General features: G+C 43.0%; 1 protein-coding gene and 2 pseudogenes across 5 annotated transcripts; 2 read left to right on the forward strand and 1 right to left on the reverse strand.

The window, feature by feature from the left end:
• Positions 1-9821: 9821 nt before the first annotated feature.
• On the forward strand, positions 9822-106589 carry DNMBP (dynamin binding protein). Of its 5 annotated transcripts, none has more exons than XM_070559391.1 (17): positions 9822-9964; positions 39227-39381; positions 41155-41277; positions 48298-50289; positions 81639-81832; positions 82673-82772; positions 87842-87989; positions 88569-88586; positions 88937-89136; positions 90885-91015; positions 92256-92360; positions 96953-97081; positions 98236-98568; positions 98944-99123; positions 100666-100864; positions 102906-103453; positions 104972-106589. In XM_070559391.1, the coding sequence occupies exons 2-17, from the start codon at positions 39237-39239 to the stop codon at positions 105155-105157; spliced, it is 4731 nt and encodes a 1576-aa protein (XP_070415492.1). In that variant the 5' UTR covers positions 9822-9964; positions 39227-39236; the 3' UTR covers positions 105158-106589. The 5 variants fall into 5 exon arrangements, with proteins under 5 accessions (XP_070415492.1, XP_070415500.1, XP_070415512.1 ...); XM_070559399.1 differs by lacking the exon at positions 9822-9964 and adding an exon at positions 10072-10381; XM_070559411.1 differs by lacking the exons at positions 9822-9964; positions 39227-39381; positions 41155-41277; positions 48298-50289 and adding an exon at positions 59128-64725.
• On the reverse strand, positions 54358-54855 carry LOC103563166 (large ribosomal subunit protein uL23 pseudogene; annotated as a pseudogene).
• Positions 106590-108862: 2273 nt separating the features above from the next.
• LOC139078996 (calponin-3-like) lies at positions 108863-110774 on the forward strand (annotated as a pseudogene).
• Positions 110775-114073: the final 3299 nt, after the last annotated feature.

The following is a 114073-nucleotide window of genomic DNA, read 5'->3' on the forward strand; positions in this document are numbered from 1 at the left end:
GGTAAGGAGCTTGCCCAGTGTCACACAGCGAGTAGGGGTGAGAGCCACCATTTGAACCTCCCTTGGGCTGCCAGGGCTGCCTTCTCAGCCACTGTGTTACAGGGCCTCAGCCTGAGCTGACAACCTGTGTTCATAACCCCTTTTATTAGCACAAGGATCAGGGTAAAGAGTTCTTTAGATCCTTTGCAAAGGCCTCTGAAATTTCCAGGTAGTCCCCCTTGCCTCTCCTGGTCCCTCCACTGCCATCTCCTGCACGTTATCAACTACTTCTATTTGCAGAAGCAAGAAGCAAAGAGTAACTCTTCTGGGGCAGCCTGTTGCCTGGTCCCACTTTCCCAACCAACGCCTCTTCTGTCCCTTTTTCCTGGTTATACCCTGCTCCTCATCTGCCCTAAAATCAAATGGCTGTTAGGCAGCTGCACACATAAATCTTGCATATAGCCCAGTCTATTCAATGCCAAATTCAAACCACTGCCCACCCTCTTGAGTGACATACGCTGCTTCAAAGATTTTACCTCCTTTGTCATATGGGCTTCAAATAGATTAACATAACTCATCATTATGTCAAATATAACTCAGAGGGGAAAAAATCCACCTTTTAATACAATTCTCAGATACAGTAACAAGTAAGAATCCATTTATTGGTTACAGTAGTGTCTCTCTCTCTTCCCGTCCTAAAGCAGAGACCCATCCGGCTGGGGGAAGGATCCAGCCAGCCCGTGCCCAGATTCCTGACCAATAGAAACCACGAGATACACATTTGTGCCGTTTTAAGCCTCTCAATTTGTGCTGATCTGTTACACAGCAATAGAAAACTAATATAAACTATCTCAAAATTTTTTGTAAATTAGGATAAAAATAAATAAACCACAAAAAACCAATTGTGATCACTGTACTGAGTGGCAGAGCTGGCATGCTCCTACCCCAAGTGAATGTATGTAAAACAGCCCAGGAAAAAAACCAAAAACGTATCAACTCTGTACATAAGAGGCCTGGTGTAGCCAACTTTACTCAGTAGGCAACTGGGACAACATTTTTTTCTCTAAAGAGCACGTGTCTGACAGCAGAGACATCAGGCTTCAACTAACTGTAGTATCTTGCCTCAAATAGCGCCCATTATTTGTATCAAATTCCTTGTTCCTGGGTTGTGGACATGCACCATTGGCACAAATGCTAAAACCAGAGCAAATGTAAAGCGTATCCAGACTCTGTAGACATAATGGTTCTTCAAATGGGGGCTCCTCTGCCTTTCCCAAAGAAGCAAAATCAATGAACAAAGTGTAACATCCCGACCTCTTCTGTCCATCTTCAGGACAAAGTGAAGGAAAAGTGGGAGTCGAAGCTCTCTTCACTAGCCAAACGGAGTTTCCCACAGTTTGAAATTTTATTCTAAACAATAAGATCCCAATATAATGGTGTCAAGTTTTTATCTGTTAAAGATCCAAGATATAAATTCAGAGGAGTTAATTTATTGATTTGTTCATCTGACAAATAGTTATGTCCTGTTTATGAGTCAGACACTGTGCTTGGAGTGGGGGAGACAGGGGTAAACCAGAGACATGGTTCCTATCTTTTTGGAGTTGGAGGGTTTTGGAGGAAGAGACAAAGAATGAAACAAGCTAATAAACAAATACATAAAAAGAACTAGTATCTGAGAAGCGGTACTGACAGAGGAAATGCCAGGGGGTGGATTTGAGATAGGAGGGTTAGGAAAGACTTCTCTGAAGAGGAGACGTTTGGGCTGAGTCATATAGAATAAGAAAAAGGAAGGCTTACAAAGAATAGGAACAGAAGTTCCAGGCAGAAGGAATAGCCAGCCAAAGACCCTCTGGCAGGAAAGAGCCTGGCTGGTTCTAGCAGCTGCATCTCTTGGGTCTAAGGATGCATGTGTGTGCGTGTGTGCATGCTTAGTTTCCTGATCTAACACGCTAGAAGCCTAACCCAGCTTAGGTCCAAGACACAGCATAGCATCCAAACCACACTGAGTCTAGTCATAAGTGAGCCGATAAGATTCACTTTTTCCATGGACACAGAAAACACCCCTGACCCAACCAGCCATCTCAAAACAAGGATCAAGAAAGTGGGACAGCATGGCTTGGGACAAATCTGCCACCAGAACAGGAGAAGTCAAAGTTCACTTGTCCAGAGCGTCATCTTCACATATGTTGTACCATGACTTGTCTAATTACAGACATTTCCAACACAAGCTCTGCACCGACGCTCCCTCATGCCTACCTCCTGCCCGGAATATTACTTCATTTCTACTTCAACACTAGCTTCATTCTGGCTACTAAACCATGAGTAAACATTCCCCCTGGGCAAAAGCCTAAGAAAATACCAATTCTCTCCCTCCTCCCAAAAGTTAAATTCCACTATTTGTAAAGGCTTTTTTCCTCCCACTTTCTCTTAGTCCTCCCCTCACCACGTGATGTTCCTCTGCACATCCCTTCCCCTCATGGATCTTTCCTTCTCCTACCTTCATTCTCTTCTCTTCCCACACGCTCCCTGCATGCCTTCGCCCTCACCCCATCAAGGCCCTGCTGCACGAGGGAGGTGGCCTCGCTAGAAGCAGGGGACCCGCGGCTGTTACCAGATAGATGGCCAGCAGCTGAGAAGCCCTCGAGGGCAGTGCTTGTTTCTGCTGGCATACTGCTTCCTATTGCACAGTCCCACGGAGAAGGCAGAGCAAATCATTGATTGGATCCATGTCTACCCCACGGGAGAGGGGAGGAAAGGCCTCTTTGACTTCCTTTTAGACAGTCCCATGTGAGGCCTTTGGAATGAAGAGTCCATCCTGGGCATTAGATCAAAGGAGTGGAGTGAATTTCCTTAAATCCTTTCTGGAATCAGATGAAGTATAAATAAACTAAGAAATAAAAAGATCACAAATTTGCAGTATTTTACACACACTGTAATTTATAGCAGACTTATTTCACAGACTGTTAAGAAATTTTTTTTTTGAGGAAGATTAGCCCTGAGATAACTGCTGCCAATTCTCCTCTTTTTGCTGAGGAAGACTGGCCCTGAGCTAATATCTATGCCCATCTTCCTCTACTTTCTATGTGGGACGCCTACCACAGCATGGCTTGCCAAGCGGTGACATGTCCACACCCGGGATCCGAACAAGTGAACCCCGGGCCTCCAAAGCAGAACGTGCGCACGTAACTGCTGCACCACCTGGCCGGCCCCAGAAATTCTTTTATATAAAGAGTGATATGGACTGAATTCTTTTGTCCCCCCAAAATTCATATCTTGAAGCCCTAATGGGATGGTATTTAGAGGTGGAGGCTTTGGCAGGTAATTAGGTGATCAGTGGGGATCCCCCATGATGGCATTAGGGTCCTTATAAGAAGATGAAGAGAGCAGCCCTTTCTCTCTGCCATTCAAGGCTACAACCAGAAGACCACTATCGACAAGGCAGGGAGCAGGTCCTCACCAGAACCTGACCATGCTGGCATCCTGGCATCTCAGATCTCCCAGTCTCCAGAACTGTGAAAAATAAGTGTTTATTGTTTAAGCCGCCCAGTCTATGGTAATTTGTTACAGCAGCAGAAGCAGACTAAGACAGTAGGATAGATATAGGGCCCGCTAAGTTTCTATTTTGGATTAACTTCTAATTTCCTATTAGGGACAATTAGAAAAATACAATTGCTATCTACGATCACGATCAATTCATAAATCTTTAATGCCAAAAGTTAGGAAAGATATAATCTTAGAATAACGTCTTATAAGTTAAATTATTTTTCTCATTTTGTTAGCGAACAGTAAAGGTTTCATCTCAGATTGGCATTTGTGAGCCTGTAGTTTAAAGATGGGACCTTTAGTGGCTCAAAGAACGAAACATTTATGAGATGCGTTTTCAGACACAGCTGGATTCAGACACCCCAGTTACGTGGTCTGGAATCTCGCTCCACTTCTTGATTTCATCGTCTTCGGTGGTGACATCAGTCTCACACAGGCTCCCCCCATGAAGCGACTAGATGACCAACAGCAGCTTCAAGCCTGTATTCCACCAGCCTAGCAACAAACGACTGATTCTTGGGCCTGACTCTCAATGGCACACATTGGGTTATGCGCCTGTCCTAATACTATCATAGTGACTGACTGGTCAGTCTGGGCTCATCTGTCCACTCCTGGAAGGCAGAGGGCGGGTATGGGACACTGATAGTGTAGGAGAGTTGGTTCCCATTTTTTAAGAAAACAAACACTGTTACCAAATAAAGAAGAATGGTTGGTCATGGATAAAAACAACGAAAGAGACAACTTTATTGAATTCAAGCACCCTTTTCATTTTACTGTGACTCTTAAGTGAACTCAATCATTCAACAAACACTGATAGGCACCCCTATGTGCCAGGCGGTTTGCTAGGCAATAGGGACACAAAGATATATTTCCTAGTCCCCGGCTTCAATGAACTCACCATCTGGGAGGAGAGCAAGAGGTAGATAAGTTTCTATCATAGCGTGTGAAGTGACTGAGATCAGCCTGCCAAAGACCCAAGAATCCGAGTCATCGTTCAGCTCCCTACTTTGCTTGGCTAATGTAGATGTGAGTTAGCACAGTATGAAGTCAGACAACTCATTGCTCCGAAACACTGTACATTAATTTCAGACAGATAATTTTCATAGAGGGGATGGAGGAGGGACATGAACTTGACCACAGTTCAACAAAAGACGGCAATGCGGCCCAGCTGCTTAAACAGGTAATGCATTCCCAGTGTGTGCTAGAGAAACACGGCGTCACATCAAAGAGTACAGTCCCACCAGGCTCCACGGGAGTCAGGCTTCCTCTGGACTGTGATGGATGGTTCCTGGCACATTTTCTGGAAGGACATGGAAGGTTACGATATCACTAAACCTTGTGGACGCACCAGGATAAAATACTGCCAAGGGAAGACAAACATGGCCAATTCAGAGCAAAGTTTTGAAACTAGCCGAGTGGGGAGCCCACATTACATAACGGAAAGACTTCGAAGTTGGAAGATGATGGTTTGAATCCTTGTGTCGTCCTTTACAAGCTCTATTAACTTGGGCAAATCAGGTATTTCCCAAAATACGGGTGAAGAATCACAAGCAGTACCCACGGCGTTCTTCAGGACAATTCAGGCGGTGCAGAAGCCAACGCCGGCTGATGCTCCGCCCAGGCAATGCATTGCTGAGGGAAAAAGTTATTCTCCGATCAATTTCCTCAGATCCTTCTCAATACATCAGGGACAAAGTTTCTATTTGGTCCTAACTTTCTAACACTGGCTAGTTTCATATTTTAACAAATGGAGAGTAGGCTTCAAGCTCAGAATTAGAGTTTAATAACACTTTTATTTCCACTGTATTTATTTCAAAGATCACCTCCTGTGAATTGCAATCTATACTGGTTTTGCATTTATGGGAGGGGTACAAAATTTCCCTTAAAAACCAAAGTGAGTAAACTTAAATAAAAATATTAAACAAAAAAATAGAAAGGTGGTATGCCATTTAGTGAAGAAACATATTGGTTTTCTGAGAGTGCAAGATCAGGGCAAAAAGTGGTCCAGGAATGACTCAAGAGCGGAAAGTATGGGAAGCACTCGGCCCACTACTTAACCCTGCGGAGCCTCAGTTCTTCATTTATGGGCTAAGGAAAACAATGACTTGCCAGGTTGTTGTCATGATATGCGCTAAGAAAAAACAATCAGTATTATTTGGAGATGGAAAAGATGAGCTTGATTATCTTTTTCATTAATGCAGACAACCAGGAAAAGAGCATAAAAATGATCTAGAAATTATTTTTTTAAATTATTGATTCTGTTCAAATGGGGGAACCCTTGTTCTGTTTCTTGCGGCAATAAATATTTTTCTGACTAATAAAAAAAAAAGATAATATATGGTAAGCTCTTAACCTAAGGCCAGGTCTCGACAAACATTTACTATAAAATTATCTCCAATATTTTAGCTTCCCCTTTCTTTCCTTCCCCTATCTCCTCCCAGATTCCCAAATACCTTCTCTCTTTCTTGTCTCCTCGTGGAAATAGGAAGAGGTCTGGTAGTCCTACTTAGATATATTTTGACAGATACACAAGAGAGTGAGTTTTTTCCAAAATATTACCTCAACTATGCATTTACATTATGAGGTAGATTTGTGTATTTAGTTTGCCTGTTTGATTTTTACTTCTAATTACGAAATAAGTTCCTGTTCCTCATTAAACCAATTTCAAGCTTCTGCAAGTAAATAGGGAGAGAAGGAGCCTATAGGAAACACTCTATCAATATATAAGAACAACCCTTAAGATAAACATGGATACAGCTCTTTTTTTTTTTTAGAACTCAGACAGCTTCGTTACAGGGTCCTTCCTCTTCTGGAAAGAACAAACAGGAATTGGCTTCTCTCTTGCCAACTGGAGCCTATTCCTAAATGGAACCAAATGGCCTCTGCTGTCTTCTTCTAGGAGTTGGCTTTGTCCCATCACAAGTCACACTAAGAGATGCCTCCCTCCCAAATCGTCCTGGAATGCTCCCTTCCCCAAGAGAGCACGAGATCCCCCCACCCTGCCCTCCTCCCTCCAGCTTGAATCCTCTCTGCCCCAGTATATTCTGGCACCATTTTGTTGAATTGTTAATAGTATTTCCAGGTGACGTCTCTTCCTACCCTGACATCTTAGAATGCAAACCTATGCCCTCTATATTCTACGGCTAAGTTGTTGCACTGCATCTTTAACGATAGAAATAAGAATATATTATTATTTTATCTGCGCTCCTCCCTTTTCTAGAGCTGGACCCCTAGCAGTCCCAGGATTCACAGCCAGGTGATTTGTACATGCGCAAAGCCAGTTTAGATTACTTTCAGCAGCTTGCTACTCTCCTCAGCTTGCCATTGCTAACGAGAGCTTAGGGCTGTAACGTGATACATTCCAGAAGGAAGCCATGGGGAGCTGGCTTTGATTTGGGGCCAAGCCATGCCAAGGTGTTCTTGATGCAGTCCACCGTAACAGTGACCGGCACTGTAGATGCAGCACAGCCTGACAGGTTGGGTTTAGGTTGAGACGTGAGATCAAAGGATGACACACCCAAATAGTTTTGATCTATGAAATTAATCAAAATGCACAGGAATTGGACCATCCTGTGTTTTGTTTTATTGAGGATTATCCAGGACAAAAAAACCAATCAAACTTTTTGTTTTAATATTACACATGTGGATATTATCATTACTGCTAACAAAGTTCCACACACATGTATCTCTTTTGATCCTTTTCATTTCAGTCCCTTAAACTGAGGATATTTTATAATGTATCAATACATAGACTTAAAATGATATTCAAACTCCTTACCATGGCCCACTAGGCCCAGGATGATCTTCACCCCTGTTTGTTTTACAATTTCATCTCATAATGTTGCTTTCTTGCTCACACTGGCTTCTTTCCTGTTTCTGAAATTTAGCAAGTTGTTTTCTACTTTGGTGGCTTTGCACCTTCAGTTTCTCCTACCTGGAAGGCTCTTCCTCAGCTCTTTACACAGCTGGTTCTGTCTCATCAGTTAGGTCTCAAGTAAATGTTACATCCCCAGAGACTTCCCTGACCTTCACTATATCTAAAGATGGTTCCCACCCCTGACTTTGGCCCTTATCAGACCAGATCCTGTCTATACCACAGAACACAGAAAATGTTTTCAGCGATTACTGTCTGAATTCTCCCAAGGACTGTTTATAACTTGTACCATAGGAGAGAAGTTAATCCATTACATGCAAATAAATGCCTAGAGCATTAGAGTTTAATTCTCTACGATCTAATCTATCATAGCAACTGGCTTATTTCCTTTACAGCACTCACCACACTCTGTAATTATTTGGTTTATCATTTGCTTATTTATTTACTGTCTATCACCCCACTCTAGAATGTGCACTCCACGAGAGCAGGGAGCTTGTTGTCTGTCTTGGTCAGGCTGAGTCCCAGATGTCTAGCACAATGCCTGTTGCATTGTAAATGTATGGGAAATCTTTGTTGATGAGTGAAAGCACGTTATCTTGCCCTTGATGATTTAGAATCTTTGCAATGCCCTAGGGCAGCAGTTCTTAAATGTTAGTGTACTCACTGAAGAACCATTCTCCAAAGATTCAGATTCAGTATCAGATCATTCTACAATTGACTCTTTTAAGTAAAAGAAAAATGTTGAGGTTGGGTTGGGTGTATGTTAAGACATCCAAAGTTGTCTTCCTTTTAAAATGAAATGCTTGATTTTATTTCATCTTGATTTTATGTGGCATACTTGACTCTATCCAAAAAACATTAGATACTTACATCAGCAGAACACAATATTGTGGTTAACCGAATAGCGACAATATCTTCAAAAATAAAGACAATAGATTTGCAAGGTTAATTACTTGTTCTTGAGGGGAAAAAAAGTCATTGTTTTACAGGCCAATGAAGTATTTGCTAACAATTTTGCCAAAACCCAGAACACTTACATTTTACTAGAAAGTTTTCTGCCCACAATGTTCACATGAATCAAAAAGCAAAGGAGGAAAACAGTAAGGCAGTTCCTCAAAAAATGAAACATACAATTACCACGTGATCCAGCCATTCCATTTCTAGGCATATACACAAAAGAACTGAAAGCAGGGATTCAAACAGTTATTTGCACACCCATGTTCACAGCAGCATTATTCATAGGAGCCAAAAAGTGGAAGCAAATGTTGGATGGAAAAAATTCACTGACAGATGAATTGATAAACAAAATGCGGTATATACATACAACAGAATATTACTCCACCTTAAAAAGGAAGGAAATTCTCACACATGCTACAATATGGATGGACCTGGAGGAGATTATGCTAAATGAAATAAACCAGTCACAAAAGGACAAATACTGTATGAGTCCACTTACATGAGGTACCCGGAGTAGTCAAATTCAGACAGAAAGTAGCATGGTGGTTGCTGGGCTAGCGGGAGAGAGGAACGAGGAGTCACCGTTTAACAACATGGTTTCAGTTTGGGAAGATGAAAAAGTTCTGGAGACGGATGGTGGTGATGATTGCACAACAATGTGGATGTACTTAATGCCACAGGACTGGACACTTGAAAATGGTTAAAATGAAAAATTTTATGTTACGTATATTTTACCACACACACACACACACGCAAAGGCAAAAGAAAGGAGAAACGATGTCTTGATGAAGATTTTGAAATAGAGGTTTCTCTCTGCTATGCATACATAGTGACGGACTTGTTGCATTCCTCAGAATCTCCTAGGTAGATCCCAGAAACTTAAGGCACAGAAATTCGCGCGACATACCAAGCAGTGTGACTTTGCGGCCGTGAACGCACAAAGGGAATCCTGCGAGGATTCACGAACGAGTTAAAAGCGTCCTCTCAGCCCTGCCCAGCTCTTGCATTCTGTTATTCTTCGCTTTTAAATTCTCAAAGACGTCCTGAGCAAGACACTCCTCAAGAAAAGAATGGGACAGACAGAAGCGATAGCTAAGTGCTGTGTGACTTGATAGAGGAAACTGCCTCAGGGCAGCAAAGAGGACGGCACCACCGACAGGAATCGAATTGGCCTCCTCTAAATGAAATTTTCACTTTCTTCTAGGTTGGAGGGCGGTGCGGGGGGGTGAGGGCGCAGCAAGGGACGAAAGGAATTTGCTGGTGGCCGGCTGTGCACGCAGGACCGAACGCCCCGCGAGCAGCGGAGGGTGCCTCAGTTTCCCCGGGAAGAGGTCCTCGGAGCGCCGCCCGCTCTGACGTCGCGGGGCGGGCCGCCAGGGGGCGCGAGCGCGGGGCCGGCCCGGGAGGGGCGCGCGGGACCGCGCGTGGCGCCCCCGGCCGCACGGGCCGCGCAGGCGGAAGCCCTGGCGGGAGGCGGGAGGCGGGGCGGCCGCGCTGAGTCACACCGGATCGACCCGCCCGCCGCTTCCAGGGGCGGAGGTGACAGCGGGCCCGGGCCGGGCGGCCGCCGCTGCCCGCCGCGCCGAGGGACCGCCGGGCGGCGGAGAGCAGGTCAGGGGCCGGCCGGGCGGGGCGGGCCGGGACGCTGCCCGGGGGCGGCGGGCGGAGGGGACCCGCGGCCGGAGGGACGCGCCGCGCGGCCGGGCCTGCGCCGCCCCTTCCCGCTGCCGGCCGGAGCCCCCGGGGGGCGGCGGGGCCCTCCTCGGAGTCCTCCGGTCCACGCCGCGGTCGGGCCCTGTGAGGTCCCGGGGACTCGGAGAGGCGGGTGGCCCGCCGTCCCAGGGATGCGGACGTGGGCTTTTTAAACGGTGTCAAGCCCGGGGCTCTTGCCCTGCGCCGCCCTGCCGCTCCGGCGAGGAGGCAGAACGTGAGGGCTGGAAAAGAATTCAGCGTGAGCCCAGCCCTCTTACTTTCCCGATGAAGAAATTCTCGCTTGCTCAAAGTCACATCCACTCGGTGTAGGAGTCCGTGAGTCTGGGTCAGGGAGGCACGGAGGGATGGTTTCCGAAGCAAGATAAGACCCGTTTGGCTAGAGATGCAGGTTTGGTCGTTTTGGAGTTTTGCGGTTACCCACGGATACCTGCATTCCTGCCGCCGGTGCTGATATCCGCCAGGCAACAGTTTCTCAAAGCGCTTAACCTTGGAAAGGGTGGCGATGCTGTTCGGTTGAGTAGAGGAATACTGGAGTTGAGCAAAGAGGCCAGGTCTGCTGCAGGTTAGGGGCTGTGGCGAACGCTTGGGCTATAGAGTTAAATTTTAAATGGAAAAAAAAAAAAACCCCACCCACTTTAAATGCAATCTCATTATCCTTTATTGTTTGGTTCATTTATACGACAATCAAGGGTACCGAACATTATTCTGTAATATTGGTGCAGGTCACTGCCTTTAGTTATATTTTACAGTAATCCTTTTACAGTAATAGGAGCATCTTGTGTTGAAACACTTTCTTTTCATAATTCATGATGCTGTGGTATGTGGCAAGCCAGTTGTAGCATGAATATTAAGGGTTTGAGCATAGTTGAGCTCCACTTGTTTGCATAGCTGAGTTACAGGGGGTGAGGATGACTGATTAATCCCTAGTTGTATTTTGCAAGAGTGCCGCACCTGACAGCATACTGGCGTGGTTTCTCAGAATTAGTGCTGCATTTATTATTCTCACAGCATGAATAGATTCCAGGGTCGGTGAGCAAGTTAGTTTATCCCTCGGCACCCACTTTTCTCTAAATTATTAAAGGATGTCTAAGACCTTCTTCCGTCTCTCAAGTTCCCTGATTTTGCATGTTAATTTGAAACTATGTCCCTTACTGTGACGACAAAAAGTTTCAAGAAAACAAGGGTAAAAAAATTCTGCATGATGCATAGCAAATCTTCACATTTGTTATTTGCAACTGCTTGGTCACTTTTCAGTGTTGGGCTCGTGTAAGTGAAAAGTGATTTTTCAAGTTACAGATACTTCAGTGTCGAATTCACTTAAATTCAGAGACTGGAATGGAGTGCTTTGTGCGTGGTGGAGAATAGCTAAAATCGGACCTGGAAATGGGGTCTGTGTAGCGCGCAGATAACTTTTGCAATAAGCCGAGAACATTCTGCCTCAGAAAATGTGATAAGATGTCTTTTATACAGTGTTCATATTGTGTGTATTTTCAGCTGAGATAAATAATAATAATCTTTATAGACATTCTGTCCAAGTTACTTGTTTGGTCTTGCATCCCCAAAGCAGAGCCTTTCCCACCTGTCGTTTCTTCCTTCCTGGCTCCTTTCTCCTGAGCACCCCTCTTACCTGCAGACCCTTTCACATTCCTCTTTCGTCCGCATTGCAATTCAGAGCCTCCTTCAAGCATTGGTTGAACTTACTCTACTTTTCCTCCTCTTAAAGAATACGGTGAATCATCATTCTTGAGTCACCATTTAAGAGCTAAAAACTAAGGGTAGGCATCCATTTTTAGAGCATAACGCAAGATTCCACCAGGCTCTGGTTCTGAAAAAGGGTTGAGTGGACCGTGCTTAGATTTTTATCTTCTCTGTGCTTGCAGACTGCAGTCTAGGAAGCCTCCAGAGCCAGTCAGCTCATTTATCTCTGCCTCAGAAGGAAACCGTTTCTGCATGGTGAATCTTCACAGGCGTTGTCATTCTCAGCCTTCCCAGTCACTGTATCAGTGTTGGGCTGAAATAAGCAAGAAGTGATTTTTCAGATTTCAGATACTTCAGTGATTTTTCAAAGTACGGGTAGTTTTGAAATTGGGGGAATTTTAAAAAAATAATAAAAACAATTAGAATAGAATGCAAAATAGGCTTTCCTACCTATTCCCAAGTATAAGGCTTGAATTATTTTCCAGGCTCATTATTCTGTTTCTGGAGTCAATTTGTGTGTTACCGACAACATAGCATTGTTGCAAGATTGTGTGGTCTGAAATTCTCAAGTGTGCTTGGTCTTCAGCTAACACATCCTTAAAATTCATTCAGAATACTTATGAAAAGTTTCAAACATCAGTTTAATTAATGTTAGTTTCTTACTTTGCTCACCTTAGGAAAACATCTGCACGAACTAATTTTTGCGATTGGATAACTTAGTCTGTTGGTCAGGCGTTAATTATGAGATATTATAGCAGTTTCTTGCCTGGAAAGGAAGAAAGGTCTAAAGCAGCAGCCATAAAACCAGATCACAGAACAGCTCAGTAATCAAAGAGCCGTTAAACAAACCAAGGTGTTAACTTTTGGTTGGGCACTTTATCCTTGATGCTGTAAGAGTCAGCCATAGGAGGTAAAATAGACAGAGAGCAGCTAAAGTGTATTATTTCATTTTTAGATTTGTAGGGTGTTCTAATTTGAAGGATGTGACCACCAAGAAGTGAGGCAGCACAGTGGAGCAAATAGAGCGTGTGCTGGGAGTCTGAAGTCTAAAGACAGGAGTTTTGGTCCTGACTTGTTCATTCATTCACCAAGTATTCATTGACCACCTGTATGAACCAGACACTGCTCTGGGTGCTGAGGATACAGCTGTGAACAAAACAGGCAAAGCCCTTCCCTCATGCACTAGACGTTCTAGTGGGCTGGAGGCAGATAGTAAATGAATATGTGACTGATAGATGGTCATGTGATCATAAGTGCTGTGGACAACTTTATTTATTTTTTAAGATATTCTTTTTCTTTTTTTGGTGAGGAAGATTGGCCCTGAGCTATCATCTGTTGCCAATCTTCCTCTTTTTTTTTTTCCTCCCTAAAGCCCCAGTACGTAGTTGTATATCCTAGTTGTAAGTCATTCTAGTTCTGCTGTGTGGGATGCCACCACAGCATGGCTTGATGAGCGATGCTAGGTCTGTGCCCGGGATCTGAACCGGCAAACCCCAGGGCTGCCGAAGGGGAGCGCACGAACTTAACCACTCGGCCACTGGGCTGGCCCCTGTGAGAACTTTAAAGAGGTGTTGGCAGGAAAGAGTACATGTGTGCTGGGGGATTTACTTTAGACACAGTGGTCAGAGAAGGCCTCTACCAGGATCACTTTTGATCTAAGACTTGAAGGAATTGAGGGAGTGAGTGGGTAGCGGAGGGAAGAGCAAGTTCTAGGTCCTGTTGCAGGAGTGTGTTTGGCATGTGGCAGGGATGGCAGATCACCTGGCCAGGCAGTGCCAGTGTGGGCGAGGGGAAAGCGGCAGCAGACGAGAGGCGGTGGGCATGGGAGGGGCACGCCAGAGCAGACCCTTGTGAGGATTTGGGCCTTTTCTGAGTGAGGGGGAGGCAGCCGTGAGAGGATTTTGAACAGAGAAGCTCATGATGACTTATGTTTTAACAGGGTTGCTCTGGCTGCTGGGTGAGACAGAAGGGGGACAAAGGCAGAGTCAGAGAGGCCTTCCCTTTCATACTAGCTGTGTGACCCTAAGCCATAACCCTTCTCTGGGCCTTTGTTTCCTCATCTGTAGAATAACCAGGTCCCCTCTGCTTCTAGAACTTTAGGATTCTAAGTAGTGTGGAATATTTCAATTGGGAGGCCAGAGGATTGCACACAAAGGGATTCTAAAAGAAAGTAGCATCAAATGACCTGAAAAGTTGTCACTGACCCGCTGTTAGCTGAATCACTCAAATCAAGAGGTAATCAGGTCTTTTCAGTCAGGTTGTCAGGTCATGAGAACAGAAACCCTGCTTCGTGAATATTCTCTGCTGATCCCTTTAGTACTGTGCTGATCCCTGAATTTTCCCTTCCTGCTTGAAAAAGGATGAAAAGCTGTTACTCATCAACAGAGCTGGCAACCAAAGTAGTTTTTGTTGTTAGGAAATTTGGAAACTTTGGGGAAGGAAACAATTGTAATTTTATATTTATCATAGGTCATTTGAATTCTTCTTTCTTAACATGCAAGGAGTCCAAAAGATTTCTTTTGTTTTTGGTTCCCTTGTCCCCTTCCCATTTACCTTATGCCTCATAGGTACTCATTCTATGCATTTAATGTGTTTCCTTTTGTCTGTATGGGATCTTTGCAAAGTGGGAATGTTTGTTTTATATGTATGTATTTTAAGTTCTAGTGCTATATCTCATTTTGCTTCTTTTTTCTCTAAGTTCTGTTTTTAAGATCCACCCATGTTTCCATGTGTACATCTCATTCTTGGTTTCTGAATGCAGCATTATACTCCAAGCTGTGTCCGTGAGCCAGTTGTACTTATCTGCTCTCCATGTGATGGGTACTCAGGTTGTCCCTACTGCCTAACACCACAGAGTTGGCTGCAATGAGCATCCTTATAAAGCTGTATAATATATTTGTGGGATATATACTTAGATGAGAACTGCTGGAATACAGGCTTGCGTGTACTGAATTTGATTAAATGGTGCCAAATTCCTGTCCACAATGGCTGCACCAGCCCTCTCCTGCCAGAAGCGTTTGAGGGTTCCTATATCCTTGTGTCCTGCCAACGCTTGGCTTTATCCAGATCTCTACCTTTTCTAATCTCATAGGTGCAGAGTGATGTCTTGTCATTTTGATTTGTATTTCTTTGTGAATGATTTTGAGCATCTTTTATACTTATAGCTTCTTCTGTAAATTACTTATTCCTATCTTTTCCCATTTTCTATTAGAGTTGCTGTCTCCACTGCTGCTGTTGACTTGTGGAAGTCATTAGATAGTACAGATATTCGCTCATTGTCACCTTTAGACTTTGCAGATATCTTCTCATTTGGTCATCTGTTAATTTTGTTTTTGTTGTCCTTTGATCAAGAAAAGTTCTTAATTTCAATGTAATCAAACAAATTCTTTGACTTGTATTTTATGCTTTTGGAGTTTTGTTTAAGAAGCCCCTCCCAATCTCTAGCTCACAGCTATTTCTTTAATTCATCCAAAGCCCCCATTGCACGTGGTGTTTTAGATAGGGATCCAGCCCCATTATTCTCCATTTAACTAGCCATTTTCGCCAGGGACATCTCCAACAAGATCCATCCTTTCCTCCGTTGAATCGGGGCACCCTGTTTCCCCCGTATGGTTTCCATGGATACACTGGTCCATCTCTAAGCCTCTCTCCTGTTCTGTTAGTCTGTCAGTTCTTGCTCCATTTTTTATTGCTCTGTTCTTATTATAGTGATTTTATAATGTGTCCTCATGATCGGCACAGCAAGTGCCCCATCTCTGTTTTTCATTTTTAAGTTTACTTAGCTACTCCTGGACCATTATTTTTCCCTGTACAATTTGGGATGAGTTTATCAAGTTCCTCAAAAATTATATATTTGGAGGAATTTTTATTGGGGTTTCATTGAATTTATAAGTTATTCGGGAGAAACTTGACATCTTTTTGATATTAACTCATTTCCTCCAAGAGCATGTAATGTGTCTCTCCATTTATCCAGCTCATTTTTATTTTAGGAGTTTTGTTTCATTTGGAACTAATTTAAAACTAACAGGAGACTTGTAGGATTTGTACAGAGGGCTCCTGTATATCCCTCACCTGGTTCACTCATGTGAGCGTTTTGTCGTATTTGCTTTATGACTCCCTCTCTGCATGTCTGTGCATGTTTTTTTCCTGATCCGTTTGAGTTCATTGCAGACGGCATGCCCCTTTATCCCTAAATACTTCATCAGCTCATTTTTAAGTCTTAAAAACTTAAAATTTTCTCCATAAAGGTCTAAGAGGATATTCTTAGTTAAATTAATTTCTAACTACTTCAGAGTTTTGTTGCTGTTGTGAATGTCTCTTTTTACTATTATTAGTTTCTAGTTGGTTATAGGTAGTTTACGAGAAATGGTATTGATTGTTGTAAGCTGATCTTGTGTTTCACAGCCTTGCTTTACTATTTTATTCAAATAGGACGATATCAATCCAGTTGCTATGCTAGTAGAAATCTTTGTCTTGTTCTCAATCATAAGGAGAATGAGTCTGAGGTTTTCCTGTTTTATATAATGTTTGTTTTAGGTTTTAGATGGACTTTTGTCAAGTTAGGGCGTTCTCTATTCCTACTTGACTGAGCATTTTCATCATAAATGGATATTAAGCCTTATCAAAAAATACTTCTTCAGGATTTGTCTCTAAAGAAATAAGATGACATCAGGCAGGCTGCAAACCAAAATCCTAAGCCTGTGCTATGGTTAAGTTTCAAGCAAAAGGAGATTAATGAGGGTCTTCAGTATTTCTGAACCCTATGTAGATAAATTTATGCTAAATGTCTCATGATTCCAATATAAGTTTATTTCACCATTAGGTCAGCTTTTTCCTCCTGCTGTTACGAGTCAGAATTTAAATAGCTGGTGTGCAGAGTGAGAGAAAAAGCCATATCAGCATCCTAACTGTAGTCATCAGCATGGTTGTAAATATAAGATATGTAAAATTATAGTTCCCTTACTCTGGGGATCAGGCTCTACTCTGGGTATAAATCTTACCTAAGTATATTTCACAAGATATTGAGATAGTTCAGCAGGTAGCTCCTCATTAACCGTAACTGCTAGGGTGTTGGCCAATTAATTCTCACGGCCATCTCTTTTGGTATATGGTTGGTTTTTTTAAACTAACTATTTTTTCCTAGTCATAAAAATGATACCTCTTCATTGTAGAAAATTTGCAAAATATAGAAAAACAAATCTTTAATCTTGCCTTTTAGCACCAACTAAACATTCACACTCCTGTTAAAATGTTGGTTATTTATCTTTCCGTGATCTTTGCGGGGGGCGGTGAAGGGGAGCATGTTTGTGGGGGAGAATGCACTTAAAATTGGGCTATATAATTTTGTATCGCCCCTCCTTTTTCAGAGTTAGGCCCTCAGCTCTTGTTTGTCTTGCTTTGATTGATCCTCTGGAAAAAACCTGGATTAAGATTAGTTTGTAGGGGTGGGGTAGGAGCTTGCTGATTACTTAGAAATTCCCAATCGGCTGTGCCTGACAGAGCCACTGTACACAGACAGCCGGCCTCGTTATCAGACTATGGAGCAGTCATAGTCCAAATGCCAACAGACCACAGACTAGCTTGGGGGAGGGGAAGTCTATTTGATGTCACGTTGCTTCAGTGCATTTAGCACCTTCCTTCTTTAGACCACGTTTGCTTTCATCTTTCAGAAAATGAAAAGTACGGAGAGTATAGTTATAATTTATTTACTTTTGACTCTGCCATAAACCCAACACAGTGTCTTGTTTCCCTAATCACCTTTTGCTAGCGTGATGAGTGGTGAGGGAGTGTGGTAAATTTATTGCTACAGGAAGTGACAGACTTCTTCGTAAGTTAACATTCCTAAATGCTGGATATTTAACATCCACCTGCCCTTGCTTCCTCCCTCCCCATCCCTTTACCCTGCTCTGTATTTTTCATTTTGCTGTAACATCTGTCACCTCCTAAAATGCTCTTATCTGCTTTCCCCATCCTTCAAGGGGGAAGTTCCTCACAGGCAGGAATCTGTTCACTGATAAATCCCAGGCACCTCGAGCATGCCTGGCACATAGTGTGCCCTCAACAAATGGAATCCATGGAGTGAATCAATCTGTAAAGAGGCAGCTCTGTGATGCACAGAAGAGAAATCTAATGGAGGGATGAGGAAAGAAAGTTCTCTTAGCCTCGTTTAAATGCATGGGTTCAGTGAACTAGTAGAATCCCCATTTCCTCCTTGACCTTGTCCGTGTAACCGGCAGCCCAGTCACAGAGCTCATTTCTCTACACCTGGTTTAGCTGCTCCTGCCGAGTCTATGGTTTCTGAAAGGGGCATGTGAGTGTCTGTGTTGCTGACAAGCACATGGTGGGAGAAGGGCCCTGAAGAGAATAGTCAATGCTGACGCTCTGGCGATGGGTTGTGGGCCCAGCACACACTCTGCATTGTTTCCCTGAGCGACTCTCTCGGGATAAACGATCTGCCCCATCAGCGGGAAAAGTTGCAGCGGCTGTGCCGAGTTGTGCTGAACTCCCCACCTCACGCCGTGTCCTCCCCTTTCCAGTTTGTTCTTTCCTCCCATCCCCAGCAGTGTGGAAACCTTTTGGCTTTTCTGTCATTTCTGGATCTGGTTCACAATTGTCATGAGGAACAGTTGTGCCGGGTATACCTGGTCACTTTGTTATAAAGCAAGGCCTCAAATCATATTAATAGCACTATATAAGGTGCTAAAAAAAAATACAGTTGCCACAAATACACCATCATGCTGTCCTGGAGGCCAATGCCACAGATCCCGTCTATCCGTGTAGACCATTGTTGGACCCATTGTCCTGAAATGCTGCTTTCGTTTATTATTCTACTGCTCGACACTTGTCATGACCCACCGCTTCCCCCAACAGATCTTAATCTCTGCTGCCCGGCTCTCAGGTCTGATCCAAGTCAACCTAAATGCTAATTTACTTTCATGTCCCCACTTTCTGCTCTAGTCAGACGTGTCTCTCTTTCTTTTGTACAACAATAATGATAGCGTAAGTATATTATTAATTATAATTATGAATATTTCTTCTTTCCATTTTACTGGGTTTTACTAACACTCTGAATTCAAATAAAAGGAAAGGAATATAAAACAACAGCAACAGGGGCCAGCCCCGTGGCTGAGTGGCTAAGATCGTGTGCTCTGCTTCGGCGGCCCAGGGTTTCGCAGGTTCGGATCCTAGGTGCAGACATGGCACCGCTCGTCAAGCCATGCTGAGGCTGCATCCCACATAGCAGAGCCAGAAGGACCTACAACCAGAATATACAACTGTGTACTAGGGGGCCTTGGGGAGAAGAAGAAGAAGAAGAAAAGAAGATGGGCAACAGATGTTAGCTCAAGAGCTAATCTTTAAAAAAAAAAAAAAAGGCAACAATAATATAATAATGGCAGCTAATATTTTAGCCAGTCATCATCCTAAATGCATTCTCATTTAATCGTCAGAATGATTTTATGAGGAGGGGGATGTCGTAATCCTCGTTTTACGTGTGGAGAAACTAAGGTACAAGTTGGTTGGGAAACCTGCCCTAAAGTTATACTGCTGTTAAGTGGTAGAACTAGAATTCAGACTCACGTCTGTTTATCTCCAAAGCCCATGCTCTGAACCAGCGTGCTGTAGTGGGCCTCAGGTAGGCAGGCAACTGGAAATAAGGAGTGACTGATGCCTGTTGCATGGTTCTGGAGGACTGTCCGTTTGCCTATGTGCCGCAGTGCTCTCCAGCGCTCTGTGAGTTGAGAGGAGGGGAGGGTTTGCCGGGAGCCGGCACTGCTCCGAGTCCTCTCCAGATCCAGCGGTGACTGCCACAGACGCTCAGAGACGGGAGGCACCTCAAAGAGGGAAGGGCTCTGATGCTGTGCTTCCAGGAGTGTTCTTTGGCTTTTCAACCTTTCTCCTAATGAAGTGTGTAAGATTTGCAAAAATGAATAAAGAATAATACAGCAAACATCCATGGAACCAACACTCAATTTGAGATCTGTGAAGCTGACTTGATTTCTATATGCCACCTGCCTTTGCCCTTCTGTAGACCCTCTGGTTCTAATGACTTAAAAAAAATTCCCTTTTGTTTACATATGACAATACCATTATAGTCATCTGAAAAAGGCAGTGATTCCTTAATATAATCAAGATTGTTTCAATATATATATATAATCAATATAGTTAATGATGAAAATTTTCCCATTTGTCTCATTTTTTAAAACAATTGGTTTGTTTGAATCAGGATCCAAGAAACAGGCACACATTGCATTTAAGTTAATGTGTTTCTTAAGTGGCTTTTTTTTTTTTTTTGGAGGAAGATTAGCCCTGAGCTAACTACTGCCAGTCCTCCTCTTTTTGCTGAGGAAGCCTGGCCCTGAGCTAACATCCGTGCCCATCTTCCTCTGCTTTATACGTGGGATGCCTACCACAGCATGGGTTTTGCCAAGCGGTGCCATGTCTGCACCGGGATCTGAACTGGCGAACCCCGGGCCGCCGAGAAGCAGAACCTGTGAACTTAACTGCTGTGCCACTGGCTGGCCCCTTAAGTGGCTTTTAATTGATAAATTCCCCTTCCTTCCTTTTTCATTTTAATTTTTGATCACAGCTTATTTTGTTAAAGAAACTGGGCTTTGTCCTGTAGTTTCCCACATTCTGGATTTTTTAAATGGCTTTTGACGTAACTGTACTGACCTATTGTGAGTTAACTTACCCTTTTAATCTGTCAGTCACTACAGGAGGTTCCAATTACTCAGCCTCCATAAATAGAAAGGATTCCCTGGCCGCATATAGTTGATCTGGCCCGGAGGTCATTTCTGAGGAGTCTTCCAAAATGTCCCAGGTGACAGGGAATGACATTATCAACAGCAGACCATCTCTATTTAAACCATTTTGCCTTAGAAGGAATTTTATGACTTCTATTTGGCAAGGCATTGTCATGTTCCCTAGAGTTAGGGGAGAGAACGGAGAAGCGAGCGAGCAGTCTGCTTTTCTTCCTTTAGACAGTGTTTGTTGCTTTAAGGATTTCTAGGGCTCAGTGCCAGAACCTCCTTGGGATATTCTTGTCTTACAGTTAGATCTGCTTATCAGGAAAGAGAATCCCTGGCGGGTCAGGTAAGAGGAGAATGAGTTTACATTAAACCAGACTTTTGTTAGTGTCTGTTGGGGTCCTGTATTCTTGAGCAGCTAGCTGGACTGTGGAGCATAATACGATGTACATGATGTTTTCAAACCCGCAGTTTTCATCACCTGTTCTTTTTGCTGCCACTGTCTAAGATGTTGTTCGGTAATTATAATAATATCTGGACTGTAGACATGAAGAAGTCCAATTTTGTTTTATTTCTTTATTTTTAGTCTTGCTGCCTTGACCTGCTAGTCAGTTGTGATAGTTCTGCAGGGTAGTGTGTCAGTATTGAAGGAAAAAGATTGAAAATTGTTGAAATGTGAAGCTATGTTTGGATTTATTTATTTAGTGATTTGAAGGTTTTAAGAATAAAGTTTCTCAATCTTAATATTTTCATTTAGTTTTAAACCCAAATGGTTAATAAGCCAAGGCTAAAAATCTAACCTAAAATGAGAAAGACATTTAATAAATTTACTGCAACCCTATTTATACTTTTATTATGAGGCTACTTGGTTATTTTAAGTAAAAGCTTTGCTTTAGTTAAAGGCATTGATAACAGTAAACTAATGAAAATCTTCATGGTGAATTTACAAGTATGTCCATTCTTAGAGTCCATAAGTGGGAGTCAGCCTTGGCCAATATTCTCTTCTGGTGACTCCAAATGCTTAAAAATTAAAGTATTATTATTATTCACAATAAAAGTGTTAATCAGAGGTGATTTGCTAGTTTATTCTTCCTTACAGTGATCAGTTAACAATAAAAATAAGCATTTCGTATTCACACCTGTTCACAGTAGCAGGAACACACACGAGATGATGTGTTTGAAAGGCAGTCTGTAGAAGTAATTGTATCGTATTGTAAAGCTGTAGGGCTCTGCAGAGAACTGCCAGTATTTTGGTGAGGCTAGAGCTTAGGGTGTATGGCTAGAGCTTAGGGTGAGGCTGAACTTGGGCGGGACCAGGTCACGATGAACTTTGTATGATCTGCAAAAGAGTTTTAGATCCTTCCTACAAGTGATGGATGGGAAGCCCTTGTGGAACTTCACTTGCAGTAGAGAATTAGGAGATTTTGTATATAAAAAGATAATCCTAGTTGCAGTGTGGAAAACAGAAGAGAGGCAGATGAGGCTGGTGGGTAACCATTTAGGAAGCTATTGCAGTAGTCCCAAAGAAAACATGGTGACACTCTAACGGTGGCAATCTCAAATTCGTAAATTTCAAGCCCCAAAGAACAATTTTTAGGAGGGTGATATGTTTGAAGGATTTAACTGTCGTGCCAACGGTTTTCCTAGAAGTGCACGATAATTTTTAGAAGAGTAAATAAATTAATTTTGTATCCCTCTTCTATCCTTGGAAGGCATTTGGCAAAGGTTTTCTTGGACCCATATACAGGAATTTCATTTCTAAACTGCTGCCAAATCTTTGTGGGTCTGTTATGAATACCCAGTTCATTTAGAGCTTAGAGTAGAGGGGGATGTCAATTGCTTTGTCCTTGTGACCAGTAACCACAGAGTCACATTACTCCCCCTTCCTCTCAAGAAGACAGTAGCAGTTTTGAGTAGTGAGCCCCGCCCAGAAGTTGCTGCCTCATCCGTATTATTTATGTTACAATTGGTCTGGGTGGTGATGACTCTTCTCCTCCTCCTCCTGCATTATCATCATCACCATTCTCATAGTTGACATTTACAAAACATATGGATGCTTACTATTTGCCGGGAAGTGTATTAAATGTTTTGCCTACATGATCGAACTTAATCCTCATAACACCCTCTGAGGTAAATGACTGTTATTATCTTCAGTTTACGAATGAGGAAACTAAGGTTCAGAGGGGTCTAAGTAACTTGCACCAAGTCACATAGCTTGACAAGTGGCAGCCAGAAATTGAACCTAATTCTCTCTGACTTAGAGTCTGGGCTCTTAACTGTTATGAGTGTTGTTATTACTTAATACAATTTAGTAGCAATTATGATTTCTCTCTCTTTTTTTTTTTTTAAAGATTTTATTTTTTTCCTTTTTCTCCCCAAAGCCCCCCGGTACGTAGTTGTGTATTCTTCGTTGTGGGTTCTTCTAGTTGTGGCATGTGGGACGCTGCCTCAGCGTGGTCTGATGAGCAGTGCCATGTCCGCGCCCAGGATTCGAACCAACGAATCACTGGGCCGCCTGCTGCGGAGTGCGCGAACTTAACCACTCGGCCACGGGGCCAGCCCCTATGATTTCTCTTTTTAAATTTGCTCTTTTCTGTAGACCTGCCCAGAGAAAGGCCATGTAATCAAACACTGTATGACCTACCCTCCATCTGCAGCTCAGATCAGGTGAAAAACACAAGTATGGACCATTTTTAAAGCATGAAGTGCAGGAAAAACTTTGGAGGAGGAGGGACAGAATGGGGAGGCTATTTAAATTTCTAGTTTTTTTCTAGGTAGAATATTCGTGTATGCTTTTACTAGTTTGCCTGAAGTATAGCAATTTCTGAAATAGAAGAGACGCTCATTTTAAAAAATTGAGATATAGTTCACACAGCATAGAATTCACCCTTTTAAAGCGTACCATTGAGTGGTGTTTTTTTTTTAAGCATATTCACAGAGTTTGCAACCATTACCACTATCTAATGCCAGAACATTTGCATTGCCCTAAAAAGAAACTCATACTCATTAGCAGTCATTTCTCATTTCTCCTTTCTGAGACACTCGTTTTCAAACCTGTTAAATACCAAAACACATTCCAAAGCTATGAAAAAGATTTTGAGAATATCTATCCGCAATCTCCCTCTCTTTAATGCAGATAATAATAGCTAACACCTGTGTAGTGTTTGCTATATGTAAGGTGTTATTCTAAGTGCTTTGCATATATTTACTCATTTAAGTTTTACTGTGACCCTATAAAGCAGGTTCTATTATTAAAATCATTTTACAGATGAGGAAATTAAGGCACAGAGAAGTTAAGTAGCTTGCCTCAAATCATCTAACTCTAATATGGGATGGACTGGGATATAAATCTGGACAGTCTGGCTTTGTAGTCTGTGCTCTTAATTATTACATATGATTTAAGCTGATCATATTTATATTTGAAAAACAATATGAAGACCTTAAAACATTATGCTAAGTGAAAGAAGCCAGTCACAAAAGACCACATATTATATGGTTCTGTTTATTTATTTATTTATGTATTTATTTTTGAGGAAGACTAGCCCTGAGCTAACATCCTGGCAATCCTCCTCTTTTTGCTGAGGAATACTGGCCCTGAGCTAACATCCGTGCCCATCTTCCTCTACTTTATATGTGGGATGCTGCCTCAGCATGGCTTGCCAAGTGGTGCCATGTCTGCACCCAGGATTCGAACTGGTGAACCCCGGGCCGCTGAAGTGGAACGTGTACACTTAACCACTGTGCCACTGGGCCGGCCCCTATGTGGTTCTATTTATATGAAGTGTCCAGAAAAGACAAATCTATAGAGACAAAAAGTAGATTAGTGGGTTGCCTACGGCTGGAGGTGGGGTGGAGTGGATGGGGATTTACCTCAGGTCTTTGGCCATGGTCTGGGTTGGTCATGCACAGGGCAAGACTCTGTGAGGCCTGACACAGAGTGTCTGCTGTACTGAGAGACAAACAAAGAGACCTGAGGGTGCACAGTGCTCAGAAATATTGGAATTCTAGTCTTAGCCAGAGTAGAGAGACCTTGATAAGCACTTACGGAATTCATTTGAGGCTCCAGATCAGACAACTTTAGGAATGAAAACAACACCCTAGTGTACAGGGCATACCTTAAGACTAAGGACAAAACCAAAATAGATCCACTCTATGTGGTATAAAACCAAGCCTACCAGGATAAAGAGGATCCAGTAATTTAACTGCTTGTCAAACCAAAATTCAACACTCATTAAAGGAAGATAACATAATCTGGACCATCTACAATATATTATCCACAATGTTTAGCATACAATAAAAATTATTAGAATAGAAAGAAGTGAAAATCTCACAAGCAAAAATGTGACCCATACTATAGAGAAAAAGAAACAAGACATCAAGTGATGACCCAGATAATGGATTTAACACATGATGAATTTAAAACAGCTGATGTTGAGATATTTAAAAGCAGAGATGGACATAATGAATGAAGAGATGGGAACATCAGCAGAGAAATGGAAGTAGTGAAGAGAACCAGTTGGAAATTCTAGAGCTGGAAAAAATATTAACTGGACTTAAGAAAGCATGAGGGACACTGCAGAAGAAAGGGGCCAGTGAACTAAAAGACAGATAAATAGAAGTTATCCAAACTGACAAGCAGAGAGAAAAAAGATTTGGGACAGGGGAGAACAAAGCTGTAGTGATGGTGAGATAATATCAAGTGGTTTAACATATGTCTAATTGGAGCCCCATAAAGAGAAGAGGAAAGATGAGGAAGAAATATTTGAAGAAATAATGACCCAAATTTAGTGAAAAACATCAGTCCACAGATCCAAAAAGGTATATGAAGAAAACTATACCTAAGCACATTGTAGTCATCTGCTGAAAATCAAAAACAAAGAAAAAATTCTTAAAAATAGCCAGACAAAAAAGATGTATCATGTATGTACAAGGGAACAAAGAGAAGAGTGATAGCTGACTTCCCATCTGACATAGGCACAAGAAATGGAACAACATCTCTAATGTTTGAAAGAAGAAAAATAAAACTGTCAATTCAAAAATACTATATTAAGCAAAAATATCCTTCAGAAATGAGAGTGAAATAAAAATATTTGCAGATAAACTAAAGCTGAGGGAATTTGTTGCCAACAGACTTACAATGTCAGAAATACTAAAGGATGTTTTTAGGCTGAAGGGAAATGGTGCCAGAAGGAAACGCAGATCTATAGAAAGGAATGAAGAAGACCAGCAATGGTAATTGTGTAGGCAAATGTGAAAGACTGTTTTTCTTAATTTACTTAAAGAACAACTGATTGTTTATAACAAAAATGGCATTGTCTTATGGGGTTTATAATATATTATATTAATTATCTATTACTGTATATCAAATTATCTCCAAAATTAATGGCTTGAAATAATGAACATTTATTATCTTACAGTTTCTGTGGATTGGGAATTCAGGAGTGGCTTAGCTGGGTGCTTTTGGCTCCGATCTGTCATGAGTTGCCATCAGCATGTTGGCTGGGGCTGCATTCATCTGAAGTCTTGACTGGGGCTCCAGGATTTCTGTCCAAGATGCTGACTCTCATGGCTGTTTGCAAGAGGCCTCAGTTTTTCACCATGTAGGCCTCTCCATAAGGCTGCTTGAGTGTCCATACAACCTAGTCTTGGAAATCACACACTGTCATTACCACCACATTTTGTACGTTGGAAATGAGTAAATAGTATAGCCCAGCCTCAAGAGGAGAGGAATTCAGCTTCTCTCTTTGAAGGGAGCAGTATCAAAAAATTTGTGGAGGTACTTTAAAGCTACCACAAATATGTAGAAGTAATATATATGACAACAATAACACAAAGGACAGGATGAGGTGGCGAATGGAATTATACTGTTGTATAGTTCATACATTTTATGTAAAGTGGTATAATATTAATTTTAAGTAGACTGTTATAAGTTGATAATGCATATTATAATCCCTGGAACAGCTACCTGAACAATCCAGAGGTACAGCTCAAAAGCCAGGAGAGGAAATGAAATTGAATACTAAAAAATATTTGATTAGCCCAAAAGAAGGCAGGAAAGAAGGAACAAACAAATGGAACAAATGGAAAACAAATGTCATAAATGGTCTAAATATTTTAATTCAAAGTCTACATGATCAGACTTAATTAACTTTCTAAAGGAGATGCACTTTAGAAACGTCAGACAGAGAAAGACAGACACTGTGTGATCTCACTTATGTGTGGAATTTGAAAAAAAGCCAAACTGGGAGGAACAGAGAGCAGAATGGTGGTTGCCAGGGGCTGGGGAAATAGGGTGATGTTGGTCAAAGAGTACAAACTGCCAGTTATAAAGTGAGTAAGTCCTGGGGATCTAAAATACAGCAAGATGACTATAGTCAACAATATTGTATTATATACTTGAAAACTGCTAAGAGAATAGATTTTAAATGTTCTCACAGCAAAATGAACAAACGAAAAACTGTAATTATGTGAGATGATGGATGTCTTAACTAACCTTATTGTGGTAATCATTTCACAATATATACATGCCAAATCATCACATTGTATACCTTAAACTTACTCAATGTTATATGTCAATTATATCTCCCTAAAGCTGGGGAAAAAAAGAGATGTATTTTAAACATTAGGCATAGATACGTTGAAATTTAAAAAAAAAAGAAAAAAGAAAAAGATATACCATGTACACAGTAAGCATAAAAAGCTGACATGGCTATATTAATGTCAGAGAAAGTAGACTTCAGGGTAAAGAATATTGCCAGAGATAAAGAGGGACATTATTTTATTTATTTATTTATTTATTTGAGGAAGATTAGCCCTGGGCTAACATCTGCTGCCAATCTTCCTCTTTTTGCTGAGGAAGACTGGCCCTGAGCTAACATCCCTGCCCATCTTCCTCTACTTTATACATGGGACGCCTACCACAGCATGGCTTGCCAAGTGGTGCCATGTCCGCACCCGGGATCTGAACCAGCGAACCCCGGGCTGCTGAAGTGGAATGTGCTCACTTAACCACTGCGCCACCAGGCTGGCCCCCAAGAGGGATATTTTATTATGATAAAAGGGTTAGTTCATCAGGATGACAGAAAAGTTCTACATGTGCATTAACCTAATAATGGAATTTCAAAATACCTGAAGCAGAACTGACAGAATTAAAGAGAAAAATTAAAAAATCCCAGTAAGAGTTAGTGATTTAACACCCCTTTCTCAGTATTAATAGAGCAAGTAGATAAAAAGTCAGCAAGGATATATATGATCTGAATGATGCCATCAATCACCTTAACCTAACTGACATTTATAGAGTGCTGGTCTCAACAACTGAAGGATATACATTCTTTTCAGGTGCACTAACGTAGACTATATGCTTGGCCATAAAACATCTCAATGCATTTAAAATAATTAATACAGAGTATGTTTTCAGACCACAGCAGAATTAAACTGGAAATTAATAACAGAAAGATCTTTGGCTATTTGGAATATTTGGAAAGTAAATAACGCATTTCTAAATAATCCATAGTTAAAAGAAGAACTCATGGAAAATGAGAAAATATTTTTAGTTGGAATGAATGGAAGTGAAAGCATTATATCAGAATATGCGGGAGGCAGCTAAAGCAGTGTTTAGAGGGAAGTTCATAGCTTTAGGTGCTTTTATTAGAAAAGAAAGGTTTAAAATCTGTTATCTAAGTTTTCATAGGAATGAGAGAAAAAGGAAAACAAATTAAACCTAAAGTTAAAGGAGGAAAATAGCAAAGATCATGGAAGAAGAAATCAGTGAAATAGAAAAGAGGCAACAATAGAGACATTTAACAAAGCCAAATGTTGGTTCTTTTTGTTGAAAAGATCAACAAAATTGATAGCCCCTAACAAGATTCAGAAAAAAAAGAGAGAAAACACAAATTTCCGATGTCCTTATAGATCATACAGATATTAAAGAGTTAAGGAATATTTTTAATACCTTTATGTCAGCAAATTTGACAGCTTGCATTAAATGGACAAGTTTCTTGAAAAACACAGCTTACCAAAACTGAGACAAGAAGAAATGGAAAATTTGGATAGCCCTATATCCGATAAAAGGTATTGAATTTTTTATTAAAAACCTGTCCTTGAAGTTCTCCAGGTGCAGATTATTTTGCTGATAAATTCTATCAAGTATTTTTTTTTTTTGAGGAAGATTATCCCTGAGCTAACTACTGCCAATCCTCTTTTTGCTGAGGAAGCCTGGCCCTGAGCGAACATCCATGCCCGTCTTCCTCTACTTTATAGGTGGCTTTTTGCCAAGCAGTGCCATGTTTGCACCCCGGATCCGAACCAGTGAACCCTGGGCCACCAACAAGTGGAATGTGCGAACTTAACCACTGCACCACCGGGCCAGCCCCCATCAAGTATTTAAGAATGAAATAATACTAATCTCACACAGATTTTTTCAGAAAACAGAGAAGGAAGGAACACTTCCCAATTCTTTATGTGGCTAGCCTAACCCTTATAGGCAAATCTGATAAGGACTTTTAAAGAAAAGAAGGTTACAGACTAATATCCCTTGGGGACATAGGTGTAAAATCTTCAACAAAATAGTAACAAATCGTAATTTGCACTATATACAGAGCATAGTACATTATAAGAAGTAGTAAACCCTATCCCAGGAATGCAAGGTTGATTTAACATTTGAAAATATATGTAATTTGCCACATTAATAGAGTAGAGGAAAAAACATGATGATCTCAGTAGATGCAGAAAAAGTATTTGGTAAAATTCAACACCTCTTCGTGATTTAAAAATATAAAAAGGCAAAACAAAGCAGTAGGCAGAACTGGAGCAGAGTCCTGAACTGTGCCCTCCCCCCTTCTCTGCAGGAATCACTATGATCAGACGTGCTAGCTGCTCACATGGCCCAGCAAGACTCTGTGCCGTCTTTAGGACATAGTTGATTAATTGGCTTGTGCTTGCATGCACTTGCTGTTTGCTAGGAAATTAGTATTCCAACTTACATCAACCACCAGATACTGCTGTTAGTGTCTGTAGCAATTTTGTAATCTTATTATTAAAACATCATCTCTGTTCTCTGTCATGGCCGTCTGTAATATAAATGTCCCACCTGTTTTCTTTCTCCCTTTCTCTCGTCCCAGCTACTATTCATGTTTCGCTCCAATTTACAGGTTTCCATATAGATACATTATTTTCTTCACGTCATACTCTTGCCCCTTCTTCTGTCGGAGATCTCTTTTAAATCAGACGAACCTTTCCATTGTTGAATTTTAGGTTTGAACATCCCAATTTAGGATATTAAGTCCTTCTCATTAACACCATCTTGAGAATCAGCCGTTCAGTGGGTTTGCTGTGTCTTGACATAACTCTCCGGTTCGTCTTGAAAGGAAACTACCAGAAGATTCCATAAATGCATTTTCCTTTCAAGTCTAGTGACTGTAGTTTCTATAAATGGCAAGCGTTAGTTTTTGTTATTTGTATAAAGCTGCTTGTCCCTGTTTTCCATGGTCGCGGAGGCTGGTGCTTCTTAAAATGATCATCACCTACCGAGAATGGTCTTAGTTGTTTTTAACTCTAATTGCACAATTTCTTTCCTCCCTATTTTTCTTCTTCAGAATCTTTGTTTTTTTCTGTATTCCTCTCTTAAGTCTTTCTTCCAAAATATCAAGAACATTAAAGATAGGCCGAAGGGTAGAAAAACTCCTCCTGCCTTTTTTAATCTTCTTTAGCAGAAAAACTAGCTTGTACTTGAAACAGATAAAGAAAAGAAACAAGACGCCTACCTTTCAGATTCTGTAACATTTATCCTCATAGCTTGGAACACTGGGTTAATAAAGTTTTTGGCCTATCCTGGAAACTGTCCTAAAAACTGCCTGTTTTCACATGTTTGTTGTGCTCCCTGTTATCTGCAGCCTCACCCTAAAATTTCATTTTATGTTTCCCCTTAATCTGCACTTCTGCAACTGCTATCGTGTGTGTTATCTGGGCATTTGTTACAAACACAGCGTAGTGGAGCTGTTAATTTTAATGTGTCGCTAAGCTGCTTAGCTCAGACATGTCCGATGTATTTACTTATGAGTCAGTGATTCTTAAACTTCCACCCATAATTGAGATTGATGCATGATATAAAATGTGAGCCCGAGAGAGTACTTAAGGAGCACTTAGGTTGACCCATTTGAAAATGTATAATTAATGTAAATTTCCTCAAACTTGGTAAATCCTGAAATATTAATCTTGGGACCTTCCTCCGCTAGTGCAATTTTGTCAAAAAGACAAAATTGATGTGATTTATAAGCATTTTTTTAAAGTAGCTTAAAAAGGAGGAAAACATCAGCTTAACGTTGGGGTGGGAGGTGAAGGTGGAATCCTTAAGTTAGTTAAGACAGCTATACCATAAGAGTCAATCCTGAAACTAACTTAATTTAAATTCTGTTTTTTGTAAAACAAAAAATTATAGAGGTATTAGGGTGTGTTAGATGAGAGTTTTTTGGTTTAAATCCCGAAAAGGACTAAAGGGCCCTTCCTTCATTGGCTGAAACTCTGATAAGCATCCTGCTCCATCTGCTGAGGTTGTTATCTTGCAACTTGGGATAACGTTTGAAAGAAGGACAGTTTATGATAGCAGATTCCTTTCCTTTTCTACCCTCCTTTCTCTGATCATCTCACCCAAGTCAGAACAGGCTTTTCATTTTCTCTTACAGTCCAACATTCCGTAACCTGTTTAACCAAAGTACACATCGTGAGTCAGTGCTGCTGTCGTCTGTGGGCGGGGAGGTGGGGGCGGGGTGTGGTTCGCGCGAAGATGCTGGTGAAAGAGGACACATTGGCCCGGGCCGTGCTGCTCGGCCTCATGGGGGCGCCGTGATCAAGATGGGCTCTACTTTTCCTCTTCATCCGTTCCTAGTTCTCTGAGTGGTCACCTGGCGGTGACTGCTAACTTTCTGTCCAAAATGAACTCCAGTGACATAAACCAGAGGAGGAAATGTTGTTTTCCTAGCTTCTCCCATTTCCTTCCTGAAACAGATTTAGACTTCAATTTCTGACACCTCTTATCCTTCCACACAAAGGAAAGAGACTTATTTTAAGCCTATATTGTCAAGAATAAGAGAACCTTGCAATTGCTTTTGAGATTAAGTATTGCTTCTTACTGCTAGGAGTTCAAATTTTTTAAATGGATTCCCATTCCCAGAAGGTAATGTTTTCTGGAGAGTTCAAAACATAAGGAAATTTCCAGATGCTCATGAAAGCATTTTTCTTTGAAGGAACCTGTACTGGAGAGTCCCTACAAGGGGGGACTTCCCCAGCTCTTCTCAGATAGGCAGAGATGTACCTGCTGGTCCAGCGCTCCCCTTTCGTAGGAGCAAATGAGAAAGGAGAAACTGCAGTCTATCCTCTTTAAGTTAAGGAAACTCCTTCAGGAATTTTGTTTCTGGGATCCCAGAATTTAGACTTATACTATGAATTGGGAAACATTAGGAGGAATGTAGAAGGTGTCACCAAGTGCTTTTTGAAAACAATATATTTCCAGAACTCTTGCACATTGTGTCCTACTTTCTTGGTAGTAAAATAGATTGCTTAGAATTTCAAAACAAGAATTTGGAGTCTGGATCCTATGCACCAAATCCATCAAAAGTGGGGCTAATTTTTTGGTAGGGGAATCCCGGCATCCATATTTTTCTACATGTTTTTTAAAGCCTTCAAAATTTATATCTCTAGTTCATATCTCTCACCTGGATTTAGAATGGTAGATTTAGGAAGCTAATTTTATAGTTTTCTATATTCTCTGTTCCCATTTTTTTCATGCATAGTTCTCATAAATCCTAAAAATCCTTTTGGGCATGTATCCATTAGGGGCCCAGCAGAATATAGAAGGCACGCTCAAATTGGGTAATTTGAGGAGCTCCTACTTAGAATGGAGTAGACAGGTTTAGGGAAAATAACAAAGAATTGTACTGTACCCCAGGGCTAGCAGGAGAGCTCCACAGGCCTGAAGGGGCGGGGAAGTGGGTGGTTACATGAATCAAGAGAATGAGCTGTCTTAAGGGGACCTTCTGACAGTAGCTGTGCCGTTTAGTAGAACAGCACAGCCAACTCACAGCCCAGGAGGGAAGGAGCCAGGGGAATAAATACCCCAGCCTGACTGCCGCTCTGCCTTCAGATCTCCTGCTGGTGCCACCCATTGGCTGAACCCAACTGGAGGCCAGAGGCAAGAGCGCCTTGACGCAGTTCTTGTGAGTAGAGCGGAGAAGGATGGGAGACAGACCTAGGAGGAGAAATGGAAGACACCAGCACGTGCTGATTGTCCAGTGTCCTCACTCTGTACCAGGTTCAGATCTTCTCTCAAAAGGCTGCCTTGCAAACTACTCATTAAGCTGTAAAAGTTTATAGTGTGTGAGGTCAGGAGATTTTTTAGTAAAATATGTCCAGACTTGTAGTTATGTTGCTTATTAGAAGTTACTAAAGTTTCCCAGGCTGCCTTTCACATTCTCTCACATTTTAGGACACACATTTGAAAAAATCTTTTTTATTGCGGTAAATATATATAACATAGAATTTACCATTTTAACCATTTTTAAGTGTGGCATTAAGTACATTCACATTGTTATGCAATCATCGCCACCATCCATCTTCAGAACTTCCTCATCTTCCCAAACTGAAACTCTGTACCCATCGCCCCCTCCCCTTAGCCCCTGGCAACTACCATTCTTCTTTCTGTTTCTATAAATGTGACTGTTCTTGATATATCATTTGAGTGAAATCACACAGTATTTGTTTTTTTGTGACTTAGCATAATTTCCTCAAGGTTCATCCGTGTTGTAGCATGTGTCAGAATGTCCTTCCTTTTTAAGGTTGAATAATATTCCATGTGTACGTGTATACCACGTTCTGTTTATCCATTCATCTGTGGATGGATGCTTGGGTTGTGTGATATACATTTTAAAATGTTATTTTATTTCTGAATGTTTGTTTTCTTGAATACATTCACTCTTGTGGCTGTAACTTTTGCATGTTCAGTCTGATGTTTCAGAATCTACAAGATGATATCAGAGCAAGGGCTCTAGAAGCTGAGACATGAAAGGTGGAGGTGGGCTTGAGCAGGAGAGGCATCATTTGGAGGAAGCAGAGAGTGGGGAGTCTTTAAATATCTGGAAAGACAGGGGGACCCACCATGCGTGAAAGAAACAGCATGTAAACAAGAAACACATTCTGGACAGCAAGTGCTTTGTGGGAGCAGGGAGTACTTTGCTCAGATAGGACTGCACTGAAGACCATTTATGAATAAGTGCGCTGAGATGAGGTTAAAAGAAAACTAAAGTTTGACTTGAAGAAAGTGTACTGTGGCCAGACAAGTTTCGAGAAGTTGGACTATAAGGGTTCTTGGCTGGATTGTCTTGGTCTTTAATATATTAGTGTTTTTTGTGACCCTCTAAGAGGGAAATATCGTCTGTAGCCTTCCCCAAGTTTAGAAGGACCGTGGAGCTCTCTTATTTTGGAGCTCGTTAGTGTCCTCAGAACATGTTTTGGGGAGATGGTGGGGACTAAGCTAAACTTCTTGGGGGCAGAAACAATAGCTTATCCCCCACACGTCTTGAATGTTCAAGTAACATTCAAGTAAAACTGGATTAAGAGGTAGCTGCCAAGGGCGTTAGCCCATAGAAAGAATTAAAATATTCTTGGAACACTAAAAAAAAAAAAATCACTGCAGATTTAAGACTCAGTCTCTCTCGCTCTCTCATTGAAAGTTAAGCCTGAGTATCTCCTCCTGAGAGTAGTGGTCAGGTTGTCTGCAGGGTTTTATTTTTCCTCAGTAGGGTAGATACTTTGGCATAGGGTAGAGTTGCTTAGGACAATAGAGGAAAATTTAATGTTCCTGTCAGTCACCAACAGGATTAGAGAATAAATATTTAAAGAATATTGGGTTAAAGGGTCATCAATGGTTAGCCTACCCAGTAGAGCCAAAGTTTTAGCCTGCGTGGGAATTTGATTGACTCCATTAGATTTGATGAATATTTGGTGAATATGTGCATGAATTATAGAAAATAGGAGGACCTTGTAGATTCTTAAGCAACTGAGTAATATGTAAAAATCGACAGTTTAAAAGATTAACCAGTTTTGCTGACAGAGAAAAGAATTGTGTCTTTGGCCAAGAAAAGAGGAAAATGGTACTTCCAGAAAAAGAAAGAACTGTAAACAAATAATGAACTCTAGTTAAGGTATAGATGCCAGAATACTAGGGGAAATATCTCTCATTTATTTTGAAGTGCATAAAAAATAAAATAAACAATAAGTATTTGCAGTGTATCAAAAAGTAATATGGGGGCCAGCCCAGTGGCATAGTGGTTAAGTTCCTGCGCTCCACTTCAGCAGCCTGGGGGTTCACCAGTTCAGATCCTGGGCGCAGACCTACAGACAGCTCATCAAGCCATGCTGTGGTGGCATCCCACATACAAGAAGCAGAAGGACTTGCAACTAGGATATACAACTATGTACTTGGGCTTTGGGGAGAAAAAACGAGGAAGATTGGCAACAGATGTTAGCTCAGGGCCAAGCTCCCGCCAACCCTCCTCCCCACAAAAAGGCTGCAGAGATTAAAAAATAAATAAATCAGCATGGATTGATAAATGGATAAAGAGATGGATGATATGTGGTCAAGTCACTGCAGTAAGATGTTAATGATGGCGTGTAGGTGGTGGATGGAAAATTCTTTCAGCTTTGCTTTTTGGTAAAATTTTCGTAATAAAATGTTGGAGAACCAAAGAGGAAAATGGAAGTCTAGAAAATTTTGAAGGAAGAACCAGTGAGATTTAAGAGAAGTGATGTTTATGGTAAAAAGAACGTGAGTGTTGGAGTCCATCAGCCCTAAATTCTGGTTCTGCCTTATCTGCTTGTGCACTCGAGCGTTTACAGACGTTGCTTGGCGATGGCGCTGGGGTTTGAACCCATGCACCCTGGTTCTAGAGCCTTGCTGTCTACCTTGCTGTGCGCTATGATTCAAGCTGCTAGCTCAGTGTCTGGTTCATGATGGATTTTCAAATCATAGCTGTCGCTTTTAGTGAACTGTGGGTTGTAGAGTTCAAAGAAGTCCGAGATAATGTTTGATCTGGATTTATATGACACTGTTACACAAGCTGGAAGGTAAAACTGTGGAACAGAGGTGGTTAATTTTCTTTTAGATAAGTGGAAGTAGAGATTTTGATATGAACCATTTCCTGTATTTTCCTAAAGTTCAGGAACTCATTTGCTCACTAAAAACGTGAGAGCATTTTATGTGCTGAGGGCTACTCCACACCAGCAAACAAAACAGACAAAAATCTCCTCCCTCGCAGGGTTATAGTTCCAAAAGGGTTTGAAGGATTAATGACCCTTGTATCGCAAATGCAGAATGACTCTTCACGGGTGGCACCGCAGCCGTTCACCAGCAAGAGCAGAAGGTGGTGTGTTCACAGCCCTTTCCCGAGGTCCCTGACGTCGTGCTGCATAGACAGTGGTTCCTCTGCTTTCTCTCAGGCCCATCTGTGTTCTCGTTTCCTCTGCAGTTCTTTTGACTTCCATCTGGAGTTGGTGGAATGGCTTATATAAGCCATTTATGATTAAGTTTCAAAATAGATGTCCAGGCCTCTAAAATGGCCCAGACAGCAACAAGAATAGTTGCTTTTCCTAGTGTATACAGAGCAGAGAAGACTAGGCTGAAATTCATGCTATTCCATGTAAAACAGAGACCACTGAGATCTCCTTTCTGGGCTCACACATCAATCCTGTAATTTAGCCAGACTCTGACTTCAGCACCCTTGCAGGGTGTGTATTCCTCAGCGATGACACTCATTCCAATAGGGCTGGAGGTCAGTCACTGAAAGTCTTACCGAGCCAGACCCTCCTCTGCTTCTGAGTCATTTTCTGGTAGAGCAAAAAGGTTGTCAGGGAGAAAGTTTAACTCCTTCAGATCACAAAGCTCACTCCTCAGAGTAATAGGGTGGCTCTCTTAAGTCATCCTAGGGGGATTTTGGTAATTCTTTACTTGATATTTTAGATAATGAGTCCTATATTGCGTCTGATAGTAAAATGGAATTTGAGAAAATGTAGTGTATGAAGAAAAATAATATCCTACCTTGGCCCAACCTTGAGGAGTTGTTTTAATAACGTATAGATGGCTAAGAGATTTGCAAAATGTTGTTTGTTTTAGGAAAAAGAAAATGTTTATGACACCACCCCTTTGCGGAAATCTGACATCTGGCAACTTCAGCCCTCTGGCAGACGGCCAGAAAATAAGAAAGAGGCCTCAGAACACATAAAAAAGAACTGTTGAAAAACTCCAGCACTTATGCTGTACTTTACCACCACGGAAGAGTTTTGTTAGCCTCTCATTTAGGGCTTGTTCCCTTTTTATTTCTCAGGGAACTTTGAATAATTTTGGTGGTGTATTATAAACACAGATTCTAAACAACAGTCTAGAGAGAGGGTAGAAAAGGTGACAGAAGAAATGAACTGATAGCAGAGGGAAGGCTGACGTCAGAAGAGAAAGACCTAAAAGGTGTATAGTAGTGGTATTGTGTGTTCCAACACGGTACAGCACTGGGTCATCTTAATAATGAACTTGGGTCCATCAGCCAAAGAGTAAATCATGTCCGGTGTCTTCTACTGAAGGAGGCAGGCGGGTATATATGTGTCTATTTTTAAACATGGTCAGAATTAATGAAGTTTTGGCATGTTGAAATGGTACGCTGTGTAGTGTTTATATACTTGAAATAGCACATTCTCTGGTGATGCCGCATCGATGACGCAGATTTGAGCTTGTAGCTATGGGAATGATGTTTTATAAGAGCTGCTAACGTTTGTTGAGCACCTGCCGTAGCAGCCCTGTTCTAGGTGCTTTCACACGATTAGCAGTCTGGTTAAGGCTTTGGAGACAGACAGATCTGGGTTCCCATTCCATCTCTGACTTACTGTGTGACCTTGGACAGATTATATCATCTCTCTGAGCCTGTGTCCTAACCTGCAAAATAGGAACAATAATGTGCGATAGGGTTGTTGTGAGGACTCAATGAAGGAAGGGCATAGTATAATGCATGGCACATGGTAAGTGCTCAATAAATATTAGGCATTATCATTATTTTTATCATTATCCTCATCCTTTTGATGGTCAATATGATAGTATTATTACCTCCATTGTTCTGAACAAGGAAACTGAAGCCCAGAGAGTTTAAGGAATACATCCAAGGTGAAATAGCTAATAAACAGTGGGGCTGGGATTCGAACCCTAGTCTCTCTGACTTTAGTAGTCTAGTGTGTTGTATGCACAGTGTGCTGCCCTAATTGTAGTGATTCCTACAGTTAGGTTCTTTTTAATACTTAAATATGTGGTCAGAGAGGGCAGAGGATGTAGGGAATATTACTGGCCACTCCTCTTTTCCACTGTGGACTGAAGTCATCTCATTATAGAAAAAAAGTTCAGTAACATAAAGATCAGCTTCTTTTAGTCAGTAGTACAAATTAAGTATGTAAAGTTTGTGTTGCCTGATTCATTGCAGTCTTATAGGTACTCCACAGTAATATACTGAACTATTTACTGTATGCCTGATGTGTTTATCCACATCATTGTTTTCTTAGATTATAAACTTGACAGAGCTTTAACTATCTCTTTTTTGTAATTAGGCACTTAGGGCTTTTTGATGTGATTATGGTCATGTGTGAGATGAAAGTTAGGATCCTCATGTCTACCAACACCAAACGAGTCCTTGAGGTAAATAAAGAATAGACTCGGGGCCTGGAGAGCTTCAGCTGCTCCTTGTAAAAGACTAGGGTGAAATGGAGCGCGTCATGGCTGATGGTTGACAGGTGGGCATATGCCCTCCATTCGTTTCCTCCCTTTCCGTTGCTCAAACACGTGCTTAGGCTCCCTGGCCACACATGTCAAGATAACGGACACATCATCTTATGACAGCACAGACACTGCAGCAGCGCAAGGATACCTTGCCAGGGAGGGCCATAGGCTTCTTTGAACCGAAACCACGTACTTGATGTGGTATAGCATACTAAATCTTGTCTGGAGGCGCCATCTACGTAGCCTTTTCTTGTGCTTTTTGTGGAGTTTTACCTTCCAGTACGTTTTAAATCTCAGCCATTGGGCCTGGTCCTACTGCTGTTTTTCAGGTCAAGTTACACTTTTTTGCACACCCAATCTCAGGACATAGGAGCCTGAATGCCCGCAGTCGAATCCTGGCCCTGCTGCTGTGAACTCTGTGATCTTGGACAAATTGTTTTCTAACTTGCTGAGCCTCAGTATCTTAATCTTTAAGGTGGTTGTAGGGAATAAATGAAATGCCATATTTAAAATCCCTACTTTTAAAATACCATATTTTAAAAGTACCGTGTTGCCTGGTTCTTTAAAAATGTTAATATCCTTATTGCCCTCTGCAGGCATATTGAAAAGTCTGCATTTCCCAACTTGCATCTTTTCTATCACTCACAGGTATAGGTCACTTTTCTTTTTTTTCAGTTCTGGAATGACTTTGAGAATCAAATGAAAGATGTATGAAGAAATTATTATTTTTAAAGAAATCAATGAAATAGTACTTTGATTTTTTTTTTTAAGTGTAAAGTACAAACTTCTTATTCACTTAGCCTTGACTTGATTATAAGTATCTTTGGATCTTAAGTTTTATTGTTCTCAAGATATAGACCTATATTACAACGTCTTAACTGTTTGTGCTTTCCTGTTTCTTTTGACCTTCCTTTCTAGGCTGTAGAGCATGGAGGCTGGCTCGGTGGTCCGAGCCGTCTTTGACTTCTGCCCGAGCGTATCAGAAGAGCTGCCGCTCTTTGTGGGAGACATTATTGAAGTGTTGGCGGTGGTGGATGAATTTTGGCTGCTAGGAAAGAAAGAGGATGTGACAGGTGAGAGTCTCATAATTCCTCATGTATATAACGGACCCTCCCTTCTTTCCATATTAAAAATAAAGGTTGAGTGGGAAGCCCAAGTCAACAAACTTCAGAAGCCTTCTGTATTTTCCATATGTACTCAGACTGGGGTCTCCGTCAGTGAGGAGAGAATGTCTGTTACCATTCCATCTCTCTTCTTGGTTCCTTCAGGAGGCTGAAATGGTGTGATACCAGCTGCCCCCAGCCTGGTTTTCTATTCTTGTGCTTCCCTTCCATTCCCAGGTCTTTATCCTTTGTAATCAACCCTGCTATTTCTCTTCTGAAAATATGCATTACTCCTCTTTTCAGAACCCCTGTTGTTTACGATTGCTTTTCGCTACCAGTTTTTATCTCTGATTTATGGGACATAAGTCACTCTCCACCTTGTTTTCTCTGGCTGTCTTTTAGCATTTTCCACCCTTTCATTTTTCAAGGGAGCGCAGTACATCCTGTGCACTCGTTCCTGGATCCATGGTCGGCCCAAATTTATTGAAGCTGCCCTCTGCCCTGGATGCACCTGCTTCCCACTTTCCGTGCATCTGGTTTCCTTCCTTCTATTCTTTAAAATATACATTACCACCAGTTTTTTCATTAGTTAGCTTAGTGGAGGGTGGAAGTTTTTCCCCCATACTATGTACCTATGTTAAATCCAACCCTTAACTTAGATGTATTTCTATAAGACATAACTTACATAACTTAGATATATTTATGTAAGTCTGGGCTGGAGTATGTTATACAATCCTTAGAACAGACTCTGTTGACACTTAACTCACATTTGGGAAATAATAGATTATTTCCCAGTAGAAATGATATCTCAGCTGAGAAAAAAAATGATGCGTAGGAGTTAGCAAAGCAAAGAAGATAGGCTTGCTCAAAGGCCCTGGAGTGAGAGAAAAAGAACATGGAAGGACGGAGAAAAGTTCAGTATGGCATGGATGGTTGAGGAGGGGGAGACAGTGCTGGGGAGACGAGTAGAAGCTGGATCACAGAGGACAGAGTATGTCATGGTAAGGAGTTGAGGAAATGGAAAACCATAAAGGTGCTTTAAGCACGAACAGGTTTGCATTTTAGAAAGCTCACTGCTGTGGATCGAAGGCTGATAGGAAGGGGCCAAACTGAAGGCAGGAAGGCGGGATGGGAGGCCGTTGCAGTAATCCAGGTGAGAGTTGCTGATAGCTTGGACCAAGGCGGTGGGTCTGCAGATAAGTGGACAGGTATGAGAGGTATTTAGAAGGTGGAATCGATCAAACTTCCTTATGCTTTCCAACTGGCAGACCCTGTCTGTCTACTACTACCTAATAAAACCGTTACCCATCTTGAGAATCAAAAGCAACCTTTTTCATTCTTCCTGAGCCATTCTCTATCTTTGCTGAACTTCCATAGCAATTTGTGTACCTATATTGTGACACTTGATTTCAGAGTTGAGTTATTGCTTATGTCGGAATTAGATTTTATGTCTGAACTAGACTTTAAGATCTCTGAGCTCCGAGACTGTCTTACTCCTTTTCTCCCTGCAGTGCGCCCTGTCTAGAGTAGTACCCAGTAAATGCTTATTGGGTTGAATTGCATTCTCTGTGCATCTGATTTTGTGCACTGCCCTTTTTCTACAATAGATTCTCTAACCCTGAGTATGTACTCAGTGAGTTTTCAATTCAGGGTCTAGAAATGGGCTCGGAAAAAAGTTTTTTGTCCTGGTGCACAGACAGAAAAAGAAATTTCAACATTGGAAATGTTTGCTTTTATTTTCAGGACAGTTTCCCAGCAGTTTTGTGGAAATCGTGACCATTCCCAGTCTAAAAGAAGGAGAGAGGCTGTTTGTCTGTATCTGTGAATTTACATCCCAAGAATTGAACAGTCTTCCCCTTCATCGAGGTATGTTGATGATCCAAAAGTAGACTGTTTAAAATAAGATTGGCGGAGTCCGCCAATTTTGACAGGTGGATCTCTTTGAATTTTTGTAAGTGGCTAACCTCTAGAGAGCCTTCAGCATTACCAAGATAGTGCTGACAACATAATGCCTTATATTTTAGTGGCGTTTTAGAATTCTACAGTATTTTCTCACAAATACATTCTCATTTGATCCTCAACAGACCTGGAGGCAGCCAAGTGAGTATTATTAAGCACATTTTATAAATAATGAAAATGAGATTCAAAGAATATTACCTGCAGATAAGTTTTAGCCTCAGAATGTGGACTTGTATCACCTGATTCTATGTCTTGTCTTCTCTTTCCACTGCCCCATGCTGGAGCCACTCTTCAGACTCTGTTTATCTTTTTTTCCCATAAAAACTGATTTGGTTTTGCTAACAACATTACTATTTATTAATGTGTAATATTAGAGCTGGAATTGTGGCATGGAAGTTAAGAGACAGATGCGAAACAGCCCTATTTTACTACTGTACCATTAGATATTGTTAAAGTGTTCATCAGACCCAGTTTAAAAGGAAGCCGTTTGAGATGGATGGCCCTAGCCAAATCTCAGCGACACTCTGGGTCTCTCTCACTTCTTGCCCTCTGACAGACATACGAACTTCAAAAGATGGACTGTAAACCATTTCTACAAGTTTACTTGACTAAGTCCATACATTTCTGCACAAGCACAGAAACCAGTAGTGTTCCACAAACTGAGGCTTATGATCAGTCTAAATTTTGTGATGACTAAGCAGTCAGCAAAATGGTAGAACTTATTAGACATGTTGTTAATATTATTATGTGCTCCTTTGATGATGGCACTCAAAGGGTAGGCTTAATTTCTTAAACCAAGTACACATATGAGAGAGAGAGACAGCAGAGCAGGGGAGAGGGAAAAACCTAGCAAACTTCCCTAACCCAAAAAGAAACGAATATTTTGACCTTAATCCTCAGAATCTATTTTGTGAGTTTCTTGCACTTCACTTTGCACTCAGCCTCTGTTCTGTATACCTCCTTGTTAGTCAGTGTTGGGAAGGCAGACAGAACTAGATCAAGATGTTACAGCAGGGAACCTTATCTGTCCCTACGCCCAGCTCTCCCATTGGAGGTCTGTAGTCCATGTCAGGCCAGCCGGAGAGAGTGGAGAAAGGGCCGGGGCACAGTGGCTTCCACCAGTGTGCTGTGCAGAGGATGTGGACGGCAGGGACTTGTCCTTTCCTATACCTGGTTCCTGGAGCCAATAGCGGGTGTAAGAATATACTCTGTGGAAATATGCAGTGTGTCTACAGCATTTGAGGAATTTGAAGATGTGGCTTCTGGAATTAGCTTTTTCTGCGTAGTCAAGCCTTAGGTGCAAAAAAGAGATTTTCTGCTGTATCCCTTTCTTGGGAAGGCTGGTCTAATGTATTCTAAACTTGCTTTAAATTTAAAATCCATGTCAGAAATCCAAGGGCCACCTAAGAGATTCGATGCTAGTGGACCTTTCAGTCGTGTCACTTGTACCAAGACTGACTCAAGGTGAGGCTGGGTCCTGGAATCTGTAGATCTTATCTTGACTAGCTTTTAACCAGTTAAATCTAAGAAGCTTAAAGATGAAAGTGGAGCCCAAAGGAAGAGGATGCAGGGCAGGGGCCGTACATAGGAAAAGAGACTAGAAAGAGATGTTCTAATTATCAGTGGTTTTGTCTTGTTCTCTTCTCTGACGCTCTACTGCCATTAAACAAAATGACTATCCAGCTCTCTGTCCTTCTATGCTTTTCACGTCTCTTTTAGCTCATACGTCTTCCGACATGAAACCACAAGCCTCTGAGGGTGGGGAAGTTAGGTGTCCCTATGCAATTTGGCTTTTTCTGGGAAGTTTAGCATGAGACACGGACATGATTTTAATTCCTTTTGTTTTCTATACATGACAATCCACATTAACAAGTTTTAATTGTACTAGTTGGAAACAGAATCACTAAAAAACGAAAGTATTGTTTTATGCCACATATAGTTTATAAGACTCGAGTCTAGGCTTCCAGATTTTCAAGTCTGGTGCTTGGAATGGCGCTTCTGCTTCTTGGACTAAAATTGTTTTTTTCCGTTACATCAGTGTCTCAGCTCACGAGTGCTACATTTCCTTTATCCCTGTCCTCTAGCACTGGTAACCCTGTTCCTTGTCCTTTCTTTATTTTTCCTTAGTACCTTCACTGTGGGGTGAAGCCTCTCCCGTTCTGTGTAAATAAAACTTGGGTGGTTTAATATTTGTCAGGAGGGGGTTTGGAAACCTTAAGAGCATGTGGGTCAATGTTTGAGATCTGTTTTGTCTTACCGTGCTGCCTTCAGTTAACTGTTGTTTACTTACCTTTCAGAAATATCATTGTGATTAGTAAGAGAAAAGTGTGTATTTTTAATTAGAAAAGTATGTTAGAGTAGGCAGTGTAGCTTAGGGAAATTCCGACAGCCCTAGATTTAGATCTAACTGCAGGCTCGATAGTGGTGACTTGGGCTGGTCACTTAAGTTCTCTCAGCCTCAGTTTCCTTATCTACGAAATGAGGATAATAATGCCTGCCTCAGGGTAGTTGTGAGGATTACATGAGGGTATATATCTAAGGCATCTGGTACAAGGTAAACACTCCGTAAAGACTAGTTATTTTTATTATTCTTAACCTGGGATTCCTGGAGTGCGTACATGAGCTTCAGGCACCTTGTTTCCTGATAATTACATGAAGTTTCGTGTGTATGTCAGTTTTTCCAGGGAGATTCCATCTGAATCGGAACCACCAGTGGTTCTTCCAGCAGGTGTCATCCTTTCTCCTTTTCCTGAAGCTATCCAGTTGTTTTGGACTGTTCCCTGTATTTTGAATTATGTTTGAGCTCAGACACATGGTTATCTCTTAGAAGGATCAATTCAGGTGGCCAGGGCCACTGACTGTCCTGAAAAAATTAAAGGGAAAAAAAGAAAGAGAAAAAAGCAAAAGATAAAACCAAAACAAGAGTATGACAAGGAAAAGACAGAATGAAGAAAGAAAAAAATTAATGGGAGTTATGAAATGTCACTAACGATTGCCTTATTTAACACAGAATGCACATCCCTTGCCTGTAAACTTGTGTTTCTAGGCCACCTCCCCGCCCCAAAAAAAGACCAATGAAAAATAAATTGATAAATGAGATTTATTGGTCAAAGCACTTGTGTCATAAATTGGTGATGTCATGTGTGAGATATCAGGATTAAGGTTCTAGCATGGCTCATATGGAAACCTAAGAACAATATGCAGTCGGTCTGCATAACACACATAGTCCCCTGGTCATTAGGATGCAGTGAAGGACCTAATACTGCAGAGTCAGACTCCTTATATTCAGTTCTAAGAAGACTTGCATTCGTTCTTAAAATCTTATTGCTAATGCATTTCTTGTTGAATAAAAAAGTCCAACCAGAAAAAACAAGCAGCATGGCGGCAGGGATTAATTGTGCGTGAGCGGAAGGCTTGGGCTGACCCTAAGTGTCCCCACGCTTCCTATTTCTCTCTTCTCAAAATCTGGTCACTCTGTTCTGGGAGTTCCTCATACTGTTGTCTCAGAAGTCTGGAAATGACCAGTAGGTAGCCTCCATTCCTAAGGAATCCCCTAGGATGCCAGGGGAATGATGAAAATGAGAGACTCATGCAAAACACTCAGTAACAGGGCAATAAAATAAGGGTGTGAACCAAAATTATCTCTGAAGTGCTTTTCAGGGTCTAACTTGTGATCTTTAAAAAATTCACCTTATTATATAGAAATAACCAGCAGAATGACAGTCTGCCAGGTAATAAAGCTTATCAACATAGTCATCTGGCTGAAAATTGATAGAAAAACAAGCCCCATTATAAGGGTTTTGTGGAAATCGGCAAAACAAGGAAAATATTGTAATTCTGCAGCTTTAAGAAAGCCAGTTCATTTCAAAGCCAGTAGAGTGGGCGTTATGGCACGCTTTTATCCTTCGTATTCACTAAAAGGCCTATTGTGTCTGAACAGTAGCCATGTCTCTGCTGAGTTCCCTCTGTGGCCCTGATGGAATGGCCTTAGAGCTAGTGGGAAAAAGTCACTCCTAAGTCTCAGGACTCCAAGCTCTGACCAATGGATATTGAATCATAAATTAAAGAAATACAGAAATATAGGACCAAGACCCTATTTTTCAGGAACATCTAAGCAAAACAGTATCAAATTAGTGAAAATGTACCGAGTGCCTACCACCAAGTGCAGAGTCTTACGTTAGGTGCTGTGTAGTTAGTATATAACAATACCAGTGTCAAAATTAGTGATATAAGCGATCATTTCTTTAGTAGGCTACAGATGACCAGGGTGAATGTGGGCTTCTAAGGTTTTTAGAGAAGCATGCCAAGGTTTCAGATGGAGAGGCTTGTATAGGAGCCAGTGTAAGCCCCTTTGTGTGGAATATGGTCTCATAGGTGAGATCATATTGGACAGCAGGGGTTGGACGCAGGGGACCCTTACGGCTGGATATGAATGCCAGGTTGCATTGGGGTGAGAACATGAGAATAGCCTTTTGGTAGCTTAGTAACTAAACCTCTTTAGAAAGTATCCAGAGCAAAATTTTCTACATATTTCAGGTAACGGGAATAGGATTCTCAGACAAGAAGCCTTTGGCAGTAGAACGACACCTCATGCCTTGTGGTAAAAGTTTGAGCATGGGAGGGATATGATAAAAGTGGTACATTTATCTTCCTAGTTTGGTGTGAATCATTTGGTAGACTGGAAGAGACGGTGTCAGGGGCAGGGTTTAAAGGACTGAGATGATGGGAGTTGGACTAGGGTGGTAACAAAGAGCAAGTAATGAATGGAATAACTATTTTGAAAGAAGTAATTAGAGGAAAAAAGGAAGTTAGCAGTGTGGAGCTAGTTTGGGAGGGAGGATATAATTAATTAGTTTGGGAGTGGGAGTTGAAGACTCATCATCATTAGCAAATGGACACTGGGTGCTTGCTATGGGAAAGGCATTGTACCAAACTCTTAAAATACAAAAGAGAAGTGGTACTTGACGTGACAGAATCTATACTTCACTAAGTCAGGTAGGGCAGGTTTAATTTCTTTTAAACATCAAGAGTATATAAGTTGAGACCCTGAAAGATAATCTAGTTTGGTGTTGTTGGGTTTTTTTTGGTGAGGAAGATTAGCCCCAAGCTAACATCTGTTGCCAATATTCCTCTTTTTGCTTGAGGAAGATTGTCATTGAGCTAACATCTGTGCCAGTCTTCCTCTGTTTTATATGAGATGCCTCCACAGTGTGGCTTTGTGGCTTGACCGGCAGTGCTAGGTGTGCACCTGGGATCCACACCTGCAAACCCAGGGCTGCCAGAGCACAGAGTGCTGAACTTAGCCACTACACCACTGGGCTGGCCCCAATAATCCAGTTTTCAAATATTCATGCTATAAAGCGACATATTATTTTGCTAGTTACTGTGCTATCCTGGTCTTATTTTACGTGGGCCAGGTGCATCGCATTTCTTGATCTCTGCTCCTGAAGGGAAAGTTGACTTAGGTGTTGAGTAAGAGAAAAGTTAAAAAAAAGATTTAAACTGATAATCCACGAAATGCATAGTTCATAGTCAGATAATTAAGAGTTTGTTATAAAACAATTACAAAACTGTAGAGTAATTTTTTAACTGGGGCAAATCCTATAAGACTGAATTTTAATTTCATTTTTTCCAGAAACAGTGTGCCCCTATCCTTTCTTTACCTCAGCTTCTTCAACAGTGAGACAGATGCTAACTATTCAGCTTCTATTTTGTGAAGATAAGCTGAAACATCAGGATTGGAACTATTGGTTATTTTCAAAAGCAAAAGCGCTGACTGTTAGAAGATTCTTTTTAAGATTTGATTATGTTGTATTTTCAGGGTAAGGATAGTTCAAGAAGGCCTCTGGAGAAAATAAATGAAGAGCTTATTGCCCACACCCTGTACCTCCAACAAAGAGCCCATTCCTGAAGACTTCTTTCTTTGTTCCATATTTGATATTGAATAAAATTTAGTGTGAGAAATTAGATCCATCTATTCAAAGGACCATAGTGGTCATGAATATATTCTTTATCATTTATAAACCAATCCAGTGGTACAGACTTGAAAAACGTTGTTTATAGTAGCATTTCTTAAACTTTTTGATCTTAGAATCCCTTTAAACTCTTAAAAGTTATTGAGGGGCCAGCCCGGTGGTGTAGTGGTTAAGTTCATCCGCCCAGGTTCATGGGTTCGGATCCTGAGTGCAGACCTACATGCTGCGTGTCAAGCCACGCTGTGGTGGTGTCCCACATATAAAGTGAGGAAGATTGGCACAGATGTTAGCTCAGGGGCAATCTTCCTCACCAAAAAAAAAAAAGAGAGGGAAAAAAAGTTACTGAGATCCTAAAGAGCTCTTGCTTATGTGGGTCTATTGATATTTACTGTATTAGCTACTAAAACTGAGAAATTTAAAAAATACTTATCAATTCATTTTTTAAAACTCATTAAATATTAACATAAGTAACATATTTCTGTGAAAAATAACTAGTTTTCTAAAAAAAAAATAGTGGTAAGGGAAACGTTGATTTACATTTTTGCAAATCTCTTTAGTATTTGGTTTAATAGAAGAGAGCTAAATTCTCATATTTGTGTCTATATTCAGTCTGCAGTGATATGTAGTTTTGGCAGAAGTATATGAAGAAAATATGATAGTTTTGACCTCGAAGACCCTCTGAAAAAGATCTTGGGTACCCAGCCCCAGGGTTCCACAGAACACACTTTGAAAACCATTGGTTTACAGGAATGTTCACTATGTTTTCACTAAATTGTCAAAATTCGCTAGATTGTCCCTAAATTCACTAAATTGTCAAGAGTGTTTGTGCCCTTAAAACTCCAGGTGTGTATTTCCTTGAATTTGACAGATGTTTAAAATGATGAGTTCCACTGTTAGTAATTTTCTGCTGGGGTGATGCCTGAGGTCATTATCTTTGCTTCTCTTTCTTTAGGTGACCTCGTGATTCTCGATGGTGCTCTTACGGGTGGCTGGCTGCAGGGCCGAAGCTGCTGGGGTGCCCGGGGCTTCTTCCCATCCTCATGTGTCCGCGAGCTTTGCCTGTCCTCACAAAGCCAGCAGTGGCACTCGCAGAGCGCCCTGCTCCAGATTCCTGAATATTCCATGGGACAAGCCCGGGCGCTGATGGGGCTTTCTGCGCAGCTGGATGAGGAGCTGGACTTCAGAGAAGGGGATGTGATTACCATTATTGGAGTTCCTGAACCGGGCTGGTTTGAAGGGGAGTTAGAGGGTCGAAGAGGCATTTTTCCAGAAGGTTTCGTAGAGCTTTTGGGGCCCTTGAGGACTGTGGATGAGTCAGTAAGTTCTGAAAATCACGATGACTGCATTATTAACGGTGAAGTAGATACCCCGACAGGAGAAGAAGAGGGCGCGCCAGAAGAGGACGACGAGCAGCCGGGCACCTATGGAATTGCCCTCTACAGATTCCAAGCCCTGGAGCCGAATGAGCTGGATTTTGACGTAGGCGATAAAATCCGAATTCTGGCGACCCTGGAAGATGGCTGGCTAGAAGGATCCCTGAAGGGCAGGACAGGCGTCTTTCCCTATCGGTTTGTGAAGTTATGTCCTGAAACAAGAGTGGAGGAAACCATGGACCTACCACAGGAAAGCAGCCTTTCTAAGATCCCCGAAACTTCCTTGGATTGTTCAGAGGACTCTTTTGCGGAGGAGGAAAAAGAACATGAATCTCACGAGGAGGAAGCAGAGGAGTCCAACTGTGTTATTTCGGAAACATCCGCTTCTCCCCCGGATCATCTGACTTTGGAATGTGAAGTCCAGGAAGACTCTTCCTGGGATGAGGGCCCCTCAGCAGGGCCCCAGAGAAGCCCAGGTGTGGGGCACGAAGAGCTCCTTGCCAAAGACTCTTCCGTGAAGGATCCTTCAGAGGTAGTCAATGGTGTTTCCTCGCAACCTCAGGGACCTTTTCATCCCAGATTGCAGAAAAACCAGTATTATTCTACAGCAGGAGGGAGCCACGCCGGCTCGGAGCGGTCCTCTGACCTTGTTCCTCCAGAAGCAAGGACTAGAGACTACTCCAGCCTCCCTCCCAGACGAACGTACTCCCAGCCAAAAACCTTTCAGAAGCCGGTCCCGCCTCTTCACGGCAGCTCTTCTGTTCCAGCTTCGAGGGTAGTCAGACCCAACCAGTTGAGGCCTCAGCTCCATGGTGTGGCAAGGTGTGCTAAAAAGCACCACATAGCCAGAGGAAACGCTTCCGGCTTTTGCTCTGCGGCAGAGAGAGCAGAGATGAAGCCTGGTCCACAAGACAGGGCATCCGCTGTGGAAGCGATGGCACTTTTACAGGGAGACGGCAACAGTGACCTGGACTCGAAATTGACCCAACAGCTGATAGAGTTTGAGAAGAGCTTGTCAGGGCCCGGCACAGAAGCAGATAAAATTTTGCGCCACTTTTCAATCATGGACTTTAACTCCGAGAAGGATATTGTCCGAGGTTCCTCAAAGCTCATCACGCAGCAGGAGCTGCCCACGAGGAGAAAGGCCCTAAGGCCACCGCCACCCCGTCCCTCTACTCCAGCATCCCCTTCTCCCCATTTGCTGGTGGACCAGAACCTGAAACCTGAACCACCCTTGGCAGTGCGACCCTCTCGCCCAGCTCCCCTGCCTCCGTCAGCACAGCAGAGAATGAACGCAGCACCCCGAAAGCTCCTGAGGTGTAACACCCTAGAGAAGGAGGGTCCTGGGAATCTGGAGCAAACTTTGGACCAGACTTCCCAGTGTCCCTTAGTATTGGTGAGGATTCAGGAAATGGAACAGGACTTGGATATGTATAGCAGGGCTCAGGAAGAGCTAACCCGAATGCTGGAGGAGAAGCAAGAGGAGTCATTGAGGGCAGAGACCCTTGAGAATCTGGAGTTCTACGAGAGTAACATCGAAAGTTTGAATATGGAACTCCAGCAACTTAGAGGTAAGTGATGGGGAAATGATATCTACTTGTTTCTTGACACCCTCAAGTCCAAACAACGGCTGACCCATGTTTGTTAGGGATATGTTATTATCTGTGATCAACAAGTAAAAAATGGGGCCAGCCCAGTGGCGCAGCAGTTAAGTTCGCACAGTCCGCTTCTCGGCAGCCCGGGGTTCGCCAGTTCGGATCCCGGGTGTGGACATGGCACCGCTTGGCGCGCCATGCTGTGGTAGGTGTCCCACATATAAAGTAGAGGAAGATGGGCTGGGCATGATGTTAGCTCAGGGCCAGGCTTCCTCAGCAAAAAGAGAAGGATTGGCAGTAGTTAGCTCAGGGCTAATCTTCCTCAAAAAAAATAAAAATAAAAAATGGTCTGCTTTCTCATTACCTAATTTCTTATTCTGTCTCCACAATGAAACTGCTCTGTCTCAGTGTAGCCACAGTGTAGCCTCCTGACTTCGTTTGCTGCTCAGATAAAGCAGCTCAGACCTCATTGCCATCCACATCTCTGTGCTGCTGTGCCATCCACAGCAGTCATGCAGATGGGAAATCCTTAAACATTACTTTCCTTAACCAGGCTCTGCTAAGGACTAAAGACTTCCAGGCTAAGACTCATGAGAAAGTTGCATCTTGTATCTTTGTGGTCCAGGGACTAGGTTTCAATAATAATGATTATTATAATAGCTGATATTTGTTAACTTACTGATAGGCATTTGTTACCATTTGCTCACACACAGAGTCTTCACAGCCGCCCTGAAGGTACTGGGATAATTCACATGGCCACTTCATAGATGAGGAAACTAACACTTGCAGAGATTAAGTAACTTGCCAAGGAAGCTGGAATTTGAGCTCATGTTGTTTTTTTATTTTGCTGGGAAAGATTCGCCCTGAGCTAACATCTGTTGCCAATCTTCCTCTTTTTTCTTTTCCTCCCCAAAGCCCCAGTGTGAAGTTGTATATCCTAGTTTTAAGTCCTTCTAGTTCTTCTATGTGAGCTGCCACCACAGCACGGTGCTGACAGACAAGCGGTGTGCGTCCGTGCCTGGGAGCCGAAACGGGGTCCCCTAAGCGGAGTGCACCAAACTTTAACCACTAGGCCATCGGGGCTGGCTCTGAGCTCGTGTCTTTAACTGCTACAGTTTACTGCTTCCCACCTTGCACATTCAAAAATTCACATCCTGTCACTTGACTTGAGGTGACCAGCCTCTGGAGACTTCATTCATACTCACCAGACTCACAGGGGAAATCCCTTATAAAGTAGGAAGAGGAAGAGAGTGAGGCAACAGCCATTGTCTAGGACTCAAGGAGAACGTGACTATGTGTCACCTTTGGTGTGTGTGCCGGGGAGCTCTGAACCTGCATGTCATCTGGAAGGTGAATAATAAAAAGTAGTGTTTGGATCTAGCAATGGCAGGACACTAATAAAAGCAGGAGAATGGTGGCCCAGAGACTGGATCAAGATGGCAGACTAAGTACACATATCTACCTCCCCCTCTACTTTAGATCTCTAAAAGTGAACCAAAAAAATATAACAAAAAATTCCAACAAGAAAGAGTATTATAAGAAGGCCGGAAATTGAGTAATTTTCTGAAAGATGGAAAGCAGATGGTGTTACAGAAAGAGAGGAAACCTCTAAAATATGCTCAGGAGAGGACTGCTGTGCAGGTGGGCACAGTTCTGAGGGAACTCCCACCTCAGAAGCACGGCAGGAGGAGGAGGTCTTGGAGCAAATCCAGTGTGATTAACTAGGGAACAGTGAAGCCGCTGGGCCCCTGGGTCACCTGCTCTGAACAGGGATAGCAGCAACATTTGCACGAGGACGAGCGCTTAGACACGTCTTCAGAAAAGCGTTCATTTAACACGAGTATCTGAATTTTTGGGGATTGCCAGGTACTGTGATGACTTCAGAGTGCCTGAGAAGGAGCTCTAAGGGAAGCTTGGCTCGGCACTCCATTCCCAAAGCCCTAGCAAGCTCCAGGGTCCCCCATCGCCTGCCACACCTACAAGGCTCGAGAGATGCTTGTAAGCTGTTCCTGCATTAGATATACAGGTGGCAGGAGAAAAGTCTCCCAAATTCCAGGTAGCAGGAACTTCTCAATAATGATACTTTTTAGAATTAGTAGTGTTCCACCAAAATGTGATGTCTTCTATGCTTAAAAACACTGTGCAGTGTTTTTAAATGGATGTATGGATTAATCAGCTGGTACTAAGTGATGACATTGGGAATCTTTCTTATTCAACTGACCTTCTTTTTCAAGACTAATTTAATAATTCAGCCAGTGTTCTTATGTTCTTACTGTGGTTTTTTTTAATTGCTAGAAGTTTAACACTGTGAAAGACCTACAGCAGGTAAGGAGAGTCTTAGGAAGACTTTGGTTATTTGAATTCATGAAGTACAGCATTGGCTATGTTAATGTTGACTTGCCTGATTTTCAGTACGTGTATTGTTTATATCTATTGCTGATATGAGGAAGTTACTTATTTCTTACAATCACTGACACTGCCTCTTAAGGTCATCTTTTTCTGTCATCATAAAGAGTATGTCCAACAATCGAAGCAGTCCCTCAAAAGAGGAGGAAATCAATCAGTTTGAGCACTCGGCTTTACCTCTCCAATCCAGTCTTGTACAATCTCTAATTTTGAAATTTAAGGCCTAAGATTTAAAGAACTGTTGAGACAGAATTTATCTAATTCTGATTAATATTATATTTAGTTGTTTATATGCCTCACAACGAGAATTTTGACCTAGTGAGAAGCCACTCTGTCTTAATCAGTGTGTCATTTCCCACACACCTGCTATCGCGTTCTACAGGTAGTATAGATCATTAAATACTTGACGAACTGAATTTAGTTTAACTGAGTGAAATTGAGTTGAAGTTGCCAGCTCTACCTCGCAGAGCTTTCACAGATCTCTTGTCTCTGTTGTTACTTTGAACTTGGACGACCGGGGAGCTGGGGACCATCAGAGCAGAGATGCCAGTCCCCCTGTCAGACACAGTTAATGGGCAGCAAAATAGCCCAGTGCTGTGCCAGACCCAAAATGAAGTTCTTTATTATAGCTACTGTTCCTTCTTAAAACTCTGGGATTGTGAAGTCATGGGGATTCATTTTCCAGAAGCTCTTTTTTTTTTTCCAAGTCTGATATATGTTACCTATTATGGTTTCCTGTTTCATGAAGGTATCTTTCAGCTTTTTATTTTCTTACATATGGTATGCATAGTTGTTTTATAGTCTGTGTATGATAATTCTAAGATATTAAGTCTTAGTGGGACTCTCTGATGTCACATTGTTCTCCTCCGTGTGGTCTAGACCCTTGTGTGTCTGGTTATATTTTACTATGTGCTAGTCATAGTACTTGGAAAATTCTCAGACCTGAGATGAAGGCACCTGACTCCAGAGAGGATTTGCATTCATGGTCAGCTGATGTTTCCAAATTCCTGAAGAGTAGTAGTCTTTAGGAACAAGAAATTAGAACTTCTGGTGATTCCTTAAAATTATAAATTATTCTATATTTTTAAAAAACTCTTCATTTATGTGTTCTTAAATAATAATGGTAGTGATCATAATAATCAACAATGAATAATTTTCCTGTGTTAGGATTATACTAAAAAGTTTCAGAGATTGTATATATGTGTGTTTATATATATTATTATATATACACATATATACATATATATGAAATAAATGCATGGTTTCTTATTTTGTGAACCACAATATTTTGACAAAATTATATATTTTAATGACACTAAAACTTCTCTACCTGTTAAAAGACTTTCTAAAGCATTTTTTACTTCATATTTTAAAATAATTTAGATTTATAGAAAAGTTACGAAAATAGTACAGAGTTCCCATATACCCTTCACTCAGCTTCCTCTGCCTTAACAGCTTAGATTATTATAGAATATTTATGAAATTTAACATAGTAAACATTTGATAATATAAAACATTAAAAGAAGGAAACTAACACAAAGTAAATGTTAAATAAAAGCCATTCAAAATTTGTAAAATAATACCCCCAATGTTTAGTATTTAAAAATTATTCTTTTTATAGTGAAAAAAACTTGTGTTTAGAGATAGCTGGCTGGACTCAGTTTAGTTATTCCCAGTTTTGTTGGCAACATCCAAAGCATCATAGTCAGGAGCCGGCAGATCATATGCCTTCTTCTCTCCATCAGGCCTGATCAGGGTGTTGACCTTGACCACATCAGTGTCACAGAGCTTCTTCACAGCCTGGTTGATCTGGTGCTTGTTGACCTTGACATCCTCAATGAACACAAGTGTGTGTTGTCTTCTGTCTTTGTGGCTGATTCGGTGGTCAGGGCAACTTGACGGTGGCATGGTGGTCAAGTTGTTTCTCCTGGGGGCGCTCTTCCCAGGATGTCTGGGCTGCCTTCCGAGCCACAGTGTCTTGGGCTGTTGGAAGGTGGGTGGTGTGCGTGCACACCTTCTTTTTTGTGTGGCTGTGGACGCCTTTTTAGCTTTGCTTTCTTGGCCTTCAAAGCCTTTGCTTTGGCTTGGGCTCTGGGAGGGGCAGGGGCTTCCAGAATTCTTCACCTTTGGTGCCATCTTCACGAAAAAAGCTAAAAGTTATTCTCAAAACACAATTTTAAATACACAAAGTATTAGTTGCTCTATCTGATGGTCCTGATCTTTGTTTTGTGACTAACATTCCAGACATAGAAAAAAGTTTCCATTTTGCATTGACGTGGGTTGGATCGTTAAGAGTGTATGCAAAAGCATGTTCAGGTGGGGCCATTGGGGTGCATGTTGCTTCATATAAGCTCATTTTCTTTTTTAACAATGAAAGTGTTTTGTCTGTTTGCTCTGATTTTGGCTTTGCCATTGGAATTGATATTGTTTTTACTAATTCAAATTTTAGACAATAAATTTGTGACAAGATTCACATCTCTCTTTGCATTTCTTCTGTTAAAATATTTACAAAGAACTATAGTCTGTAGCAAACATTAAACATTGGGCAACCATTTTTGGATAGCATTCAAATAGTGGAACATTTGCCTGTCTAAGCAAGATTTCACAAAACTACACAGAATCATCTGTCAGAATTGCCAATTTTAAGGGCTTATTTTGCTTCTAAAACTTGATATTTCTTGGACCATCACTTATAAGATTTCTGTAAAATATACTGTGAAAATAAGCTTATTAATATTTATTTTATATGCGAGAATGACTTACTGTTAGCAGCACACAAGGCCATGAACACACACACTTATAAACACACTCATAACATAGCAACGGCTCCAAGCAAAAGCAGCTGATTAGATCCTGATCACCTCTCTCCTCCGCACTCTGGTACCTAGTCAACCTGAATCTGTTACTCTGTGTGTCAGTATTTTCTGCTCTTGCTTTCAGCTTGACATCAGTGGATTCCTTCAAAACAGTTAACACCTCTATATTTATTGTTAAGCTTTATTTTCACAGGAAAATTATAGTATTTTCTCCTGTTTTCCAGATTTCTCAGCTGTTTTCCAGATTTCTTAGAAGTTAGAAAGACATAAATTTTCCAAGAAATATTAAGAGGGAATTCCTACATGGAAACACGAGTCATTCTTAGTCCAGTTCCATGTTAGGCTCATTTCAAGGCTTACAGTACCCTGGACGACCAAGGCATTAGGACCACAGATGTAATTTTGCAAGAGCGCTGGTCAAATTCCAACTCACCCCTCCGGAGTCCTTTGGAATCTTAGCTTATTATAGGAAGAGTTTCCTTTTAGACTCTTCACCTTGCAGTAGCTCTGGGCTTTAAGTTTTTGACTCCTTCTCCCCAGAGGGCCATTGAAACAAAAGTACACTTTTCCGGAACTGGCAAACGCACTGGGGCTAGAGTTTCTGTAGTTTTTTCCCTCTCTGGATTCCAGTTTTCCCTTTGGTTTTGGCTACTACATTGCCATCTTGTCACTGTGTTGGTAGTTTTAAGATTTTTAAAAATATATTTCCCCTAACTTTTTAGCTTTTTTTCTGTGAGAGGGTTGGTCCAAATGACCTAGACTTCAGTTATTGGAAATAGCCAATATTGGCTCTGACTGAGACTTGCAAAGGGCAGGGTATACAGTAATAAACAGATGTGCTCTGTGCTCTCAGGGAGCTTCTGGTTAAATGAGTTGCTAATTAATATGTTAGTTCCATATCTGAAACACAGTACCTTCAAATCTGATGAATAGTTTGGCTTCTGAAGCAGTATTAACATTCAAGGTTAGTCCACAGATTTTCAGATTGGCCAGCAGTGTTACTTTTAGAAGCCCTGATTAGGACTACATACTGTTGCCCTGAGAGGATCTCGTTTTAGCATATGCTAGTCCTTTTCTATCTTGAGGAGGGGTTCACATGCCTGAATTTGACAAATGGTCAGGGTTGTGCATTCGTTTCTTTACTCAGCAAATATTTCTTGAGCACATACTATGAGCCAGGCACTGGCTACACATTGATTAATAAAAAGGACGTAGTCATAGTATCATTCATATTTGTGTATCTTTGAAACTCTAGTGATTATACTGATATTAACCTCCATATTTACTCACACTGTCTGTCTTGCTGCCTTTGAATCCTGGCCGTAGTTCCTTTCACTGTGGGCAGGTCCCCATCGTTCTAAGTCGGTGCAGTGGACGGTCAGCTGCGGAGTGAGTCAGCCTCTTCCACACCAGGAACCTTGCCTCTAAACCTCTCTCCTCTCTTTAAGGTAATGCCAAGAGGAAGGTTGACCAGAGACTCTCAGGGTAATTTGTGGTTTTAATTTGAAATGACAATTGCAAATCAAAGCAGAGTATGTTTTTCAGGAAAGTAACATTTTCAGCAAGATATTGGATGGGATCTAAGATCCACTAAAGAGAGCCGTTAGATTAATAAATTGGGGAATTACTGATATGGAACAATAACATCTTTATACTAAAGTGATACATAATATTCCAGACAGATTTTTTAAATTTGAAACTATAGTTTTTCTATGACAGAAGCAATTTGTTATTCTGAATCTTCCTTGGAATGCTTCGGGTATAAGAATTCTTTCTCAAACTAGTAAAAGATGATAGAGTTAAATAGCCAGAAAGTTTTGTGGTCTTTCGAGATGATAAAAGTTTGTATAAACGAAATAATAATTTAGGGGCCGGCCTGGTGGTGCAGAGGTTAAGTGCGCACATTCCGCTTCGGCAGCCTGGGGTTTGCCGGTTTGGATCCCGGGTGTGGACATGGCACCGCTTGGCACGCCATGCTGTGGTAGGCATCCCACATAGAAAGTAGAGGAAGACGGGCAGGGATGTTACCTCAGGGCCAGTCTTCCTCAGCAAAAAGAGGAGGATTGGCAGCAGTTAGCTCAGGGCTAATCTTCCTTAAAAAACAAGTTTGTATAAACGAAATAATAATCTTTCTTTGTAGTTTGTCAGTACGTAAGAAAAAAGCAGGTATCCTTGACTTGTGTAACATCTGGTTCAAGGTGTTGGCTCAGTAAAAATTAGCTCAGTTACTTCTAATGGATTTTATCTCGGTATACAGCAGCAACCGTAGTCAGAGCCTATATCAACAGTCTGTTAATTCAGTGCAGAAACGAGTTTACTTTTAGGATACATAGTTTAATGTATGTCAAGAAACGTAGCTTGGAAGGGTTAACTTAGTTATAATTAACTTGTGAATCACTGTTCTTTGCAGTTTATAGTATGGCTCGGAGAACATTTCCTCACCCTCAGCTCCAGGCAGTAAAGTGGAGAAGCTGGAATAGATCCAGGGACTTCAAGTATCGGTTTCAGATTTCACTGAGGATTCGGTACATGTCTCCTGCTAGCATGGGACCCTCCGGCACAAGCATTCATGTCACCACACCCCTACCTGAGTGGCTTCCTCCTTCTACCAGTCGCCTTACCAGATGTAGTGAGACCAAAAAGACTAGAAACCCTGGGGCATTTATTCAGCATGTATAATTGAGCTCCTGCTATATTCCAGCCAGTGTTCTGGAGTCATAGTTGCAATCTCTGCCCCCGGGGGGAGAGAGAAACAGTACATAAGTAAAAATATGAATATGTGATGAATATGTGTTGGAAGGCAAAAGAATCTATGGAATCAGAGAAGTGTGAGTGAATATCTGAATGACCGTTAGGGAGGCAGCCAAGCCATTTTGCGGGAGGGGGAATTGTTCCAGGCAGATAGGACAGCAAGTAGAAGAGTGTGCCTCGTGTTTGAGGAACAGCAAGGAGGCCACTTCAGCTAGAGCAGAGGCATGGGCTTTGTGGTTCATCATTCAGAGTAAGACGAGAAGCTACGGGAGGGCTTTGAGCAGGGGAGTGATATGATCTGATTAACAACTTTACAGAGTCACTGACTTCAGTGTTGAGAACAAGCAGAAGAGATACAAAGGCAGAGGCACAGAGACAAGTTGCGAAGCTACTGCAGTGATCCAGGAGAGAGATGATACAGCTTGGACCAGGATGTAGAGTGGAGGTGATGAGGAGTGCTCAGTTCTGGGCATGCTTTGAGTTAGAGCCAGGAGAACTTGCTGGTGGATGGGATGTGGGGTGTAAGAGAATGAGAAAAGTCAAGGGTGACCTTGAGGTACACCAACTGGAAGGACTGGAGTTGCCAGTAATTTCTCGATGAATGGTAAAGACTGCAGGAGACGCTGGTTGTTGGAGAAAGTAGGACAAGGCAGAGGTCAAGAGCTTGGTTTTGGTTTTGCTGAGTTGCCCGTAAGACATCCAGGGAGAAGTATTGATTAGGCAGTTTGATGTAGATAGGCCCTGGGTTCAGGGGAGACGTTAGGGTGGAGACGTAAATTTGGGACAAATAAATGTTGACAGCATATAGACGTTATTTAAATCCGTGACATTTAATGCAATTACTTTAAAAAAAAAAAAAAAGTATAGATAGAGAAAAAGAGAAGAGGCCCAGGGACAGAGCCTCACCATGCACCATCTGGAAGACAGGAACTGAAAGAGTAAGGTGGGACCTGAAAGAGTGAGAAAGTATAATTCATCGAGTGTTTATTACTTGTCAAACAGTGTGCTATGTGCTTTAATACACTTTTTCTAATCCCCCAAATCATCCACATTTGACGGATGAGAAAACCCAGGTTTGCCCAAATTCTGACAATTAGTAAGTGGTAGGGCTGGGATTCAATTCAGGTCCGTTTCATTGCACGGCCTTAGGTACTTTTCCACTGGGCCGCTGTGTAATGTCAGTGTGTCTCGACTTGAGGAGTTGCTTGATCTCTGCGACTGGGTGGTAGGAAGCAACACTTGAAAAACACAGATAGATCTACAGGTGTTCAAGGAGGAGGGATCCTAGCTGACTTGCCAGTTTACTTCCAAAATAATTTATGCCAGTCATAACATTTCTTAGTGCTCTCTTCTGTTGAAAACGATTTGCTAGATTGCGTATACCCGTGGATTTAGGAGCGTATATATATGTATGGATGTCATTTAAACAAATGTTTAGTCCTTCCTCACAGGTGTTCTTTTGACTGCTAGCGTATGATAAAGTTACTCAAGTTTCCAAACTGTTTACCCTTTCCTGCTAGTAACATCCCCAAGCTGCTTGCAGTTCCAGTTGCTCTATTTGAACCCTCACCTGTCTCATATTATAAGCCTTTAAGTTCGTCATAAGGTTCAAACTCTAAAACAGCTTTAATACTTCTCACAGCCCTGCCCCACTTAGAACGTTTATACCCTCGAGAATATATCAGATTTGCCCCCAAACATCTCTTATTTTCCTGTGTTTCAGTCTTTATTTCCTTTTACAGATTCTTTTCTCTGTGTGTCTGCTTTTCTTCTTCTCAGTCACTCATCTCTTTTCATTAGTGCTTGGTCTTTTCCTCCATTGGGGAACTTACCTTTAGATCTTTGGTGTCTTTCTTCTTCCTGCTCATTTCCAGACCCTCTTTCCACACAACCAGAGGCTGTAGCAGCATGGACATCCTGTGAGAAACTTTAGCCACAATGATGGGTCTTCTTTACAACTCCTCCTAATTAGTCCTTAGGCTGAGCGGCAGCTGCACTGAATGAGTGGAAACTCCATTCCTAATCATGTCAATACTTCTTGAATTCCTACTGTGCGCTAGGTAATTGGGTGTTTAGGAGAAGTCCTGGGGCACATCAGTGTTTAGGAGTGTGGATGACCAGGGAGATGAAGTAGCCGAGGAGAAGGAGCAGCCAGTCGAGTAGAAGGAAAGTCAAGTGAAGGAAGAGTTTCAAGACAGAGAAAGTCACTGTCAAAAAGCCGCTGAGAGGCCAAGTAAGAGGAAGTCTCAGAAATGATCGTTGGATTTGGTGACCTTGTCAAGAGTAGTTTCAGTAAAATGATGATGAAGGGACAAAAGTCTTATTGGAGTGGATTAAAGATAGAGGGAGAGGTAAGGAAACAGAGGCATTGAGCACTTGGCTTGCTCAAGTCTTTCACAGGATTTTGCTATAAAGGAAAGCAAAGAAATGAGGTAGTAGCTGGAGGGGACCTTGGGTTGAGGGGCCACCAGAAGTGCTTTGTAAGATGGGAAACGTTACCACATGTTCATGGGCTCATGAGACTGATCCACTAGAGCAGACACATTGAAGAAGCAGGAGAGGGAGAGCTTAATGGCTGGAACGAAGTCTTTGAGGGGTAAGGAGGGCGTGGGAGCCAGTGAACCCACAGAGAGATTGGCCTATTATCAGAGCAGAGACAATTCCTCCATTTTAACTGGAGAGAAGGCAGAGTGTATGGGTACAGATGCAGATAGGATGGTAGATTTGATACTGAAAAGATGAAGAAACAGGCTTAGAGAGCTTAGGGAACTTCCCCAAGATTATACAGCTAGTGAGTGGCAAGGTCAGGATTCAAACGCAGGGCTACAAAGCCTGTGCTCTTAACCTCTAAGCTGTACTGCCTTCTGCCCAGCATCTAGCAAGTGCCCATAAATGCTGCAAGTGTCAACTCATTTAACATGTAAGTACCTACTGTGTACCCCATGGACAGAGCTGTGTTGCAGACTAGAAGGTAAGTTAGACATGGTCTTTGCCCTCAGGGAACTTTCAGTGTGATGCAATCCTGCTGCCCCATCTTCACTTCTAGCGTGATGCACAGCAGTATTCTGTCCACCGTGGGGGGCACACAGATCGTCATGCTAGCGGGTCACCCATCCTCTGGTAACAAATAACAGACATCGGGGTGAAGTGCTGCTTAGGGCTTTTGAAAAGAGCCAGTGGAATGTGACTGTTGTGTCATGAAAGGGAGAGCCGCAGAGAGGGGTGACTGCTTACAAGGTTGTAGTCCACCCGTGATGCTAGGATTGAGAAAAGTACAAAATTATTCTCTCCTTTCCCTTGGGCCACATTTCTTTGCACATGGATTTATCACATGAAAATAGCAACCCATTCACAGCTTTTGATTAGTTCTGGGTCATAGTCATGGAGGCAGTTCACGTCTTTATGCAGACTATATGTTTAATGTCCTAAAGGTAATGGGACTTAGAAAAGGAGGGTGGGGAGTGGGGAGCCCCATGTTAATAACCAGCTGTTCGCTCTCCACTTATCCAAAGATTGCTTCTTTTAGCTTCAGGGAACATCTTCTCCTGGATTATTTTCTAACTAGTACCCTTCTTACCTCTAATTTGTCCTCTCTTTTATCTCTTCTCTTGGTTGATTGATGAGGTATGTTTCTTATCATGCCAGCTTAATCAAAGATATTAAGTTGCTAAAGGGAACTTTGTTTTCCATAACAGTTAGGAAAAGGTTAATCATTACTTATAATCTCTACTTAGAAATAAGTAAGATCATAGAATTTTAGATTTAAAATGGCGGAGAAAGCATTAACTTCCCATTTCACTCATAAGAAAATTGACTGCCAGAGAAGTTAAGCATAGCTACAAACCAGTGACTAGCAGAAATTGAACTTCTAGGTGCTAGATGTCCTAATTCCTTGTCTCATGGACAAGGACTGTCGCTCTGTATGAGCATGTGGCTCACCTGCTCAAACCTTCAGCGACTCTTCATTATCCATTGAATAAAATAAATAGCATTCGGGTCCCAGGGGATCTGCCCCAACCTCTCCCTCCCGGTCCTGCCTTATCTCCTATTACTTTTTCCACATATCACGTCCTTCAAACTGTTCCCCGTTTCTTAGTTCTCCATATATAGAAAGTCTATGGAAATCCTGCGTATGCTTGCAGGCACTGTTCGAATGTCACCACTTCCATGAAGCCTCTAGTTGCCCCACCAGAGACTTTGCTTTGTTGCCATTGCTGTGTGTTTGTTAAGCACTTAGCACATTTGATCTTACTTTAGAGTGTATTTGCTCCTCATTGTAAGAGTCAGGGACCAACTTGTTCATCTTTTTCTCTTCCACAGGCTTCACGTATAATAGGTATCTATCTAATATTTGATTAATTCAAAATGGTATTTTTATACCTACCTTTCTGATTTCTAGCCTCCTTTTCCAGTTCCTACATATGCTCTATGAAGTAGGTGGGAAAGAGATTTAGGAAGTGAATGCTTTTGATGCTTCTCTGGCATGCCATGTATTAAGGAAAGTGTGAAAACATACATAACTGTATTCTTCCGGGGAAGAGTTTTTACACTATAAAATTACCAGGACACCAGATCAGAGTAAAAGGAAGTACTTTTTCCTCCTTCCTTGGGATGTGCAAAGTGTCTGCAGGCAGGAGCTTGACCTGCTTGTGATTTGCGTGCACACTGACTAGTAACCTGAATCCCGTAAAATCAGAGCTCTCAAAGGAGGAAGAGTTCTGCCTCTAGGTACAGGGAAGGGAGTCCCGAAGAGTTTCTGATGCCCAAGGCTTAGAACGCTGGACTTGCAGGGCGGGGAATGGAGGTCCAGTCTGAGCTGCGCGTGGGAGCATTTATTTATACCCCTGGTTGACTACTAAAGGTTAAAGAGGCAGCTAAGACTGATATATGATCTTACCTCTGCTTTTAAAGGGGGCTGTTTCTCTTTCACATACTGCTTCTGCAAAACCTTCAGCACATAAAGCAGCCAAGCCAGTTTGACCAGCTTGAGGGAAACACCAAACAAAGCTCCAATCACATGAACACTAGTTACTAATTATCTTCTGGGCTCTGTGGGGAAAGATATAGCAGCTCACTGATTGGATCCTGAGGTTGAAATAACTCCACATCTCTCCGCGCTCCAACTGCAGCAGCAAGACGAGTGACTTGAGTGCTTGGGAGACATTTTAAGAAGGACAGATAGAGCCTTAGGTTAAACTGTACCTGTCCACATTTCAGCCCAACCCAGGCCCATGGAAGAGCGCAGTAAGACTTGTGTCTTTAAGAATGCTGAATATGTGTGAAACCCAAGAGATTAGAAAAGAAAGAGAAGCAGAGAAGAATGGGCACTGGGGCTCCAGCTGGGAGTATGAAGACTGCGGGAGTCTACGGAAGGCGGACCCTACAATGCTGGACGGAGTTTACAGAGAAGGTGACTTGCGTTCCAGGTACCGGACCACGGGGCGGATCCGGCCCTACAGAAAAAGGCATTGTGGATATTGGGATTTTGAGCAGAGTGAACCAAGCTACACGGACTATGAGGAAGCGAAGGAAAGTGGAAAGGACTATTTGTACCATGGAAGTGTGATTCATGGAAGAGAGGGTTATAGGAATTCAGAAAATATAGATGATGGGAACCTGAGCCCTGGGACTGAGAATAATTCGCTTAAAGGAAGCCCAGATGTAACCTGGAAAGGTGGAGGATACAGGGAGGTGAACGGCTCCATAGATCCTAAGAATCTGAATTATAGTCCTGAGGACTCGGAAGAAACTGAAGAGTGGACTGGCTGCAGGAATCTGGATGATTCTTTGGGGAATTTTGGTCAACCTCAAAACTGGCACATGTACCACAGGAATTTTAATGATAATCTTGAAGATTGTAAAGAAACTAATTTTTCTTCTAGAGACTTCAACGATTTATATGATATTCCTGAGAATTATACTAATGGTCACTCTGTAGACTTCCCAGATTTGAAGGGTGTCAGTGAAGGTAAGGAATTTGTCAAAAACTATGAAGATGACAGGAATGTTTATCAAAATGATAAAGTCTATCCCAAATCAAAGACTCATGCCACGGATCAAAGTAACTTTGAGACAGAAAATAAAGGCAATGATACTCTATTTGCAAACTGTGAGTATAAATTTCAGAATTACAGAGGCACAGGTTCTCTCCGTCCGATGAAGAATGTGGAGTATAATGGCCTTGACAGACCGGGGATGATGGCACTTGGGGGCAGAGGGATCCCCCTGGATGGTCTGCAGAATCCCCGGACTAGGGGGGACCAAGGAGAACGTTGTGGCATTCCTCAGGGCCCTTCATTAGAGAAGAGCACCTGGCATTTAGAGAAAGAGAGAAAATTCAATCGCCCAGAGACTTGGAAAAGGAATAGTTGCCTTCGCCGCACAGCACCCAGCACCCTGAGACGCTCAGAATTTGTGCAAAACCGGAAGAGAACTCAAGGTACGGACTCAGCCAGCCTTCTTAGAAGGATAAGTCATGAGTAGAGATTAAAGGGGTGGTTATACCAGGTACCAGAAACATTTGCGTACTTAAGGAACCTGGCCCCCAAAGTTCTTGTTAAGTGTCCCTTGAGTGAGAACAACCTTAGAGACTTAATTCTGTGGGGAGGCACTTTACAGAGCAAGAGCAGGTACGGTGCGTAAATTGTAACATGGCTTTCAGAATCAGACAGCGTTCTCATGGGAACTTTCCTCGACCTTTCTTGGTTTTATCAGGGGCCTCTAATCCCAAATATCTTTCCATCCTTACTTTAATATTTTTATTTGTCTTATGGGGATGGCAAGTTCATTGTCAGGGCACCAAGCAAAAATTTATTTTCCTGGCTTGTTCTTTCTCTCAATCCCTATGCTTTAGACATTAGAGGAAAAGAAGACGTATCTTGTTTTATGGAGGGTTCCTTCTTTGACATTCAGAAATCTTAAGTGAATCTTGTGGGATTCTGAAGATTATTTACATTCTTCGTGGTGCTTCATGCATGTCAGGTATTCAGATTACTTCATCTCACTGAACCTTAATAAGTTATCTGTAAAACGGGGATATTAAGTGTCTTTTATCATGTGGAGGTTATTTCTCTCTTGCCAGTTTGTCTTCTCCAGCTCTCTGAAATGAACTGTTTATTTTTTCTGTGCTTGTTTTTATGATTCCTGAACTCCCTGTTAAACCTCTATTCTTATTCTATCTTACTCTCGTACCAAGTAGACTTTCTGGTTTGGGCCAATTTGGGGGAGTCCAGGGGTTAGCGTCAGAAAATGTGAACAATATGGAAAAATTCATCTCATATCCTCCTCCTCCTAAGTGGAAAGTTTCTTGTCTAGTCTCCTTCTAGTCTGCCCAATGGTCAGATTTGTGGTGGGGGCCACCAAAGACTGAAAAGATAATTCCCTGGGTGATCCTGGAAGTGCCGGTGGTTTATTCCGGGGTCTTCCAACACAGGCTTGACTTGACTTCAATTTCCAGGGCACCATTTGGACAAAGCAGGCTTTCTACCCGCATGTATAAAGATAGAACTGAAACCAAACCCAGCTGTAGTTGGGAGGCTGAGCAGAGAGCCATTTTTTCCAGGTGCCTTTTTGCTCTGAAATGATAGGGATTGCATGACTTCTGAATTCTTTCCAGCTCAAAAAACAGTCTGATTCTGTGATTCCTTGTGTTGGTTTTTGCATTGTTCCCATTCCCTCCCCGCGCATCTGTGCCTTAGATGAACTTTGTTTCCCATCCTTAGTTCCTCATTGTATTAAGCTTCCTAACTGTGATCAGTGTGTTTATTCTGTTTGACTTACCAGGAGTCAAACCCTTCTCTCTGGAGTGTTGTAATATGCCCTATGATCTCTCTGAAACCAGCTCAGTTCACCTGCTGTCGTTTCCATTTTTACAGCTCTCTTTCTTTGTATTTGAGGACTTGACAGTACATTCATAATGTGGCTCAATTGCGACCCCTTTTATACCTCTGCTATCCTTGTTGGTCTGTAACAAAATCTTAGTCTATACTAGAAATCTTTTTTCTTTCTAACATTCTTTGTTGGCTGTCTCCCAGGACATGTGTCAGTGCCTTCCTGAACGTGACAGTCACAGCATGTAATTACAGAACAGAAACAAGCCTTGGAGCCCGTCCTCTGCCTCGAGCTCACATCTCAGCCCCACCATTTACTAACAGTGTAACTTTAGACAGGTTGCTTAACTTCTCTGAGCTTTTGCTTCCTTATTTGTAAAATGAAGATAATACCTGTCTCCTAGTGAGCGAATATAAATAAAACACTTAAGCACATGTCTGGAACATAGTAGGTCTCATAAATTATGATTTCTTTGCCTTTTATCCACCTGCCCCCCCCCCCCAGACTGTCACTGCATGGTCCCCTCTCTCCTGAGATTCAGACTGACCCCTCATTGGACATCTGCCCTCAGTCCCTGTTTTGCCAGGTGTGATTATCCAGGTGGAAGGCCCCTTCCCTTCCTCCTCTCCCGCTCTTCCTCCCCCTCCCCCACTGCATCCAAGCTAGACCCAGTCATTCTTCCAGGATTTGCCCTTTCCCTCACCAGTGGAGGCCTCCATCATACATGTTGTTAGGGCAGGTCTGTCATAGTTTTGCCCTTAGTCCTCGGGTGTGGCCCCTAGTCCTGGCAGGTGGGCCTTACTCCTAAGGTGTGGCTCTTCTGAGATTTCAGGGGAAAACTGGAAGTGTTTATTGGACCTCCTAACTTGGAGGGACTCAAATTTCAAAGTCTGTCTTCCTAGCCCCAGACCGCTGCCAGGCTCTTTGGCCTCCAGCTGTTACTGCTTTCTGCTGAGTTCCAGAGTCTCGTCGCCCGCGGCACAGTTCAAGGATTTCAGGGGAATTTGTACACAGATTTTGGGGCTGTCTTCTCTATGGCTTCCTCTCTTCCAGGATTTCCCCCTTAGTATCTAACTACTTCAGAGCCCCGTTGACTCTTCTAGCCCAATAAGATTGCCAGTTGGTGGCTTTCCGTGTTCGTGTTATTCCCTGCATGCTGAAAGACTAGGAATTGCCTTCAGGGGAAAAATCAGATAAATATGGATCTTTCATAGTTTGCCTCCCTCTTTTTGAGTCATATCCCTTTCAGTTTCTGCCTGCTTTTGGTTGCTTTCCAATGCCTTCATATAGTTATTTTGAAAAGTATCTTGTTCAGAGTTGCTAAGTTATCAATAGGGAGGACGGCGTAAGCTGCTCTCCCATTACTGTTCTGAAAGTCGGCTCTAAGGTTTCGCACTTGCTGATAACAGTGGTTATGATGGGAAGGGGGCCTGGTGTTTCAAACTCCACGTTAACTGGGTTAATTTCAGTGATATTAAGACATCTAAATGAAGAACTCTTATGGAGAGAAATATGACAGTGGAATTCAGGTGAGAGTGAAGGCTAAAGGTTCCGGTTGAAGGCAACCACACAGAATCCTCTTACTTTATGACTAGAGGGAACCTCACATATCAACGAGTCCAGTGTTTTATTCATAGTGGGTAACACCCATGATTGAGTCTTGAAGTCTTTTTAGTGGGTTACAACTAGCAGTTTTGAAAAATAAAATAGAAGTGAATGGAAAATTTCATAGCACATCTCATGTAGTAAAAGCATGTAATACTTTTGTGTGTGTGTGTATACACATATTATGTAAATGTATGTATCTATCTACTGAGTCACAGTGTAAAGTGTGGGTCACAGTAAAAAATGTTTGGAAAACAAATCCAACCCACTCATTTTATAAATAAATAGAGAGAAAGCTCAGGGAAATCAAAATGTGTGTCCAAAGAAACGAACTGCTCAATCCTTAGATCAGGAATACACTCTGGGTCTCGTGGTGCCCAGACCAGTGCTGCTCCCACATCCCCACAGCTGAAGCCGGAAGCACAGCTATAGGTTCATTCTGTGTAAATGAACTTAGTAGAACGGAAAAGTATTGTGTCGGGGGAGCCAGAGGAGGGGCTTCAAACGGAGGGGGCGCAACCGTGTTACACGCAGCTGAGATATAAGAGAGGACACAGACTGAGGAATGACCTTTGCATTTGGTAGGTGGGGTGAGCGAGAGGAGCAACAGAGGCACATGGCATTCTACAGGGAGTTTAGGAGGGAAGTGGTGATAAGGACGTAAGGGCAATTCCTTAAAAGTGTGGACTTTAATTGCGGTGGAGCAGCAGAAACCAGGAATATCTTCTGTCCTGTTTTTCTCCCAGGATAAGAAAAACCTGCATAGATTTTTGCCAGTGTTACACAGAGTTCAACATTTTTAGGATTCTGATCATTGAGCTTTCTTCTCTTTGCAAGCATGTGAACATAATATCTCTGTAGCTGCAGTCTGTATTCAAGCTACTGGAATCAAATATCTGCCGGTCAGTCCAAGACATTAGCTTTTCATCCTGGTTGATGTCATATGCTGACTACCAGCCACAGGTATAGCAGAAGCCGGGAGGTCTCTGGCTCTCTAGAGACAGGGGTGCTCATAGGAGCTGACTGGTCAGGAATAAACGGCCAGCAAGTGAACAGTGGGGTTTCCTCATCAGTAGTGGTAGCAGTGGTACCACTTCAGCTCACATGCTTTACAGTTTTCAGAGCACTTTTTGCAGCTCTTATCTAATTTCATTCTGTTATAGTAAACACGAGCCATTCATGTATTTTTATCTGACAGAAATGTGTTGAGTACCAAACACCGTGTTACGTTCTAGTGAGACAAAGATTCCCTTGAGATCCTGAGGAGGGATGAGGCTGTTGTCCCAGTACATGTGGGCTGAAACCAGGTGTCCTGGGGACTAGCTGTCCACTTTCTCTGTCCCTCTCTTTCAGGGCCAGCTTCCTCATGACATTTTTGCTTTTCTCTGAACTCCTGCTTTGGTCTCCTCTCACTTTAGACCAACACTTTCCATTTACTCATAGTTTCTACCCACTCTTTTCTCCGTAGTTGTCCCAACACAGCCTTGGGGCATTCTTGCAGCTTCTGCTTCTATGTGATTTGCCCAGTACTTCTTAATTCAGATTCCCAGGAGAGGGAGTATAATTGACTCAGCTTGAATTTTTTAGTTAGGCCTCATCGTATGAATTAACCATCCATTGACTAGGTAACATCCATGGTCCAGTGGCCATGGAGAAGGCTAGGATGGCAGTCACCTAGTTTAAATCATAGCTGTGGGGACTACTGATGGTGCCGATTACTGGTATGCAGTGGGCTCTCGAGGCGGCAGGCATTCTGGGGCTTGGCCAGCCCAGACTAGCCCCGGCATTTGGAAGTGGTATAGATATCTTTTGGGTGTTGCAATGGCAGGGTGCAGACAACTACTCACGTTTAGAAGGCAAGGACCAGGGACACTAAATATCTTCAGTGTGTAGGACCATCCTACACATGGAGAATTGTCCTGCTCCGAATACCAGTTGTATCTCCATTGAGACAATGGAGAAGATGAGTAAGACTTGTGCCTGCCTTTAGGAATGCATAGAATTTGAACTTGAACAGAATATAAATATGTAAAACATATAAACAAATAATGTAAACATAAATATATAATTCAAAAATAATTTTATAAGTGCTATAAGGAGAATTATTAGATACCTTCCCCCACCTTGGCCCTACTACCTGTATAAATTATTTAATCTCTCTATGCCACAGTTTCCTCATCAGTAAAACCAGATAATGTATCTACATGATAGTATTAGGAGGATTAAGTGAGTTTATAGACATATAAGCACTTAGAATAGTGCTTTAGAGCCTGGCTCATAGTAAATGCTAAGTAACCATGAAATGCTGTCAGCATCAGTCATCATAGCAGCACATAGATCCTACATCCCCTTGAATGCAGTTCAACACGTATTTATTAACTAGTGTTTGTACTTAGCACCATACCAAGCATTGGGGTTATCCAGAGAAGGATGCCTCCCACACACACATAGGAGTTTACAGGTCAGTTGAAGAGACAAAATGTAAAACTATGAATAATTAAATCAAAATACATAGCATAGACTGTAAATACTGTGGACAATCAGAAGGGGGAAAGCTCAGCGTTTACTTGAGTAATTGTAAAAGGCTTTTGGAAGATGTTTGAACTTGAGCTAAAGCTTAAAGTAGCAATAGGGTTGAGACAGGCAGAGAGAAGCAGGGAGAACATTCTTGACTGGGGACACTATATGAGCAATTATATAGAGTTGTGGTGACAAAGAGGAACACAGTGTAGGGAAGAAATATTGAAATCTTAGAAACCAGATGGGAGTTTGGACCAAAGCATGAGGAAGAAGTCAGGGTTGGACTTGTACATGATGAGTCCATCCCCTTAGACATAATCACTGAAACTGTGAGTGGATGACTTCTCCAAGGAAGGGAACAACAGGGAAAAGGACAGGCATCTGAGAACTGAGCCTAGGAGATGCCCACAGCCTGGGGGCAGGAGGAGGAGGAGGAAGGCCAGTGAGAGGGATGGAGCCAGAACATTGGAGGAGGTCAGAAGAAAACCGGAGACTTTAAAGTAAGAGAGTATGGCGAACACTTTCAGATGCCACAGGGAAATTAAGGATAATGCCATTGGATTTGCTGAGGAGGTTACTGGGTGACTCAAAAGACAATATTACTAGAATAGTGATGATACAGAATTAATTGCAAAGGATTTAGAGAGGGGATGAGGTCATAGAGGGAGGGCATAAAGACCACTCTTTCAAGACCTTTTGAGAAACGAATCAGAGATGTGACGATAGCTGAGGGAAGCACAGAGTCGAACAAAGTTGTCGTGTGTTTACTTTTTAAAGTCAGGGTGTCGATGTTTGAAGATAGATGGGTGGGTAGGACGCAAAGGAGAGGGAAAGAATGAATATGTGGAGGCAAAAGAAAATAAATGCAGGGCCATATTTCAAGAGTTGGGAGATAATTGAAGCATTAGATAAAATAAAGCACTCTTCTGAGATTAGAGTGATCCCATCTGGCAGGCTGCATCCAACTCAAAGACCTTGCCTCTTGGGATCGTGAGTCATATTCTCAAGAAACTAGGCTGTTTTTTCCACAAGCCATTACCTAAATTATTTTCATATAAAATTTCATCAACAATAAGGGAATGTTGGTCTGGGGACATTCCAGTTCTCTGTGAAAGCAGAAAGATATCAAGGAAAGGCAAGAAATTGAGGTAGGATAGGAAGAGGCAGTCTTCTAGGGCGTCGTCTCTCGTATGGACCTGAGGCGGTTAAAGGAGGCGGAGGGAGGAGGGGTGGATCACAGCCCCTAGCCTGCAGTACCGCCGGAGGCCTCACCTTCAGTGGAAAGTCAAGGCGAAGGCGCGGAAACTTGACACGCCCACCGTGATACCACAGTGTTCGAATTCGATATTTCTTGAGAAACCAGGAAGTGTCCTCACTATGCACCAACATCAGGCTGTCAAGTTACAGGGGTGTCACAGTGCCAATGCACAGTCATTTCTGGTAGGAAGGTACCTGTCTGTACACATGGCTCCAGAGCAGGAGGCAGGGCTACGTCCTAGCTCGGGGACCCCGTTCCCAGGTCCCAAGAAGCTCCTTTCTTGTAATCATCAGCTGAGAGGACACAATCAGATGAAATAAATGGAATCTCATTGACTCTCAAACACCATCCATTTTAAGACACTGAAGAATTTATTTACCGTTAGAAAGAAAGAAGACTTCTAATTAAACTAAAAGACTTTAATTAACATGCTATTAATTGGAAAACACATCTTGCTTTCCAACATGTTAAAATATGAAAAAATGTGCCTCTTAGCATCTACTGAGATGTGGAGAGGCTTCCACTCACTGCTGACCTCACAGCAATACTTCGACAAAAAATATTGCAGGATTCCTCTAGTTCTCTCCTCAGTGATTTGGAGATAGGGAATTCGGTTTCCTCTGCTCTCCAGCCCCCCCACCCCCCCCCCCCCCCCCCCCGTCAGAGGAAGATTGAAACCTGATTTGCCCCAGGGGCTGAGGTCCTAAATTCTAAGTAGGTGTGCCAGCTAAGTAGCTAAGGCAAACAAAATTTAGGATATTTAATGATTTTTTAAAATCTTTGTGTAGTGTTTCCATCACACCATAGCAGAGCAGTGCTTAGGGCACCCTAATAATAATTGCTGCTGTTTATTAAGTACGGGTCTCTGTGCTAATTACTGTAGGTTAGGTACACGTTAGGTGTGCAGAAAAGTCCAGTAGAGTCGGAGCTCCATGGTGGCGGAAGGATGGTGTTTCCAGACACTTACATGGTACTTGGCGTATAATAGGTGCTCAATGAATATTTGTTGTCAAATGAAATATCCTATTTGAGGGCACAGAACACTTACATCAAAAGATAAATAGTAAGTATTCTTTTGTATTGTTATTTGACAAGTGAAATTTAGAGAAAAGAGTAATCTAGCGACTAGAGAAGCCTTCACTTAGCTGGCTTTAAGGACAGTGGGTGAGCAGGAAGGCGCAGACACAAATGGGCTTGTCGTGTTCAAGGAATAAGGAGGAAACAAATACTTCAAGTACGTCGGGCTGGGTTCTGTAACAGCAGCAGGTGCCCCGTCCCCTGGGTTCGCTGAGAGGAAGTGACTGACTGCCTGGGTGAGTCCAACCAGGCCTCACACACCGAGTGACACCCCTTGTGGAACTAGAGGCCCATGTGGTTGTACCGAATAGAGAGGAGTAAGTGAAGTAAGAGAGTAGGAAATTACACAAGATTTTAGAGCTTGGAAATGACCAAAGAGGCCCAACCCCTTTGTTGTGCATACGTGGAAACTGTGTCCAGAGAGCTGAAGTAATGTGTCCAAGATCACCCAGGTAGGAGGGGAGGAGGGCTGGATCGCAGGTCTTTTGACTTGTAGCCTGAGTGCTTTATTCACACCTGCCGCCCTCTCAAGCTCTAGAAGCAGCTCCCCACGTGCCCCTAAAACGGAAGCCCCTAGAACGGAAGCCGGGGAGGCACGGGGAACAGAGCGACCACTGGGGCCGATGGCTCCTCTAAGCCTGTGTAGCATGGACGACTGGAGTCCTAGGGAAAACCCCATTTATGTTCCCTCAAATCGAGGTTTGATTTCTTTCCATGTTTCAGCTAGCAAATAAGATAATACTGATCTGTATCCTAAGTTTAATCAGATTTTACCATCAAAATATTGGATCACACTTGGAAATAATCTCTATTTTGAGAGACCAGGTTCACTCTCTTAAATAAATATAACCGAAACACTTAAGGCTTAAGTTCCTTCTATGTCATATTGTTCTTTGGTTTCATGAATTTATGTTTTGCCTGTTTAACTAGATTCATTAATTCAAATGGAAATAACTTTAAAGACCGTCTAGTTTAACCCCACTCGATTTGCTGTTCCTGAACACCAGACGGGTGACATGACTACCCTGGATGAAGAAAGCTCTGGAGGGCATCCAGTCTTCTACCCCTGTGCCCCCTCTTCTAGCAGTCTGCTTGGTAGCTCTCTAGTCTCTATTCACACATTTTTGTAATTAGAACTTTGAACAGGGTTGTCATTCAGATCAACTGATTTTTAGGGGGTACACAGTTATAAAAGATATCTAAAATGTTATGAGGACAAGTGGAAGGAACAGAAGTAAAGTATCTCACAGAAGCTGAAGAAAGTCTGGTTTTATGAAGTCGGATAGAAAAATAGCCAGAGGGTCATGTAAATGAGCAAATTTCCAAACATCACTGTTGTGTTATTATTAAAAATGGAAATAGAACACAGGAAAGGGCCACACTCATATCGAAAAGACATAGAAGCCAGAACAGGCCATGACGTTTAGTGGAAACACTGGCGTGGGAGGCTGGGTTTGAATATGCATCGTCATTAGCTCTGTGGTCTCAGGCAAGTCATTTCATTCCTTTGTGCCCATTTCCTCATTTGTAAAGTGGGAGCCATGGTGCCTTCCCTCAAGAGACTTCGTAATATAACATCAGAGGTGTGTGTGTTTAGAAAATAAAGCTTTTTCAGGTAAAGTTTTGTTGGCTGACTATAATAAAAATTTGCTTATTAGTGATAATTTATTTCTAATTATTTTATGAAAACTATCTTTGGCCTCTTGATTATTTCACTTCTGCCTAAAGATTAAATAAGAAGAAGAACCTCAGCGTTTTCAGCACACCGAGGGCGTCCCACTCTAGGATTTGCGTGTATTTGGTGAGGATTCAGGAACGGTGTTTCAGTGGATTGTAGCATGAAACTCGCTATCCTGGCAGCATCAGAAGCTGCCGAATCTTGGACTTTGGGCGCTTGACTCGTTTGCTCTTCTTCTGACGGCCTGGAAAAGGAAGGGGGAATGGGGAGCTGGAAGCTAGGTTTGCCAAGGGTGGAAACCCTCCCAGCCGGCATTGGGCTGGAGGCTACCAGCCAAAATAGGCGGGGCAGTTACTGAGCAAAAGCCCCAGGGAAAGTGTTTTCAGTTGCTGCTGAGATTTGAGACCTAAATGTAATAGATTCCTCCGGCTGATCCTGGAAGAGTCTGCTGTGAGCCCTGCAGAAACGCGAGGGACCACCGTGCAGAAAGTTTCACAGAGCAAGATAAACTTTCCCCAAACAGAAGTAGTGTAGGGGACCAGAAGTGGTGGGGGCTGGGCCGGCTGGCGGGAGTGATGTGGTAACAGGGAAAACCAGGATTATGGTTCCTCCGGCTGGGCCTGGGGAGAAGACGCACGTATTTGCAAGGATGCTCCCTCAGAATTTTCTAGACAGATTGCTAAACAGGTGGTCGTGGTTTTGCTTTTCTTATTAGACTAGAAATCATTATTTCCACAGTGTTCTATTACCCATTTTCTTTAATTTAGAGGGATTAGGTCAGGAAAGAAACCTCAGATTATTAAAAAGTGAAGAAAGAATTTGAAATAGACTAACAGGGTAATTGAGAGTGAGTAGTACAGTATTCTTACTTTATAGCAAATGTTCTGTTTTCCACTTTATTGTTCTTTGTCATTTAACCAGGCCCCTTTTGGTAGAAATTTTGCTTGTTTCTGTTTAGGTCATTTCCAGATTTTCTTCATGCGTTAGTGAACATCCCTACATGTACATCTTTGTGCACTTGTCCAATTATTTACATAGAATAAATCCCTAAATGTAGATTCCTGGGTTAAAATATTTGCCCTTTGTTTTTTAAGAAGTGGAGAAAGCGTTCAAGGTTTTTACCTACTGCCCTCTCCTTCTGCCTGCCAAGTTTCTCAGGGCCACCAGGAAGGAGCTGAGGTTTCACGAAGGGGGCTCCCCCACCTCAGTAAGACGACCAATGTGTAAGTCAGAAAGGTCCACCAAGGGGCAGGACGAAATGGGCCTTTCCCTTCGTTTCACATAACTTCTGCCATAAATTCTCTGGACTACTATTGAATATTTACTTTGTATGACACTACTAGATTTCATTCTGTCTGAGATTATTTACATTGTGCTGAGTGGGGTTTTGTAGCTAGAATCCTATGAACAGACGCATTTGTGCTTAAATGCATGATTGTTCGCAGCCTTCGTGGTGGGTGAACTGTGGCGCTACAGAGGTCAAGTTGTGCTGTAGAATCACGCTGTTTGTCATTGGCTACCAGGGGAGCCACCAAGACCCACATGTCGAGTTCCAGATCCCCACTCCCCTGATTTACCTGCCTGGGAGAAGGACTGGAGGCAGAAGAGCCAGTGGTCAAGAGCACAGACTGTGGAGCCAGTGTGGGCCCACAGCCCAGGCTTCCACAGACCGGGCCCGGCACTCAATTTCTCTTCATTCCTCATCAGCCAAATGGGGACCACAGGAGGGTCCTTGTGATGAGTAAATAAGCTAATATTTGTAAAGTATGTAGAACAGTGCTTGACACACATAGTAAATACTATATAAATATTCGTGAAAGTAGAATTTAAAGCTGAAAGAGCTCCACCACATGGTGGGGGGAGGCAACAGCGCCCGAACTCGCCAGCAGTGAAGCCCCATGAGGGAGCCAGCGACTTTAGAAGCAGCGGGCAGGGCTCTTTACCAAAAGTACTTGTCTCTCCGATCATTTAAAATTTCCCCGAGAGAGATGTGTCTTCGTTAGCAGGACAGTTCATCTTAAATTACTGGCAATACGTTAATATGTTCTTGTGAGGTTAAAAAGTGGTGATTCAGCTCAAATACCCAATGAGCCTCTCCTCGAAATCCCAGTTCCCTCCCTGAGGCAAACTCTAATCGGTTTGTTCTCCTTCCACACCTTTGTCTGTGCACTTACATATTATGTGTATAGATAGAAATATGTAGCGGCTTTTGCAGGGGTCTTTTTCTTTTTTCTTTCTCTTTTTTTTTTTAAACAAAAATGGCATATTTTTGTTTCTTTTAAAAACAGTTTCTTTTAAAGTGTAAATATGAGGTGGGAGTAGGGCCCCCAAGCCCCTGTGAAGTCCTCCGTGCTGTTTTGCTGCCCCGGGAGCAGCCAGCCGAGATCTGCACTCTGAGGGCTGCAGGGTGAGGTCCGTAAAGTAGGAAGTCCAGCTGGCAAAGCTCCAGGGAAAGTGAAGGCTGAGCCTGTGGCCCTGGGGCAGACAGACAAATGCTGCCGCTCTACAGCTTTGACTCTTATCCTAAGAGATGGATGGGCCTTCAGAATTCTTCTTTAAAAAGAGCATCTCAGAAAAAAACGCTTAGCAGGGGATAGGAAAAGTAAGAGAGAATACTCGTGGATTAAAAACTCCTGAACTAAAATTGTGACTGTTTTAGGAGCAGGAGAAGAAGGCTGATGGGGAAGGGTGTTGAGCTTGAGCGAAGCCAATCGGCTCTTCTACATGTCAGTCCAGTGAGCGGAGGAGTCCAGTCCATCCTTTAGAACTGACCCTGCAGTGATAGCCTGGGGGACTCGGGGCGATTCATATGTAAATATGGCAAAGCCTGGGGGGAAATGCCGACCCTTTTCAAAGGATTTTTGGGGGTTGCGGAGCATTCCAAAGCCCTGGGAAGATTCCACGCTGCCTGCTTGCCCTTCGACGCAGGCAGACACCCGCACCAGAGTTTTGGGGCTGCAGGTACCTCCCGGGGCCGCTGGAGCTGCTGCAGTGCAGCTTGGGACCAAGCCGGGAATTCAAAGATTTTTCCCCACCAAAGACAGCGCCAACCTTCAGAGGCAAGGGAAAAAGTGAGTGGCCTTTCTCTTTAAAGTATGGTGTTAGAGTTGTGGGAAGTTCTGGGTTAACTGGATCTCTTCCTTAGCACACGAAGCAATGAGCCTGTGGTAAACGCACTAACCTGAGCCGGGGGGATACCCGAGAGGCGTGGAATCGGGACTGGGGCGGAAGGTGGCATGTGAAGGGGAGTAAAAGAAAGAACAACCCACCACTGGTGGTTTTATCACGGAAAGGAAATTGGTGCAGTCAGGCCCAGCTCCCTCATGCCTCCAGGGCCGTCCCGGGGAGCAAGTGGGAGCTGGGCTGAGCATTTTATTGATGGGCTGGTACTCGGCTCCGGCTTCCTCTTCCCCAGATGTTTTTGTTTTCTAGAAAAGTAGAATTGTGTGATAACAGAGCATTTTCTACTTGGTGCGTTTTACCTTAACCTGGCGCCCACGACGTTTTCTGGCCCCTCGTGGGAAAAGGACTAACTTGTGTTATAACTTTAATTCTGTCAGAAACTCTGCAAAGCAGGAATTATTATCCTCATTTTACAGATGAGGAAATTGAGCCCACGAGGTAAAAATGGACTTTCCCCGGGGCTCGCCAGCTAAAGAGTGGGGGATCCGAGGCCCCTCCCTCTGTCTCCGGGGCGGCTGGCTGAGGGTGGGGGCTGCCTGCTCTCACTGAGTTGTCCCAGACACTGAAATCTTAGATGAGACTTTCTTTGTTGGACTGTATTTGGAATAATGGAAAAACAGTTTTACGCTTGGTGTCATTACAGCCAGATATTTCTAGTTTGACTTAATCTCTGAGTATTAATTAATTTGTGCATGAGCCTGAAGGTCACCTGCATTTTCAGAAATTCCTAGGATTTTGTTAAAATTGCAGATACCTGGGTGTTACCCAGATTTGCTGAATCAGAATCTCAGGGGTGGTGCCCAGGAAACTGCAAGTTAGTGAAAACACCCCGCAGGGGTTTTTAATCACGCTCTACTGTTTTGGTTTTGTTTTTTTAAGTTAATAAAGATTATAAATCCACTGTAGAAAAAAGGCATGCTGATAGTTATTTCTTTTTCTCTCTTCTAATATAACTAAAAGTCCAGTTGAATCTCTTAATGTAGGTTGCTGGCTTCTGATTGATGAGCGTTTGGTGGTATTTTATGATCTTAACTATTATAATTAATAGAACTTTGATTCCCAGGAGAGAACCATTTCCAGGAAGTTTTTAAGATTTGAAGCAGATAAGCCCCTGATGTTTTCTGGTTGAGATTCCAGGCCAGGGAGGCACATGGTGCAGGATTCAGCGCATGGACTTGGGGCTAAGTGCACTTAGATTCAAGTTCCAGAACTGCCATTTACTCTCTACATGACCTGGGACAAGTTGGGCAGCCTCTCAAAGCCTAGGTTTTATTATCTATTAAGTGGGAGTAATAATACTACTTCAGAGTTTCGGTGTGAATATTAAATGAGTTCAGGGACATAATACGTAGTGCCTGGCGCGTGGTAGGAATTCGGTAAATGTTCTCCCTTTCCAGAGCTTTTTAGTCCTGTATGAAAAATGAGTTTCTCTTCTCAACTTGCCACTTATGAAACCATGTTTGGAACTGAGATTTGATGGCTTTGCAATGGCAGAGAAAATTTAAAACAAGGCCGTTGAAAATAAATCTTACATATCCTACAGTTAATTTAGAATCATAATTTAACACTGATGAAATAAAAGTTATGCTTGAAATTTTGTGATTCATTCTATGAAAAAAAGTTCAAGAAAGATATTTTTCCCTTATGTCTTTTTAATTTTTATTTTGAATAATATCACATTTACAGGAAATTGCCATTGTACAAAGATCCTCCTGTATATCCTGTATTCAAATGCACCAGTATTTAACTTCTTGCCGTGTTTTTGTTTGCATTCTCTCTCTGTATGTGTATGCACGTAGACACACACGCGGTTGTTACTTTCTGAACTATTCAAGAGCAGTTTGCATGTGGCATGCCCCTCAGTAAGCTTCAGGGTGTATTTTATATTGAACATGGATATTCTCATACATGGCCACAATAGATTTGCCATTTCAGGACATTTTAAATTGATTTAATCGTTTATCTAACGTATAGTCTATATTCCAGTTTCATCAGTTGTAGTAGTAGTGGCCTTTGGAGCAATTCTTTTCGCCAGGTCAGGTTCCAGTTCAGACTCACACATTGCATTTTTTTGTCATCTCTTCAGTTATCTTTACTTAGGAACTGTCCCTCAGGCTCCCTTTGTCTTTCATGACATGACACTTTGTAGGATCCAAATCCTCAATTTAGGTTTGTCTCATATTCCTCAAGATTCATTACAGATGGTTCATTTTGACTAGGATTCTGCATAAGGCATATTGTGTTGTTCCAGACATGGTGTTTGGAAGCACGTGATGTCTGTTTGGCCCTTATTGGTGATGTTAATTTTGATTAGTCGGTCATGGTATTTTCTATTTCTCCACTACATAGTCACTTTTCTATTTTTGTAATTAATAAGTAATTCAAATCTATGCAGATATTCTGATCATCATCAGACCCCACCACCACCACCAGAATCATCCATTGATTGATTGTGGCTGAACCAAATTTTATTCTGATGATTGCAAAATATTGATGTTCTGATTCCATTTTTTTGTAATATTTATTAGTTGACATTCTATTATAAGAAAGAGCTTTCTCCTCTTCCCCATTTATTTATGGACTTAGATATTATCAACATGAGCTCATGGATTCTCATTTTATTCAGTGGATTAGAATCCATTGCTGTGCTTATTTATTTTGATACTCAGATTGCAGCAGATTTGGCCAATGCAAGCCCCTTCAGGCCTGCTCCGTGCCATTTTACATGGCCCGTCGTTTTCTTGAGCACTTCCTTTCTGCCGTAAGATGTTTCAGGCTCATCCATACCTTCCCTGCCCCAGGCCTAGAATTAGCCATTTCTCCAAAGAACTCTAATTCCTTTTAGTGGAGAATGGTTTTTAGCAACCAGAATCTGAGTTGCACTTTTTAAATACTGCAATTCCTAAATTCTAGAAGGGTCAGCGGGGAGATTTTTGGAGACTAAAATCTGCTGTGAAAGCTCTACTTTTCCTTAAGTCGTTTGAACACTTGTGTTTTTGCTTCTTAGATCTGGGTAAAAATATTCTTGTAATCATACTCGGACTTACTAGTATATTTACTCACCACATATGTAGTTTTCTTAAAGTGGATCTTAAGGAATTGGAAATAAACAGCAGAGAGCCAGCCCTGATCGCCTAGTGGTTAAGTTCCATGTGCTCTGCTTTGGTGGCCGGGATTCGGTTCCCGGGCGTGGAACCTCACCACTCAGCTGTCAGAAGTCACGCTGTGGCAGCGGTTCACACAGAAGAACCAGAAGAACTTACAACTGCACAACTATGTACTGGGACCTTGGGGGCGAAAAAGCAGAAAAAAGGAGGGAGATTGGCAACAGATGTTAGCTTAGGGTGCATCTTTCCTTGCAAAAAGAAAAGAATGAAATAGAAGAGATTGCCTCACTCTTGAAATTTTTTCAGTTGTTTATTTTCATATTTAATATTCATTGTAAATGAACAAATCCCATGCCATCTTTATAAATAAGTCTCAGCAAATGAGTCTAAGTAACAGGTAATTGTAAAAGCTGATCACAAGATACATATTTGTTTTTGTTCATAGTTCATTTCTATCTACTAGGACATCTGAAGTAACAAAACCTGCTTGTGAGTCTTTATGTTTTGATAGGGAGAATCTAAACAATTTTTACATGATTCACTATATACTAATATTAATCCACCGTCACAGACTGGACTGTGGTGGGCCCTAAAGTCACCCAGGTTGCAGACAGATGATTCCTACCTAATATTGTCTTCCCTTGTCTTAGCACTGTTGTGTTCCCCATAATATTCTTTTTCCTCTGCGGCATCAGTGTTGTTAACTTCCACCTTGCTATTTCTGCTGCGGAGATCATGGAATGGGTTTTGTACCTGATTAAGTGTAAGCAAATCTGTATAAGACCAGCACCTCTTTCAACCTCGTTCACAAGGAGCTTGTGGACGCTGATTTGTCCCCAGAGAACGGGCCAGCGACTCCTTTTTGGGACAAATTCTGAGAAATGGTGTCGCACGGGTGAGAGCTCTCTCTGAGGGATGGCTTTCTAATCTCCCTTTCTGTTTGTGATTAGAGCTGATGGGGGGGGTCAGGTTTCCTGATGGTTGACAACAGTGAGACCTTTGGTTCTCAAGGAATGTGTTCTTTTCAGCTCAAACTGTTGAAGAGTCCTGCTTTCACACCCGGCACTGCTGACCACTTCTCTTTTCCCTTCTAGAAATGACGCTCCTCTCCTCCCAGTCTTCATCGCCGGTGGCCCCTTCTGGGTCTGTGTCCACTGAAAACCCCGAGCAGAGGATGCTGGAGAAGAGAGCCAAGGTGGCAGAAGAACTTCTTCAGACGGAGAGGGACTACATTCGGGATCTGGAGATGTGTATTGAGCGCGTCATGGTGCCCCTGCAGCAGGCCCAGGTCGGAGCCGTGGGGGAACCTTAGCTTTACCTTGAATGCGGTCCTCTAAGCCTGAAGTGTCAGGAAACGGGAGCGTTTACCACAAAGATTCATTGGGTTTGAAATAAAGGCAGTGACTGCTGCTCTTAATTCAAGGGTGTCATCACCTTAAGCCTTCAGCATCCTGTCACTTGGCAACTCCACTGATAACTCGCCAGACTTACTGCAATAACTCCCAGGATGTCGCCTGTTTCTGTGGCTCCTGAAAACCGTTCCAGGGAATCTGGATTGTCACTTTACTGGGAAGTCTGTGCAATAATATAATGAAGTCTGGGGATCACGGGTTACCTGGCTCTAGAACCTTATTATGCTGTTTTTTGGGAAACCCTTACTAACATGTGTGTGTCCTCTTCTACACATGTGTATGGAACATGGTATTTTTCTAGATGCTGGAGACAAGAAAAAAGGTTAACAGTATCTGGAGATTTGCAGTCCTTGTTGCTTGTTACTTGACCTCCTGGGCTGGGCTTGGAGCGGTCACTCCCAAGAACCGCAGTAGGAAGTGGACGGTGCCAACGGAATTGGGGTACTGGGTGGGAATTGTATCCCAGTATAATTGTAGACCAAACTGGTCCCACAGTCATGTCACTCAGGTAGTCGGGGAGCAGAGAGTAGTTGCATCCAGGTCAAAGGGTGGCACTAAAGAAAATGTAGAACGTTTCTGTTCTGGAAGTTTTGTGAGAGTGAGAGAAGATGACTTTGAGCGATTATGGTACCATCCTTGAAGAGATGTTGGGAATATGAATGATATGCCGTCAATTTCGTTTCCATCCATCTTTATGTTTTGTTTCCCTTTCTCAGGTACCAAACGTTGATTTCGAAGGACTTTTTGGAAATATGCAGATGGTGATTAAAGTCTCAAAGCAGTTACTGTCCGATCTGGAAGTCAGCGATGCTGTAGGTATGAGCTCTAGCCATTGTTTCAGAAGCAGCTCTCTCTCTCTTTTTTTTTTTTTAACTTCATGGGAGGGGGCAGGGGCAGAAGGGCTTGCTGGTACTGAGTATTTATGCCAGGAAAATGAAGTTTTAGTTACCTGGTTCAGAGGTCATTTGGCCCCCCACCTCTCCTTTTGTCTACAGCCTACTTTGAGGCAATAGAGGATGTTAGCAATAGAAGAAATTTTAGATGACATGTAGTACAATGTTTTTCAGGCTGACAGTTGCAGCCCATTAGAGGGTCATGAGATCCGTTTAATGGGTCGCATCTAGTATATATTTTTTCAATAAAACAGAAAAAACCAGAATGTACTGTAAATAATAACTACAGTTTTTTTAAACTTTTCTTTCAATTCTCAGTACAGTCATGTGCCACATAAGGATGTTTTAGTCAGTGACACGCTGCATATATGATGGTGGTCCCATAAGATTAGAACCGTATATATAGCCTAGGTATGTAATGGGCTGTACCATCTAGGTTTGTGTTAGTGCACTCTATGATGTCTGCACAATGACAAAATTGCCTAACTGTACGTTTTTCAGAACGTATCCCTGTCATTAAGTGACACGTGACTATATATATATATACTGAGTCATGATTTAAAATGTATTTGTTGGGGCCGGCCCCGTGGCCGAGTGGTTGAAGTTCTGTGCACTCCACTTTGGTGGCCTCGGTTTGCGGGTTCAGGTCCTGGGTGCGGACCTCCTCCACTCATCAGCCATGCTGTGGAGGCATCTCATGTACAAAGTAGAGGAAGATCGGCACAGATGATAGCTCAGGGCTAATCTTACACAAGCACACACACACACACACAGATGTATTCATGTGGGTCATTGTCAAAAATATTTGAACAACAATCATCCATTTCTTATAAACAAGGGAACTGTGTTATCTATTGCTATGTAACAAATTTTACGAAAACAGTATCTTAAAACAAGAAACATGTATTATATCACAGTTTCTGTGACTCAGGAGTCTGGGAGTGGCTTAGCTAGGTGATTCTGGCTCAGGGTCTCATGAGATTAGAGTCAAGCTGTGGTCTGGGCTGCCGTCCTCTGAGGCTCAAGGACCCACTTCAGAAAACTCACTCAGTTCTTCAGGCTCCAGCTCCTTGCTGTGTGAGCTTCCCTATGGGGTGTCCCCATGATATGGCATCTGGCTTTCCCCAGAGAGAGTGATCCAAGAGAGAGAAAGCTCAAGATGGGAGCCTTGTCTTCTATAACCTGATCTTGGATGTGACATACCATCACTTCTGCCATATTCTGTTGGTCGTACAGACCAACTCTGGTACCATGTGGGAGGAGACATCCTATCATTTTGCTATTATAATGGGATCCTAGTCACAAGATGCTACCACAGTTCTAGCCATCCCACTACACACATGAAAACATCCAGCAGAAGGAAAAGTGACCCTGTGTCATTTAAATGTGAGCAAACCTTTTCCAGTGCTCCCCCAGTAGATTTCTCTTTATTTCTCATGGGACCAGAACTGGGTCATGTGCAGACACTTGAACTGATCACTAGAAATGGGAATGGGATCATGCTATTGGCTTAGACCAGGCAGTATTTACCTGCCTCACCTGGGAGAGAAATGGACACAGGAACAGAATCGGGCTCTGCTCTCCTGAAGGAAGGGGGCTTTGGGGTGTTGGCTGAAAGTGCAACATGCTGATGTTTCTTGAGTGTTTCTTATACACCACACACCCTTTCAAATTGTGTCCAGCTTGATCTCAGTTGTTCCTCCTACAACCGTATGACGTTTTGGTGCTATTAATCTTACTTTACAGATGAGAAAACTGAGACTTACAGGGGGAAAGTAATTTGCCCAGCGGTCACAAGGCTAGTGATTGATAGGACTGACAGTCAGACTCAGGTCTCTCTGTCGTCTGTGTTCATGCTGTTAACCTCTATACAGAACAGCTGTCTGTCTCGCACTTGATGGGATGGTACGAGAAGCCGAAGCCTGGGTCCTGCTCTCAGTTTGACTGGGGAGGTCCAAGGTCGGGGAGATGGAGGGAGGCCAAGCACACATTGATTGACTACAAGGAAGCCATGGTGGCCCTATTTTAATAGAATGATAAAGCATAAAAGCCAATTTATAAGATTTTATGAGGCATTCAAAACAAGTATCTGTAGGTCATGTATTTGAATTATGAAAAACTTGAGAGAAATTGGTTGGTATCTGAAAGGGATTAATTATTAAACAATTAGTCATTTTTTCTTTCAATTTTTTTTATTACCTGCATATTATGGCAATAAAATAGGAAATTTAAAATATCCATAACTTCACCCCCACGAGATATCAGCTGTTTATTTTTTCTTTGTCCCTTCCACTTCTTGTCCCAAGACAAAGAAGGAATTAAGTAGCAGCTTGAGATGTGTTGCGGGTGCGCAGAGGAGAGGTCTAGGAGCCGGAAGGCTCAGGACCTAGGCAGGAGGACTAGCTTTACGAAGGAGGGACAACACGCAGTGGCCGTGATGTGCGTGACATGAAGCCGAGATTGGGTGAGAGCCCTTTGCTGGGGCAGCTTCTGTCCTGGTCACCCAGGAGGCAAGAGAGTGCCTTTAATGGGGAATTGAAAGAGGGGAGATTTTGGACATCTGATAAGGGAAGGTTCTGAGAGGGCAGGGAAGGCAGATTAAAGCTTTGTTGAGCTACCAGCAGAGGGCTGATGGACGTGAATTGCATATGCAGTTATTTATTTTGGTTAAGTTTAGTTTGTTTTAAATTTAACTTATTTTTAATACATTCACATGGTACACATTTAGGTGCAAAACTGTCCAGTGGAAAATCTCCTACCTGTTATCTAGCCACCCTGCTCTTTTCAACCAGAAGCAACCAATGTTACTAGTTTTTTTATATCTCCTTTCAGAGAGTTTATCATACATTAGTAATTACGTATATATTTTCTCTACTGTGCTGTCCCACCCCCATTTTTTTAATCACACAAATGGCATAATTCCAACTGCACTAAGCATTTTTTCCCTCTCAACAGTGTGCCTTCCAAGCAGTGTCTGTGACCCAGGAATAGAAATGGAAAAAGTGTCCAGTGACGAGGATAACTCAGCAAAACTCAGAGTAATCTAGAGTTCTGGAGAAAGCAGCATTGAATTAACTAGTCCTTCTGGAGAAGGATTCTAGTACAGCCAGGACGGGTCTGGTGGGGAAGGAAAGAATGGTAGGTGTTAGAGCTTGAGTGAGTTAGAGATGAGGTTGAGATGAGAAAGACGTACAAGGAGACTGTGGATATGTAGTGATGTATAAGGACTGGCTTTTAAATTATTTTAAACATGTCCCACAGAAAGAAAAATATTTTACCTAATGACCCAGATACGTATGTGTGTATGTCTCTGCTTACTTTTACTATGTCCAATGTTTTCTGATGTTTTCTTTTCTGTTCCATTTTATTTACTCAAAAAAGTGCTGATCATGACCCGTGAAGTAGATTTCCTGACCCGTTTCTGGGTTGTGACCCACAGTTTGAAAGACGCTGGAAATGAGGTGTAGCTGTGCTAGTTTGTAGTTTCTGCGGGATAGTCACCGTCAGGGAGGTTGAAGGGCAGGGAATGGAGGAATGTGAACAGTCATCATTGTGTTAGCGCAGGTCCTAGGAATGCTGGCGGGGAGTGGGATGCCAAGGAATAAAGTACGAGAAGAAGGCAGGCAAACATCGGATGGTGAAACTAGATAAAGACCTTGGTGGCTCAGGGATTCCAGAGTAGCTCTGAAAGTCAAGGAGGAAGCCAGCCCTGCTGCCACCGCTGTGCCTGCCGGGTGGCAGGAGGAGACAAAAGTGAGCCCGCCAGTGAGACAGGGCAGCACGGGCGTGTGATGTTTATGAAAAAATCAAGTTTCTCTTACGAAAGGAGCTATAATTAAGGAAATACATTTAAGTAGAAACTGATCTGCACGAGCACGGAATTCCACAGGACACAAGGCAGAGGGAGCAGAAGTGACATTGTGGAGAAGAGGATGGGGCTCCGTGAGGGAAGGGACGTCTGCCCAGAGCCGCTGGTGGAAGTAGTTCCAGGGGAAGCAGTAAGGAGGGCCGCCTCAAGAGAGGAGCACACGGGCGAGAGGAGGTGTTCGGTGGAGCAGGACAAGCTGAGGGAAGGAGGGAAGGCCACGGGAAGAGGAGTTTCAACAAGCCGGGAGTCGGCACAACCAGGCAGTGGCTCAAAGTGAAATCGTTCTGTGGAAGTTTGCTGAGGGCTGTTCCTCTGCCTTTCTGGCCGTAGACCAGGGGTCTGGGTAGGTTTCATGGAGTCTGTGAATTTGCATAGAAATTTATTTTCATTAATTTCTAAGTGAAATTTAGCATTTATTTAAGGTATGGTTGTAGGGAAGAAAGCACACAGTGTTAGCAGCACCTGTGATGTTACTGACTGAAGTCACACGCTCGTGTCACATTAGGTTGTTGCAGATGTCTTGACATTTCAGGGACAACGTTACCAGTTTCATATGTCACTCATCATACTGTGTAATTATGGTGATTATTAGATTTATTGTTACGTTTTGCTATTTAGTGCTTTATAAAGAAGTACATATATCACAAATTTGGGGGTTTTATATTATAGATATTTTAATATAACTTCCTTTATAGTCCTATGTATTTGATTTATGCATAAAGGTTGGAAACTGCTGCTGTAGGAGGCTCTCCTCATCCTCGTGGAGATTTTCCTGGGGCTTAGAGAATCGGGGGTCCTTACGGGTTGTGAATGCGAAGTGCTTACAAACACCTTACCTGCCTGACTGGAAAGGGATTAGAGGCTGTTTCAGGGATGTGTGTGTGTCTGTATGTATGTGTGTTTTCTGAAAAAGAAATACATGCATGACATGGTTCTCTTAAATTTTGCTTTAAATAAGTACAATTGTAAGCTATTACATGGAAATTTCTTATTAATTTGATGGGTAGTCTTATCATTTCTTGTGACAGTTTTTAACTGATATTAAACTTTGGTTATATACCTTACATTTAGGATACTGAGAAGAAAGTCACTAAAGACACTATATGTTTGTGCATATTTCAAAGGACCTGTGTTTCTTGATCACCGGGATGAGCTTGAGGGAACGTACAAGGTTTACTGCCAGAATCACGATGAGGCCATTTCACTGCTGGAAATCTACGAGAAGGACGAGAAGATCCAGAAGCATCTTCAAGAGTCCTTGGCAGATCTTAAGTAGGAGATTTGAGCACTTTACCTCCATCATAGCTCTTTAGTTCTGCCTTTTACAAGTCACTCCCATGTATATGTCTAGACTTCTTATGACATCTGTTTATCTTATTTTAAACATAAGTGATGTTTTATTATAGGCCCTGTTATGTAACTTGCCTTTTCCCCATTATATATCTTGAAAATCTTAAGTGGCTTCCTGCTTGTACTTTTATCTATAGATGGGAAGTATGAAATTAGCATGTTCAGGTAAGAAGCAGCCAGGAAGATAGTTTGGTCCAAATAAAGAAGAGTATAGGTGAGATTCATTCAGCTATTGTTGACCATCAGGCGAGACTCTCCTGGTGTCAGGGAGGCAGGTTATCAGGCTGTAATATGTGTCTAAGTAGATCGAAGTGAAGGTAGGGGCTTCCTAACTTTTTTTAATAGACTAGATATTCATAGACATTCATAATTTCCCTTTTATCCCATGGGACTTTTGTCTGCCCGACTAATAGGCGTTAGTTGAACTATGTTCTGAGAGGAATGTGAACATCAGCATGTCTCTAATCAGCTGTCCCTTCTTTCCCGCCCGCTGCGCTGTAGGAGCCTGTACAATGAATGGTAAGTTCCCGTGCCACTTGATGCACGAACTCATTTCTCTATTTTCCTTCTCTGTAGACAGAACCTACAAGTACACCTTCCTTGCCATGTTTTTCTCCATAGCACTTACCACAGAGAGGGCACCTGGTCTATTTTTGTTTATCTCCTGTCTCCTTCCCCCAGGGCAGCTCACTACTAAGCCCCCAGCACCTAGAACAGTGCCTGGCATTAGATACCCGGGAAGTATTTGTTGAAGGAGTGAAACTGGAAATAGGGTGAAAGAACAGAGCTGTATTTAGGAATGACAGATGCTCCCTATAGGCCCCGTATTCTTAATAGTTGACGAAAGGCTGTTTTTCCTTCTCTTATAGGGGATGTACAAATTATATTAACCTGGGCTCCTTCCTCATCAAACCAGTGCAGAGAGTAATGCGTTACCCACTGCTGCTGATGGAGTTGCTGAATTCCACCCCAGAATCCCACCCAGATAAAGTGCCTTTAACCAGTGCAGTCATTGCTGTCAAGGAAATCAATGTTAACATTAACGAGTATAAACGTCGAAAGGACCTGGGTAAGAAACGCGTGCTTGCTGAGAGGGAGGTATGCGCTTGGAAATGAGCTCCTTCAAAGAACTGGTTACTTCCCCAGAGTGGACAAGGCAGAGGGTAGGTAGAGGGCTGGGATGAAGAAACGGTAGTAGAATCGGGGAAATGTGACATGAAAAAGCAAAGCAGTAGTGATAATAAAAGCACAGCCATGGAGTATTGGAAATTAGGTGTCTGTGGTAAGGCTTAGAGCAATGAGTCCTTCGCAAGAGCCGTGAAGCCTGACTAGTGACTGGCTGTTCCTGATTGCTCCTTCAAGCATGGGTGGTTGCCTTCCCACCTCACTGCAGGCAGTCCTTTTCAGTCCGTGCTGAGATTTGTTTTCTCCACACATCTAGTTAGAGGTTTTACTGTCTCCACTTAAGACTTTTTGTCTTCTTTCAGAAAAGCCAATTTGCCCACATCTCTGGGTCCCCTCGGTCCTGCCCACGCCCAGTGACCTGCCTCTGGTCTGAGCTCCTCTCTCGCCCTCCCGACACTACAGTCAGTTGCCAGACCACCTTGTCTTTGTTTATAATGTAGAACAAACTGAACCATTTCTTGTCCCTTTCATCAATTGCCTCGTCGAGGCTCCAATTTGAGCACTCAGTGAGGTAGCAGGGTGCCTGTGCTAAATTGCTTTATTATTCATCTCCTGTAGATGAGAACCTGTAATACAGCATAACCTCTTTGCCTGTCTCCACGCTTTATCTAAAATCATTTTCTCGGCTTTCGCTTCCACCATGCACCCACGTTGAATGTAGCCTTGACTGTGGCTGTTAACTCTCCCTGCCATCCAGCCTGTTGTCTTGGTTCACGTCTCGTAATGTAACGTTGTCTTCATCTCCCACAACAATCAGGTGTGCCTTTTTGCTGCGGCATAACTGTCCCCTTGCTATCCTTCTACTGTTATCTCCAGACTTCTGCAGATTGTTCCTAAAGTATGACACGGTGTTTAATCAGATAACTCCTATATAGCATTTCACCGTATGACACAATTGGATACAAATATCTCATTTGTATGTGAGACCATTTAAGATGGTCTTATAAGGCAAGTACTGTTACCTTATACATTTTATTGGAGAGGAAAATGAGGCTCAGAGAAGTTAAGTGACGTGTTTAAGGCCTCACGTGGGTGAAATGACAGACCCAGGCATTGAACTCAGAGGTTTCCTTGACGTCAAATCTGAGGCTCTTTTTTTTTTTTCTTTTTTTTAAAGGTATGCTTTTTGGTGAGGAAGATTGACCCTGAACTAACAACTATTGACAATCTTCCTCTTTTTTTTTTTCCTCCCCAAAGTCCCAGTGCATAGTTGTATATCCTACTTGTAAGCCCTTCTAGTTCTTCCATGTGGGACGCTGGCACAGCATGGCGTGCTGAATGGTGCCATGTCCACGCCCAGGATCTGAACTGGTGAGCCCCAGGCTGCCGAAGCAGAGCGTGCAGACTTAACCACTCAGCCAGGGGGCCGGCCCCCTGAGGCTCTTTTCCTCACACCTCTGCTGCTTTTCCTCCTTGTCGGTAACCTTCTCCAGTCTGCGCAGTTCTCTCTCTGCCGTTCTTTGGGTGTTCTGTCTGTCCAGAAATGGTGATTTAGATGGATATTTTGTCTCTACTGTTACAAGCTCATTGGAAACGAGCACTACCTCTGGTCTCGGTTGTTAGCCTCATTTTCGTAGCTCGTTTTGTCATCTATCCATGCTCAGAAAAGTGCTTACTTGACTCTCTCCCTAGTCCTCAAGTACCGAAAAGGTGATGAAGATAGCCTCATGGAGAAGATTTCCAAGCTGAACATCCACTCCATCATCAAGAAGTCCACCCGGGTCAGCAGTCACCTGAAGCACCTCACTGGCTTTGCCCCGCAGGTGAGGCTCCTGCGCTGCGGGCCCGGCGCGGCCGTGGCGTCCTTCAGGCTCCCCGGGGCAGCCGGCGGGGTGGGGCTGGCATGGTTCCCCTCTCAGTGGCTCCTCGTGTTGCCAGCTGGTGGGTACAGGACCTGCAGCTCCTGTTTATGTGAATCTACCCACCCAGCCCTCCATCCGGGTTGGTGAGCTGCTTACAGTGTGGACAAGGCAAACCAGGAGGCCAGATCGGTCACTACATGATAGCCATTGTGGTTTTAGGTATCCATACGGAGCTTATGATCTATGTGGGGAGACAAAATTAAAACTGTAGACCTACTAAGCTAGAAGGGATTGAAGAGATTACTGGAGTTCAACACCATCTGTCACAAATACAGAAATGTGATGTGTAAGAAGTTGAAATGTGATGTGTAAGAAGTTGAGTGATTTGAAAAGTGGTTTATCGACAGTGCTGAGAGTAGATCTGAGGTCTCCAGACTTCATTCCACTATGTCACGTCTACACAGTACGATTAGTGGAGAGTACCAGCTAAAAAAAGAACCAGTCTGTAGGTTTTGGCGTTTTTTCTCTGAACGCTGTAGCCTTAAGAAAACGGACTCAGTGAGAGTGAGCTTTGTGTCGGTGAGAGATTGAATCTGAGCCTTAAAGAGGCAGGTTTGGCACAGGGAGAGGGGAGGGCATACCAGGCCAAGTAACAGGATGAGCGAAGGCACCGGGATCAACAACAGTGCGGGCACTGGGAACAGTGAAGGGGGCAGCCTGGCCAGAGCACAGGGTTTCCATCAGGAGCAGAGGCAGTAAGGTGTGAAGGCGGGAGGGCATGTATGTATTTTGCTGATCTTTCAAAGCCACACAGGGCTGTTTAAATTCAATTCAGTATGATTCAGGGACGTAGCAAAGGTTAAAATTTAAACAAAAGGGGGCCGGGCCTAGTGGCATAGTGGTTAAGTTTGCACACTCCACTTTGGCACCCCAGGATTCAAGGCTTCTGATCTCAGGCTCGGAGCTGCACACCACTCGTCAGTCCACACTGTGGCGGTGTCCCACGTATAGAGCAGAAGAAGATTGGCACAGATGTTAGCTCAGGGGCAATCTTCCTCAGCAAAAAATGAAAATTTGAACAAAAGATATTTTTAAGAAAAGTACTTTTGCCCATAAGATAGATTGAGGGAGAGTTCAAATCTACTAACAGCACTTGTTTATTTTGTTAGATATAAACAACTTTTTTGTTTCTTTTGACCAGATAAAAGATGAAGCATTTGAAGAAACAGAAAAGAACTTCCGGATGCAAGAAAGATTGATCAAATCTTTTATCCGAGACCTGTCTCTCTACCTCCAGCATATCCGGGTGAGCAAAGATGTCGCTCTAGTTGAGTCACACGGGGTAATTCTGTCCGCTTTCTGGTTCATCCAGCATATAGTTAATGAGTGTTGAATAATCCAGACTCAGATGACCATTATGCCATGACGTTCTTTTTATTGGGATTCCTACAGGTTATTTAAAAGTTAAATAACATTTAGAAGATCAGGACTGTTATATTAATTTTAAAGTGGCCTCGCTCTTTCCTCCCTCTCTTTTAATCTTCATCACTCTTTTTTTCCCTGCCACCTTATTTTTTGCTGTCCGCTCTATCCAATAATATAAGAAGCACTTGTCACAGGTCATTTTGTCAAAATCATTTTTTTTTTTGTGAGGAAGATTGGCCCTGAGCAATATCTGTGCCAATCGTCCTCCACATTGTATGTGAGACTCTGCCTCTGCACAGCTTGATGAGTGGTATGCGGCCTGCGCCCAGGATCAGAACCCACGAACCCCAGGCTGCTGAAGCGGAGAGCATGAACTTAACCACTACTCTACCGGACCAGCCCCTGTCAAAATCATTTTGAAGATCAAATCATAAGAGAGTGGTTCCTGTGGTGGAGTGCTTTCTAATAAGAATATTATTTCCAACTCAGTTAGTTGCTATCCACAAGGCCTCTAAGGACAGTGAACAAGTCAGGAGAGCTGGAGGAGTTCAGGAGACAGGGTGGGCCCAGGTCTTCGCTGCCCCGGGCCGTGTTTCCTTCATGAAGTCACAACCAGGACTGATCTCCTTCCTGGTCATGTCTATGATTTCTCTCTTGAGTGATAGGAGGGGGTTTAAGATTACCTCACACATCATGATCTCATCCTATGAAACAAAAAATAATTTCTTTAGAAGAGATCCTTTGCTTTTTAAAAAATCATTTATTTTTATTGTTATTTTTTTTATCTAAGTAAAATGGTACAAAATTCAAAAGGTAGCAAAGGGATAAGTAAAAATAATTGTTCCTCTTACTCCTGTCTCCTGGTCATCTGAAGAAGCAGTCACCATTGATCAGAATCTTCTCTCCTATCGGGGGGCGGGGTGTGTGTGTGTGAGAGAGAGAGAGTGTGTGAGATACACTGCTGAGCATCTTGGGTTTTGCACTTAGTAGCATTTTGGAAGTCATTCCTTACGTGCACGCACACAGCTGCCATGTTCTTTTTTACAACTGCACAGTATTTAACTGTATGGATGCGCCATAATATATCTAATTCCCTGTTGATGGACATTTGATTGTTTATAGTTGCAAAAGATTAGAAACATTGGCACAAGGAATATCCATGTAGATACGTCATTTTCTCATCTATGTGAGGATATCTGAAAGCCAGAGTACTGGATTTTCTGAACCAAATCATGTGAAAGTGTAAATTTTGATAGATGTTAAATTTCATAGATGTCCTACCGGTGAAAACTCCCATGAGCAGCGTATGGAGTGAGTTCCCTGTCCCTTGCTCACACAGTGTTATCAAAATCAAGATGTCTTATCTTTGTCTGCAAGATAGGTAAAAAATGCTCTTTAGTATGGTTTAAATTTGCGTTTCTTATATTATGAAGGAAGTTGAGGATATTTTCATGTGTTTAAGTCATTACATTTCTTTTTCTGTGAGTTTTCTATATTTTGGGCACTTATTTATTGATTCGTTGGTCTTTTTCTTATTGATTTGTGGTACCTCTGTAACTGTTGGAGACAATAGCCCTTTGTCTGAGATGAAGGTTTACAAATATCCCACTCACCCACCCCTAGTTTGTTGACTTTTGAGTTTGCTTAAAATTTTTTTTCATGTAGAAAAGTTTTATTTTTTTTTTTTAAGATTTTATTTTTTCCTTTTTCTCCCCAAAGCCCCCCGGTACATAGTTGTATATTCTTCAATGTGGGTCCTTCTAGTTGTGGCATGTGGGACGCTGCCTCAGCGTGGTTTGATGAGCAGTGTCATGTCCGCGTCCAGGATTCGAACTAATGGAACACTGGGCCGCCTGCAGCAGAGCGCGCGAACTTAACCGCTCGGCCACGGGGCCAGCCCCCAGAAAAGTTTTATTTTTGTGTAGTCTAATTGAACTTTTCTTTTATAGCTTCTTAGTTCTGTGTCATACTTTAAAAGGTCTTATCTATTCCAAGATAATAAAATAAATATCTCCCATGTTTCAATACATTTTTTTTTAAAGATTTTATTTTTCCTTTTTCTCCCCAAAGCCCCCCGGTACATAGTTGTATATTCTTCATTGTGGGTCCTTCTAGTTGTGGCATGTGGGATGCCGCCTCAGCGTGGCTTGACGAGTGGTGCCATGTCCGTGCCCAGGACCTGAACCAGTGAAACCCTGGGCTGCTGCAGCAGAGCACGTGAACTTAACCACTTGGCCACGGGGCTGGCCTCTCAATATTTTTATAATTTCAGTTTTTTTAATGTTAAAGTTGTTGATCTAGGTGGAATTTACTTTAATATATAAAGTTTGAGGTGTGGATCCAACTTTTTTTTTCCCCCAAGCAGTTATCCAGTTGTCATCATCATCTATTGAGTAATCCCCACTAATTTGAATTGCCCCCTACATTTCTTTTAAATAGCAAACTCTCTCCTTTGTGTTTTAAAAATGCTTTTCAGTAAAAATTAGGGTTTACAAAACTTTTCAGGAGCACACTGGCTTAAAGTGAGAGATTTAACAAAAACAATATTGAGACAACTCCCAAGTATGTTCCCTTGTTTTAGGTCTTTCCCCTACAATTCCTTTAATCTTGATACCTCCCTGTTGGCTGTTTTCTCCCCATGTTTTCAGGTGTAGCAAGTATACACCTGAGCCCCCAGCTGTTACAAGGCTCATCTCCATAGCAGTGGGTGATAGCGTTTTAAGGTGGGACATATGTAGCATTGACAGCCTTTTGACGGGCAGGTCAGTTTTGTTCTGATGCTAACAGTGGAAATTAAGAAAGAAAATGTTGAACGGTTTCATCACTGACATAAAAAATGAAAAACCCTGCCAAATAATAGAATTAGGTAGATGGACTGGTAGAGAGAGGGTCAGCAAGAATACAGCTGAGGGACGCTGACTGCCTCAATTGGTATCCATGTTGGCGTGTGGACTGACATCTGGGACTTTACAGCATTTCTTTAACAGAGTACAAGAGGACATCATGTTTCACATTAGTTCTCCCACTTGGGAGGAATCAGGAAGATTCCCCAATTTGTCCTTCCAACTGGCTTTATCTCTATGTACAGATATGGGACTTAAAGGCAACAGGTCTAAAAATGTCATAAAATCAAATCTCAAACCGATGTATGAGGCACTGATGTTTTGGGCTTAGCGACTTTGTTTAACCTTGAAATAATATTAATGGAGTTTTTAGCACCTTTAGATTTTGTTTGGGCTAATATCAAAATAATAGGCATTCCCTAAACTTAAACTAAAGACAACGAAAACCCAGCATTGTTCCAAGTAGCCAAAGAAAACCAGCCTGGGATTTAAAAACTGTCAGGGATCCGGCCCCGTGGCTGAGTGGTTAAAATTCCACATGCTCCACTTCAGCTTCATTGGTTCAAATCCCAGGCACAGACCTACTCCACTCACTGGCCATGCCACGGTGGTGACCCACACACAAAATAGAGGAGGATTGACACAGACGTTAGCTCAGGGCTGGTCTTCCTCAAGCGAAAAAAAAGAGGAGGGTTGGCAACAAATATTATTAATGCTCAGGGCAAATCTTCCTCAGCAAAAAATTTTAAAAAACCATCGGGATCAGTCAGGAGGAGTTTCCTCTGCATTCCGTTATTTTTTTCAGCAAATGGTAAGTGAGTCAGTGAACAAAACAGACAAAAATCACTGCCTTCACGGAGCTTACATTTTATTGTGGGCATAGGAGACAATAAACCATAAATTATATTGTCTGTTAGAAGGTATGTTTTGCAGTGACAGAGGAAGAAGCAGGTCAGCCGTCAGGAGTGCCAGATTCGGGCTGCAGGAAGCAGGGCTGTACTACGCACAGGGCAGTGGGCAGCTGTCTTTGAGAAGGTGCCAGCATAAGCCAAGACCTGGAGAAGGAGAGGTCATTGTTCGTTGTCCTCATCCTGTAGGAATCATCTTGGCTCTAGTTTGATAATTTACTTTTTTTTTTTAAAGATTTTTTTTTTCCTTTTTCTCCCCAAAGCCCCCCAGTACATAGTTGTATATTCTTTGTTGTGGGTCCTTCTAGTTGTGGCATGTGGGACGCTGCCTCAGCGTGGTTTGATGAGCAATGCCATGTCCGCGCCCAGGATTCGAATCAACGAAACACTGGGCCGCCTGCAGCGGAGTGCGCAAACTTAACCACTCGGCCACGGGGCCAGCCCCTGATCATTTACTTTTTGATGAATTAAGGGACATAGGAAAATACTAAAGAGAGGATAAAAGGCCCCACCAGTTTTCCAATAATTAAAAGTCTTAGACTTTTCTCTGCACCCCATGAATGATAGTGTATGAGAATATACTTGTTTCAAAGCTGAAATACACTAGAGAGAAGATTTTAATTATGGGACCTTTTGTTCCAGACTGCTTTCTCAGCTGAAGGGTGAAGGCTAGGAAGTTCTCTTGGAGCTTACTTACCATGTTTGTTTCTAACTGGCTCCAGGAATCGGCATGTGTGAAAGTGGTGGCTGCAGTGAGCATGTGGGACGTGTGCATGGAGAAGGGACACAAAGACCTGGAACAGTTCGAGAAGGTGCATCGCTACATCAGCGACCAGCTCTTCACAAACTTCGTAAGTCACCTTTCTTGAACCTGCTTTTCATGGGTCGGCCCTCTTCCCGGCCTTCTCTCTCACATCCAGCTCATGGAAGGGTTAGTTCCACAGAGACGTGCTCCCTGGCCGGAGTCCTGCTCGTCCTCCAACTAGATTCGTATCAGGGTCTTATGTTCAGAATGTGACTTTGAGTCAGTCAAAAGGACAGGTGCAACCTGTGTCTATTCAAACAGATTTTTTACAGCTTCTGATCAGCCTTGTTTCGGGGGACAGTGTAAAACTAGGAAATTTAATCTGCCATCACTCCGATCGAATAACTCTGATCAAAAGAAAACAACTATAGGAGTAATAACTTAAAAAGGAAAATTTAGGAATAGTTAGGTTAGTAAATAGATCTGTGAGATGGTACAAACCACCTTATAAAGAAAGCACTAAAGGCCCAATTGATTGGGAAATTCTGGTTAGATGTGTATGAGATTGCTTGATGCCGGGAGAACTGGGTGGGGTTTGACAGTCTCGGGAGATCCCTGGATGGCCTGAGGCTGAAGGAAACATGCACCCTTAGGGAATTGTAGTAGGATCTTATTAAAAATAATTTACCGAGTACCGATGTATGTCCTTTATGTGTCAATACCGTGCCCTCCATGTCTATCCCCCTAGAAAGAATTAAAGAGAAAAATCCTTTGAAAAGTGAAAACAGATATTAGCAAGTAGTTATGATTGAAAGAGGTATGATGGACGTGCAGAAGTTTCACTACCCTAGATTTATGTAACAACCAAATCTTAAGTGAAATTCAAGCTATATATAGACACATACACATAAGAAGTGATACTGACAGTGTCACATCTGGGTTATAATGAAAACACATTAATGTGTGTAATTGAGCATTTATTTTCAACTATGGAGCTAAGGTGGGATTAGCGTATTTTGCAAACTCTTTGGTGTGTGCAGATTTGTTGAGTGAAAAGTTGCGAATGGAGAAGTTTTGTGGAATATGTACATACACTGGTGATGGATAAGGACAACGCTGTTGGCTCTGCATGGGGTTAGCTTGTGCACTAGGAGCAAAGCAGGTGGTAGAGAACACAAAAAATCACTCTGAAGACTATTTTGAGAGTAACAAATATGGGAAACTGACCAACTGAGCAACGTGCCTTTCTCGTCCCTACAGAAGGAGAGGACAGAGCGGCTTGTCATCTCTCCCCTCACCCAGTTGCTGAGCATGTTTACAGGGCCCCACAAGCTGGTGCAGAAACGCTTCGACAAGCTGCTGGACTTCTATAATTGCACGGAGCGGGCAGAGAAGTTGAAGGACAGGAAGACTCTGGAGGAGCTGCAGTCGGCCCGGAACAACTACGAGGCCCTGAACGCCCAGCTGCTGGACGAGCTGCCCAAGTTCCACCAGTTCGCCCAGGGCCTCTTCACCAACTGCATCCACGGCTACGCGGAGGCCCACTGCGACTTCGTGCGCCAGGCTCTGGAGCAGTTAAAGCCGCTGCTTTCAGTGAGTCCCGTAGGCCCTGTGGAGAAGTCGTCTCTGAGGTTCTGGTACTTTTCTGGGAATGCACAGTAGGGTCATTCGAGAAATTGTTCAAACCAGAGAGATGAAATGTCATTAGGTCAAGCCTGTCAGGAATTGGAATTCCTGATCCCTTGGGTGGTGCTGTGACCCCTGGGGCTTTTAAACTTAGGTCCTCCCCCTGCTGAGCGGTCCCCAGAAGAGCCGCCCCTCGGGGAGCTTTGTCCCTGGCGTCAGGCTGAGGTGTTGGGCACTCACGGAGTGAACTGCAGCTTCTGGTGGTTGTAACGAGACTGTCGGTCCCGGCATCCCATGCGAGCTCTCTTCTTTCCCCTCTCTCTGCTCTGCCCCGGGCTCCAGTTACTTAAAGCCGCCGGCAGGGAGGGCAACCTCATCGCCATCTTCCATGAAGAGCACAGCAGAGTCCTGCAGCAGCTCCAGGTTTTCACCTTCTTCCCAGAGTCCCTTCCGGCCACCAAGAGGCCGTTTGAGAGGAAAACTGTGGACCGCCAGTCTGCCCGAAAGCTGCTCCTGGGCATGGTGAGTAGAGGACGAGAGTAGGTCGTACGGCCTCGGGGTTAAGACTGAACTCTGCTGCTAGATGGCCTGGGTTGAGATCCCGGTTCTGGCACTTCTCACTGTGTGTCCTTGAGAAAGTCACTTCCCCTCTGTGCCTTGTTTTCCTCATCTTTAAAACACGTAATAGGTATATCCACATCATGGAGTTATTGTGAGGTTTAAATGAGTTAATCAGTGTAAAGCACTTGGAAATTGCCTGGCACATAGTAAGCAGTATTCAAGTAAGCTATCAACATCATTGATATTATTATTAATATTGACAGACCCAGCTCTGTCTCTACAGATTAGCAATTTAATAGGAGCTTAAGTATTTTATAATAGAGAATAAAGGTTATTGAGTTCTCATCTGTCATGGGCTCACTCATTCATTCACCGAGCATTAGTATGCCTACTGGTACTGGATAGTGACTGCCTCTAGTTTTCCCACACTTGATATGTACTTCAAAATGCCCTTTGAGGGGCCAGCCTGGTGGCGCAGCGGTTAAGTTCACACGTTCCGCTTCTCGGCGGCCCAGCGTTCGCTGGTTCAGATCCTGGGTGCAGACGTGGCACCGCTTGGCAAAAGCCATGCTGTGGTAGGCATCCCACGTATAAAGTAGAGGAAGATGGGCATGGATGTTAGCTCAGGGCCAGTCTTCCTCAGCAAAAAGAGGAGGATTGGCAGTAGTTAGCTCAGGGCTAATCTTCCTCAAAAAAAAAATTTTTTTAAATGCCCTCTGAAAAGCATTCTTGGATCTTAGTCTATACAGTGAAAGGAGTTAGTAAAGGATTAATATTAATACTTTGATCAATTAAGGGAGCTGATTTGAGAGTATACTAAAGTCCTATTTTTGATCATGCATTAGGAAAGATAATTGTCTGCTTACACTGCCGAACAGTTCATGGCTGACTGCTTTTTTACCTGGAGTTACATTTTTCTTTAACTCAATTCCTCCATATTTTGAAAAGTAGAGTAAGATACACCAGATTATATGGGGTCGTAATCTAAAAGGCTGCTGACTCGTCTTTGCTTACAATATTTTGCCTCTTATAATCGTATGTTTGTTAATATATATTACTTTGAAAGAGAATCAAATTCATTATTGCTTGTACTTTTTCTTATTTTTATGAATATTGTTTGTTTTTATAAACTGGGAAGTCAAGGTAAGGAAAATCGCAGTTGTTGAGGTTCGTATAGCGAGATAGCAGAAGACCTGGTAATGATACTTACATATTTTGATGCTTTAGGTGGCACTTGAATTACATTTTTTTGTCACAGGATAACTAGGTGTTTGTTAAATTTTGTTAATAGCTACAAAGCCACCAAAACATGACCTAAGAGATGAGGATTTTCACCCAGCCACGTGGACTGACTCAGGCACAGAAACACCTATTGGGAGGAGCCAGCGGCTGGCTGGCGTTGCCCCCATTTCTGGGGCTCTGGCTGTGTCGGGACAGAGTATGGCTGCTGGGATAATGGCCAGGGAGGTTCTTGCTGACTGTCTCTCTCCTGTTGCCTTTCAGCCAAGTTACATGCTGCAGTCGGAGGAGCTCCGTGCCTCCCTCCTGGCGAGGTATCCCCCTGAGAAACTCTACCAGGCGGAACGGAACTTCAACGCTGCTCAGGAGTTGGACGTCTCACTTCTGGAGGGCGACCTGGTGGGCGTGATCAAAAAGAAGGACCCCATGGGCAGTCAGAGCCGCTGGCTCATCGACAATGGAGGTCAGACTGTTAGCCGTCAGATTACTGTAACTCTAAAGGAGGGAAAAGTGCCTGCATCCTATCTAGGCCAGAAAAAAATACGAGAGTCTTTGATTAAAGGGAAAAATAACCTTAAAAGTTCCATCCATCTCTAGAGACTGTCATTACTGAGATAAAACCTGTGTTTGGTTTTGTTTTTGTTTTTACAAATTCCAGAGGAGATTCCATTGCTTCTCTTGCAAGATTTCGCCGTGTTTTTCAGCTGTGCAGGCAGGGGGCCGCCTCGTGGGTCCCGTGCCCTGTCAGCCTATCCTGAGAGAACCACAAGCCAGTTGCCCTCTTCTAGCTGCTGTAGATGGGTTTTGTGAGTGTGGGAATGTAAAATCTGTAAGAAAGGGTTTTTTGTTTGCTATTTAGGGAACGACTTCAAAAATGCTCCAATTTTTTTTTTTCCTGGCAGTGGAGGGAGGGGCACAGAATTGAAAGGGAAGCACAGAGAATAATACTGATCCATAATCCGTTTTCCACAATTCCAACATTCGAAAAGCTCTGGAAAACAAAGGTTTTGTTTCGAAACTCCTTTGCCAAACCTGCCCTCATCTGAATTGATTTGGTGGCAAAATGAGCAAAGTAATGGGAGACTATTTCTGCTCATCCCTCATCCTCTGGTGTGAATGGCCAGAGGTTTTGCTACAGACGCATTAGTGGGTTTGACTCTGGGCTGTTGACCCACACCCTGCTGCGATGTTATGAAATATATAGTGCGTGTACTTGCTTACCTTTCCAAAGTACAAAAAAATCTGAATTCCAAAACGCATCTGGCCCTCCGTGTTTTAGATAGGATGACAGGCCTGTACAATAAACATCTATGTTCACACCGCCCAAAACTGAAAATTTTAACATTTCTCCATTTCTTTAAAAGTATTTTCTGGGTGTTTCTCTCCTCCCCTTACTTCTGGTTACCCAAAATAATAAAGATTGGAAGTGGGAAAGGAAGGAGAAGGATGGAGCCTCCCAGGGTGATGGGCAGGTGAGAGGTGCTGACGGGTTCCTCGAGGACCTCCTGCAGAGTCCAGGCTGCTCAAGAGCTCTTCCGCCCTGGGGTCTTTCTCTCCCCATCCTGACAAGTAGCGTGGTAGCAAGAAGCCCACAGTATTAGGATCAGCTGGTAGACCCTCACCCCTCGTCATCTGCCCAGGGGACCCCTCCCCATCAGCAGCAGATATAACAAATGCAGGCCAGCATTTTTTTAGGTACAGGAAATACATCGAAGATCAAGACAGAGATGGCGCTTGCCTGCATGGAGATCGTTAACATTCTCTGGGTCCCTCCCTTGACAGATATTTCTTTCTTAATATTATAAAAAATATTGCTGTGCATTAGGGCTCTCAATCCCTAATGTAAGGTTATGTAAAGTTTTGGCCGGGGGCCCTCTCTGTCATCATCTTAGGCAGTTTATTAAAGTGAACGCACGATGCCCTGTGTTACGGTGTATGTTCTAACTGATACAAGCAGCTTCCCACTTTAGACAATCCTCATAGTATTTCCACCGCATTCCTAAACTACAGGCGGAGATTGGAGTGTTACGGGAGGGGAAGGGGACAGGGAGGTGTGTCTGAGCCGCTGTGGCGCGATGAGGACGGTTTAAAGCCCCCTTTACCCACCTGGCGTGTTTGCACACATCCTGAGTGAAGTCTTCCCTTGTCCTTGGGTTCCATGATCTAGATTTCCCATTGCGTTTTCTTCATGTGCTCCTTCTCCAGCATGTGGTCATTTTAATTCCCGTCCTCTGGATTCACCACAAGGCCTCCTTATCGCTTATCTCCTCTGAGGTTGTAACGAGAATGAGCCAGCACGTAGCCACAGTGTTTCCTCTCTGCCCACCCACGTCGTGTCCTGGGAGTGAATGTTTAATCTGCTCTGTCACTAGCATTTCACTTTGCGTCTCTCACTATCGACTTTCTTTTAAACCATCGTTTCTTCTCTGTAGATTCCCTCCTCCCTCCCTCCCTCCCTCCTCCCCCCACTGAAGGCTCTTCCTGTCTGTGCTTCCTTCCCGCAGTTACCAAAGGCTTCGTGTACAGCTCCTTCCTGAAGCCCTACAACGCCCGCCGCAGCCACTCCGACGTCTCCGTGGGCAGCCACTCCTCCACCGAGTCAGAGCACAGCGGCTCCTCCCCCAGGTTCCCACGGCAGAACAGCAACAGCACCTTGACCTTCAACCCCAGCAGCATGGCTGTGTCCTTTACCTCAGGGCCTTGCCAGAAACAGCCTCAAGACACATCTTCACTGAAGGAATTTGACCAAGGAGCTCTCAGTGCCTCCTTACACCTGGGTAGTTCAGAGAGCAGTCCTTGCAGATGCCCTTCAGACCCAGACTTCCCCGCCCAGCTGAGGCCCTGGGACTCTGCGGATGGGGCCCGTGACGTAAGCCAGCCCGCCCCCACCCTGAGGAGCTGCCGAAACTCCAGGCCCCCAGAAATGGTCGGTTACTCCACGCCAGGGCGAAATGGGCAGGGTAAGGACCCCGTAAAAGGATGTGCAAGGACAGCTCAGTCTCTGGAAAACAAAAACGAAGAGCTGGAAAGCAGTGAGGTGGAAGGGAACCAGGTGAGTGCTGCCTGGTCACCCTGAGGAACAGGTGGCCAGTGTGTTGTGGGTCGGATGATGCTCCTCTTGGAGGGGACGAGTCAGAGGCTTGCCTGGGGCTTGGGGGCCCTGGAGAGGAGCTCACAGACAAATTTTGTAAAGCACACCTGGAAACTCAGTGCCATAAGAGCGAGCAGCTCAGCACCTGAGCGCCCTCCGTGGCCGACTCTTCACTGGCTCTTTCTGGGCCCCTTCTGCTGCGTCCTGGCGCATTGACAACGTGTTATAATGAAAACTTTTTCCTGTATTCCACTTCACTAATTCCTCAGTTGTATGAAGTCTGCTGTTTAACCCATTATTTAGTTTTTTATTCAAAAACCATATTTTTATTTCTAGAATTTAGAAATAAAATTCTGGCTCTGTTTTGGTATCTCCTATTCTTTTTGTAATGGCTTGTTCTTGTCTTGGGAACCTGAAATAGCCTTTGTATCCTGAACATTTGAAACCTCCATGTGTTAAAGCCACTTTCCGATGCACAGCTGAGAAACACCTCGCTCACCGCTTGGGGCCTTTGCTTGCCTGCAGCCGTGAGCGTCTGTGTGCTTTGTAACCTTTGTCTGTGAGCTCATCTTCACCAGGGGTGGCCTTTGTTGAGAGACTCAGTCATGTCCTGGGTTGTGGAGGTGTTTGCCTCTGCCAAGCTCCAGATTCTGAAAGACCAGTTTTCACACAAGTTTCTCAGCCCAGACCTTCCGATACCACATTCCTCAGGGCTGCTGATGAGCGTGGTGTGTGCCTGTTTCTCTCTGGTGAATCTGTTACTACCCACTGCCCAGCACAGACATCCCCAGTCCAGACATTCTGGACCCCCCAGTGGACAGGTTTTCTCGACGTGTTGAGGGAGGAAATGGCCCTTTCTTAGAGTCTGACTGTGCAGAAAGCTCAGTTCTGGCCTCATTAACTCCTGCCCCTGACCAGGTCCTAAAACCCCAGCCCTCGGGTGTGTGTTCATCCTCGTGCCCCCTGGCCCTCATGGCTTCCTCTGATCATGGAGCACCATCCTTGCTTTGCGTTATATCTTAGGATAATCTCTAGGTGCCAATAACTTTCTTGCTTTGAGGTTAGTTGTATATTTTTTTAAGTTTTTGAAATTCAGAATTTCTGTGTTTGGGGTATGGAAGGATATCCTTGTATCTCATCTACCGTCCATATTGACTGAAGCTTCCTTCTTCCACTCCTTAAGGCAACTCTGAAAGAGTAAAAAGATGTAAATTTTGGTTTTCTTTGAATTTGCCCTATCCATTATGGGAGCACCAGCCATATCTGGCTATTTAAGTTAGTTAAAATTAAATAAAATGAAAATTAAGTTCCTCTGTCTCACTAGCCACTTTTCAAGTGCTCAATAGCCACGTGTGGCTGGGGGCTGCCATATTGGATGATGCAGATAGAGACCATCCCCATCCTCTCAAGAAGTTCTGTTGGACAGTTCTCCTGCTCCAGCAGTTTCCCATTTCCTAATTCATTGTCTCTCTCACACAGGTCTATTTTGCTGTCTATTCCTTCAAGGCACGGAACCCAAATGAGCTGAGTGTGTCAGCCAATCAGAGACTCAAGATCCTGGAGTTTAAAGATGTTATGGGAAATACGGAGTGGTGGTTAGCTGAAGTTAATGGGAAGAAGGGCTATGTTCCATCCAATTATATCCGCAAAGCTGAGTACACCTGAACCTGTCCTGCCTCCCCCTCAACCTTGCTGCCTTCACTTCCTTCTGCTGAAGGGTTCTGGTGGTCCACCGAGAGGGCACCTGCCCCAGAGACATAGGTCCTGTCAGTGTTGCTTAACCATGCCACAGCGGGGCACGAGGTGTCTTGTTCTCCTCCGTTGGGTTGTCAACCTTGATGCTCACTAGAATTTTTAGAATTTGAAATGGATCCTTTGGCTTGCAAATGATTCAGTGACCATGAGAAGAGGGGCCAAGTCTGGGGTCAGCCTTTGGAAATGTGAAATTTCCAATCAGAAGAACAGTATCTTATATAAGCTCGAAGCTGTGCTATAGTGTTAGAAGATGTTGGCGTTGGTTGTCCAGCACCGAGTTTGGGGTGGCCCCATGCTCCACAGTCAGCTGACCAGAAACTGACTTGGTTGAAGAGAATCCTCTGGGAGCCCTTTAGGCTGTGCCTGTGCGTGTGGCAAGGAGTTTGTTGAGACTGTACCAAATCTGGTGTTTCACATTGAAGCTTCAGTGTCCAGCAAACATACACACACACCCATCCCTAATTTCTAAAAGCCCCTAAAGCACTGCCATCTGTAATCTTTTTCTTATTTCACTGCATTTCCAGATTGGTTACACAAAATTCAACTGCTTTCTCTCTCCTTTTAGAAAGCATTTATGGTCTTTATTTTCCTTCAACCTTCATCTGACTCTTCCCTGTTAGGTGCAGCCATCTCCACCACCCTGACAGTCTGGGCATCCTCCTGTCTCCTGGCCCTCTCTCCTGCAGCTCAGTGACTGACCGATTTTCCTAGAACAGGATCAGAGCTCCAGCCATTCCATTAAAAGGATTCGTTCAGCAAAGAGCTGAAACCAGTGCAGCCTGATGGAGGACCGGATGCCTCTCCCCTTTTCCAAGCACACTGCCATCCACAGATGCAGAAATTTGAGTGAGGGTGAGCAGTCCCAGAAGTCGCTGATCCCAGACTTGGAAATAAGCATTTTCTGTTTCACACCAAGCTCCATGCTTCTGAGACAGAGCGTAGTCGAAGCCAAACAGATTCTAAAGTGCCTGACCGTACCTCCCTCCGGCCTCAGGGGGATACCTGCTCATCCTCACACTAAGAATCTCCCCCTGCAGGTTCTACCTGAGCAGGGCTTTCATTCTTAAGGTCTGCCCCAGATAGGAAGCCTACCTTGGAGCAGGAAACTATGAATTTTGTCTGAAGAAAGGGAATTAAGAACAACCTTACAGCTCCTGCTCCTCCAGCTGCACCTTCAGCCTTAAAATCCTGATGAATCAGGAGACACCTGTGGACTCCTGAACCCCTGTGTGTCTGCGCGTCGGTCAGAAGGCAGCAATGCAAGTCTCTTGTGAATAGTGTTTATAATTAGAGATGTTTATATTTAAGTAGTTATTTTATAAATAAAAGCATTTCTAAGGGCCATGAGTATGTTTTCTTAACTTACCTCCACGTTTAGCCTGAACCTCCTTCTCCTGTTTCTGGGGGTACCTTCTTGACAATTCAGTGATGCCCAGATTCTGGGAGATGGGAGAAGCTAACTGAATAAATTCAGGTCAGAATTCATTTTGTCAAATATAATTTCAGCAGAATTACTGTATTTTCAAAAGATGTGCCTGCTGCAGGCCTCTTCATTTTGAGCCATTTCGTATTACAAAATTGTAGCAGAACAGCAGAGCTGGAATGTCTGAGCTGGAATCCCTAAGAGGTAAGTATTTTCCTGCTGTTCCAGATGTGGAAACTGATGCACTAGCGATTAACTAACAAGGTCACACGGTAGCAGTTGGCCAAGGTCGGGGGTGGGAGGGGGAGAAGCAGCAGGAGCACTGGCCGAGGTGGCACTGAGGACACTGTGGGCAACAGTGAAACAAGCACCTGATATGAAGAAATAGAAACTGTGAGTGAATAGACTGTTCACTCTGGGAAAGAAACAGGTCAGCTAGGCACCAACTCTTTCATTTAATGGACAAGAAAATGGGGTCCAGTGACTTGCCCAAGTCATACATCAAGTTTTTGATGGATCCTGAATTTAAACTCAAGCCTCGGGCTCTCTAGCCAAGTCTTTCCACCTTGTTCTGGATCCAGACCCTTAAGAGCTTTGTGACCTTGGCAACTTAACTAACCTGGGTTTAGCTTCAGCTTCCTCATCTACAGTAGAGATGGCAGCACTCTCCACCTCATGGCTTGCTGTAAGGATTGAATGAGTTAATACGTGGAGAGTGCTAGGACATTGCCTGACAGAGTAAACAAATTGGAGGGCCTTGAGGTCCAAGTCAAGGAATTTGGATGTGATGAGTTAGGTAGAAAGGAGCTCCTGTAGGTCCTGAACTGGACTGCTTGTTTGAGGAAGGTTAAATGGTAACAGGATGGTTTGGAGGAAGGACAGATCAAAGGCAAGAAAATTACTGGAAAAGAGTTAACTGATTTGGGCATAAGATTACTCGAGAATGGAAAAAAGCCAACAGCATCCTATAAATAATATGAAATTGAAGAAATGCTGGAATCACTGGCGAAAGGGATTTCATGGGGATGGGAGCGAGTTTAGGAAAAGAAGGCAAGTTTTGTTTTAAACACTAGACGTCTGCTGGGTCTTGCTGCTTCAAATGTGGTCTCCAGACCAGCGGCATCGCCCTCCTTGTAACCTGGGAGCTTGCTGGACGTGCAGGCCCCACCCCAGGCCGACTGACTCAAGGTCCCAGCTGATTTGTGTGCACATGAAAGTTTGAGGAGCATCTGTACAGGCAGGTTTTTATGATGGAACTTTCTACCATCAGGAGTTAGAAAAACCAAGGAAGGAAAAGGGTGTCAGATGTTTCAGACACAACAGGAGGAAATGTTATTGAAGAATTTTCCAAATCCGGCTTTCCTGGTTGCTTCCTCTCATGAGTTTTCTCCCTTTCCTGTCTGGAAGTAGCTCTTTGGTTGTGCCTTCCTCCAAGAGTCCTAGGAGAACAGGAGGGCTGGGAATCTGTCGTCATCTATGAAGTGTAGATTTCTGGCTAATTCAGGATTATTGTGAGAAATAAGATGATGCCTGCAAATTTTGTGCACTGTGAGCTCTAGAAGTACGTGGTTTTAATAAAGGTTGAATTTGGCGTCACCCTGTTTTAATTGTGAGGTTGAGACTGTGTGGGTTTTGTTTCAGGGTCAGCAATAAACAGGCCCTAGACGAACGCAGTTGTGCTCTGAATTGTGTTTCACTTGCAGAACCGTAGGCTTGAGGACCAAGAAACCTCGAGATTTATATACGTCATTGTAAATCCTCTGTCTGGTCACCAAACACCACTTCAGGATTTTAAACTCTGCCACGTATTAGTGCATCATATTGCTGAAGTTTTCTCTATTTCTCCTTTGCTGGGTGCGGCAGACGGTGCCTCAGAGCAGGGATGGTCTCCAATCTGAGCTCCTGCTTTATTCCACCCAGCCCACTGGAAGTTTCTTGCACTTGTTAGTGAAGATCAACATTAGTGTTTTGCATGTATGAAGAAGGGAATTTTCCACAAGAAATTGCAGACTTTGCAAGCTATGTAGGGTTATCCATTCCTTACCACCCCTCAGAGGTGACCCTCAAGGAGAAAGGAGCAGACAGCGCTTTCCCAGAGGTAAGTTGTGGTGGAGCGGTGGTGAGAGGGAGGGAGCACTCTGGGTAGGGCAGCAGCAATGTGTTCGTTCATTTAGGAAACGTTTACGGGGAGCATGCAGGCACAGGGGACCCGCAGCAGACCAGAGGGTCTGCAGACTCAGCAGGACCATGTCACAGGCACTGTCTGTGCACCGCCATGCCTAGGCATCTTCTGGGACACCAAGGGGAGTCAAGCTCTAAGCCTTTCCCGTGGCAGCCACTCCTCAGGTCCAGGATCGGGGAAGCTGAGAGTGAGAGACTCCCCATCTGTCACGGCCTCCCCTTCTGGTTGGAGTCACCATGACTCGCTTTAACCAGGGACCTTCCTACAGCCTCTCAGCTGAGATCAAGAATAGATTTCCTCCAAATATGATCAAGCTGAATAACATCTTTGCAATTTGATAGAAGAGGTGACAGGCATGAGCACTGAAAGCCACTTTTAGCTGGGCTTAAAAGATGCCATGATCCTCCATGGGTTCAACTAGAGTGAGATTCATTGAAGATCAATGAATTGTCGTTAAACTGACTTCAGTTGGAGAATATTGGCAATTTGATCAGAGCTAGTTGGGCTTACAGTATTGTATTAGTTTCCTTTTGCTCCTGTAACAAATTACCACAAATCTATGGCCTAAAACAACACAAGTTTATTGTCTTACAGTTCTGGCGGTCAGAAGTTCAAAGCATTTCACTGGGCTAAAGTCAAGTTGTCAGTATCACTGGTTCCTTTGGAAACTCGGGGAGAATCTGTTTCCTTGCCTTTTCCAGCTTCTAGAAGCTGCCTGATTCCTTGGCTTGTGGCCCCTTCCTCTGTCTTCTGAATCAGCAGCATGGTGTCTTCACATGTCTTTGTTTCCATCACTCCATGGTCTTCATGCTAACTCTGACCCTCGTGACAAGGATTCTTGTGATTACATTGGGCCCACCTGGATAATCGCTCCATCTCAATATCCTTAATCACATCTGCAAAGTCCCTTTTGCTATGTAAAGTAAATCCTCACAGGTTTTGAGGACCAAACGTGGACATCTTTGGGGACCATTATTCTATCTACCACAGGTGTGAATACACATGATGTTTTTGAGGCAAATTGTCTTTTTGAGAATGGAAACGATCCAGTCCGCTACGCTGGTGATTCCAGAGCAGGGGTCAGCAAAACTTTTCTGTAAACGGCCAGATAGTACATATTTTAGGCTTTGCAAGCCATACAGTCTGTCCCAACTCCTCAACTCCGTCATTGTAACACAAAAGCAGGCAAAAATAATACAGAAATAAGTGAGCATGACTGTGTTGCAACAAAACTTTTATTTACAAAAACAGATGGCAGGCCGGATTTGGCCCTTCAGCCATACACTGCTCTAGGTCTGGCTAAAACAGGAGGATTCTGGTCAACCATTAACACTGAAGTCAAGTATGCAGAAAAACTAGACCTTTTGATGAAGGAAAATGAAAAGCTAGCCAAAAGGTAATTGGCTTCCAGATTGGAACTAATAACTGTATGAGCCAGGCAAGTATTTATGGGACTAGGAGCTGTCTTCATGATGCCAGAATACAGATCCTCACAAACCAGGATCACGCTTTCCCAGCAGATTGGTGCCCACTAACTGGAGAGCCAGCAGCGAGGGTGTTAGCACCAGGTGTGGGGAGAGACATCCATGTCCAGAGGTAAACCAGTGGACAACTCGACAGTCTCTGGATGGATACCAACAAAGTCGTTTCTTAGAGAGGAACGGGTGGCTATGGGCTTAAGCAGCACGTAAATGTCCCAGATTGCTCCTCTGGTAGAGCCTGTCATTCACAGTGGAAGCCAAGGAACAGGACAAGTGGATCTGAAATCAGTGACAGTAGTTATCTGGCAGAATAGCCAGATAGCTGTCATGGTGAGAATGAAGGGGACTATCCAACAGATTACCGATATGGGGCCAAGGCCTTGATTGTTAGAGTTGAAGAAAGGAGCTCTGTATTAGCCCATTTTTGAAATTCAGTAAGAACCAAACTAGTCTTAAGTAATTTTTCTTTCCTTCCTGAAACTCTATGCCCATTTTACCTAATAGAACTACTGCTTTTTTTCCTACTTCTCTAAGGAGTTGCTTTTTACACTGTAATAGTTAAATTCTACAGTGTAATTACTTGCACTCTCCAATTACTTGAAGTAAAAAGGAATACTATGAAAATGGAGTGCTTCTTACAGCCATTCTTTTATACATTTTTACAATCTTTTATTTAGTATCTTCAAACTATATGAAGCTTTTTTAAAAACAGTTTAGTGTCAAGGCCGGCTTGGTGCTGTGGTGGTTAGGTTTGCGCCCTCCACTTGGGTGGCCCGGGGTTTGCTGCTTCAGATCCTGGATGTGGACCGGAACGCTGCTCATGGAGCCATGCTGTGGCAGCATCCCACACAGAGGAGCTAGAAGGGCTCACAACTGGGATATACACCTATGTACTGGGGGGCTTTGGGGAGGGAAAAAAAAAAGGAAGATTGGCAACAGATGTTAGCTCAGAACCAATCTTCCTCACCAAAACAAAACAAAACAGTTTAGTGTCTATGTGGAAGACTAAATCCATACTTATAATTGAATATAGTCTTTGCTAACTGAATCTCTTTCAGCACTTTAGAAATTAAATGTCAATGTTTGTACAATATTGTTTGCTAATTTTTAAATAAAATCATGGTCTGTGTGCGTCTGTGATTGAATGTATTCTCAGCCTATTACCTAAAAGGGACAAATTTCTTCAGAGGGTGTTTCTAAAGGGACTTATACAAAACTAGCCTGCAAAAAAATTGACATTTGATAGGTACATTTATTCTTCCAATCTGTGCCAGTGTATCAATGTGGAGTTTCTTTGTTTTCTTCAACCCTATCACTGCATTCTTGGCATACAATTTTCCCATTTTATTTTTTTATAAATATTCTTTGAACATTAAAAAAAATGTGAGTACCTGCTATATTCTAGCCACTGGAGATATAAAAATGAGTAAGCAGTTGTTCCTGTTTTCAACAGGCTCACAGCTGAGAGAGGGAGACCTACACAGAAAGTTAGCCAACAAAGTGATAAATCCAGTAATACTAAGTTAGATGTGCTGGGGAGTATTTTTATTTGTAAACAATAGTCCCCAACTCTGGTAAAGTTAAGCAGAGAGGAAGTTCTCAAATGATAGTAGGTAGTTCCCCGACACTCTGAGAGGGTAAGAAAGCCAGACTGGCGTCCTTGAAGTCAGGAGTGATGCTCTACCACACCACAATATCCGTGGGCCCTGCTGCTAGAACCAGCACCACTGCTCCCTCTGGACAATAGCTGTGACCGTCACCACTGTTGTCACCCCTGCCAGAACAGATTTCCCTGCTGCTTTGTGTCACCAGCGACTGAATAAAAATCTGGTGCTAGTGTAAGTATCCGATGAATGGAACCTAGTCACATGGCTGCATCCTGGTCTCCCACCGAGAATCTTAAGGTGGGGAAGTCCCCAACATAGAACTAAGGTTCAGACACTGAGTTTCCCCAAAGACTGAAAATGCACTACATCACGGAAGCTACCTCGGCGGTCTGAGAGGAGAGGGAGTCAGGAGAAGACGAGCTTGTAGTGGAGTCCTAATAGTCGGAGGTAGCCAGGGTATTCCAAGCAGAGGGGAAGAGGCAAGCACAAGGCCAGAACCAGAAGGTGCTGTGTGTGTGTGTGAATCTCAAAGCATGTTCATGTTGCTGGAGCTTAACGTGAGATATGGGAGTTAGAAGAAATGAGGTCGGACCAGATCTTGGGGAGCTTTGTTATTCATACTAAGGAATCGTGACTTTCCTCTGGAGTGCCAGTGAATGAAGGGCTCAAGCAGAAGAGTAACCCGATCAGTTTTGCACGCTTGATCACACCGGCAGCTGCGGGTGGATACATTTGAGAAAATCCTGGAAGCAGGGATTCCTGTGCCACTAGTACAGGTTAGATGTGATGAGAACCTGAATGATGGGAAAAGTCTTTTATTTTGAGTGGAGGGAGTAGAAGATTCTGTCAAAGGAGGGTGAGTTGAGTGTGAGCAGGCTGAAGGATATCCAGGAGGTAATAGCCATAGGCAGCTGAATATATGAATCTCAAAACTGAAGGAGAGGAAGGGGCTAGAAATGAGAATCATATGGGTAGAAGTTGAAACCACAAGAATGTAGGAAATCAATTATGGAGAAAACAGAGAAACTATGGGGTGAATGTGAAGGACCAAAACAGGAACATCTTAATGCTTGAAGGACAGACAAGGACAGTGGGAAAAAGCAACCATGTCATCAGTGGTCTCTAAGTGGGGTTGGGTCACCCGGAGCCCGGGCCAACAAAAGATCTGCAGTGGGAGGAGCGATCACCAACGTTTTGGATGCAGGCTGGTTCTGGTTCCACCACCTTCACTGGACGTCTTAGTCATCACTACTGAGAAAAGAATGAAGCTTCCCTTCTCTTCATCTGCATCCACAGCAGTAGGTAAATCAAAAACCCCTCTCATTATAGAAAAAAGAAGAAATCATTGGGCCAAATCAGGAAATTGGTTTCTGGTCCTGGCTCTGCCAGAAACACTCATGTTTTGACTTTGGATATCATATATCCTTTCTCAGACTGGTGCTTATCTGAAAAATGAGAGACTTTAACTGGATTATCCCCAAGGGCTTTACCAGTTGGGTTAGTCAGGAGACAGAAACCATAGGTTATTTTAACAGAGAATAATATAAAGAATTGTGAAGTAGGCATTGAAGAAAGGGCCAAAGGAAAACAAGTATCGGGGAGCTAGCAAGTGCAAGAAGCAACCATCGCCGTGAGGGCCGTGAGAACAAAGGACAGAGGTTGGTATTGCTAAAATTTAGGAGGGGGTGCCTTAGAGCTGAAACCCAGACTTCTCAAGGGGGCGCTGCTCAGCTGGTGCTGGTTCTCTGAGGGGCACAATGACACTGGTTCTGGGAGGCCTGGAGAAAGTGCAAAATGAACTCAGTGCTGCTACTTGGATAAACTGCTGCCACAGAGAAACGTCGCTAGAGTGATGCTGATGGGAACAGAGCAAACAGGAGGAAACAAGTCTCTTCCTCAGCCAGGCTTGCAGCTGTTTATCCCCTTCCTTTGGGAAGTTTAAGTCTCTGAGCATCTCACTCAACCAATAGCTAAAATGATGAATAAAGAAAAATCTTTTATAATTGCATCACTGAAATGCAAGAGGAATATGCTGAACCCAAAATAATGTGACACAAAAAACCATGCAGGTAAAGAAGTGTCAAAGCTTAGGATGACTTCTGAAACATGGAGACCTTGACCTTTGTTGACAAT

This window comes from Equus przewalskii, chromosome 1, assembly GCF_037783145.1.
Source record: "Equus przewalskii isolate Varuska chromosome 1, EquPr2, whole genome shotgun sequence".
NCBI lineage: Eukaryota > Metazoa > Chordata > Mammalia > Perissodactyla > Equidae > Equus > Equus przewalskii.

Excerpts from the sequence above, each read along its gene's own strand:
- DNMBP (XM_070559391.1), top strand. The coding sequence starts at position 39,237 with ATGGAGGCTGGCTCGGTGGTCCGAGCCGTCTTTGACTTCTGCCCGAGC. Across the intron at positions 92,361-96,952 it reads TCTACCTCCAGCATATCCGG|GAATCGGCATGTGTGAAAGT; the intron begins GTGAGCAAAGAT and ends AACTGGCTCCAG. Across the intron at positions 100,865-102,905 it reads CTGGCTCATCGACAATGGAG|TTACCAAAGGCTTCGTGTAC; the intron begins GTCAGACTGTTA and ends TCCTTCCCGCAG.